This window comes from Myiozetetes cayanensis, unplaced genomic scaffold (genome assembly GCF_022539395.1).
Source record: "Myiozetetes cayanensis isolate MyiCay16 unplaced genomic scaffold, myiCay2020 scf5-8, whole genome shotgun sequence".
NCBI lineage: Eukaryota > Metazoa > Chordata > Aves > Passeriformes > Tyrannidae > Myiozetetes > Myiozetetes cayanensis.
Window position 1 is genome coordinate 36,406,036 of NW_026087742.1, and position 144,179 is coordinate 36,550,214.

The 144,179-nt window shown below is 37.8% G+C and overlaps 1 protein-coding gene across 2 annotated transcripts; it reads right to left on the bottom strand.

The window, feature by feature from the left end:
* Positions 1-2,676: 2,676 nt before the first annotated feature.
* SLC36A4 (solute carrier family 36 member 4) lies at positions 2,677-89,227 on the bottom strand. 2 transcript variants are annotated; one of them, XM_050334084.1, is made up of 11 exons: positions 89,153-89,227; positions 82,218-82,341; positions 81,372-81,462; positions 80,290-80,378; positions 78,890-78,985; positions 77,234-77,318; positions 67,960-68,187; positions 67,086-67,184; positions 52,771-52,940; positions 46,990-47,159; positions 2,677-5,637 (listed from the first exon to the last, which is right to left on the bottom strand). In XM_050334084.1, exons 1-11 carry the CDS (start codon positions 89,178-89,180, stop codon positions 5,330-5,332), a joined length of 1,488 nt encoding a protein of 495 aa, XP_050190041.1. In that variant the 5' UTR covers positions 89,181-89,227; the 3' UTR covers positions 2,677-5,329. The 2 variants fall into 2 exon arrangements, with proteins under 2 accessions (XP_050190041.1, XP_050190042.1); XM_050334085.1 differs by lacking the exons at positions 82,218-82,341; positions 89,153-89,227 and adding an exon at positions 80,106-80,202 and having other exon boundaries at positions 80,319-80,378; positions 81,372-81,450.
* Positions 89,228-144,179: the final 54,952 nt, after the last annotated feature.

Here is a 144,179-nt window from a genome sequence, read left to right on the forward strand (position 1 = left end):
ACTTCACAAAATTAGACATCCACAAATTTAAAGAAACAATTGAGCTATTTAAAAAACACTAAAGAAGCTATTATCTAAAGAAAAGGAGTGATGGGGGACACGTGTACCTCCTACTGCAAAATGAGAGAAAGGCCAAAGCTCAGCAGGATGACGCAATGATATTGAGTTCCAGAGAATCTAGTTTTCTCAGGGAATATGAGTGGGGCCTGCTAGGAGCTACCAAAGCTGGTGGCAGAAAACAGGTGAGGCTGCCACAGCTCCACGTTCAGCCCATAGTGAGTCTGAGCAAAAATTCCCAACAAGAACATGTGTATACACACGCCCTACAGACATACACACATCCAGCAGCAAAGATCAACACAGACAGAAAACACAGTGCTCTCACACTACCAAGCAGCACCAACGGTCTCATCCAGTTCCCTCTCTGGCTGATGAGGATGAAAGGCTGTTAGTGGAAAAAAGCCACAAACAAACATATATGTATGCATATATATGTATAAATAAATAAACACAATAAGGACCTTTCCAGCTTCTGGTTTTAGACATGGTCTCCAGTTGCTGACACCAAAGAAAACAACTATAAAAGGAGTTTAGTGAGAAGACAGGAGAGATATATTGTTCAAGCATGAAGCATGGACAGACAGACACCTGCACTGATCATCTCTGCTCACATGTGGCTGACTGGCCCCTTTAATCTCTCCGTTCACAGAATCAGGACATTCTGGTTTTCCCAATATGTTTTGATTTCTGACTTTTTCCACTTTTGATTCCTATCCAAAATGTTCATTGCAAGTCCTGTACAAACCCAGGATACACTTCCCATACGTCCCACAGGGTGTGCCCATCTCCTGTAAGCAGTAGTGCTCTCAGTTCATGAGGTGATCCTGAAAGTCTCCCCAGTCAACCCATTTGATGGTTTTCTCACCTGGACCATGGGCTGACTTCAGTCCTGTGAAAGCCCTGGGACAACAGCTGGGTCAGGGGCTCCATTTCTCTGTTGAGGTTATCGGGATTCCCCCCATTCCTTTTGTGTTGACGGAGATTGGCCTTCAGCCACACCACCGGCCCCTCTTCCCTTTCCTTGCTGTTCTACAAGACGGGTTCCTCAATCACTTGGTGCAACCTGTGAAACTCATTCCTTTGCAATAAACCCTTAATAAGGTCTTAGCTGTAAGAATGTAAAACAAGATAAATTTATCTAAACTGGGGTTCATCCACTCATGATTATGCCTTTGTGCTCCTTTGTGTCTCTGGAGGTGAGCACTTTGCCATTTAACCTTGCAGATTCTTTTTCTGTAATTTGGGAGACATCTCCTTTTGCACTCACTGAGGCTTCTGTTGAACTCAGACTGAAGGTCTACTTAGGTGCTACTTTCATCCCAGCTATCATCTGCAAGGAGTGAATCTACAGAATTGTAAATTGAGATCAATTCTTAATTGTTAATAAACGGATTTTAGAAAAAACAAATTAAGAGTAAGACAATTACCACTGCCAGATGCTACTCATCCAAGTGTTCTAGGAGAACTTGAAGATAAAACCACTGAGCTACTAATAGTGATTATAAGCTAGTATTTCAACTGGTCTCAGTATTATGTCCAGGGGTGTAGTCAGCTCACAGACCTATAATACTTCATGCTGGAGTCTGGAGGGTAACTCAGCTAACTTTGGGCAAGATTCAGACTTCTCGTGCCATGTTAAGATGGTCCAGGATAACCAAGACATCTGTAGAAGACCTGTGGATAACACACAAAACCATGGAGAAGGTTATTCTCCTTTCCTGAAACCCCACCAAAATTTTGCTGTGGTTTCTCCTGTGGACAGCATGTGAAAAATGAACTTTAGCAGATGTTAGCTGCATTGCTTAGTTTTCTACTAGAGGATACTTTGACACTTGAGAAACCCATAAGGAGCAGAAATGCTGATTATTCCATACAGAACAGGATAAGTTAAAGCAGAAGAATGCAAGGTCTGACAAGCCTTATAATGCATTCCAGACATTACAGAATGGCAATGATGCTTACTGCTTCTCCAGATCATCTGGAAACATTGTAATATAAAATTAATAAAACAATCACTTTTCCACTATGTCTTTCTTATCTCCTACTCTACCATAAATGAACTGAGTGGAATCCTTCAAGGTTTTCATAACTAATCTCATTCCTCACTTCCAGTTGATAGTTTTCCAAGTAAGACTTTCCCACCTCTATCAACATGTTGACACAGCACTCCATACTTACAGATACGGCCAAGTCCAAAGCAAATATGGGAGGCCTTGTCCAATTTAAAAAAAAAAAAAATAAAAAAGGATTGATATTTCTTTGTGGTTTTCCAACTAGGAACTGGAATTTCAGTGGGGACAACACCTGCATCCCTTTTTACATTTAACAAGTTAACTTATTTACTAAAGCACCTCTAAAAAGACAAAGTTAAGTAGAAGCCTAACTTTAATTAGTACTCTCATGAAAAACCTTGGAGTGGAGGTGGGATTTTTCAGGAATGCTTATGTGACTTTGAAATGAGATTTATTATCAATGAAAGTCAGCACTAGAGCTTGTCTGACAGTCTCAAGTCACTCACTTGCCATTCCTTGGATAACTTCAAAGGCAAATTCTGCATTAGGACACCTTCTAGTGATGCAGTACTGGTGACAGGCCGGACAACAGTGAGTTTGCAGAGTAATTTGTAGTCTTTATTGATATAGAAGATTAAAGTTTTACAGAACATTAGGCAAACCCACCCTCTTACTTGCCCAGTACTTGAGGATGAACAGTTACAGACAAGAAAATGATCCAGTTACTTGTAGTGCAGCTAATTATTAAATTACGTTAAAACTGTATTAACAATATGATATTGTAAAATATAAGTTCATGTACAGTATATAAATACAATAGCTTTCTGTTTCTTGTCAGGAACATAAGCCAATCACATACATTTTTCACTTTAATTTAGCTTGTGCGAAAGTACATTTCCGTCTTAAATATATATTAATGTAAACCATACCTATGAAATCTCTCAGATTCACTCCCCGCCTCTTAAATTGCAGCTATTGTTACAGTACTATAAAAGCTGAATGAAGACTCTTATTCAGAAGAGGTGTTGCTGTCAGAATTTCCTATCTTTTAAATCTTTGGCAATGCTTAACAGGACACCCTCCTTAGTCAGACTTAGTTTTTTATGACGTGACATCTTAATCTTATCCAAAGCAAGATACTCTGATGCCTGACTCTTTCTATCTGAAAGAGCAGGCCACGCAAATGCATTGTATGAGTGCTAAAATAACAAAAATCCTACACTGTAGGAGAAAATTGACATTGTGCAAAATATCTTCATAAACATTTTCAAGATTCAAATGATACAACACTGTTAGACGTGGCAACACTGGCCCACTGCATAAACACACTACTTCATACCTTGTCACTCGGTGGCAACACACCTGCCTGAAAATCTGCGCCTTGACAGGTTGCACCGCTGTCAGTAAGATGTGTATGGCTTTGTGTTTGGGCCAGGTTATCAAAAGTGTGATGGCTAACTTTAGACCCCTCAAACCTATCAAGCTTCTCAACAAGTTACAAACTTTCAAAAGGATATGGTACATTCACTGGGCACCAAGGTCACCTCTTTAAGTTGTAGGTACCCAGGTCAGCAAATCTTCATTGATAGTACCATGGCAGTATTCACTTGCACCTGCCAAATTCACCACCAAACTCTGAACTGCTCAAGTCTTTCTGCGCCCTGGCAGAAGCACCTTCTCAGAGCTGCTCACTACAACACAATCGATGCAGAACAAATGATGTGAATGGATTTGAAAGTCCTTTATTCTCCAAACACACTAGGAGAAAGATGAAAAACTCGCAAGAAAAATAACTTGTGTTTAAATCCTCTCAGTCTAGTAAAAATGTTCCATGTGGAAGTACTTAATGTCAAGTAAAATATGCTGCACAGAAATATATACTACCGGTGTGTAGTGTATGGTTTAGGTAAACAACAGATTCATTATGAAACAGATGGAAATACTTAGATTCAAAGTCTTTTAAAACAGCTAAAAGACTAAAAACCCTTTAAGATGAAAAGCTAAAGTTACCTTTTGCATCTCTGCTAACTACCTGTATTTGCTCCTCTGTGGCACTTTCATAGGAAAGGCTGATTCTATGGTATCACACCTGCAGAGACTCCTCCTTTTAAAGTGCCTGCCAAGTATTTAACTTTGTCCACGCTAAAATGAAAATTAGAGCATTCCTCAAAACTATTGCTTGAACAAATACATGCAGTTTAAACTACATGCTATAATAAATCCCTATCAGAAATGCCCTCATCAGCATGGAAATGAAAGTGCTCATTACAGTCACCAGATGGTAGATGACAAGGGAAATATTCTGAAAAGAAAATATAAATATAGATATGTTTAGTATTATATTACTCTAGCACTGTAATGCCAAATGGTAGATTACCAAATGGTAGATTTCTGAGGAATATACTGAAGGCAAGCAAAATATTAAATATATTTCTATTTTAATTTGTATGACTACATCGGAGAGGTTTTGGCATATCATATTTCTTGGAGGAATGTTATAATTAAAAATAAGTTTCTTCATAACAGGAATGAGTATGATAAATAATTCTATTATTGTACAAAATATAGGTGGTTTTAGAAAACAAGACCAAAAATAGAGCTTCAACATTTGGAGGGAAAGTCATCTATGAAGTGTAAGACAGAAAGTCAAATATGAACCCTGAAAATCTGGATTCCACCTGGGGACTCAGTAAGCAGGCTTGCTAAACAAAACTAATTTCGACCCATTTAGTAACTTATCAACTTGTTCTTTTTTTCTTCTACAATAGACAAAAGAAGCAAAAATATATAAAGGGCATGTTAGATACTATTTAAGGCAGAACATAAGGATGCAAAACCAATTATTATATGTTCCAACAGAAATACAGATATGCAGTCTACAGACTTCTAGCAATAGGTAACAAAAAAAATAGTATTTTATACATTTGTATAGTTGAAATCAAGGATAAAGAAATTGTATAAAAAATGTGTCAGAATAACAGTTACCAAAAAATGTACAAAAATAAACTGTTTATCATGTGTGGTGTTGAACGTTTTTGCATCATGAAACTAATATTGCTCTGATAAACAGTATCCTGTAACTTTTCATTCAGAGTCCAGAAGGGATATATAATTACTTTCTAAAAAAATAACGTATTTTCACATGTATAACCTACATCTCTAATAAACTACCTCTCTACACAGTACCAGTAGTTGAAAGCAGGTCCTGAGTCAAAAATATCTTATTAAGGAGCAAAATAGTTCACAGTTCCTCGTTATTACTTCAGACCAACCACCAAGTTTGTAGCATTTAAATCTGCAGGGAAGCTCTCTGTAGCATTAGCTAGAACTGTGGATGCAGGATAAATGATTTCTTCAACCGTCACATATGTCCCTGTTAAAAATCCAACAAATCCAATAACAGCTATAAGAACATCCTTAAATACTGTCCATAAACTTAAGTTTTCCTTGTAGAAAGTGAGGATTTCAACCAGAGGTGGCAGAATCAGTCCCAGAGTGCTGCTGCTCACGGCTCCGACAAAAGAAATCACCAGGTCTAGGCGAGGGATCAGAACAGCTACAGCACCTAAAACACAAGAAGAGAAACAGTGGCTTTAGATTCAAAATCCTCATGAAAAACAAAACTGCAAAATATCCATAGTCTAATGGTTCAGGCTTTTTACAAAGCTCTATCATTCACTGTTTTTCCAGCTCCAAGTGGTATGCACAATACAGATTAATGCATGTATTTGTCAGTAAGCCTCATCTTGATGCTCATCTGAGAGACTCAGTTTCAATTCTGAATTTCTGCATGAGCTGGCAGAGCTTCAAGTTAAAGTGTTCTTGTACTTACAGGGTAAATAGATTTGGCCTGCAAATCACAGGGAAATAAGCAATATGAAATTGTATGGAGATGTTTTACTTTTTTGGTTGTTGATTGGTTTTTAAGATGAAAGAATAAAAGTTGAGGAAGATGAGGGGAAAGGCAAAGATGAAGGTGGAAACCTTAGAAACACCCTGACACTCAAAAATAGGCAAGACAATGTTTCTTTATCTCACTGCTAGGATGGACCTACTCCATGCCAAACAGTTTCTTCCATTACATGATATGATATTTAAAGAGTGGAAATGTCACATGTTTATGCATCATCCAGCACAGAGCTTAATGAAATGAGAAAGGAATTATGCCAAAGTTAGTAAAAGTCACAAAGTATCCACCTCTGTAACTTTTGCAGCCATAACCCTGTTCAAGCCTTAAAAGTAAATGCCATAAATGCCTAAAGCATACAGGATGAGTGCCCAGATCAGACTGGCAAGCATGATACTTGCACCATCAAACATAGTCCAGAAGTAATTGAAAAGTGTAGTTGAAGTACATTTACAATGTCTCATAAAACTCTCAGCTAATTACTATGTTGAATGTGTTGTTCTGAAGTAAAAGAGAGGGTTGCACATTTATTATCTTGCCAATTCAATAGATGCAGTGGGTGTATTCATTTAATACAGATTTTCAACTTCTGTATAATAGGTCTTTCAGTTCCACATGTGTCCGGAGTTTAGAAGGCACTCATTAATTTATAGTTCATAGTTTTGATTGAAACACTCTGCTTTATTAAAATAATGAGAGTATGTTTCATATTTTTTAATTGGAAAAAACCCCCAACTGTAGTTTATAATTGCTTTAGGTTACAGAAAAACAAAATGCTGTGTGTTGGTTTGAATCTCATCAAACATTTGTCTGACTCATACGAATTTGCATGGATCTGGATATTGCTGTGGGAGGAAGTTTGGAAATTTGTTTCAAGGTTTTAATTAGTGTCTTATTTATTCTCTAACAATTCAAGAGAAATATAACTCATGTTTATTACCTACCAAAGAATGTACTTAAGAGTTAAGAAAGGCGTCCATTTTCCAGAAGAAGTAAACAAGGGGCATTCCTACAGGTATGGAGCCTGATTTTTCCAGCCATGTGTAGGTTTTAAAAATACAATGCTAAGAAGAAATTATGAACTTGTATCAACATCTGCAAATTTGCTAATGGTACACTCAGTCCCCTCATCCAGATCATCAATAAAGATATTAAATAGAACTGGGCCCAGCACTGATCCCTGGGGGACACCACTGGTGACCGGCCACCAGCTGGATGCAGCCCCGTTCACCAGCACTCTCTGGGCCCGGCCCTCCAGCCAGTTCCTAACCCAGTACAGAGTGCCCCTGTCCAAGCCATGGGCTGCCAGATTTTCCAGGAGTATGCTGTGGGAGACGGTGTCAAAGGCTTTGCTGAAGTCCAGGTAGACACATCCACAGCCTTCCCCTCATCCACAAGGTGGGTCACCTGAGCATAAAAGGAGATCAGGTTGGTCAAACAGGATCTGCCCCTCCTAAACCCCTGCTGGCTGGGTCTGATCCCGTGTCCATCCTGTAGGTGCTGTGTGATTGCACTCAGGATGATCTGCTCCATAACCTTGCCAGGCACGGAGGTCAGGCTGACAGGCCTGTAGTTTCCCAGGTCCTCTGTGCAGCCCTTTTTGTGGATCAGTGTGACATTCACCAACTTCCAATCATCTGGGACCTCCCCAATGAGCCAGGACTGTTGGCAAATGATAAATTAATAAGACACCTTTTTTTCTGATCAACATTTAAATTGTCCTTAGGCTTGAATAAAAGAGCGAGGGCCACATGAACAAAGCAACCAGCAGAAATAACGAGAGATAATAGCATCCTATTGCTTCTACCTTAAAGTCTGCAGTCTAATCTCAAAAACTACTACTAATGGATTCTCCAGCCTCTCTCAGCTATGTAGTCACTTATTTGTGTCAGTTGAGGGTTTCTGGTGGGAGGAATACTATAGTAGAATTATTCTATTTTCTGAAGGGACATAACACCCCAGTGGAAAGAGGCTCTTAATTTTACTATGTTTCTTTTGTAGTGCTGCTTCTCTTACAACTTTTTCTCCTCTTTACAGAATCAGCATACTGCTGCTTGCTGGGAGGTAATTCCAATGAGATTGCTGGGGGGAAAAAAAAAGTTTTGCCGTCTCTACCCAACCTTTGTGCATTATAGCTGCAGATGAAGTCAAATATGTGATTACTATATTCCAATACTTCCTCCAGTAATCAAATATTGAGCTACTTTATTTCTATCAGAAAGTAATGCATATGCCATACTAAATCCTTAAGCAAGATTGGTACAGCTGTAATTAGGATCTATAGATCTAAGTAAAAACTGAATATCATATTCACTATAAATTTCCACTATATTTTCCTTTTGGCCAGTAATAAAGCTGTTTAATATCTCTTTACTAAAATCATTAAAAGAAATTACTTCTCAGATAGTACCAGATTTTAGATTTTATCTAGTATTCAAACATAATTCTGACAAAAAACAGGGCAGTGGTATTTAAATATTGCACCTAAAGAAAAGAAGTGTGTTACCAGATCAGTGGTATGGCCAAACAAATTATCCTAACAGTAGATTTCATAAAGAGGCAGAGTCAAAAAGACTGAGGGCTTCTTTACCAAAAATGTTGGATATTACTAGGGAGTGGTAACTTCACACAGCTGAAAAGCAAAATAATTGTCTCAAGTGACATACAACTAGTTAGTTCTCTTTAAAGACAGTGACAGTGCTGAAGAGGTCCCTGTTCTGCAGGAAGACAGCACACCCCAAACTTACTCTCCATTTGTACTACTTTTTTCCAGGACCAAATCAGAGGACTACAGCATTGATGTATTAAAGATGGATGTCTGACATACATACAACTTCCTAAAAACACAAAATTGTATTTTTAACTTACAGATGCCTATAGTATGACAAAAAAAGGGTCCCTTTCAGGAGTTAAAATTGGCTAAATTAAACATTTGGCAAAGAATTTTGCCTGGAGGTAAAATGGCAAGTCAAAACATCAGCCTGAACCCTCCTTCCTAATTGAACATCCCAGGCTGCGCTCTGTGTCCATCTTTATGGCAGCAGTGCTCAGCCAGTCAACCTGGCATCCTCTTCTTCCCTTCCCCCTACTACAGTGTTTCCTGGATCCAACTCCCTCCTCCTTTTCTGCAACACTCTGCTCCACACTGCCCAAGTGTTTTTCCTTTACCTTCTAAGAGAATAGAAAGACATTGCTCTGCTACAGAATACCCCAGAAGGCTTGGCCAGTTTGACCGCAAGGAGTTTACATGTGCAAGGCTGGACAACTAAGAAGGTCAATATATCGACATCTTCTCAAGTGGTTGGTTGACCAGGGAATCCATGCTGTCTTTTCTGTGCATGTGTATTTCCATGCTCTGTGTATGAGTTGTACCTTCCACCTTTGCTTGTAGGAAGGAAAAGCAGTGGGTGCTGCCCCTCAAGCATCTGTTGGACATTGCAGACTTATTTAGAGAAGCACAATAAAATATTTATCTCTCCTTTATAAAACCGTAACCTACTACATTGCAATTAAAACTATTCACATTTTAAAAATAAGAAAATCTAACAAAATTTAGTATTTCAATAAAATATGTATTTAAATTACTAACAAAAAAAGGTGCCTTCCCTGAGAGTTCCACAGTGGAAACCAAACTGTGTTTTGATACATATGTACAAAGGAATATGAGACCAAGTAGAAACTGTTACTAATCTGCAGATAAACTAATGTAAAAAATTACTAAAGAGCATTTGTGAATAATTTACATATTGAAAGACCCAGTTTTTAAAAAAGGATTTTGGACAAAGATCCTGGTATTATATAATTATGAATTAGAAAATTAATTTTTTTCTGGTTTGAAATGCTACTTAATATAGGGTTTGAGGTGGTGTTTGTTTCAGCTGTTCTTTGAGACATCAGAATACTGTAAGATGCATACAGAAGATAATTTCTTTAAAAACGTCTTCAGCAGAAGTAATTTTCCTAATCCAATTTCCTAAAAAGCATGTTTTTAAATACCAGCTCAGTCTCAAAACCAAACTAAACAAAAAAAGGGACAAAGCAGTAGATAGATTGCAGTTATACTATGAGGTGACAAATTCTACTTGCACATTGGCAAGATAAAAAGATATAGCTTGCACACATGATAACCACACACATCATAGAGTTTGGCTTGGCCTTTGGAATGAAAAACTCTTTCATCACTATCTTCCTGCAACACAGAGTATGAGAGACAGAGACAGAAAGTACTTCACATCACCTGCCCTTGGATTACAACTCAGTGTTTATGATTGCTTTGTCCTGTGTTAGTAGGAAAGACCAGACTCTTACAGGAGAAGATGGTTTCAATATCCTTACCCTTCACAAAGAGAGATGACCCAGGACACTGTCTCGATACACAGCAAAGCCCTGCTCAGGGAATGGGCAGATCCATCCCTTCCCCACTCCACATCACTTTCTCAGACATGTAAATAAATTCAGTTTTTACAGCACTTTGCAGAGATTTCAAAGCTGTCTACAAAAGGGTTTATATTATTTTTATTCCTTATGCAGAAAAACACATAAAGAATTACATCAGACCAAACAGTGATTTAACAGCAGCATTAAGTCCAGCCTGCTTACCAGGTTACCTAAAATACCTACAAGCCAGGGTGAAGGACTGGCACGTATGACTGGTACAAGACACCCATTACAGGACAGCATTCCCCCCATGCTCTACTAATAAAATCACTTCCCTCTAGCTCTCTCTGCTTTATACAACCCCAAAATTTAGGCTGTGTAATTCGTTCAGATTTCAGCTTGCAGGACCTGCATCCATTTTAAGCAGAACCCAGTGTCACAACAATCCTATGCAGCAGAAGGCTGCGTGAGCAGGCACAGCTTTACAGGGACAGGGATGGAATAGCAATGACACAATTATGAGGCAATTCTTCCCCTACTCACCTCCTCAGGACCACTCAGAGTGACTTCTCTCTCCTACCCAAATGTCCAAGGGGTAGTTAATAAACTGCTTGGCCTCCTACTCCTGCTCTGTCTGCCCCCATCTGATCTCCAGAATTAGTGTACTTTTACTAAGCAAACCAGGCAGTGAGAGGCTAAGGAAACTCCTCATGCTGTGCTTTGTCTGGAGCTGCAACACCAAGTGATCTTCATAAAACCAGCAAGCAGAGGTGCCTGGCACAGCACACGCTGGATTAGGTGAAAATGTATTTGACCATTTAATTAACTACAGTTCATAGGGACACAAGTGGCATCTGGTTAGACTGTTAGATCTGAAGCATTTTATTTATTCATTTTTCTCTGCTGTAAATTTATTTGAGCTTTGCTGCTGGTAGTTTATCATACAAATCTTTTTAGTTTATCATATAAGTACTTCAGTAAAATAATGCACACAGCTTTTACATGCAGCTAGATTCTACAAATGAATGTAAAGCATGCAGCAAAATTCATTTATACAGTGCTGTAAATGGATGATCCTAGACCACTACAATACTGACACTTACCACTGTCAATCACTCCCCTTCTGACTCTAAGGACCCACCATAAATGTGTCCTCAGTTGAACTTTTTTCCTCTTTGGCTCAGTCTCTCAAAATAATCTGTGACTTTGAGATAGCTGAAAGGTTTCCAACAGTGCAAGAAAAAAATTATTCTTTGCTTATCCAAGGACAAGACTGGTTTTGCTACAGGGAGCAGAGTGAAGAAAAGAGTTAAGAGGAGTGGTTAAGCCTTGAAGGGCCAGCCATGCTGCTTCCAATGATGCTGAAAAGTTCTATTTTCCTCTACTCACTGTCAGCACTCCATACTCTCCAATATTTCTCTTGGATGCACTGTGTATATCAAGATATACCACAGGAAAGTAGGTAGGGATCCATGGCTGCTACTTTTTTGTCTCATAACAAAAGCAATAATAAGTTAAAATAACTTTATACTAAAAAGGTTTGTCTTGCCATTACCCTTGAAAATAAAATTTTCTTTATATACCTTTTGATTACTACATAAAGTGAGCAAGAATTAATGTCATGAAGGTGAAACTGAACATATGTAGCTTCAATCTTAAGCTAATATGCTTTGCTCCATAAATACATATACATGAAGGAGAAAAATTGCCGAAGACACCTTTAGGAATAGTAGAAATTACTTCTCTTTATTCTTCAGGCTTCTTTTCCTATTTCATAATAACATTTTATTTTTCTTTAATAAAGATGATTAAAGAAACAGCTGATTAAAATGACAAAAATATCTACGTTATTGTGGAATTCTATTTCTTAAATAGCAGTTAGCTCTCCATCCTCTACCCAAGTATTAAAAAACCTACAGAACAAGTAGATTCTGTTCTGAATAACCTTAATACAACTTCTCAGTCTCTAATCTGTGTTTTTGGGGAGGAGGTTATATGTGCTACAGCTTCCATCAGCAGGAACACATTACTTTGCAAATGGAATTTGCACAGTAGAAGACCTATCAGACCAGCCTGACTAAGGAGGCAATTCATGACAGAGTTGTGTCCTAAAAAAAACAGCATAGAGGAGGTGAAGCAAGGACATGCTATGAAAGAGAAACTTAGAAACATCACATGGAACATGTCTGGATGGTCTCAGGAAAGGCAAAATTCTACTGAACAGAGACATTCAAGAGATGCCAAGGCAATAAGCAAAGCTTTTACAAACACTTTGGTAACAAAAGACTGAAGATGGAAGTGTGTGAGCCTGCTGCTGAATGGGGTGTGGGATTTAGTGACAGCACACACAGGAAAGGCTGAGGTATTCAGTGCCGCCTTTGCTTCAGGCAGTCTCCTGGCCCCAGTATCAGTGAAAGAGCTCAACAAGAAGAATTACCATCAGGGGATGAAGCTTGCATCAGGCTGTATTTGAGAGAACTCAAACCACAAAGGTATACAGGTCATGAAGGGTTGCATTCAAAAGTGTTGAAGAGAACTGGCCAATGTCCTAACACCACTCGATACTGTCTTTGAAAAGTCATGGAATTTGAGGGAGATCCCTGGAAACCAGGGAAATTAAATGTCATCAAGGAAAGCCAAAAGATTAATACAGGGAAATAAAGGCAAGTCAGATTTACTTTGGTCCCTGGGAAATCATGGAGCAAGTCATCTTGGAGCACCTTTCTGGGCACATGAAGAAGAAAAGGGTGTCTGGGAAGAGAAAAGTAATGGATTTATGTAGGATAAATCATGTCTGACCCTCCTGATAGCCTTTTCTGATACAATGTCCGGATTTACAGATGATGGGAGAGCAGTAGATGTCATTTACCTCAACTTTAGAAAGGTCTTTGACACTGTCTGCCATAATACTCTTGTATCTGGATGGAGGGAAAATAGGTGGGTAAGAAACCTCACTGGACAAAAGAATGGTGGTTAATAGGTCATGCTCTACCTGGAGGCTAGTTAAAACCCTGCAGCTAACAGGTAAAGTAAAAGCTTCATGTAACTGATAAAAAAAATGAAACAATCACATGAATTATGTTCTTTAAGCCTAGAAAATGATAATGCACTCACTACAATACTAATATCTCACAAAAATGTCCCTGTAGTACAAAGTACCAGTGCTGAAAGTGGGCTGACATCATATTTAAGTAAACATTAATTTAAATCATTAATTTTTAATCCTGATTCAAAGATGGATTATATTTGATATTTTAACAGTGATACTTCACTGTATTTTGATTTCCTATGTAAAATGGCTTAAAAATTTTTATTGATAACTTCAGATGACAAATCATATTATTTAAATAATAAGCAGTGCTAAGTATCTTACAAACCAAATACTTTAGTCCCCTGAGAAATTTTAGACATTTTCAAATGGGAAGCCACACTCTGATTTCACACAATGCTAAAAGTTTGTCACAAAAAGCAAATGCTTGGATTCTCAAGTTTTAAATATCTGAATTGGCCTGCTCCTTTTGTGGTGTGAAAATGCAGAAGTTTTGGGTATGATCAGTAGCTACTGCATATGGCACATACTATATTATTACTGACACAGTAATAAATACCTTGTGAATTTGCTGCAACATATCAAAAGTTAATTAAAAAATAATGCCCTTAAAAAGATAACAATCACTAACAATCATGCTGCTGTGGGATGACCAATGCGTTTCCAAAACAGTACTTTGCAACAGCTGGTGTCACAGGCACGGGTTAGTTAAAGCCTGCCGAGGTGATTGATGATATAGAAACAAGCTGCCAAGAGCCTTGGCTTCCTGGAGAGAATCATGTGCAGTAGCTAGTTGAGGTTCTGCTCCTTGCGTTGGCAGGCTTAGGCAGATTAGCTACTGAATTATGGCCTGCAGTCCAAATCCATCAAAAAATGCAGTCATCTGCAGATGTTTTTAGTCTTAATTTGTTGGTATTTCACCTCACAAAATGAAGTTCAAAGAGAGCAGCTTGCTTCGCCGCACCAGCAAACTCGCCTACAGCTCAGCACAGCAGAATTCAGGCACAGAGTGTGTCCTCTCCCTGCCTCCAGTCAGCTGTGCTCACTGCACAGGTCACTCTGCCAGCTGTCTGGGAACACACACTGCATGCCATGCATGCCCAAGGGAACGGGTCACCCTCCTTGGCATTCTTTCTTAGCATTTTATCACCCAAGTAAATCAATACCCAACACAAACAGGTGATTGCATATCAGAAGCCTGTACTATCCTTTACCTGTAACTAAATAAGGGCTCACCACCATCTTTTCAACTTGATGGAGAGGGGAAATAATGACCTAGTGCTCACAGCAGTTTCACAGGAATGGGGGAACTCAGGTTGGATGGACTCCTCGAGGGACTGAGGTCTAAATCCCACTTCAAGTGTCCCAAACACCAGGTTTCCACCTACAAAATTACCTTTCAATTATTTTTTCTAAAGAAGAACTGAGCTTGTGTTGTGTTGATCAGAAGCCTTTTTCTGGCTATCCTCAAATGCTTTGCATTCTGTTTTAGGGATGGTTTTCTTCCCATACCAAACTCTACATTCTGGTAATGCTGTTAAGTGGACAGTGAAATGATTATGTGTAAATATACTTTATAAAGCAGTATGAACTCCCACAGGATGAAAGGCAATACTAAATATCAAGATTTTACTGTATTACAATGTCATTTTTTAACTAGCAGGCATTACAATATCAACTAATAAAGCCAAATAAAAAATCTTCAGAGTATGTAATACTACCTCCATACTTCGATAAAAATACTCATTTAATTAAAGTTAACTGTAATATTCTTGTGGAAATCATGATGTATATTTGCTGTCTATGATCTTTGTATTACTAAAAAAAATAAGTTGGAACTAGTTGTAAACTAACTAAAAATAAAAAGAATTACTTGTAAACTAGCAGGAAAAAAAAAAGTGAATTCCAGCATGTTTGAAATTCATCAAACCCCTCACTTTTTACTGTTGAGAAAACTGCTGCAATAACTTCATCATTAGCTCTGGATTCCACTGTTAATTATAACGTAATATTAAAATCTAGAGTACTTTTGTTAAATCAAATTAACCTTGAGGACTAAGTATGGGAAAGATCTTATGCTGGTTTTTGTTCCCAAAACATTGATCTGGATGTTGGAGAATTGCTTTGCTCTCAACCTAAACTGAAGGAACAGTTTATTCCTTGCCAAGAGCTTTGTAAATATTGATTTAAGGATGTGATTATAACCATGGAGTTAGACTATTGATCTACCCATTGTCAGTATAAGAATCAATTTAGAAAACAAGTGAAACACAAAATTGCCACAAGTTTTTCAATTAGAAGAGATAATACTGCTTATAAATCAGATGAGCAAGAATTTCACTAGCTTCCCTCTGGAGAAAAAGTCATGAAAGAAACAAGAAAAAGGAACAATGAAAATACTCACAGGAAAATGTTATCATCAAACTGTATCAGAATGGACTGAGAGGATTTCCACAAAACTAAAAGGACAAAAAACTATAGTAGGTGTGCATTTAAGTAAAAGGGGCTTATGGTAAGGTAGATCACTATTGACTGTTTGTTTTTTGGGATAAACAGAAACTGATGCTTGAATCAATCTTGAATGTAAACATCATGTCAGAGAAAACCATATTTTATAGGTTAGGCATGGCTGAACACTACAGAGGACTGTGGAGGACTGTTAACATGGTCAGAAAACACAGCAGGTCAAAATTTTTCTCACAGAGCCACAAGCAAATATCCATACCTTGGTGGTATTGCTCTGTATTTGTTTAAATGAAAGTTTAGTGTTTACCCCATGGACAGAATTATTCCATATGTTTACTGGGTAATTATATTTAATTAGCAAAATAATTTTTTGCTTCTTTAAATTTATAGAATGTGGTTTATGTAATTTTCATACATTATATAATATTGATCATAGTTCATTATAAAAATATTAATTAACTTCAGATAATGAAAAACAAAAAGGTACAGGTAAAAAATCTGTACTAAATAGCACCAGATGTGGACAGACTAGGCACAGGTCTATGAGATCGTTGCCCAAAGACCTTGAAGGATCTATTACAAATGAAATAAAGAACAGTTTTTGTACTAAGGAAGGTTCAGATTTTATCCTTCTCTTTTGTTATCACAAGGTATCTCATACACTCTCAAGATAAGCGATTCTTTTTCGGATGAGAGAAATCAATCAAGAATATAGTGCAGAAAAGAAGTCCTTCAACGAGGAGAAAGAGTAAAGGACAAGTTCTTATTTGTCCCCTCCTCTTACAGCACAAATTTAGCAAATATATCCACACAAGCAGATTATACCACCATTCATAAGCATCTGTCTCTCAGAATGAGTTGCAATGTTTCAACAGGGCAGGGAAAGGAAAATCACACAAAAAGAAAATAAAGCAGAAATGCAAGAAATGTAACACTATGAGGATTGAATTCATTTAAATATGCTATATGGTTTTTTTCTTGATTTTGCTCTAACATTTTAAAGGTGTATACCTTTATTATGACAAGTGTTCTTTAAACTCCTGGCTCTGCAACAGGCTGGTGAAGTCATTATAAACAGAGGACTTAATTCTCATACGGCTCCATCTGTACCTCAGCACTTAGAGTTAACTTTGCTGCCCATTACACACACAAGGGTGGAGGAAACAAAACAAAATAAAGATTAAAGAATTCCTAATTTTGACCAATGTTCAGAAGGCACACCAAGCTACTACCACCCAGAAACTGCTCTCCAATACTTTAAAAACAAGGCAGGGATTTGAGAGCCTTTGTGAGGATCAGCTTATCGAGCCACAAATCATGAAAAACGCTCAGGCATCATTAATATTTTAGCTTTTATGCTTATTTGAAGCACCAGCAAAGAAAATGCCTGGAGTGACTAATTCCAGCTATGAAGTAATTTTTTAGGAGACAATTGAAAGAAAAGCAATGTTTCACCCTTATCAAAAAGATAAAAAAACACTAGGGTGCTGGTATACAAACCAGCAGAAAAATTATACTTTGATGGCATTGAGTATTTTCTTTATTGCTAAGTGCTTTCATTATACAGTGAAAAAGCTCTCAAGTATTTTCAAGGAATGCTTTCACTACCTTGAAATTTTCAAAAGGCCTACTTGCAACTATGATGTCTAGCATCTTGAAAGAAGAACTCTGTACATTTTGCTCTCTGCACAGCAACCTATCTATGCTTGAGGAAAAATATATTTCCTCATCAATAAATTAGGAAATTATTTTGAAAATAAGTTGCAACCCAACTTCAGTGCAATATTTTGCTGCTCTACTTATAGGTAGAAAAAATAATTACCACTAGAAAGTCAAACCAAAATGCCAAAAATTTGTAAACATAAAATGAACCCAGTGATGTTTAGCTTAATTATTTCCTTCTCGCTCAGTAGTCAAATCTTTCCATGAGCTGCTTTTGTGGCTAACACATTAAAGCATGTGCACATCATTGCTTGAAACACTTTCCTAATCAGTTAGCTGTACTAGTTAGACCATTTTCTTTTACCAGTTTGTTATGAGGACAGCATATCCAAAGAGAAATTAAATACCATAGACCATAGCTGGGATATGATACTCTTTCAATCTTGTTTCCTTGTTTGAGTTAGAAAGCAATACTTCAAAGGAGAAATGGCTTCTGTATGTAAATTGCAAAGATCGGTAAAAATTTGACTGGTAACAACATTTTACATACATCCCTGAAGGGAAAGAAACACTTTTAATGTATTTGACAATAATTTTCAGTTTCGTTTCTTCACAGAATTATTTTGCTACCCACTCATATTCATTCCCTTGCTCAGGAGCATGATTAATAGCTTTTTTTTAATAGCATGCATCTGAACACAACTTGGAATTGTATCTAAATGACTTTCAAAAGTATTTTAAGATCATAAGTCTCCCTATTAGACAGACTTCACTGTCAATTAGTCAGAGGAATTTCACTGAACAAATATTGCTTAGTTGGTTTTGCTCAATGTTTTTCTCCAAAGATAAACACCTCTCCTTTACTGAGCTAGCTCCTCAGAATAAGACAGTGTTTGGCAACTTCCAACTAAATAGCCAGAAAGAGAAAAATTAATCACGGGATTCACTGACTATCTCATCCTTTGCTTAAGCCACAGCCACTTGAACAAACATCCACATCACTCCAAGTTTCAATGGATGCCACTGAAGATACAGATACAGCTTCGCAAGAAAGGGAAAACAATTTGTGGTAAATACCAATGAAACGAGGGAGAAGTATGAAAATTGGGCTTGCCTTTCCTTACCCGTGCTCTAAGAAGTAAAGATCAATTCAGCAACACAACCGTGGGACAGGGTAAAGATTACAAGATACAACAGCCCGAGGCAGAGTTCTTATGCCTAAAATTCCCAGGACTTTATTGAGTAAATTCTTCAGACTTCATTTTCTGCTATTCAGAGAAATATAAAGAAATAAGTACAAACATCAGAAATTAATGTTTTCTTTAATGAGATGGCTCACAGAAGTAGGCTTATTAATTTAGTGTTCTAAACCAGAGAAGTCATCCCCTGGGTAATGGACCCATTTGTTCTTTTGCTGTGAGGACGCTTCCACAAAGAGACAGGCACACTCTGGGAAAATATCTTTTGAGTTACAGAATCACAGAATATGTCAAGTTGTTGGAAAAGATCCATAAGGATCATCAAGTCCCAACACCCTGCTCCTCACAGAAGCAATCTAATCTGGTTTTCAAATGTCAGGGACAAAAAGTCTTTATTTCCCTAGGCCATGAGACACTGTCTGCATAACACTTAGAAGAAATTTGTTTTGTGTTTCACCTCTGCCCTGAAACTAGTTCAGTTTAATTTTTCTTTTAGTAATTCACTGTTGCTTACAGATTATCATGGGCTGTGAAGGCTAGGATTAAGCCAGAAAAGCAAGAGATCAGGAAGTGTAAATGATTTTTAAGGAATTTCTAAAATGTAAACTGTAACCTACCACTGAAAGGAAAATGGAATAGCAATACACTGAAAATTAGTAACAATGCAAAACCAAACCCAACCTAAAGGAGAGATTTGGCCATGATAAAAGTGATCACTTCAGCTGACTGCTCCAACACTAAGAGATTACTAAAGGATCACTATGTAATTTACATTACAACTATTATATCTTTCTCTGTAGAAAACAGTTCTTTTATTACTTTATTGATTTTACCTTTATTATTAAGGTCATTTTATCCTTACTTATGCTAGTTTAATTTTCTTCAAAACTTCTCCATCAGAAAACTGAAGTTTTTTGTTTTCATCTTTAACTTCCATATCAAATCAGTTCAGCACAACTTCTTCCTGAGCTATGCGTTTTAGCTCTGCTAAACACCACCAAAAAAAAGTTTTGCCCCAGAATGGCTTTAACCTCTGCTGCAATGTTTAAGATGTTTCTCTAATTAATGATGGCATTGACAAAGGGATCAAGTGCACCCTCAGGAAGTCTGCGGATGACACCAAGCTGAGCGGTGTGGTTGACACACCTGAAGGACAGGATTGGCATCCAGAGGGACCTGGCCAAGCTAGAGAAGTGGGTCCATGGGAACCTCACGAGCTTTAACAAGGTCAGGTGCAAGGTGCTGTACCTGTGTTGGGGTAAACCCTGGTATCATACAGGCTGAGGGATGAACGGAATGAGAGCAGCCCTGATGATGATTAGAGAGATGGAACAACTCTCCCATGAGGAAAGACTGAGACAGTGGTGAGAGAGTTGGGGTTGTTCAGCCTGGAGAAGAGAAGGCTCAGAGGGGTCCTTCTAGCACCTTCCAGTATCTAAAGGGGGCTTACAGGAAAGCTGGAGAGGGACTTTTTTCAAGGGCATGGAGTGACAGAACAAAGTGAAATGGCTTTAAACTGAACGAGGGTGGGTTTAGATTAGATATTAGAGAAGTCTTTACTGTGAAGGTGGTGAGGCACTGGAACAGGTTACCCAGAGAAGTTGTGAGTGCCCCATCCCTGGAAGTGTTCAAGGCCAGGTTGGCCAGGCCTTTGAGCAACCTGATCTAGTGAAAGGTATCCCTGTTTATGGCAGGAGGGTTGGAACTAGGTTCCTTCCAACCCAAATGATTCAAGACAATGCACCCAGGGGTAGCCCATCAAGAACACTGGAACATGTAGTCTTATTGCAATTTAAATGGCTTCCTGAGAGAATACAGGTCACTTTTTGATCCCAACAGACACCATTTTTATTACTGGCAGTCTCATCACTTTCAATCCAATGTACTGACTGTCAAACAGTTACAAAGCTGCATCAGGATGAGCAGCTGAAAACAGTGCATCAACTGATTCTGGTTGTTGCCATACTAATGCTCTTCTGGAAGCCCTGAATTAGCTACATTAAAAGAAATGGAGATGGAAAGAGGTGAAACAAAAGAAAAAGTAATGATTCTCAAGGAAAGAAAATACCAGAGTGATAATGAAGGGAAGAAGGTAAGATACTGTGATGGTAAATATTTGGACATCCATAATATATCTGTGGAAGGAGTTCATTGTGCTAAATGCCAACTAAAAATACTATCAAATTTATTTCATACAGCTCTATTTCCTTCCATAAAATTTCTCATGTCTTCAGGTGAACAAGAATCTCACTTTTGACTTTAGTCCAATTTTGTTGTAAATAGTTATCAGCAGAGAAAAATGGAATGACTTTAAGGAGGAGGTAATTTTATTTTCAGTCCTACCACAGAATAAAATTGATGCAAAATTGTGCTAGTTTTTACAAGCTTCTTTATACCTAGAAGTCCCTGCCATGCAGAATTTATAATCAAACAAAAAGCTACATATAAGATGCAGTAGTTGCACATCAGGACAAAAACAGCTGTCTATTTCAACACTAACTAGTTTTATAACACAAGTCTAACAAAATATAGTGTCAGAAATCAAAAGTAGTCTACTCTACATTATTGTTCAACTGCCCGTAAAGTTGTGCACTAAAAATGAAGACTTTCAGAAATGAAATTGAAAAAGATCCAAAACTATTTCATTTCTCCATTCAAGAAAATAAAATTCAATTTAAAGAAAATCTTTTCCTGTATAACACTTCAATTTAAAATTATATTCAATAGAAACTTCTGAAATTTAGTGGTGTAGCTGGAAACCCATACTTTTAGAAAATATCTATTTCAGTTAAGTATAGGGGAGCAGCCTGAAATGCTTGACAAGCTGTAATCAACATCACAGCACTGCTTAGTTGTGGCTTAACTGTGCAATGCGTGCTGTAGCAGCTGCAGAATGGTCACAATCAAACACTCTCCAAATAAGAACACTTCTTACATCATAAGTGTTGACACAGTAACTTCCTGTAAAAACAGTGGAGTAGAACTTTTGAAGTTCTGGTCACCTTTCAAGCTTCTACCATGTTAAAGACAGCGAAAAAGAATAATTGCTATCAAAGTAAAGCCCAATAACTTTGCTTTTCTTCTAAAATTTAATTCAATACTTAGTTATCAGTTTGAGAATCACTTTGGGGATGAGAGTGATCCTGCTTCTTCTGGCCTTCCATTGACTACAGTGAATTTCAACTCAGGTAACTGTCTAGTCTGAACCTACAAGAAGTTTGCCTAAGCACAACTCCCAATACCCCTAATACAGTGTCACACACATCCAATATAGATTTGCTTCTGTACGTTAAGAGACGAGATACAATCTTATGTTTGTTTTCTCAACAGGTACATATTCAAAACTTCTCAAAGCTTTGTAACTGTGTTTATTAAATACTTTCATCTATGCCAAATGAATAAAAATAATGTAAATAAACTTAAAGTTCACAGTCCTTCATGACCACGTATGTACATTATACTCTGTGGATGTTCTGGAATTAAACAAATACTTTATGTTACTGGATATTAAATACTCTGCATTTTAACTAGTTTCATGTTAGCACATTTTTGTACAGATTGGACTATTTATGGTTGAACTCAGTTTTGCTAACCAAGAAAACCCAAAGTATGGGACAAAATCAAAAGCAATACAGTATGAACTGATAACACACAGCATTTTGTACTGATAAATGTTTGAATGGATGATTTAAATAAAATATTCAAATACTGCAAACTTCTGAAGAATCTAAAATTACTACTTCAGAGTTGGCCCAGATGTGCACTAAACTGCAGAAAGAGTAACTAAAATCGATGCAACACAATTCTATCCTACAGATTTGCTGTGGCCAAATTTTCAAACTCAGGTTGTCAAAAGTAGTCATCAATATTAAATCTCCCCAGTATTGTACCTATATTACGGCATCTAAATAAGCTGACTGCTTTCCTCACAGTCTGATCACCTGCAGTTGCATAAGACAACTAATGAGATAAATCTTGATGGCACACTACACAAAAGTATCAGGCTGTGTAAATCCAAACATCTGAATGTTTTCATACAGTCAAAGCTAAATACCGCTTTAGGCACCTCATCAAAGCCTGAATTGTTTCCTATAGATAAACTGAAGTTCAAAATTACTTACATGTATTAGCACAAGGATAATTCAAGACAAGTGTCTGAATGACAGCATTTAACCTAAGTGTTAGACACAGAGCAGCATGACTTGAAGAACAAAAATAAAACCTCTGGGCATTGCAATATCCAAGGATAGCAACAGGAAAACACTAGGGAAAAAACCTGTCTTTTAGACATCTAAACTTTTTCAAATGTAAGTGCTTTTAATATTCTAAATTCTTAGATTTGGCTTACTTGCGGAGATCAAATTTTAAGTTAGATTTTGCCAAATCTACAGATCTGAATCTCTGACTGCCAAAAAGCGAGTAGCTAAATGAAGAAACTGCAACACCTCATTTAGCATTAATGAAGTCAACACTTGAATGCTCAAGTAGAGATAGTGAACATTCTAACAACAGAGTTGATTAACATGCAGCTCAGAAGGAAAAACAGGTGATAAGAACGTTATGAAAAGTGATCTGATTAGTCTGCAGTGGAAGAAAAGAAAATGTGGAAATACAGTTAGATTTTTGTGGAGGATGATGTTTCAAAAATTCAATGACTAAAAGCCAGACAGAATTGGACAGGAAATGAAAAATAAAGCTTGACAAGCCTATTTATTTTGGCTCATAAGCATGAAAGAATATTGCTTTTTACTTCAGTAGACTTCTGTGAGTTTGATTTGGGTTAAGGTATCAATCCCATTGAATGAGAGACATTTCAGTAAATGAAATACTTTATAGGAAGACAAACCCCCTACCTATGTTAGCTATACCAGGGATAGATGAAGGGACACTAAACTGCAGAAGTTCAAAATAAAGCAAGGACTATGTTCTACATCCTTATTGTACAGATGCATGTTTAAGAGCCTAGTCTTGAAAAGTGTAATGCGGGCAAATTAGTGCCATTCACTGCCCTAGTGGTCTGTTTGTGAGAGTGGGAGCTCTTACTTTAAATCTTTAATATAAATGCTTTACACAAATCTGTGTCAATCAGAAGAGTATGTAGGCAATGCATATATTTGTATATATAGAAGATAATTTGCTCTTTAGATATTAGGAATGATCAAGACTGCACAGGCAACCTTGATTTCATGATTTCTTAATGTCAACGCTTCATACCAAAACTAAGGAATACAGAACAACACAATGAGACCAGACTTGAACACAAAACTGTATGTTCCATATTGAATATGCTTGACTTTTTAAAAATAACAGCATCCTGACCATTCATCCAAAAAAATTTAGACCTGAAGCCTAGAAGGAATGGCCAACTGTGCTTTGAAACAAACTTTCAGATTGAAAAATGCTATCAATGACACTGAAGTCACAATTTTCTGATTTCCTCCAGGAAGAGTCAGAACTATAGCTAACAACAGGCAGGGTCTGTCCCTTCACACAGCCAGTTTCCTTTCTCCGTTTCTATTTTCATATGCTAGCCACCACAAACAGCAATCAAGGCATCACATGGTGTTTTAAAGTCAATCAAGACAATGCCATAGCTTGTATTCCACTTTTAAGGGCCACAGGTAAGCTCACAGGTATAATTAAGCAAGAACTGCTACCATTCAATCCTACCCCCACACCACTTTGCCCCACAGAATTTCCAAGTGATGAGCACCAGGAACACACAAAAATCCCCCACCGTTCCACCAGCTGTTTGCAATAGGTTTTCCCTTCCATGAGTACCTTGAAAAGCCAGTGCTAAGGGCAACCATGGATTCCCTTCTAAGAATAAGAAGAATTAAGTTTTCACCACATTTTCCAATGTAAACAGAAGCCTCCAGAAGAACTCAATTCAAATCAATGCAGTGATAAATCATATGCAAATCATACACATCTGTTCCCTCAGGATGTCACAGTTCTGGGTTTTTCTCTCAATAGGAATGTGCTGGAGACAAAGCATACTATTTCCATTTATCATTAAGTTTTTCTATAAAAGCAACCCAAGAAATTACTCTGCTTTCAGAAGCATTATAATTCACAAGGGCCAGCGTAGATACGGATCACCTGTTTCTCCTTCATCCCTTTATTTGCTCATTTCATCTACCAAGTCACAGAACTCCACAGAATCAATTTTTTAGCTCATTTGGAGTAGGATGAGGTATGAAAATGATTTAGTTTTATTTTATTTCATTTGTGGATATTTCTTTTTGTGCAGGGAAGAAGATCTATCCATGATTTCTTCAATGTCACAATATCGTTTATCAGCTAAAGTAGATATGCTTAAGAATCATGATTGATTATGAGTTAAAAATTCTGAGGAAGATTTTCAATTTTATTTATTGGTTTAAGAAGCCTGAATTCAAAAATGCAGCAATGATGCCATGGCTCTTATCTACGTAACATATTTCCTGTAACACAGCAATTGCTAACTTGAGTGCAATGAAACATCTCTCTAATAAGAAATGTCTTTTCCAATTTGTGTATGGCATAAGGGATGCCAATGAAGACTTTCATAACACGAAAAGCAGAAAAATCACAACATGAAATACTACAAAACCACTTAGAGAACAAGGTTTTGAAGTGAACAGTTTTACAATATTGCTGAAAAGCTTTCCCCAAATAACTCTGATCCCCTGATAATCCCTTCTGCTTCTGAAACTCACAGTACAGCTCTGCTCCAGCACTCTACTAGGCATCTCTCCTCTACATTTCCTTCTCTTTTTTGTGTTCCTATAAATTGAGCAGATATAAATCATGACTGTACTTGGAATTTTGTCTCAAGTTTTGTTCTCCTAATAAACAATGTACTGTAAATTATTTTGGGACAGAGTTTCCTCTGCAGAGAGTTCATACATCACACTTTTTTCCTTTTCACTAGAAAAATTTGTAGAATATAATCATGGGTATTTTCATTATATCATTATTCAATCTCAATGTTAATTTCAGACACATATGCATGAATGTGGGTGGAAAAACAAATGGTTTAGTAAATCATGACATTATAGGGCAAGTTTGTGGTAATTGAGTAATGAACATCACTATATATTTCAACTGCTGCTATTTTCTATTGCAAAACCAATAGTATTTTACAAATGCTTTATCTATTGTGATGTTTACCTATTGTGATGTTTGCCTAACTCATCTGTGCAAGGCGCTCTACAATCATGATGCACGTGAAGCATCAGCATCAATATTGGAAAGGCCTTTGGAAAATTGTAATTGTAATGCAGTTTCATCACATTGTTGTAGAAATAGAGAGAACTCATTGACTGAGGCACTCCAACACGTACCATTTTAACAAGACCAGCTATACTCATGTTGTTTGTCAGGACCATCTGACAAAACCCAGTAATTGTTAAAAGAACAAAATGGGAACACTTTACTGAAAAATGGAAAATAGCAGAACTGACTCTTTATGCAATGAAAACTTGACCATGTTAAGATCTAGTTCCACCACAAGTATAAAATGAAAGGAAAAAAGTTTTCATATGCCTGAGTGTACATTCCCATACCAAGTTCAAGTGGGCTGAATTTGGATGACTGAGTCACTCACAAGAAGCACCCATACATACCATCTGCCCCATTCCAATACATCATGAAACATGCTTATGTAGGCAAAACAAACTTGGGAATGTTTTAGATATCTTTTTAAAATCATGTGTTTGTATTTTTCTGTCTGAAGTCATGCATTTCATTTTTTTATTATCTTGTTTCTCAAACACTTTGCTGCAACAACTACTTTGCCTGAGTGAGAGATCACAACCACCAAAGTAGAATTGAGCTCCTTTAGGATTTGAAATTGCATTTGTCCCCTCCAACAGATGCTGATGGTAGTGATGCTCCTGATTTTTTGGCACAATAGATAAGTGTCTAGTGTTGACCTGAATGAGTCTGGCCTTGGGATTTAAGCTAGATAGGGTAAATCTGTGTGACTCAAAAAAAAATTAAGCTAAAATGTTATGGAGTTCTTAATGGCCAGTCTTCACGAGTGAAGATCCGGGGAAGGTCTTTCCACCTTCCAGCCTGCGCATTGGATTTTTTAGGTGAGACACAGTGTGCGCGGAACTGAGCCCACCCTTTAATCCTAAGGTTCATCTGCCGGGGCCAAGCGAGCTTGGACGGTGGCAGCGAGGTCCTTAGGACGTAGGTGGTTCTAACACACACCAAAACAGCACATTTTGAGAAGTTCTGATGTATGCAATTTTGAGTCTTTTCTGAGTGATAACAAGTAACTCATCAAGAATCTGTTTAACTTTTTTTGGTAGCAAATACTCCCAGTTCACTCTTGCAACACCATTGCGATTGCCTATGTGAACAGGTACTAATGGATTCAGCTCTAGGAATGAATCTTTGCCGATGTAGGTCTCAAGGCAACAGAAAACAGCAGTTAAAGGAAAAAAATACTATGGAAAGGGGAAAGCCTTACCCTTTTTGAGAGGCTGGGAGAAACAGAAAGAGCAGCCTAGAGCAGACCAGTGCGATGGAGCTCCAGCTCATGTTTAATGGCACAGGAAGGTACAGTGTGCACCCACTCTTCACTGCTGGGAGCTACTCAGAAACTAACAGCATTTGCAGAGCATGAGGGACATGAGTCCAACACCTGCAACCACTCTGTGAGAGTTAAGTCGTTTTATCACCTCTGTTGTTCAGTGTACATATTGATTTTAAAAACTTTTCCAAATGATTGCAAAGCTGAAGGATTAAATCTATCTTGTTGGCTTTGAGTAAGATGCTCCAAATTTGCTGAATAACCTCACAGTAATAATAGTAATATTGTTCTCTGACAGATACCAGGAACTAAACTATGAAAACCATATTCAAATATCTACTGGATGTCAGAAATGTCCATCACCAAACAATCACCACTTTTCTTCAGTTAGATATAGTTGGCTCAGTGATAGATAGATACAGGTGGCTCAGTGCTTCAGAAAATGAGGTAATTGTCTAGATCTAGGCTGCATCAGTTGTAGGCTTTCGTTCCTTAGAACACTGCTATCTTATAAACCTAGGCAATAAATAAAGAAATAAAAAGGAGAATTTGTAATTTAGACATATTCTACCATATACAGCTTACTATTTGGCTGGCCATAAATACAAAAACTTTTAATGTTTATATGAGTTTTAGTAACTGGCTACCTGTGTTGCACATCTCTTTCATCTGTAAAGGTGTCTTAAGGGCTTATATATCTATCCTGTGTTCCACTGAGTTGTGGCTCATAATCTTATACAGGAAATACTGGGATTTAAAAATGTACTCATTTTTCAACTAAATCTCATATTTACCCTTCTGTCCCTATCTTCTTCTTCATTTCTAATGTCTCCAAGTGTTAAGCTGGATTTTCAAAGTGCTGAATTAACTTCGAAAACAAGTAGAACTGAGATCTAACAAATATTTGCTCTTAAAACGCTTACATGCATTCTAAAATTGTATTTTTAGACTCAAAGGATGTACTGGTGCACGTTTGACAAAGGGTCATAAAGGTGATAAGGAACTAAACATTATTCATGAGAGGAAAGGCTGAGAGAGCAGGGAATCTTCAGCCTAGAGAAGAGATATCTCAGGGAGACCTTGTCAATGTGTACACATACCTGATGGGAGGAAACAAAGAATATTGAGTCAGAATCCTCACAGTGCTGCCCAGTGAGAGGATTTCTTTCTGAACATGAGAAAAAACATCTTCACTGTTAGAGTGTTCAACACCAGAACTAGTCACCCAGAGGGGTTGTGCAGTCTCCATCCTTGGATGTCTTCAAAACCCACCTGGACACAGCCCAGAGCAGCTGCTCTCACTGACCCTGTTCTGAGCAAGGGACATGGGCTGACAAGCTCTCCTGGTATCTTCCTACCTCCACTGTTCTATGATCCCGGATTTGCTTTCATGTTTTCAAAGATCATTTTGTTGTTTATTTGTATAGTAGAACTGCTTATATACAGGTGCTATACACCTAATTTTTTCCAGATTTTTCTTTTTTTGTTGTTGTTGGAAATAATGCCTGGAAAGGGGCATGAAATAACATATGCACTGTATACACATATAGATATATAAGCAATTTAAAAAATCAGTATTTTTCAAAAGCAAAAGAAATCCATATCAGCTTAGAATAAAAATAATTTGGTACATGAAGTACACAGAACTGCATAGACAGATTAGAAGAACACAAGTGATTTAAATGGTAATACTGAACACAAAGTAAGACAGAATAAAAGTTAACTTCATAAGGTCTAAAATAAAGAAGTACTTGCACTAACTTGGCAATAAAAGCATTTATCGTTTTCAGTGTGACATTATAGCTAATGAAGTTTTAAGGGACTACAAGTTTTAACTAATCTGATCTTTGTGTACTTATAAAATGAACTGAGTGAAATAATTTAACCTATTGGAACCATGGATTTTAGACCACACTAGAAGTCTTTCAAAACTTGTGTAATTGTAAATTATGTTCAATTCTCAAAGAAATGCACTGTGAATACCAGTATTATTAACAACATAAAAATCTGTATGTTATACTATCCTAGATACCCTCTGTCTAATTATCTCAATACAAAGATTCTTTGTAAATGACCAGAGTGTCCCTTTGTCTCTATAGCCTGAACCTTTCAATTTCAACAGGGGAAAAGGGGATTAACTGCACTGTAAGAACACCAAGCAAAACCAAAGTATTTGTAATGAGTCATATATGTGCTCAATGGCACCAGTTCTCTTGAACTCCAAAGTACCTAATGATTAGGACATCTCTTGAGAGCACTTGGACAAGCAAGTAGGTGGCAAGAACATAAGATGGTAATGAAGGAACATCTAATTTTCCCAGTATGTATATGCATCACCAGCTCAGTGGCCATCCCCTACAGAGCAGATAAAGCACAATGAAGACAGTATAAGTACCATGTTTTATATCTCCACTAGACAAAAACAATTTATATTGAATAGCATTGCTATTTCAAGGAGGAAACATGCTGTTTATGTAGAATGAGGAAAAGAGAAATAACTCTTTATCCACATTAAAAAAAAAAAAGAAAGAAAGAAAAGAAAATTAGACTTATCATTGATGAACCCTCAAAACTAACATCTGGTTTCCAGCAGTGGAATGTAATATTCAGTTTTTCCGTGAAGATATCATATCCCAACAGAATATTGTAATATGAGAAAACATTTTACAAATCAGTAACTGACAAAGTGAACATTTTTCGTCCAAGCAAAGAGAATCATAGAATATGCAGATGGGAAGGGACCCATCAGGATCATCGCGTCCAACTCCTGGCCCTGCACAGGACACCTGTGTCTTTAAAATCTGACACATTTAAAATATCTGACACATTTAAAGTAACTTTTTCAACAGTTTTGCATGCAATTTGTCAGTATTCGTAGCGATATTTCAAAATATAACAATTAAACATGTAACCTGTTAAATGTGATTTTGCTATAATTAAAAAAAAAAATCTTCAGGCTTTGTACATTCCTAAAGTGCAGGGTCTTTGAACTTGTCTGGACCTGAGCTGATTTCAGTTTGGTTTAACTGTAAGAGCAATTCTATAGCCATCAGTCAAATTGACTTTTGGTCTAGCTTCGTTCTGTGACTACAGTATATGTAAACAATCAGTAAGCTCATGTACCCACTGAGCAACCCTACCTCGTGAACGGTAATTTCACACTGCATATGGCTTTTCTATCACAATTTGGACTATGAGTGTCATAGCTGGACTAATAACAACTGCATTGTGCTTCAATTATACTCATAAAATATTAGACTTAATTAATAAAAGCTTGCATCTGTGTAACGTGTTCTCTCTTAGCCCATAGCAAAATTCTGAGCATGAAAAAAAAACCACGACAAATTTAGGAATAAACTGTAATTGCGACTTGAGTCAAACATGTATTCTAATAGGCCCCGTTACTGTACCACAATAAAGATGATATTGAACACAGAACTTCAGTCTTAAAATGCTGTATGTTGGTTTAACAAAGTTAAAACACTGACAGTCTCAGAAGAAAAAACAAGACAGTTTCAGAATTTTCAGAAGAAACTGTCAGATAACTTAATTCCAATCAACTGCATTTTTACATTTGCACTACTGCACTTCTACACCTGTACTTGCAGCTGTTAAATGTTTTTCTTTCTGATATACCATCTCACATGCACTATGTTTCCTTTCTCTTCATAACCACGAATATCTTTCTCTCCTCTAAAATTAGGGCTCATTTTTTCCCCTTCCTCTGCAGGAAGCTGCTGCAGCTCCCACATTTATTCATTCATTTTATGTCTCAGGATCTATAAAAAACACATATGAAGGCTCAATTCTCAAATGTTTCATTCAGTCTATTGGCTTGGGAACAGGTCAATGGCTAGGAATATTTTTTTTTTAATCAAAACAACGAATTAAAATTTTCATTCCTTTATTTTAAGTTTTTTACTATCTATTGATAAGCATCAGCATTTATGGAATGGAAAAACTCTACAATTATATTATATTTTTCAGCTTTCTTATATGTGAATATCGTTGGAGTTAAATGGAAATGGAAAGATATTGCGACTTAATCCCTAAGACAGAATTACTACCTGGTTATACAGCATTTCAGTATAAATACAGCATAATTACACTAGACTTTATTCAGATGTTGCAGCAAGTCTACCACTGCCAGCACTGTGCAGTGTTAGCCTGGTTTTGACTGGCTTTTCTGCCTTCACTCTTGTACTGTGAAGGCACTGTCTTTAACAGGACTCTGTATTTTATATTGAAATATTCTCACACGTCCTGGGTTGTAGGAGTACTGAACCACTTACAGACAATCAGGAGAAAGCAAAGCCCTGCACTAAAAGGATGGAGATGCAAACAGTACTGTGGAGGACCATGAAGGCTGGAAGCCATTCCCAAGAAGTACATGGAGTGGCTTTAGTACAACACTAACTACAGCACTTGACCTTTCAAAATGAAGGTTGAAAACCACCATCCATACCTATACACATACCCTGTGAAAAACCTGGAATGGATGGTACTTGCTGGCTCTGATGGCAGAAAGCCTCTGCATTATGTGCTTTGGAAAGGAAATATAACCACATTCCCAATGCAAACAATTGAAAAATCAACTCAAATGCCTATTGTAGGAAATTTTTTGCTTAGTTTGAAATTCTCTGCTGAAAAGAGCAAGGGTTCACAGAATTTTAACCATCGTTTATGCTACTGCAGAATGTTTGTTTCCCATTTATGGAAAGCTCAGACCCTGAATCTTACACTTTTAAATGTGATATCCAGTTGCAAAATTTAAGGTCCAAATTTTTTTGTTCTCAAAAGCATAAGTACAACACTGAAGTATTGTGCCATTTGTCCCCATCTCCAAATAAACATAGCAGACAATGCAATTAAAATTTGGAATGTAGAAGCACACACACGCACAAATCATTTTTGTTCAGAACAACAACAGATTTGAACCTGTAAAGAAGCTAAATTCCATCTGAGATAATCAGTGCATGAATTGACCAGCTTAGCACTTTAGATACTAACAGCTATATTAAACTGTTTTAGTCTCTTAGTCTGTGTGAATACAGTTGATTGAAAGTTCACTGGGATCAGAAACTTTTCCAGCATCCTCAGCACTCCCTCATTCCTGAAGACAAGAGGTCTCCAGGAAAAAACAATGCTACCATCTTTCTCCTGCCATTCAGATGTTTGGCCCTACTTCTCCACATGCAGCCTTTCCTTGCTAAACAGTCCTTCCCTGCATGAGCTCCAGTTCCCAAATCCCCAACAGATTTTTTTAAGCTTTGCCATCATCTCTCCTCTTCTCACTGAGTTAGAGCTCAGGCAAACATATCACCTCCTCTGTAGTTCCCCGCAGTAGTGCTGCAGCCAATATCAGCACCTACCATGTGAGAGCAAATGATATCTTGCTCCTTTGCATCACAGTTTGTGCCGTTATAGCTCTATACTGATTAATAAGGCTGTGATGAAATTTTAGCCTTCTGAAAAGGCTATGGAATTAGGAAATTAAGGGAACTATAATTATATACTCAATTACCCAGTTTTGTTATTTAAAAAAGCTACCGTGCGGTAAGAAACTCAATTCTAAATAATGAGCTCCAGTAAATTACTTCATTGTACATACCAGATCAATTTAAGGTCAAACTAAATTACATTTGAAGTAACTCATTGGTCTTTCACTTTGAGCAAGTCCCTAGATGACAGTGCAACCTTAGAGTTCAAAAAGTAACTAACTAAAGAATGAAATTATCAACATCAAAAAGTTCATACTCATCTATAAGCAAAAGCTTAAACACTTTAGTCAATTCCCTTACTCCAAAATTTAACAATATCCCCTGCTCAAAAATACCCCAACACAAAAGTAAATCAACACAGAAGGACTTCTATCAAAATGGAGAAAACCAAAAAAGAGTTAAGTTTCATCTTGTAAACTTACAGGTATTAAAGATGGAAGAATTGTTCAGATATAAAACCTGAAAATTATGTCTGGTTTTCTAAATTCTCATGCCCTCAAAACATGTTCTTATTACCAATGATTCAGTCAATATTTCTGCAAGTAAAACACTTATAAATATTAAAACAGTCTCCATCCTTCAAAATTACTTTTCCCCATGCTTTTTTTATTTTAACAGTATTTATGGTGGAATATTTTAGAAAACATTGATTTTTTTATATTAGGAAACTCAAATTTTATATTAGGAAACTATTTCACTTACATGAAAATCCAATTTTCCATGGTTCTATGCACAAGAAGGAAATTAAATATTTAACACTGTTGCACAATGTAGGGATTTCAAACAAATGAACTTTGTGATGAGAAAAAGGCAAAACAAACACAGGAATTGGTAATAAAGGAGACCTTGAAAGGACATACAAGCACAACACCTCCCAAGCCCTCTCAATACATACAAGCATAAACATACAAATATTTAATAGCCCAGGCAACACTGGAGATCACAGCATGAGTTCCAAGGAGAGGACAATCGAAGTGTAACAGCTTTTTTAAAAGAGCAGGTGTTTTCACGCAGAAAAGAAGAGCAATGTTAGAATTCTTATATTTCTATTTCCCATGGTACACTGAATTGCATCAAAACCCAGATAATACTTTCCTAATGTTTAATAACCCCATGCAGGAGTTACTCTTTCAGAGTCGCAGAAAAGTGAAGTGATTCTTCAAGCAATTACTGACATCTCATGTGCATTATCCAGCTCTCCAAAATATACACTATCTTTCTTTGCTTATATTTTCAACTACCAGTTCCTATACAGTCTCTTCAAGATCCTCTTCTTTCAGAGTTACCTGAACGTGCATACATGAGAGACACAGTATCAGGACTTTCAGTGATTCCTGATTCAACCAAGGAATTGCCATCAACAAGGGACGTATTTTATGGACTCTCCCCATAAGCAGAGATTTCTCCTATCAGGACTGTGTTTCCTGCAGATTTTTTAAAGGAAATTTCAGAATTCCACTTTAACCTCATACACCACCTTTGAAGAAGCTCTGTCACGGGCCAGTGGCATGCAGCACAGATGCACTCTGAACTAAAGAAGCAGAACTAAACTTCTCAGTCCATTTTCCTCAATGTATTTCCTGCATTATCCACATGCACAGTAGCTGGGAATTTCTCCAGGAACTGACTATGCTAACAGTACACAGAGAAACTCGAGTCTTTGATGAACAACTGTGGGGTTGTTACTTAACCATGTGTTTCCTTGCCTGTTCTTTTTGTTTTCTGTTTAGATCAAAGGTCTTTATTAACAGGGATTCATATTTTCTTCTCTGTGCAGAAAACGTATAGTTCATTCATACATAAATTACCATTTATAATGGTACATACTTTACCCTTCATCACAATTCACAGCTTAATATACCTTCCAACTGGCTGTATCTTTCAGATAGCACAGACCCCTCCCCACTCCCATTATTAATATAAAATATTCACTTATTTATGCCAGTACTTTACTATTTACAATTTTTTTGCTAAATTAAAATACCCTTCCCAGTACCCACTGTACAATATCTATTAACATTGTACCATTTTCATGTACGATGAATTTGTGAAAGGAGAGAGGTATCATAAATTGTCTTTGGCTGACAAAAAGAAAAGCCATGGGTATTCAGTTAGATGACAATGATGAAACTGAAATTACATGGTTTTTTTCACAACTCCAAATACGTTAGACATCTTTACTCCCTATTATCTAACTTTATTTTTTTTCTCTTTTATACATGCCTGCATATATGCATACATATATATATTAATACATGCACCACCCAAATTCTCCATTATCAGATAAGAAGATTGTTATAGGTATCTCAGCAAGTGGTTTTATTGAAATTTATTAGTATAAATGCAATAGATTTTTTAAGCAGGTCACAGAAAAGTGGTCTGAAGGTAGGAGAAATACATTTACTGGAAGATAAACACAAGAAGTGCCTGGGCACTTTAGTGCATGAGACACTGCTACGCAACTTACCACCAATGAAGGGAAAAGGTTAAGTAGGATTTTAGCTATTATGCATGCTTTTGATTCCAGCTATTATTTTGGAGATTTCTAGTCTTACTGTATACACTATAGCCTATAGTATAGGAATAAGCACCTACTCTTTACTGCTGTGTGAGACTCAATGAACATGACTTTATACCAGAGTGGTTGAGTCTGATTCATAAATTTTCTCCCTCTAAAGTTTTGTGGTCTGCATAAGAAATACACAGGCATATATCTGAATATATGTAATAGTCTGTTTTGTTGCATAATGTATTATGCAATTTTTTTTCACTGGGATATTATTAGAGAAAATTATTTTGATTCTCAGCTTGTGGGATAACTTTATAGCCGTACGTAAACCAGCAGGCAGCTTTATGGAAATGCTAAGCCTTTTCAAAACACAGAACAGAAAATATTAATGATATCCTAAATTGAAACTCCTTCTCCAGTTTTCTCTGAAGCATCGAAAGAGATTCAGCATGTCTAGTGTTTGCTAACACAACATACAGAAAAGCACCCCCAGGTGAACTATGCTGAATATAATCATACAAGTTTTTCTAGGATATTCAATTGCAACGTGAAGCTATTTCAAGTGACAGTTGAATAAGTAAGTTACAAAAAAGTTAGCTATAACTTCTCCTGTTGCTTTTTATCTAAGAGAGGACCTTTAATAACAAGTAGAAATAAAACTCTGCCTGCATGGTTAAGGATGAGATGGGCAATAAACAGCATTGAGAATGGATCTTGAACTCGCTCCATGAATGCTATGTGGTTCACAGCTTTTAAGATAAAAGTTGCAAAATCAAGGCACACAGGACCCAAGAAGTTTTTGAGAAAATGTATCACAATATTTATTATACTCAGTCCTCTGTCACAATGAAGTTGAAGACTGATCATCTTTGATGAATTTAAAATGCTACCCTGCACTTTGGTAACCAAATCAGCAATAATGTATTCTTGCTTTATTTTGCTATCAAGCACTTTGTTCGTATTTAATCATAGCAATTATTTCTATTGTGCTTACCCCCTGTAATTTTATGTTATATAGAATGACAGTTATTTGAGCTAAAACAATTGCTCATAATAATTTGTGAGTTTATTTTTACTGTGATTATTGTCATTCCAGCTCTTTCATGGCAAGAGCAGAGCACTCAAAGTTATGCATATACAGATCATTTAATAACTAAACTGTTCTTTTCCTTGGGGTTCAATCACCTACTGAAGAAAAAACAAAACACAACGACTGTGCACAGAATGAAAACATAAATGAAAATAATAAGTTATCTTCTTACTCCTCGGATAGTTGCCAGTAAAGATTTTAAGAGTAGCACGAGAAAATAGCTACTGTATTTTTTTCTTTTCTTTTCTTTTTTTTTTTTTGCCAAGGAATGGGATTTCAAGTCAGATATATTTACCAGAATGTGTTAATAAGAAACTGAATCCCACAGAGCTGAATGTGGGCAGAAGTCAGAGAACACTTGTTTTTCTCCACATACTCTCTCAATCCAGTACATCCTGGTCAAAACACAGAGATCAGAACTACACTGACACCTAAAGCCATAGAAAGTCAAGTTTTATATGTCAACAAAACGATGCCCTTTGTCTTGCTTCCTGACAATTTCATCGGCCTTTTCACTGCCAGTGGATACTGAGCTCATGGTTTCACAAATCTCTTGACAAAGACTCCAAGATCCCTTCCCAAGTTCTAATGCATACTTCTAAGCCCAGCACTACTGTAAGCACAATTTAAACTACTTTTGTCTTGACGGAGAAAAGAAGGGAGATATTATAGCACCTTCCAGTACCTAAAAGGGGCTTACAAGAAAGTTGGAGAGGGATTTTTTTCCAAAGGCCTGGAGTAATAGAACAAGGTGATGGTTTTAAACTAAAAGAAGGTAGATTTAGATTAGGAAGCAACTATTCACTGTAAAGGTGGTGAAGTACCAGAACAGGTTGCCCAGAGAATGCGTGAATGTTTTATCCCTGGAAGTGTTCAAGGCCAGGTTGGACAGGGCTTGGAGTAACGTGGTTTAATGGAAGGTGTCCCTGCCCACGGCAGGGGCGTTGGAGCTAGATGATCCTTAAGGTCCCTTCCAAGCCAAACCATTCTATGATTCTACGATACTCTTCAGTAATTGTCACCAACAGATGGTCATAACCTGGTCATAAACATAAAAGAATAGATATAAAAGTAGGAAAGTTATTGCTTTGTATTGAAAATTGGGGTTTTTGATAGATAGTGAAAGAGTTTGTATGAATGTTAGCACTCTTTTATACTCTATATTTTAAAAAATATTATCTTTAACATGAAGTATTGGAAAATGCTTCCTACACTGTCTTTTTAGTTTACAAAAGAATACACTAACTGTGAATTAATTATAGCCTGATGCATTAACATATGAAACAAAACACATGCTAAGGAAGGATCCTTAAACCCAGCAGACAAAAGGTAAGCAAGATTGGCAGCTAAAAGCTAAACAACAACACAAAAAAAGGAAAATTTTTAAATACATAAACAAAAGAGCAAGGATAGTAACTTGCTAGATTCATCTTTATAATCCAGATGGATATGCCTGACACTTCAAGTATTTTTCTCCACTTGGAAGCATACACCACCAGTTACACAGGACAGTCATTCCTTCTAGCAATTTAAAAAGCTGTAAAAAGCCGTTTCTAAAACAGTGACTCATGGAAATATACCTGGCAAGACCAAAAACACAAAGGATTCTGGTCCTTTTTCTCCTACTGAACAAATGTTAACATTGCCAAGTAATTCACGGTTTCTCATAATACCACATCAGACTGTTGTATCCTCAAAAGGCAGATTAATTTATCGCTACTCCACAGTTTATTTGGCACAAAGTTGAATAAGAATTAGATCTTAGATATCCATCTCAACAGAGCCTCAAAAATGAAAAATGTTAGTTTTTATTCATGGTACTTTAACCTTTCCTTAACCTCAGCTAGCTGCCTTGCAGTTTCTTTTTACCTTATTAAATATTATTTTGAATTGAATGGTGAAAAATTAGTTCACTGTACAGGTAGAGTTTTAATTTGTGCAATGAGTTCCAAAATTATTACCCTGTTTTGCCAAGAGTAATAAGTCTAGAATCTGTGCTTCTGCAACCAAAACTCTACTGGACACTTCCCCAAAGGTAGTAATTTCTAGGTAGTAAATTCTAGGTAGCAACCTTGAAACAAGATCAAAATGTTAAAACACACTCCACATACACTTAAAATATACATTTAACTGAACAATAAATTTTTATGGCTTAGTCTATCTGTCTAAGTACCAGGTCTTAAAATTAAACTCCTGCCATATTCTCAGTGGTGCACTTCGCAGCAAGCATTTGCAATCATTTTGCCTCCAGAAAGAAATACAGCCTGTAGCTATCAAATAGAGATAATGAAAGGAAACATAAACCACATAATTGCAGCTCTCTTGACCAAACCACTTAGACTTTTGATCTGGAATGTATTGTGTCAAGTGGATTACTTGTCATAATAGTAATGGCTCATTTTATGCATTTATACTAATAATCCTCTGGTTTCTTGTCTGATATTATAGATGAATAATGTCTGACAATTAAAGCATAAAATAAAGGGAAAGGCAGACAAATAAAAAAGGAAAAAATAAAATAAATACAGCAAAATTACAAAATAAAAAGTTTCTGGTTACTGGATAAACAGTGGATAAACACAGAAAAAGAGACTGAGTGGCTTTTCAAAAAAATAGTTGAGAACTGAAAGGAGGATGCAACTAGCAAGATCATGGTACCAGTGAGTGGATTGAAAAAGCAGTCGTTCACAGAAACAGAGCTGAGTTGTGCTGGAGAACAAAAATGTGTTGATGTGTATCCAGCAAAGACAGAGCTACTTGTGGACTGTATGTTGATGGAACAATTGCATACACCTAATTCCTTTGGAAACCTGCTTTAAACCAAGTAGTCTTCAGTAAGGAGGTTCATACTAGTTTATTAGGACACCAACGTGATTCAAGATATTTTTTACCTAAGGAAGAACTACAGTCCAGATAACCTTGCCACAACACCCCATGCGAAATAAAGAACATAATTGAACTTCAAAGATCAAGACACAGAATTTTTATTTTGATGCTTTACAGAACAGCTTTATCAGTGAGCAATTACTGCAAGTCAAAAGGCAGTATATTCCATTCACTTGCTGAATGGAAAAATACACAAAGCAGTTTAACACAGAACAGGAAGGTTGTGCTGATCAGTGAAACCAACCTGTTCTTCTCTGATTGAATTCCAGAACTAGCATGATGAAAAATGTGGGATTACATGCTATGGTGGGATAAAGAAAACCACAGAGAAGAGAAGAGAAAGATATCCTACATTTGTAAGCAGTGAGATGTTAATTTGACTCATGTATCATAAAAACATACTGTAAAGATATTCCTCTTTCTACCTCTATCTCCTAAACTCTAGAACACAGCTCTTCTGGTTGTGCCAGGACAAAGGTCTAGGGCCACACTGCAGGTCTAGGAAAACTTTCCAGTTAAAAAAAAAATAAATGGAAAAAAGTTTAAGGGATGCAACAGGAAAGAACAAACTAATGAATCCTTGAACATGATGATGAAAACATAAGAACTAAAAAGAGAATGGGATGTCTCTTGTGGCACAGGCTCTTTAGACCTTCTGTAACTGTAAATCAATGTTGCTCATTAATACAACGTCTACACTGAGGCACCTTATCAAGTGAAAAAGTACAGATAAATATTCAATAATATTCAACTCAGATTAACTAACTAAGCAAAGCATGGCATGCTATTACCTTTGGTATTTCTGTTAACTCAATACACCTTTTCCCCTCTGTGTTTCTGCATATCAAAAACAAGGAAGGAAGACATATGCCAATCTCCTGGAAAAAATGGGGAGGTTTTTACAATGCCAACCATCGTTATCTATTTCCTCTTAACTGTGCACTAAGAAACTGGTGTTTTCCATCTGCCAAATCCTTTACTTTCCCCTTAGGAATCTTTGGATCTTAAAGGAAATTTCAAGTCTATGGAGTACTGGATAGATGCAAAATGCATAAGAGATACATACAAAAATAGCTGCTCCACTCAGTAAGCATGACAGAAAATCACTGGTTCATGTACAGCATTTAAGAAGAAACCCAATAAATAACCTCCTCTTCTAAGCCAGATCATGCATAGAGATATAATGGGCTAAAATAATGGAGAGACACAAATGCATGAATTATTGAAATATTATAAAGTTCACTTTCTATGAGCTAGAGAATATATATAAATATTTAGATAAAAAATTTTCATATCACTCTTTCATTATATTTGTAAGTGCACAGATGGAAAACAAAGTGGAACAAAAAAATAAAAGCAGGCTTGATTAGTCTTAAAATTATTTTAGAAAGGGAAAACAGAACTGAACTGCAAGCAACTGAGCATCATATTCAGCATTGCCTTACTCTTCCTGAGAATGATTCATCATATCAAATGCTGGATATGTTTCTCACCTCTATTCCTTCAAACACGCCAGAGAAGAAAATAAGCACTTCTTTGGCCCAGCTCAACTTGTCCCGAAGCAAATATGTAAACTAGATCGGACAAATTGTGCCCTTCAAAGCATGTGTTCCTCTCTGCTGTTTACAAGGAGTCTAGTTAGCATGGCCACTGCAGGTGTAGAGATACGGAGGACAGAGCCCTGCAAGCTAAAGTAGGTGAGTCATAACCCACACAGTACTTTGCAACAGATGCCATCCGTGACCTCAGATCTTCAGAGCACAGACTGACATGTAGGTGGACACTGGAAAAGGTATTACGAATCTCCAACTTGCACTTCACATAAGTGAATACAATTTGCAAAGGAGACTGTAAAAAGGAATCATAAGTTGTTTTTAAAAATATTAATAATTAAAATAATTTTTAAAAATCTAAAAATAATTATTGCCCCTGAATAGGATTAACTGCTTCAGAATCCATAAATGCATTGCTAAACTATTTTGTTCTTAAATGGGGTTTTTTGGTAAATAATGAAACAAGTGTCTCAAAAAGGAAAACCAAACAAATTTGATGACAAAGTTATTACTGATATTTTAAATTTTCTTATTACCAATTTTTCAGGATTTTCCACCTTAATTTTTCACCTTAATCCCAAATCACAGAATCACAGAGTCACAGAATGGGTCAGGTTGGAAGGGACTACAGTGGGTTATCTGGTCCAACTTCCCTGCTCAAGAAGGGTCATTCTAGAGCACATTGCAGAGGATTGCATCCAGACAGTTCTTGAATATCTTTTGTGAGGTATTCAAGCCCATACTTTTCTTCCTGTCCTGTAACCACAACATTTTTTTGTAAAAGAGCTGCACTTCAAAATCTAAATTTACTCACAGAATCCTAATTAACACCTGAACAGAAGGAAACCCAACCTACAATGAAGTAATTAAAAACCCCAAACCAGATAAAGTAGGACTTGTTTTAACTTTTCAGGAATTTACTTCACAACCTTAATTTGCATATAAGGTTTTTAAAATATAAGAGTTTGCAATGATGAATACTAACATTGGACCATTCTGCTGGTCACTAGGCTTATATATAGGAAATTTATTCACAAGTTAACATCTCTAGAACAACCAAGCAATAAGAAACACTTCTAGCACCATTCAAATAATCCATAACATCTAACCATTAATTACAAACCACAGATATCTGGTATCCATATATTAAAATCAGGTTAAAAAAATAATATTTGGACTATTAAAAAGAACATTAGCTATTATATGTACATAAATTGATGCCTGCACCAAAAGCAACTCATAAGATGTGAAGAAATTCATATGGTACATCCAAAGAAAGGAATCATAATCAGGATATAACCCTGAAATTAAGAGATTTATTTCTCTTGGAGATATCCTCAAAAAGGTTGAAAGAAACTGATTTCACAAATCTATTTCTTATGCCTCAGGATATGTCCAAAAACCACACAATGATACCTAGTCTCATGTCTCAGCTTATCCCACAGCATGGGATCTTCTGCTAGGAAGTAAGAATTATGCTCACCAGCTACCCACATCAGAAAAAAAAAAAAACAAACAAAACCAAAAAAACACTACATACTGGAAAAAAATACTGAATTAATCAAATATTTCATTTTATTCCTTTGACAATTCATAAACTAATACTTTGTGTTTAAGCCCACTTTGAGGGACCTGTTAGCAATCCACACAAAGATTTTAAATCCCACCTTAATTCACAAATTTATCTATTCAATTTTCCTGTCATTAATACTACCCTTTAAAATGAGCAAACACTTATTAAAAAACTCCCTGTGTCTAACAACTGATACATAAGCCACTTCTACATAAATAATTATCACTTTATCCTATCTATATAGATTTTGAAACTCCTTCATGTTACCTCTCCTGCAGCTCCTCTAAGTAGGTATTTTATTGGCACAATGTCATTAATCAGCGTAAGACATCTGGTAAACATCATCTTATCTTGTGTCTAATTGTTCAGCATGAAGAACTGTTCTTTCCTAAAACCAGGTACAGTTAAAATGGGGAAATATTTAGAAAAGTGTAACTGATAAATTCAACTGAATAACGCATTTATTCTTCTCTTGGTAAAATTACATGCTAAACTCAGACTTAATGGCAAGCAGCTCACTCACCGCTCCATTCATGCTCAGCTGGATCAGCCCTTCAATTAAATTTCTTTCATTTCAAGCTAGTAATCAAAACAACTGACAATTCAAAGGTATCTCCACATCCACATGCAAATGCAATATTTCCTCATTTTCATTTTAACAGGAGAGCCTTGGCTACAGGAATACAGCCCTAAATTAAGCTATTAAAAAATAATAATCTATACTTCTCATGTGGATGAATGATACTATTAATGCTCAACTCCAGTCTTCTCCATTATATTTTCTGTTGTTCTTCTGAAGCTTTTACCAATTTAACAAAAAAAAATTCTTTCACTACTATCTTTAATAAGTCAAACACAGTTTATTATTTAAAAATGAAAGTAATGTTTATATTGTTCTTTTCTATTTTATTCCTTTCCTTCTTCAAGGATTTGCTGCCACCATTTCAGATGAAATATTTTCTCAATACTGCCTTTTTTTTTTCCACACTCCTTCCAACATATCCAGCAAGCACATTTAATTTCAGTGCCCTTTAGTCAGAAGACATGAGTAAGCCTTTGCTAGACAGTAAGTAAGATATTTACATTTCCATTCTACTGGACACTTACAGTCTTGCCCCATTCTAAAGTGTTTAACCACAATTTTTACTGCAAGGCATCAACAGAAGTGAATATGTTTGATGCCATTTAGCATCAATACTGACTAATGCTTGGCAGATCTTCTCTCGATCTCCAAGAGCTCAGCATATTTTGAAGCTAGTAACCCAGGAGAATTAACTGCTTAAGCTCAACAAAACCTCTCAAAACTCTTCCCTCCTAGAATCACCATGATCTCAGTACCAGATAAGCAAGGCAGGGTAAAAAAGCTCTGACAATACAATGGTATTTTATTTCAAGCAATGTGCTAAACAGAACTTATTTCAATAAAAGGGTTTTTTTCTTGGGTCTCCCAGGCAAGCTGGCCTCTCAAAACATATCATTCTCAGTAATGATATTTACAAATCTTTTACAAATTCATCCAAGATGGTCCAGTTCCTCTAGAAGAAAACTGAAAAAGCTTCACATTTTAACAGTTAATCCCAATGTGCTGGAGCTATGACATAACAGGCTAAGGGCTGAACCATGGGTGTGATGCCCAACCTTTACCCAAGCAGATGCAGCAAACACAGATCTAAACTACTTTTGTGACATGTGTTTTAAATATGTACAATTAGGGTAAATACTTTCAACATTATAAAAATTCCACCCTGACAAATATTTCAAAGTACTGAAGTTATCTGATATTCAAATACCACAAACACTAAGAAAAACCTGTGAGAAAAATAAATGAAAAGCATTTCTACTTCAAATAAAAATGCATATGCAACAGTAACAGAACCTACGGCAACCACAAGGATGTGGTTGTACTGTCTGAGAACAATTAGATCCATTTTCTGTCCTCTTATGTCTTACAAGGAGCATCTGTAACTCACACAGTGAGCTGAACTGACGCACCAAAGGACAAAGCTGGCAAGTCATCAGGCAGAGACTGAAAGACAGACAGCTGCTGGAGATCCTTTGGTACCTACATGGAGCAATCCTGTAGTGATGAACTTCTAAGTGCAATCCAAAGGCAACTCGTGAGTATCCACAAAATACTGCACTTGCATATCTGTTCTTAGCACTTTCCAAATCCCATGGTCGGTCTTATCCTATTCCTTCTATTTGTACATGTTCCTAATTTCTAACTTTGCCCACCACAAAGGTGCTCCTTGAGAATGGCTCAGCGAGCCACAACTGACCTACTTCCAGAGCAACAACCACTCAAGCCCAGACGTGAACTTCCCAAGGGATGGGTACATTCCTCTTTGTCCCAAGGCTTTTTCCCAACAAAGTTTCTCATATACTGCAACAATAAAAACATTACATAATCTGAGTACTGCAAAAGCCCAGAAATCAGTAATAACTGATTTTTCAAGTCTTCCCTTAAAAAGCTAATGCATTACTAGCAACACAGCTGAAGCTTCTCTTCTCAGAGAATTATTTTCAAGCAAGCAGAGTCCCTTTAATCAGTGTATGACCTCTGAATGGTCCAGACATTACAACATATTCCGTCACTAATATCAAAACCACCTAATTTCTAAAATTCAATTTAAAAGGTTTTGGATTTTTACTTTCCTTTAAAGAAACACTTTCTGAATCATTTTAGGAATTATGTTCTGCACTTAGACAAAGTGAAGCTAAGTGAAAAGTGAAGCTATTTAAATCCATTTTGTATAAAACCAGTGCTTCAATGAAAAATTATGAAATAGAAGACAAACGTAAGCTTTGCAGCTTATACAATTGTTGGTGAAAAAGGTATTATAGATACTGTATACATACAATTTGTAGAAACCCCTTGAAAAAAACCTGAAACAACAACTAGGATAAAAATAACGTATCGCACAACGGTCTGGCAAATATCAAACATTTAAGGTAAACTTTTAATTTTACTTTCCTGTGTCTTGCAGCAAAAGCACTTCAATAGGTCCATTTTATAGATACATATCACAGGTAAGTTTCAATGGTATAAACTAGGTCAAATTTTATTACACATTTCTTTTGGAAGAAATAAATATGTAGGATTCTAATGCTACAGTTTGGATCTACAAGATTCTTAGCTTTTCAAATCTATTGTGGTATCATTACCAGGGCAGGTGATATGGGGCACATAAAGGGCAATAGAGAGTGAATGGAAGTTGGAAGGCCTTAGAACAGCAAGGTGCAGTGAGGACTGGAGATCTCACTGGTGATCTTTTAGTGTCCCAGAGAGACAATAAAAAAGCATTTTGGACCTTGAAGCATTCTGATCTAGATGACTCACAGGTTATAACAAGAGCTATTCATATATCTGCAATCTAAAATCTTAACACTTTGATCACTTGAAGCAGAACACTGGTTATATGGTGCTCCAGGAGATATGCACTTTATTATTCAAGAAAACCTTTGTGGTTTGTTAGTTGGGTTTTTTTAATTCCACATAGAAGATGTATTTTCAGAGCAGCAATTTATTAGACTGATGGTATTTGCCTTTGCTTAGTGTAGCAATTAAATTGCACTGACATTAAACTGTTTTTCTCAACAGGCTTGACCTTAAGAAGGTCTCACTAGATGTTCGAGTTTTCTTGGACAACAATTCTTAGCCGTCATCCAGCACATGAGCTACTGGTCAGCATTCACCAAGAGAACTGAGACAACAAACCAAAATTCTTCTCTTTAATCAACCCTTTCCCCTAAAAAACAAGGTTTAGCATTTTTTTGCTTGTTCAGCAGTTTTAACTGGTTTTAAAGTAATAACATCTTGTTTCAGTACACGTGGTAGGGAGGCCAACTTTGTACAAGAAGCAATTTTTTTATAACATCTTCAAGAAAAGCATCCTATATTATTCAGCACTTCAGGTGGGAGCCGTAAAGACAAAGTTAACTTCCTCCACAGTTCACTATCTTCACAAAGTATCGATCCCTAGATGAGATTCACCATTCCATGAGCACTGCTGACTTCTACTAGCATCTGTGATATCTCAACGAGCTAGTAGGAGGGATGGGAAGATTAGGGGACAAGTGAGAAAAACAACAGGAGTAACAGGCAGTGAGGACAGAGATACAAAACTACTTTGGAGTATTATCACCTAAAATAAGTGTCCCTTCATGAACTCTGTGACCATGTTTGTCAGTGCAATTTAATGGATACAGACCAACACATCTTTTGGCTTCATCCTCAGATCAAAAAAACAGAGAAAGGATTTCCCCATGACAAGCATGTACTGCAGATCAATAAACACTGACGTGTATCAGCAATGTGTGTCTCACTTAAAAACTTCTATTTGAAAAAAAATTATTTTCAAGTTGGCAGCTTTAGAGTATTACTGGCAAAAGATATGGTTGTCAAATCACTTGTCACACCTATAAACAGGTGTGGTTAAAATACAAATACAACATTAGATTCCTTTGTTCATGTAAGTCAAAATATAGTGAATTGTTGAAGCAAAATTTCAGGTTTGCTAGCCTCTGGAAAAATAAACAATGAAACATATATTTAAATAAGCAAGTCCCAACAAAATGTAACAGCAAGATTTTTTATGGATGTTCTGCACATACTTACAGGTTGAGAAGACTAATAGTGCTCTCACCACAAGCTCACTGAGTAACTTCCACTTCTGCTTCACTCTGGAGGTGACAACTGGAATGAGAATCTCCGCCGGGACATAGAATTGAATCGAATAGGTCACAAAAATCCCAAAGGAGTACAGCATTTTTACAGACTGATACAACCTGTTGGAAACATTTACACACATTCAGGTAAGTTGTGAACTCTTCATAAAAAAATCAGCTTGCCAGAGGTACTAAGCCTAAATATATATATGTGAAAAATATACTTTTCCCCCAGGAAACATGAATGTAACATTACAACTGCCTAAGAAATTGCAGAAGATAAGCCAACTAGAGTAAATCTTCCAATAAACGTGAAGTGCAGACACCCTTACCACTGCAACTTGTGGCTGAGTAAACAAGTGACAAAGAATTATTCACACTACCAACAGTTTTAAATTTAGACACAGTTTAAATCTATGCTGCATAAACTAGAAGCATTTGTCATGCGTCTTCTTGCAGTCAACTGATAGAAATTACAAGTCTCTTCATATGATCTTCTTTCTAAGAATGCAACTAAGGACATTATTAAAGCATTGGGTAAGGGTTTGATTCATTTGCTATGGGGTATTGTGTGTTCACAAATGAGCAAGGGAACATTTCTCATAAACTACATTTTTCTTTTTTGCTGTCAGTCCTTAAAGAGAGATTGAACTGAAGCAAAGGCAACATGCATAAGTAAGAAAAGAAAAAACAGCAACAAGGGTAGGGAAAGAACAAGGAGGATCTTCATCTCTGTATTTCACAAAGCCTGGCAGGCATCACTCAAAATGTTTCCTCTTTGAGTGTCACAGTCTGTATCAGTACAAGTAAATAAAGTCCAGCCAATACTGCTTTTGGCCCCTTTTTCTGTGGACAAATGGCACAACATGGCAAAATTTGTATCTGTACAGCTCAGCTCTTTTCCACCACAATAGGATGCCTCCATCATCCTTCTTTCAACATTTTGAAGGATATGTTGAACACACAGTCAGTAATGGTTTTGAACACTGGAGTGCTGAACAGCTGGTAAACTTGAATAGCCCTTTCAGCCCAGTCTTAGGTGTTTCTCATCTCACAGCTACAAGCCAGGTCATCCATTTTTTATGATACTGAAAGACTGCTAACAAACCAATCAGTTTTTTTTTTTTTGATGAACAAATACACAGAAGCAATTATTTTATATATATATGTGTGTACATTCTATGATTTTATGATATGAGGGAAAAAAGAAAAATAGACTCCAAGTAAAAATACATTTTGACTAATAGGTTCTAAATCATTTGTAACACAGGTTTGACCATCACTGTACACAACTCAGTGAAGCCCCAAAGGCATATTCAAATGGACAGAAAAACTATTACATCAATTTATGTGGTGACATAATGGTGTAGCTAGTTTAGAAGCCACAGCTTTTGTGACACACTTCTTTTTGATTGCTGAGCAGCTTTTAGAAATTTCAAGGAAAAAAGAGTCACTTTTCTATCAACTCTGTATGACTGTCCTTATTCCAGAAGCTTAGATGGATTTTAGCCGATTAAGAACTGAAAAACTGACCAGCTACCCACAATTCACCTCTAATCCTCAGGATTCAGATCATCCCAAACCTTTACAAAAACAATTTTTAAAAGATACTCAAAAACAGGGTTCAAAACTTTAAATACTTTTGTTCAAAGTGAGTGTCTCCCTTGCACTAGCTAATTTTCTATAGCTCTACGAGGATTAAAACCTTCTAAATTAGAAAACAATTTTTATATTATTGAGGTGATTTTACTAGTAATTTAATATTATACTCCAGTCAGATAAAGACAGCTCCTTAGGCTGCCTTTTAATAAAAATGTAAATCATTCATATGTGCTAAACGTCTTTTCAATTCTACATTTGACATTTCATTGTACCTCTTTTAAGGGTAGAAACACTGGCAAGCAGTGTAACAAAACTTGCATAACAATACAATTACACCAAAGAAGGAATTAATTACACTAAGCTTTCATTTTAACTACTACCATGTAAAGCCTCATCGAACTTCAATATACTATAGTGTTTGTATGGTAGTTAACCTTTGGGATTCACTGTCAGGGAACTGCTGCATACAAGACTCACTGATGCCTTAACAAAGAACAGGTGGTGAAAAGAACCTTCATATTCAGCCTCAAGAAGATGAGAAACTAACCAAGGACAAAGAAGAGAATTTTTGCAATGAGGGGGGTGAGTCACTGGCACAAGGTGCCCAGAGAAGCTGTGGATGCCCCCATCCCTGGAAGTGTTCAAGGCCAGGTTGGACAGAGCTTGGAGCAATCTGGTCTTATGAAAGGTGTCTCTGCTCATGGCAGGGCAGTTGGAACACATGATCTTTAAAGGTCCTCTCCAACCCAAATCATTCTGTGATTTTATGAGACCTGAACCAAGGACACTACCAAGTACTAAAGCACATTCTTCCGTAATCTACATTTTCAAATACTGCAGGACTTGGTTCAAACTGATGGTCACATGACAATAATTACTAAGATTCCAACTGTATGTAAAAAGAGAAATGCTACTTAATGCAATAAACCAGAATTCTTTGATTCCAGAAAAAAGTTGTAAAAGATCAGCAAAAACAAGCTGAAAACTATTCTTTAAGTCCATTTTGAATATATTCTAAGTAATATATTATGCTGAGTGACAATCTGTACTACCAAACTGCATCTGAACCAGAAGCGTACTAAGTGGTTTCTCCAAAAGCACTAATCTTAGCAGGATGTTTTTAAAAATATGAAGAATATGAGCAATCTTCTATGTAAATTAAACTTAAGCACTTAACCGGTCTAGGGCCTGTGTATGCCTTCCAGTCAATTCATCTGCAAGGACATCAAATAAAACTCAGAAAGCAGCGGAATTCTAATTTAACTTTCTTTACCAGGAAAGGCTTATTTTTAAGCAGGGGTTGTCCAGCTGGAATTAAACACATAAGCCAAGTCTCACTGCTTAGGTACATTCCAGCTCTTTTGCATGACCTTCTTCTTATAAAAACCTCCTCTGCTCCTTGCATTTCTCTAGTACAAACTGGCAACTTATTGGCTTTTTATGTGCGGACCAAATGCCAGAATACTGTTCACTGGAAATCTGTTTTGCTAGCACAGTGATTGCAACCACCTGCCCCTCAGTACCGTATCAGGTAGACCCACAGGACTGCACAGCAACAGCATCGTACATCACAATCCCTGGGTGCACCAATGAGCTGCTTCTCCTAATTTTGTTTGGTGCTCTAGGGTACTATCCAGGGTAAGACAAAAACATATGACTTTGTTAACTGTAGATATGTGCCCTGAGTAGCTCTGAGGTTATTACACTTATAATGCCAATTTCCTACCCTTTAGAGCACCAGTTTCAATCTCCTTTATGCGTTAGTCCTGCAAAGCCATCAGGATAAATATCATCATCACATCTGCACTGTAGCCAAGAGCTATTTGAAAACTCATATGTGAACAGCTCTGTTAGACAGCAGGGATGCAGAATAAAGTTCACTGTGTTGCTTGCATGAGCGCAATAAAAAGCAACACTGAGTAGCAATCTTACCTTATTCCACATTCCTCTCACTCCTTGTTTTTTAAGGGCACTTCTCTTAAGGCAAAAATAAACCCAGAGCTACCATTTAAAGCAAACTTTTCACTAATCTTACAGACAACAAGCACTGCCATGTAATATTCGAAATAGAAATATTTTCCCTTTGAGATGCATCAAATAGACAGAATGGATGCATTAAACACTTGAATATTCCTGGGTTTTTCTAATGTCATAGAATCAGAGAATGGTTTGGATTGGAATGAACCTCAAAGGTCATCTAGTTCAAACCTCCTGCCATGGGCAGGGTCACCTTCCACTTTATCATGTTACTCAGAGCCCCATTCAGCCTGGTCAGCACCTCCAGGGATGGGAAATCCACAGCTTCTCTGGGCAACACGTTCCAGTACCTCACCACTCTTACAGCAAATAATTTCTTCCTAATATCTAATCTAAACCTGCCCTCCTTTAATTTAAAGCCATTCCTCCTTGTCCTATCACTACATGCCCCTGCAAAATGTACCTCTCCAGCCTTCCTGTAAGCCCCCTTTAGGTACTGGAAGGTGGTCTAAGGTCTCCCCCAGCTTCCTCAGCATGTCATAGGGGAGATGCTCCAGCCCTATGATTATTTTAGGTTCTCCTCTGGCCTTGTTCCTACAGGTTCTTGTGCTGAGGACCCCAGAGCTGGATGCAGCACTCCTGGTGGGGTCTCACAAAAGGAGTGTAGAGGGGGAGGATCACCTCCCTCAACCTGCAGGCCACACTGCTTTTGGGGCAGCCCAGGACACAGTTGGCTTTCTGGGCTGTAAGCACATATTGCCAGCTCATATTAAGCTTTTTCTCCATAAACACCCTCAAGACTTTCTTCCCAGAGAATCCATTCTCTGATCAGCTTGTACTTATGCTTGGGATTGCCCTGCCTTGCACTTGGTCTTGATAAACTTCTTGTGTATCCATGTACAATGAAAGAATACAAATACATATTGTGAGCAATATCCCCAAAAAACAGAACCACGGGCAAAACAGGAAAACATCCCCCCCCACCAAGCTCAAAAAAACAAACCAAAAAAACTCTCCAAAAATGGAAAAAAATTGAGGGACAAATCTCAGTTTTTACAACAGCAGTATAAAAACAAAACAAGCAAACAAGCAACAGATGAAAATTCTAAAAAACAAAAATATTTCATCCTTCAAGACCCATTTTATTATACTTTCACGTATTAAACACTGGAATCATCCAGGCAATTAAACAAAAACATTAAAAATGCATGGCTCATACTGACTCCAAGGAATGAAAAGGAAGAAAAGAAAGTGAAAAATAACACCTAAAAATTAAGAACATTCTTTAAACGTGTTCTCCTCTTTTTCAAAGAGCAAAAATCAAGTCAGCATTCAGTTCATTAAACCAGGGGTTTTTCCACATAATTTGAGATTTCACTACTTCAGTAAGCTGCCACAACAGACACTGAACAAGTAGATGCAAGCACATAACTTATAACATATTATTTGATTAAAATGAAAACATTAAAATACTTTTCATTTTTAATACTTGTGCACTGCTGATATGCCTAATTTTAGGCCCATCAGACATAAAAGTACTAAAAAAATTTAGAGTTATCTTTAAAGTAATAGTTAGAGTATATATCCATCCACAGACATATACAGAGCTAATATTGCATCAGCTGAAATTGTCTTCAGTGCTTCTTTAGCATGTGACATGTGGAGCTCTCACAGCATAATAAAAATACTAAAGAAAAATTATAATATCCTTGAGACACTGGCAAGCATAAGTTTCACTTTCCTCATAGGAAGCCATTATTATATGTTATCTAACATTCCAGTTGTTTACCTGCTAAACTCAGTGATTACACTAAAAAAGGGCACAATATCACCAGGATATCCAAGGTAAAAGTAGCTGTTTTCAGAACTGCATTATTGCTGGCTGCAAACTGCATATTGTCCCCTTGAACAGTCCAGGAACTAGCTTCTGCTAGAGATGGCATAATTTATAATAAAGATCATTGGTCTGTCTCCATATCCAAGTCCTTTTAATATGCAAGAAATTGCTGGCTAGGACCATAGCTCTACTGTAGAGGACACAGACACAGTACATACATTAAAAGACTGAGCACCTATCAATTATAAGCTTGGAACAACCTTTTCAACATTCATGCCTTCTAGATTACTGCTTTTAAGTCACATACACACTTACCATTTATCTTGTGGCAGGTTTAAAGTTATGCTGCCTTTGACTGCATCCCCAAAGCGCAGATATCCCAGAGTGGCTAGTGAGATATACAAGGCCATGACTATTCCCATCCCAATGTTCAGTGCCTGTGGGAAACGTGTTGTGTCCTTCATTCTGTTTTCCAATGGCAGTACCTGGAAATAGAGGCGGAATCAATTACATTTTATGTCTAAAACTACTTTTCTCCCCTATTTCAAAGCCAATTTCCAAAATTTAGCTGGTTTTATAAATAAATAAGATTATTCTAAGATAATGTTTTACAGCCTGGACAGTCACAGTGTTTTAGGTACCCAACAGAAACATTCAAATACTGAAAAGCACTTATCTTGGTCAAAAAACATTATCAGTGTGAGAATATGAAGCAATATTTATAGGCTAGAAAAACTGTCAAGAGAAACTTATGGTGTCCAGACGCAAATACGTAGGCAATATGAGTAACATGATTTTTTTTTGTAACAGAATTGTTCAGAATCCAAGGATATTTCTCTTACTTCTGTTAGGTATGCTTGCGCTGTCAGTATCCAATCACAGACAAACCTGCCAACACCCAAGCTCATGCTCAGCACTCAGCCTCAGCTCTCCCAGCAGGGAAGCTTGAATCCATGACTACCAGAATACAGTCCCACACTCTTTTTCATTTTTCTGAAAAGAAATAGGGCGGGCCAGGCACAGTAAGCTTTCCCTAAACACAGTGTATGTGCTGTGTGCCAGAACTATAGTCAATCTATCTTGCTGGGCTTGCCATCACTTCAAAGTGAAGACAGAGGCATTGCAACCATTACTGCATGAAGTTTGCTGGATAGATTGCCTTTTACATGTATTATATACCATTCAGCAAAATACACTTAGTAAGTTCCAACTTAAGTTTTTAGGCACCCAGATAAAATTTCTAGGCAAGGCAGTAAAACCAAGTAACAGGTTCACATGCTGTTCTTTCCAGCTTGAATTTCATCAGCATTAACAGATCCTATTACATCATTAAAACAAGCTGAAGGTACATGCATGCTCCTAGATAAGCATACTTTCCCTGTCTCTTTCAGGGAACTGTACACTCAGATACTTAATATGGGCTATAGTTCAAAGATTAAAACACCTAATATAGTAACATCTAAATAAAACATCTAAGCTTCTATAGTGAAGTTAGGTAATGAAGATCTAGTCAATACAGTCAGTGGAATAAAATCCACAGTTCAGCCTGCCTTTCAGTAGACATGTTGGTTACATTTGATTAACAGTATGGCACTGTTAATTAAACAAGCTTGTCATCTCGAGTTAGCACTTATGTTAATCTAATACAGACAGAACAGTCTCAGTGCAACAGGTCTGCCCTATAAAAGCTCCTGTTTGTCACATAAAATCACCTTTTAAATGACTCAATATTTACTATTCAATTTAAGTAATGTGAGTTAGGAAAAAAAGCATATTTCATCCACTAATTAGCAAACAAATTTACATTTTTGGATTACTGGTATATTATTTTTTATAGGGCAATCATTTCTTTCCTCCTAGTCACCCAGTGACATTCACTTTCTGACTTATCACTGAGTATCACTACTGCCAATCCATGCCATATTATTCTATTTCTCCTACATCAGAAATCCCAAAGAAGTAATTTTACACTTGGGAACAAAGAGGTCCCTAAGAAGTGCACATTTAGAAGCAATTTTCATTCATATTCAATTAAAATACATTTTACATCTTAGCTTCTTTACATAATTTGGAGCCTCCACTGCTGATGTTTTTCCTCCAGTAAGAAACATCTGAGCTTGGACTGTAACTTGGTCTGGTGGGGAATGCAAAATTTAAAACAAGAAGAGTTTCAAAAATTAAATCAATTTTTAAATGACTGGTGAGCAGCAGGAAAAATACAAAAGAAAATATGCGGTTAAGTATTACTTCAGTGTGGCACAGACAAAACTTGGTAATTTCTCTAAATTAATTAAGCCTCTGTGCCCATGTAGTGCTTATCAAGCCATCTTTTGATATTTAACACCAACAACTGCCAGCTAGAGCAGAGGGCACTTCAGATTCTTTTGTCTTCAGTTGCAATTAAATGGTTCTAATACACCACTTTACTAAGAGCTTTGAAGAATGAAAATTAAAGGCAATTTTTTCCTACATTGGAGTTTTCCCATTCTTGACTTCCTACAAACAGACAGCTTTTGAGGCTGAACCAGAAACATTCATTCAGCGCGTATCTGTTAATTCTCTGGTTATTATAAACAGAATATATTTTCTGCATAAGTTCTGCCATGTTTTACAGCTCGTGGAAAACTTAACAAGCATAAATTGCTACTCTAAGATCTTATTCCAAGCTACATCTCTGCAGAGCTCTAATGGCAACTGCTCACTCAGCAGATATCAGGAGTCTCTTAGTAAGTTCACTGGCCCACAGGTTTGATTTCCAGAGTCTCCGGCATTCATCTCATACAATCCTAGCAGAAGGAGGACAGTGAACTCAGACACACATGCCAATCATGGAAAAAATCTCATGTTTTTCTACTACAACTGCTGGAGGGAAAGGGATCCTAGAGACTGCCTGCCTCTCTGAACTCATAAAAGTAATCCATGGGTGACTAATTAATAGGGGGAAAAATTTCCTGTGGTTTCACAGTTGGAGGGAGCTAAACTCAAAGGTTATGAGAATGTTCATTATAATAGACCTGTTGGAGTGGGTCCAGAGGAGGGCCACAAAAATGATCAGATGGATGGAGTACCTCTCCTACAAAGACAGGATGAGAGAGCTGGGGCTGCTCAGTGTAGAGCACAGAAGGTTCCAGGGTGACCTCATTGCAGCCCTTCAATACTTAGTTCCTAAATGAAAATAAAGAACCAGTGACACATACTATGTTCAATGTGCTTTGACTCCGAAGGAAACATTCAATTTTTTTAAAAAATTCCCAGCTATACTGCAATTTCTTATTAGCATTACAACCTAGTCAGTTTGAACACTTGCATTTCTCCAAGAAAAACAAAGACTTAATTAAAAGAAAATTAAAAAACAATTTAAACCCATTCTTGGACAGTTCTCTTAAGTATACTAACTTTTGAGTTTTAACTAACCATTAAACCAAGTTTAGTCATTAAACACAATGATATAATTTCCTGCACACTAATGAGTAGGTAAGAATTAAACATACTCATCTAAATGTGTGTTCTCATATCACCAACCTTCATTTATTCTGAATTTAAGGAAAAGACACACTAAAAAATATAGGATAATATCGCTAGTGAGAGACACAATAATATATGTAGATCTTGAAATTATATTTAAAAATACTAATTTCTCCCTGCTTATCCTTGAATTATTATCAAGACTAGATCTGTCTCCAGATTGAACAGATGAGGATGCTGTCGTAGCCTTTCCTGCATCACTCAGTACAAGCACGAGTGTCCCTTACCAGCCTCAGCACAAGCCTTCCCAGATTCAGGTACTCTCTCTGCATAGCAGTAGACATTTCAAGACAGTTGCTGTCACTACAGGAGATGCTTCCCATGGTAGAAATGATGCCCAAAGAAATTACGTGAAGAATTTGAGCCACGTTTTATACCGTATTCAGTATCATCTGTTCCAGACAAGTTGAAAAGTTCTGCACCTCGCTGGATTAACATGGATTAACTCTCTGCTCCCTAAGACTGTTAAAATTCCATCAGGATCCAAAAGGTCAATGAAGTGTTCACAAGGAGACAGAGGCTGACAGGAGGTATGGGGTGAGCCAGTGCTTGTTCTGACACTGTGTCACTGTTGGGCAGCTGCTGGATAGATTTTCATGTAAAATTTCTTTCCAGTCCCTGCACAGTCCCTCTTGTGATGACTTCAGAAAACCTAACATTTTATCTGAATGCAAAAGGGATAAGGTTCTTTTCACAAATACTTTTTAGTTTTGGTTTGATTACTTCCCTTCTGGAACACTGAAGCTGAACATGCTTTTTGTCCTTTTTTCTAGAGCAAGAAATTAATTTCACTCTTCAATTCTTTTAAATTACTTTCTTAAAAAGGTATCATCCTACCTAGACACTGAATAGCTTTGGAGAAAAAACATCCACACCTCTTATTCTTCCTCTCTGTCCAATCCTGCATCATAACACCTCTCAAAAGGGATATTGCATCAACACAGTATGACACGCTAAGGCTTTGTTCTTGCTCTGTGCTTGTCCAAACACCCATTTCTGCTACAGGAGGCAGTATCATTCACCTAGTCCAACACTTCCCACACTCTTCAGACCTATAAGCACATACACAACCACCGAACAATCTAGTGACGGGAAATACTAAGGTCAGGGTAAACTTTGGGGAATAGTCTTCCCAAGCAAGGTCACTGGAGGCAGAATGATGCAGGCAAGGGAACGGGGAGATGAGCTGAGATTCAGAGTTTCAAATATTATTTTTTTCAAACTTTTTTTTTTTAATGGTACACTTCCATGCTTCTTATTTCCATGCTTTTCTTCCTTCAGGTTCTTTCTCCCTCATTTCACACTAGTCCCTGTCATAGCCCCCAACACTTATGAAATAATGTATTTTAGACAAAACTGATCCTTTTCATAATTTCTCATTTTCCATCATTTTTTCCCCTCCTCACTGAATAAATTCTCTATCATTTTTCTCTGTCACTTGCTTGACAGAGCTTTTCCTGTCATTTTTGAGACACTTGCATACGTCACCACCATTATCTTCCTTGAAACTTAATGCTTGGTTCATTTAGTTACAATCAACCTTTGGTTTTTTAAAATTACAAAATGAGCATAATCCATCGTGCTTTTATCCACCAAATAAATTCAAAAGTACACATCATTTACTGGTAAAGCAGCATAACTGAATCTTTGAAATAACCTGGCTAATATGCTGTCATCCATTATGCAAACTGTTTCCCCTTTCATTTCAAGCTCCATGAAGTAGGTATTAACACCCCCAATTATACCACTGTCTTCCCATCCCTTGCCTTGAATATCCTGCTACACTCAGTCTTTTCTGCAACTAAGGTGCAGGGGACTGCCTAATTCTGATTAGAAATCTCTACTGTATGTTTTATATGACTGGAGGAAAAAAAACTCACAAGAGAATTTAACCTGCAGGTAATCAGGTAAACTGTAATGGATAAATTAACAGCAGACATGCTTAGTGTTTAAATACACATGGTTATCTTTCCCTTTCTCAGGAAATACCACTAGAACGGCAAGAATGAAGTAATCCTCCATCCCTGGCATTTTTAAAAGATGTATTTCAGGTAGAAGAGACACCTATACAAAAGATTTGATTAGTTTATCTAGACAACCCAAGAATTTCTGAAAATTAAACCTAATATATTTATCAATTTACTCAGGAAAAAAAAATCCATCTATAATCATGTCCTACAGCAACAAAATAAAGCTCTGTTCAGTCAAACCAAAAAAGCTGAGGAAGCTGATACTGAAGGTATTCAAGGTATGTAAACTAATATCTAACCTCCAAAGACAAAATACTAAATCCTCAGCAAACCAACGGATCTCAGGCCTGACCCATTCCTTCTTGTCTGCAGAAGGTACCAGTGAATTCATCTGTTTACTGAAAGGTGGATTTACAACCATACAATGGCAGGGAACTGTCTGCAGCAGAAGTATGGCTTCTCCAAGTAAAATAATAATCATAACATACACCATTATTACACTGCTATCCTTTGCTTGCCTGCACAGAAAAAGTCTCATGCAATATTACGAGCAACAGGCTTTTATTCCATCACTTTTGGATATGTTTTTAAAGCTCACTCTCTTTAGGAAGATACAGAACTTCACTATTTGGAAGATGTACAATAAACAATCTAATTTTCCTTAACAGATCTCTCATGACTGCAAATAAAAAGGCAAGTACTATTACCCAAGGAAAGATGCAAGCCAAATGGTGACCATACATCAATTTTTATAGTCAAAGTTTTATATGAAATAAATAAATCCAGAAGACAAGTTCTCACTACAGAACACTACCTTTTGAAATCTGCTGAGCAATTTCAATCTTTCCAAAAACCAATCTCCTCAGATTCCAGCAAAGCGGCTTCCTATATGTTTCACCAGAAAAAAGAATTACTCGTATACACAAAAAACCAGAACCCATTCTATTTGCCTCTTCTGATAGCCTTGATTTAACAATGCTTGAAGGAACTGTATAAATCCTACTTTGTCATCTAAACCTCACATTTTCTACAGAGGTTCTTTTTTCTTTTTCCCTTTTTTATGTTTAAGAGCTTATTCATTACTTTATTATGATATTTATTTAATCTTTAGCTTGCACTTAGAAACACAAGCGTTGCTGGGGGTATGTTTCAATCTACTGCAATAACACATAAAGGTATAGTATACAATCATGAATTTCTGGACTCCTGGCTTAACAGTTAAAAATTAGTATTTTCAGCCATAAAATAATTTTTTTCAACTGTTTCCATCATGTTTGATTCACTAAATGTAAATTATTCTATGACTTATAGTATATTTAACTTAAAAAATAAATATGTTGGCAAAATATTTAGGAGGTAAACTTTATTTATTGTTATGTTTATACACACACATGCCCATATGCTGCAATGCTGCCAATTAAATGGTAGATATTATAATGTAAAACCAAGTATGCAAGTCTTTATTCTAGCAAGATGCTCTCTCCAGGAAAAGTTACTAATGTTCCTGCATCTTCAGAGCTATATTCAAAAGGATTGTCACATACTGAAGACTGGTATTTCCATATTACTTAGACAATTCCATACACTGCAGAGAAGTAGTTACTCAGAACCATATCAGAAAGGAAATCTTGCCTCAGACCATTACAAGTAAGTTCAAAATAGCAGCTGTTTAGAAGAATAACAGAATGATGGGCCAGGGGAACAAAAATTCTGACTCTAAAGAAGCAAAATAAACCACAAATAATTTCAATGGCAAGTTGAATATGAGCCAGCAGTGCCCTGGCAGCCAGGAGGGCCAACCGTGTCCTGTGGGCCATCAGGCAAAGCATCACCAGCCGGCTGAGGGAGGTGATTGTCCTGTTCTGCTCTGCATTGGTGTGGCCTCACCTTGAATATTGCATGCAGTTTTGGGCACCACAATATAAGAAACATATTAAGCTCTTAGAGATTGTCCAAAGAAGGGCAGTGAAGGTGGTGAAGGGCCTGGAGGGGAAGCCATATGAGGAGCAGTTGAAGTCACTTGGTCTGTTCAGCCTGAAGAAGAAGAGACTGAGGGGAGACCTCACTGCTGGCTACAGCTTCCTTGTGAGGGGAAGAGGAGGTGCAGGCACTGATCTTTTCTCTGTGGTAACCAGTGACAGGACTCAAGGGAATGGCCTGAAGTTGTGTCAGGAGAGGATTAGGTTTAGGATTAGGATATTTTTTCTTCACCCAGGAGGTGGTTGGGCACTGGAAAAGGCTCTCCAGGGAAGTGGTCACAGCACCAAGCATGACAGAGTTCAAGAAGCATTTGGAAAATGCTCTCAGGCACATGGTGTGACTCTTGAGGATGGTCCTGTGCAGGGCTATGGGTTGGGACTTGATGATACTTGTGGGTCCCTTCAAACTCAGCATATTCTTCGATTCTGTGATTTTACAACTATGCTTCTTAATTATATGTAATTTTAGCATAAGTAGTATATGCCTCACTCTGCCTCTCCTGCACGTATACTTGAGACAGATACGTTTTCAATCTAAGACAGGGTCACATCTAAAAAGAAGAATTAGTTTTTGGGACTCACTAAAGCCAAGTCTCAGACCCCAAAACCCAACTGCCACAAGCTGGCAAGGCAGAACACAACAGCTTGGCACACTGTCACTCTTGCCCTTTGCTCCCTTTCTCCAGGGAAAAGGAGCAACCTTTTCCCTGGAAAAGGCACCACCAACTTAATAATGATAAAGAAACATTTCAGGCAAGTAAGCAGTAAACTTAAATGCCTTTGTTGTCCTATTATTGAAAATGCATGTGTATCATAGTTTTTCTAAGGCAAAAGAAATGTGGATGTTGCAAGAATAAGAGATGGGATGCTGCCTGAAAGAAAGTTATACTCTGGATTCTTCTGTTTGTGTTATTAAGATTTGCCATTAAATCAGGAAGTACTAAAGGTAGACTGTGCACAAACAAGTGGTTCTCCAGGGTGAAAGTAAGTTTCTCCATAATCAGGAAGTGCAGGATATTGGTAAGGAATATTTAATTTGATAGAGAGGTGATACCAAGTTGTCTGATATTTTATCAACATTCAGCTGAATAGGGCAGATGATGCATTTTTTTACAGTTTCTGATACAACATCTTTTTATCTGCTACTTCTAACAACATTCTCTACACATTTCTACACATTTGCTCATAACTTTTTTCTCCTTTCTTACATTAATCATCTTCAAAAGACATCCAACCCAACTGATTTTGCATAGTAGCTATAACACATTTCTTGCTGACACAACATTTAGAGTACACATTTACCACCACCATTTAGGAGTAGGTCATCTCCACAGCCATGAAATCCAGTCACCCACACTTTCTTGTCCAAATACAGAAACATCCTCAGAGAACTCCCACCTTTCATGTTCTGAGGATACAAACTTTTGCATCATCTCAAAAGAACACCAATGAAATGATACATCCTGGGCCAAGTAGATCATGGCCCAAGTAAATTTAGATGATGTCATGTTTGTTACCTGTTAAATGTCTGCTTCTATCAAATCCAGTCTGGTCTTAAGGACTACAGAAGCCTGCCATTGGGGTTTTTATTATTTTTTTTTTAAAGGATAATATTAATTTGGCAAAAGTTTTTGACAATGAGAGGCTTTTATCTCAAAACCACAGGCCTAACAAGCTCATCTGCATTACTTTCAAAATCCAAATAATGACATTTTAAAATTATAATCCACTTAGTTTTCTCTTTTTAAATCTTCTAGAATTGGTTAGCTGCTGCCTACAGTGATTCCAGAGCCTGTCTTTTGGTATACAAATACCACCATATCTTCAACTGCAAAGCTCTGATATCCAAGTTCAAAAGCAGTTTGAATAGACATTTTCAAGTAATAGGCTAAAATATAAGAAGCCTTATTTTCCAAACCTGAAATAAATGTTGGGAAGTAACGTTTTCACTAAGCTAATCTGTCTGCAGTACTCAACGGCGGAGAAAAATAATCATATTTAATTGTACAAGCAGTAGTTAACTTAGCATATTTATATGTAATGGAGAAAGAAAATCATATTTCCTGTGTAAATGTTATGAATCTATTTAATCCTCCTCCGCCCTGAAGCGTATTATAAAATATGACTTCCACATTTGGATTTGATTTTTTAAATCTAGAACAAAAAAAGCTAGCCAGACTTTTGCTGCAAAATATTTATTGAGTGTAACTGCTGTTACATAAGCACAACATTATGCAAAGCTAATACCTGCACATGATAATGCTACAGAGAGATCCAAGCCTAAAGGCTTTGGTTTTACACTTCTAAAAAGTGTGTTCAAGAGGCTTAACTAAATTTTGGGCACACTCAGTCTGAAGTTACTTTTAGTTCAGTAACAAAAATCTCACATTCATTATAAAACCAGGCCTACTCGCCTTTGGAATATGAAAGAGGCACTTGAACATCGTAACTCAAACAAAATAATGTTATATGTTCCATGAAAGACACGTTCACTGCATTACATCACCTGCAGCTCCTGTATTCAAGTAAGTAGAGTTGGTACTCTCTTCTGTTCTGTGGCCTGAACACCAGTCCCATGATCTGCCAGGCAGCAGCATCTGGCACAGAGAACCCACAGCCAGAGAGAAGCAAAAGCACAGAGGGAAAGAAGCAGCTGCAGAATCTCTCATCCCCAGCAGAGTCCTGTATTCAAAAAGGTCCACTCAGGGCTAAATATACATTTTCTCCTTCTCCTAATCAACATACTGCCTTCTGAACCAAAATCTTCACTTTAAATCTTAGAAAACCCCGAGTATCTTAAGTAGTTTGTTGTATCCATTTTAGAGTCCTGCATTTCTGTTGCCATTACTGTTCCACAAACTGAACTGATGTCAGAAGTCAATATGATTTTCACAAGGTCATCCTGATGATACTACAATCTTAACTTAAAGGTGTTGAAATTCCAAAACAGTTCTCAACACTGTAAATGATAACCACCAGATTGACAGTACTGAGCTCTCAGCTGCTGTTTGCTAACTCAGTATCAAGGGATCACTGCCCCTGCTGCCAACTTGTCCTCTTTCCACACAGTAATGACTACCACCCAGCTGACAACACGTTCACAATTTGCAGCAGGAACCTTTTACTAATATGCATTTTTACAGACAACTCAAAAAGGGAGCAAAGAAATAAATAGCACAAGAAACTGGCTGTAGCTTTTTCAATCCTGTTATAAGTATCACTCAGAGTTTAGCATGAATTAACATTAATCAGATCTTTCATAGCACTAACGTTATTCCTTATCCCAGAGGTTGTAGCAACAAGCAAACCACTTGCCTCGACTTTAGCAAAATGACAAAATTGTTCAAATCTGCCATCGAGTAAGAGTTTAAACTGACCTCACAAGCAGACATGAACAGCTCAATTCCATCATATTAATATCATCAATTCATTATATCAATTGCCTTTTTTTTAATGAAAAATATCTCAAAATAGTTTTATAACACTGGCTGATGAAATGTTTAACTAGCTCTTAGTATTACACAAGTGTTAGTTTCTAGGCACTGCCTTGGTTTCTATGAGATTCTATACTTCAATTTTAAATAGTCTACCTTCCCTCCTGTGAGTTATTACAGACTCAAATCAGTAAACTTCAGGTTCTTAAAGTCTATTTATCTAGGGATCAACGATGGCTAAAGCAACGATATTCCAAATTGCTTCCATACTGCTAATTTCCTTATTACACAGGGACAGCTAATCAGTCCTAAGCTAATGACAGAGTTTAACCAAAACCCATGTTCATACACTTACCATCTATAAGAGAAATATAGTCTCTCAAGATCAAGAAGAAAATTTTACTATGAATCTGCTGAATCATTGCAGCTTCCCTAAAACATGTTCCCTAGAGTGAACAGGACTTTAGACTCCTCTGTTTTATTAGTCTCATTAATTTTATTAGTTACTAATGAACTATAGTCATATTTGAAGTGATGACAAGTGCTAAACTAAAAGAAAAAAGATCAGTATTTAAGAAGTTTTTTGGAACAGTGGGATGGAAAAAGATCTGTGATAGAGTATTTCCCCTGTTATTTGCTTCGAAGAAACCAGACAGACAAGTTTCCACACTGAACATGCATTATGAACTGCCACTTGCTTTCTGGCAACATTACCCCTCTCTTCTACTAATAAAACCAAAATCAATTATGCATCTGTGAAAATAAATCTTCCCAACTGCTATGGCTCAAGCACCTTGCTTTGTACTGTGCCTTTATAGATCATTTATTCCTCTACTTGAGTTGTTCATCATTAAATACTCTTAGCAGGAAAGACTACTTTAAACATAACAATGGTGGTAAAAAACCCACACTGAGGGAACTTTTCCCCTCTTGTCAGGTGCTGCTTAAGATGACTCAACCAGCCCCAAAAATTCAGAACTTCATTTACTGTCCCTTTTCATAACATCTAATAATCTGGCAGCTCTCAGATGAGAATTAGCATTACACATGTTCAGAATCAAGGAATGGGAAAAATGAGACCTCATAACTGCTTCCGGCCAACTTACTGCATAAAATTAATCACTTTTCTGATAAAATTAAGACCTTAAGGCTTCTGTTCATAATGCCATGATCAGACAGCTTCCCAGTAATATGTGTTATTTGCAAGACATTCCAGAACAAAATCTAAAATCAAGTCTCTTGATTTTAGATAACTAAATTTAGTTTAGATTTTGATAACTACAAGAGCAAGATTATAAAAATCCATTTTGAGTGCCTGCAGTCAGAGAAAGTAGACTAAGGAACCAATCTAATTAAATGGTAGGTGTTGTTTTTTTTCCTTACCAGAACAACTCAACCATGGATATAGGAATGACAATAAATAAGACACAAGGTAACAAGTTGACACACACCAGCTACATACAACAGGTCTATGATGGTAACTTACGGAGCTGTAATAACTAGTTATCAATTAAATCAATCACCAAGAATTGTATGAAATATTAATTATGTAAAGAGGAAATGTCTGCCTTGCTTTGCTGCACTCATCTTTTTTTATTTCATGCTTCAACAACTTGGTTTAGTTCAGATTATTCAAATCCATAAAACAGTATTTTTCTTCAAATCTTCTCTATGGTGCCTGCAAGCAGAGCATAAGCATGCACTGCAAACATTCTGCATGTCCAAAATATCCCTGAGTCAGAGACATCTTAATATCATTCTGCATATAACGAAGAAACATTGAGCTCTAGATTTTCACTCCACACAAATTTTAATTTGTAAAGGTAGCCATGCTTTTTTAACGGTCCTCTGTAGTGCAAAAACACACACATGCAACATGTATCAAACCACAATGAACATAAACATTTAATTAGTTTGTAAACAGCAGTATTTTTGTAATTTAAAGGTACAAATAGAATGAACCCTGTATCATATGCTCTTGAATAAAAGATAGTAAAAAAATAGGAGTTCTAAAGATGTCATTAGTAACAACTAGGGATTCAATCAAGCAAATGCTCTGGGCAGTTCTTCAGAGGTTTCAGAAGTCTGCTGCTGATATTAATTTAAGGAGCTCTCTACTGTGGGATCTAATGTGCCAGAAAATAATTACCATAAATCAATTCCCTACCTATAATTCAATAAACTACTGCTATCAAATGATAAGCCTTCCCCACTTTCCTGAGGCTCACAGGACTCTCATTTGGGATTTCCTGGCTACAAATACTCACCTGTGTCCTATGCAGCACACGAGCAAATCAAATACTACTGGGACACGTATCAGACCTACTGTACATAAGACACACAGTAAGTGCAGTCTGTCTGTTTCATTGAGCATGGGTTTTTTTGCCCAAGACCCATAGGCATCAAATAATCTCAGGCAAACAGTTGATTTCTTATGATGAAAGTTCTAGATAACAACATGAAAAGATGTCCCAGACACACTCAGATATAGGGTTGCTAAAGCTCTGCATCTGTCAGTTCACACGTGAGAAACAGTTTGAAAACACTCTTTTGCAACACAATAGGAGTTAAAAAGTTTTCCTACTCAGCTCCTCTGCCACTGATAACACAGCATGGAGATAATATAATCTGGTTTAAGTCAGAGCTGACAATTCAGAGAAAAGAAAACAGACTTGAAAATCTCCTATGTTATGTCAGTGACAGACAATCATTTCAGATTAATTGCATGCCAGTTTGGGGTTGCTTCAATTTATGGATTTTTTTGTTTGTTTTTTTCGGGGGGGTAACAGGGGGGGAAGTAGTTTGGTTTTTTTCAGTTTTAAGCATACAGTAACACTTGCTGAAGTGTTAATAATTATATAACAAACAAATTATATATTATATAATAATTATATAACAAAAAAAGCACTTAGAGTAATTTCCCAACAATTTAAAGACATTATGACCTACCATTCCCAGAAGTCTCTTTAGCTATTTTTTAAAATATATCGTAGGGAACAAAAATGGTTGACTAACCTGCAAACTTTGGCAGTTTGAGATGTTTGACTGAGTAAGAGATTGAAAAAGAACCACTTTTGAAAACCCCATTTTCTGAGTGATAAATCAATATAACTGACATACTTCAGGAAAAAATAAGGACTTGAGCTTCATTGTCAGAAGGTCATGAATCAAAAAAATTATTTGAAAATTTCTATCCTTTTCCTTATTACCTTCATCTCTATCAAGTCAGATCTATAGACAAGTCTGAAGCAGGTAGAATAATACATTTTTAATAAGTTACTTAGTCCTTTTTGACCCCAAAGGAAAAGAAGGATGCTGAATGCACTTTTATTTTTACACACTCATCACATAAAACTGAGCTGCTGAATCACTATAATTACAGTATAATCATATTATTAACTGATTTCTATACTACTACAGAACATATTATGATACTAGTTATTATTACAGTATTGTCTCAATTTATTTGGAACTAAAAAAGGCATTCTTGTAATTTGGGAAAGTGTCCAAGTAGTAGTCAGTATTCACCAAACTCCCCTGTGATGGGGATGTTTTGTTCTCAACTTTTGCCTTTTTTGACCAGACAAATTAACCCTCTTCATACCAGTGTGGGAGATTAGTGCTTCAACAAAAACAACAAATAATAACAGGAGTAAAATTGCCTGTATCCCATCATCTAGCATAGAACCAGGGATTTTGAGGAGTCAGTAAAGAGCACTTACTACACCGATTCCTTCAAAAGCAAATACTGCAGTCCCAAAAAACAGTGGGTATTTCTTCCAGCTGACCACTGGAGGCAGTTTTTGAGGATCTACGATATCCTGCAGAAAACAAAGCAAAACAGTGTAAAGTAGTTTAGTTGTCCCTAAAATTTTGATTGATGCATTATGTTATAGTAAAGAAAATTCAGTAAATGTTGACAATGTTATTTACAATCCCTGGTTTTCCTCCCAAACTTAGGCCTTTATACACATTTATAGCCACCTTCCCACACAGACACTTGCAGATATACTTATTCTAGCTTTCTATTATTGTCATGAGAAATTTTCACATTTAAAGTATCACACTGGTGTATATGAGAGAGCATGAATTAAAACAAATGGGAAAGCGCACATCTCAAGTTTAATCTTCTGCAAACTTCTCAGTGTATTGAATTTTCTAATCTGCTTTCATACTGTGCAGATATTCTTCATAACCATGAGGGACACTAAAAGAAAATATCTTTATTACAAGCTGAGTTCCTGCAGAATATCTTCCCCAATTTTTTCTATATAACTTCTCCTGTGTCCTTGCCCAGTCAATATCTCTTATTGCCTTCCTCCCCATTTTCCCCTTCCCATTCAACAAAATACATATTTTTATTATCTTAAATACAGCAATATTATAATTTCTTTCAAAAGCACCATAAAAATCTGTATTTAGAGCATAACACAGATTTTAAGGCACCTCCTTAAATTAAGATGCCTCAATTAAATACAAGATAATGCTGCCTTTCAGAAACTCAGTCAGTATATATCTATCAGAGACCAACTGCCACATGCAACAAACACAACTTGCCACACTGAAAAAAACAGATAATAAACTTTTTATACTCACTCTAACAATATATTGGTAAATGATCACCAGGCTGACAGCCATAGACAGATTGGCAAGCAATGAAAGTAAGGACAGGCTCTTAAGGTCACGAATGAAGACCAGGAGGACCAGGAATGGCAGGAAACACAGCATGTATATTCGTAAATCTATATTCCTCTTCTCAGACGAACTGCTAGTGGCACTAACATTCATGGGAGCAATCTTAGTTTCCAAGAATCCTTCATGGACCTTTATTAAAACAAAACAAAACAAAACAAAAAAACCCACCACATTAAAAAAACACCAAAAAAAACAGAAAAAAACCCAAACCAAGCAAATTAAAAAAAAAAAAATCGTGTTAAACAGTGGTAGTAGTGAGAATGTAGTCACACTGCTGCTTCCCTATCGCGAAATTTGTCCCTCTGCTTCACAGGGTGAATGACAGGAATTTTGAGATTCCTGGACTTGTACTCTAGGTGCAGAGTGGAAGACAAGGAACCTCTAGCGAGCATTTCATCCTTAAGGCAAATGATGAAATTAGGACTTCAAAGCATCATTATCCAACCACAGACTAAAGACAAAATCTACATGCACAGTTTTGATCAGATTTCTTTCAGAAAGGGAGAGTTTGGTAAACTGAAAGCAAGAAGACAGATCTGGGCCTTAATCTTCAGAGTTTGACTCTTTCTAAGGAGAGTAAGGGGGTTAGATGACAAACTGCTCATGCACCCAAGTTCAGTGCCTTATAACCTTATGCCTTCGCCATGCACATGATAGCAGCATACATACAAAATGTTAGAATATGAACATGCCCATCTTTCATTTATTTCAAATTTTTTTTCACTCTTTTTTATTTATGAACATTCAACTTTAAAAATCATGAACCCTGGGAAAGCTAAGAGTCCTGTACTCATCATATTGATATAAATTAACAGTAGCACACAATGTAAAAGTGTATTAGGTTTTTTTGTACATAGTTCACAGGCGTGGTCCCAAGACTGATTAATTTAAGGGCAATTCTTTCAATATGGTTTGTTCTTTAAAATATCAGCTATTGTCTGTGACAGTGAAATAATAAGATCATAGATCCTGCTTCAAAAACCCAAACACACCAAGCTGGTAAACGAAAGGGGCAAGTATTACCATTAAAATGTTAAATTTTTATTTAGCCACAGTATTCCTAAGCAAACACCACAATTATCAGTACTTAATGACATCTTTTTATAGGTCAGAGTAACTCAGGGCTATTAATTTTTTATTTTGAGGAAGAGGGTGAAATGGAGAAATGAGGACAGGCTGGTGATATGGCAGGTAATCAAGGTATTGTGGGCACTATAAGATTATCATGAGGCATAAGGAGTTAGTTGCTAATGGACATACTGAGTGTACATAAACCAAGTCATTCATTCAAACTGGCAAGTTCACCAAAACTCAGACTTTACAAAGTCTAGCAGAAAAAAAATTTGCACAATTCACCTTACTTCCATTATTTCAAACAATCCAAAAACTCAGGAAGACAGAATGAACTTAAGATCATTTTCTCTGTAACAAAAAGCATCATACACTTTTTTCCTCATTATGAAAAAGGGAAAGATAAAAGATACAACTCTCCAACCACATGTTTTCCAGACATCTCATTTTAAATGAAAACAGACACTGGACATTATGGAAACACTGATGGTTTCACCATGCAAGGATCTTAAGTGTCCCTTGCATGATATTTAACATCTGCTAGTTTTCATTAAGATAACATTTTTAGAAAGCTACAAAGAAGTGCTAATTACATTTAGAATTGAATTCATGCAGCAACAATAACTCTACTTTGCCAAGCAATAAGTCAAACACTTAACCAAATTACTTCCCTAATGCCACATAAGTAAAGTTCTCTGTAGAAGCTTACAGCTTTCCCACCATACTTAAAACAGAAATACAAAACAAGCACTTTAAGCCTTTCACTTTAACAAGTCTCCTGTGTTTACTTGCTTGCATGCATTTGCAGATAGTCAGAGCTGCTCTGCACACACGAATATGTAGAAGAGTTTTCTAAGAATCACAGTGTGATTTGAGCACAATTGTAAGCCCAATTGAAAACCTCCTCTACAATAAATTCTTAACCCAGCATGCCTTCAACTTACACAAATACCTGTAGCCTGATAAGCTATTAGAAAAAATTAATAAAATATTTATTCCTTAAAAAAACCAAAACAAACCAAACAAAAAAACACCAGGCAAGATACAGTTCAGGCTCTAAAATACATCTTTAAAATACCACAGTATAAACCAGCTTCTACTCAAATAATTCCAATCACTCAAACATTTCAATTTTTTCTTAAGACAGAGGCACTCTCTTAGTGTACACAAACCCTAATAAAAAGTGCCTGAAGTATGACATTTTTCCGTTTTTTCTATTAGCATCACCAAATTCCAACTAGATGTTCAACTGGAGTTTACTGGCTAATACAAAATAGGGAAAATGGAATGTACAATATAAAATTCTATTCAAGTTTCTACTTGAGTTTCTGCTCTACTGTGATCAGCTACCCTGATGAAGGTGGTAATCACATCTGCATATTGTGCCAGGTAAGTGTGGTCATACACATGATAGTTTTAGCCCAGGCCTTCCTGGTAACCAAGGAAGTGGCCATGTTCTTAGTATTCCATACGATTTTTACGTAAACCAGGATATAAATAAAATGGAGATTAGAGAGTTCTCTCTACTCTCTTCCACTGAGATTCAGGAGCAGCGGGTCCTTGCGTTGGTCTCTCTTATCCAGAGGCTGAGGCCTGCAGGGACCGCTGGTCTGCCACGCGGGAGGTTGGAGAGTGCTGGCCGTGTGTGGCGATCTTGCTTTTCTGAGGGACGTGGTGAGATTTCACTTTGCTAATTCTTTATTTTGCTAGTTCTTGGGTTTGTGTATATCTGTTCGGGTTTTGTCCTATTTTGTCCCTTTTTCCCCTTTCCCTTTCCCTTTGGGGGTGGTTGGATTCCCTTCACTGTATACATAGTATTTTAATTGTATATAACTGTAATATATGTAAAAATGTATATTTTGATATAATTTTATTGGTTTCAGGTTCTTCAATTTTTATAGTTTTTTTCCTTTGCCCTAAGGGAATAAGGGAGGGAGAAGGGGTTGTTACTGTGAGTTTGGGCATTTGGCAGGGAGCCAGGTCCAAACCATCACAATACAAAAAAGCCTTTAAAATTGTCTGCCTTTTACTTTCACAAAAATATTGAGGAAAGCACAGAGAAAGAACATACTGCAGTTGCACACAAACTCTCCGCAACCTTCATCAGATAACTGAATATTGATGCAGAAAGGGCAATAAAACTGCATCCCTGACCCCAGCTTACCATCTCCCCCTTGCACCCTTCAGATATGAGATGTATTCCTGCAACAAATCACAACAACATATTCTGCTTTACAATAGGGCAAACATGGTACTCCTTCTCCCGCACTGTTCCCTAGCACAGCATTCACCGGAGGAAGGAAAAGAAAAATGGATTCTCAAGGATGTCATGAGTTGCAGGAGCCTGCTGCAGATCCTGTTCCTTGCAATACAGTTTAAAGAAAGAAGTCAGGGCATATAAGACATTCTAGCTGGGAGGGGAAAAAAAAAGAAAAATTGTGAAATTCTGAACCTGAGCAGCACAGATTAATATCTTGCATAAACCGAATTTGCAATCACAGCTGTCTTTAGTCCAAGCTATGAAAAGCACGTGCTTCTTGTATGTTTTTAATCCAGTGCAGCAGCTCTAGGGGAATAAATGCCAGTTCCACAAAAGACACAGTCTTCCTCTGCCCCTTCCTCTCTTCTACACTATCTCTCATTTGAGTCACTTTGCCTTGTCAAGTCTCCTACCAACTACACAAAACACCATATTCTCAACAATCTTCTCCATTACCTCATCCAAAACCAGAGGTCTGGAGTCACTGAGTCACAGAATAACTTAGGTCAGACAGAAACTCAGGAAGTCTAGAGTTTAATAGCTTGCTCACAGTTCTGTGAGCTATGGCATCATACCACGTTGTTCCTCTCCCCAGTCTCCAGCTGGGTCTTGAAAACTTCTAAGGATGGATGGAGATTGCACCTCTCTGGACAACTGGTTCCAGTGCTTGACTACATGGAAGTTTCTCTTTCCCTCAGATCAGAAATTCCTGTGCTGTTTTGTGACGGGTTTCTCTTGTCTTGCCATTTGACCTCAGTAAAGATCTTCATTCCATTTTCTAGACAACCTCTTTGCAGTCCTGGGGGGCTGCCTTTAGATCCTCCAAAAACCAGTTCTTCTCCAACCTGAACAAGTCCACTTTCCCCAGTCCTCATAAAACAAGTGCTTCAGGTCCAGTAATTTCAGCAGGCTCCCTTGAACTCACTTCAGTTTGTCAATGACTTCCCAGTACTAGGAATATCCAATACTCGATAGAGTATTTTAGATATGGCCTAATGGATATGAAGTAAAGGATGACAATTACTTCCCTTTATCTACCAGCAATTCTTGTTTTCATACAACCCAGGATGCTGTTTGTTTGCTTTGCTGTCAAGCCACACTTCTGGCTCATGATCATGAACACTACCCTCTGATTCTGACCACGCAACCAGTGCTTTTTCCCCCCAGCCAGTTGACTGTCTGCCCACCCATCCATCCAGACCATAACAACCTTACTTAGGTACAAATTTATTGTCAGAGACAGCATGAAAAACCTAGCTACAAAGGTTTATAAAGTGGCATCTAGTGATTTCTCATCATGTACAAATTCAGACTTTTTTTCTTACAGAAGGCAATCAAGTCGGTCAGTCCCTTGGTAAATCCATGCTGACAGGTTCCAGTCACTTTATTCTCCCTCATGTGTACAGAAACGTATGCCAAGAAGACTCAGTTCCTGATTTTCAAAAGGACTGAAGAGGCTGATTGGCTTGTAATTCTCCAGATTATTCTTTTGGCTTTTAATGAAGATAAACTCAACCTTTGCCTCTCCATGGTTCTCAGGAACCTCCCCAGTCTGTAAGGTCTTTCAAAGACTTCAGGTTTCTCCCAGCACTCTCAGATATGTCCTGGTTTCCCTCTTTTCTTTTTGTCTTCAGAGGACAGCAGTGACACTGTTTTAACCAGATTTTGACAGTATAAAGCAGGGTAATTTCTTACTCTCTTCCCATCTTTGTTCTGTGTGGTTACAGCTGTCAATGTGTAAATGTATTTTGTAACTCAAATGGAACAAACCTTACTTATTTGTGATAGCCTTCACCCTAATGAGATCGGAGCAATCCCTGAGGATTACTCTGCTGTAAGTCTTTGGAAATATATTTAAAAACAAAGAAAAGCAGAGCCCTACCTAAAACAGCCCTGTTTACCAATGTCTATCCTATGGAGGCTTATGGATTGGGATAGAGAAAAGAACACATGAAATGGTTAGTTAAGTTCTGCTTACTCCCCAGTAACTGCTGGAAGTGCACACACATATCCCACACAGAGTATTTTAGAGATCATCCTGCCATTGGATGAAGAGGTTACTGTGAACTGAAACACTGCTAAAAACAGCAGTACTGGCTTGGGGAAGCAGGAGATTCCTGAAATTTACTGTGCACTTGTATATATCAAAATGTGAAGCCCAGGACTTCAAAATCAATATTTCAATTTGTTTGCCAAAAAAAAAAGAAACTATTTAAAGTTTCAACTGCTGACTGCCAAACTGTTTTAATTATGTCCATTATACACAGGTGAATTTTATGAATACACACACACACATATATACTGTGTAACTCATATTATGGACACAGTTATACTAATATAAATGCACAGGAGGACAGTTTATTCCCTTTTATGGACATACATACCTTTAAACTAACTTTGTATCAATAGAGCAGCTTTAACAGAATCAGTCAGAGCAGCACCACTTACAGGTTTAGACAAGGCCACAGGAAATACCCCTCAAAGGTGGATTTTGAGACATGATAGAACAGAGATCTTGCACTTAGCCTCAGAAGAGGCACACCAGATAAGACCCAGCAAGGGGTAATCTTGTGGGAGAGCTAAAAAAACTAGCAAGAGTTACTGACAGGTAGAAGAAAGCTGAGTAGGAAAGTAAATGCAAAACTTATAGAAAGTAAAGATCACTATCTCCCTCTCAGAGTGGAGCAATAGGCTGTGGGAGAGTTGACAGTAGAGAGCTGCAAAAAAACCCTCTCATGAAGATGGGATTTGTTCAGGTGTGGGCTAACATCACCAGTGTTTTCCTAGATTTTGCTTTTAAAAATTAGTAAGATAACACTTAAAAGTGTTCCAAAAGCAACAAAATACAAAGCAGCAGGAGGAATTTTTTGGTTTTAAACTTTCTCATATGCTGTTTAGCTCAGTGCAAATTTACTGCTGATTGTGTTAAGATGGACTATGACTCACTTTCTACCTAACCTCATCTCCTAAATATTAGAATTAATATAACCTCAGATTCCTGTTCTGGACAACAATCACTTTCAATCTCCCACTGCTCTTCGCTAGTGCATCACTGCGTACGGCAGTCATGCTGAGCCATGAACAGCAGACACTGCCTCTGTCTCTGTTCTAAACAAAGCAACATGATCTGAAGTGTCAAACATTTCTCCAAACTACATGAGGAAATACCATTATGGTTTTAGAAAGGAAGTACAAAGCCACTGAAGTCACTTGAACAACTGAAGTAACTCAGGCATTAAATTACATGCTGGTGTGATGTCCGAAACAGTTCTCTTCACCCGATATCTCATTTACATAGCCCAATCACAGCATGCACCGAGTCCAGCTGTACCCAGGAAGATCAAACACTTGTGCAAATCTGGTTATCAGGTTCCTTTTCTGCTCAGAAAACAACTAATGCATAGCTAGTGTTTGCAAAAAATTCAGTTCAGTCCATGAACACACTTCTTACAAGAACTATTTCAGAAGCAAGAAATAATTCCATTACCTTAGTCTCTTCAACCGAGACCACTGTTTCCTGACCTGTATCCCAAAACCTGCTCTTTCTGTCATACAAATTATAATGCAGAGGTATTGGTCAAGGGGTGCCATTTGTAACATTTTTACCGTGTTCTTCCTTTATCTCAGTTCTCGCCTTCTTGTCCCCCCAACCCCTTCTGTCCGTTCACTTTTCCCACCCTCCCACTACCCCAAATCGTTACAGATTAATTGCTGTAGCAATTTGTGTCCTTTGGTGCCCTCTACGGGACAGATTTCTGCAACTGAAAGTTACCAGGAAGAAACCCGACTTCTCTAAATTAAGTACATTTGGAAGTGGAACTTCTGAATTGCTAATGACTTTAATCCATTCATAGTGTCCATGTTATGGATCTCTGCAGCTACTGTTTTGGCTGCACCTGCTGTTCTGTAGGAGCTTTCAACTCTTCCTCAATAAAACAGCAACAAGTTTCCTGAAAAAGGTTTCAGGGTTTTTTTTCCAAATCTACAAAACCCAAGGTCAGCAAGTGTTCAGTCTCATCTTCTGCTTAAGGTCACAACACATATGTGACAACTGTTTAATGAGATACATATTTTGATAGGAAAGGCTTAATTTGAACTTACATTGCAAAATATGCAATAAAAATCTGACTTCCGAAGGCCAGGAAAAGGACATCAGAGAGGATTTTTAGGTATTGAGATATATTCTGACAGTAGAACTGTAGTTTAAAAGGCTGGATTTTTTTTTCCTCGAAAGACACAAATTACAGAGTATCCAGCTTCCAAATAGACAAATTCACCTCATATCGACAGGATCTTCATCCATAGAACTTGGAACACTTTTTAAACAAAATAAGAATACTTATCTCCAAGGGAATGAGCAAAAGCCATACTATCTTCTGTGTACTAACTGTTCATTTCAGGTAGCTGTACAGAGTAATAAGATTCACCCTCAGCTTCCTTTTCTCCAGACTAAACACCTCCATCTCCCTCAGTTGCACATCATCAGCCTTGCGCTCCAGACCCTTCACCAGCTACATCGCCCTTCTCTGGACAAGCTCCAGCCCCTCAATGTCTTTCCTGAAGTGAGAGGCCCAGTACTCAAGATGCGTTGTCACCAGCGCTTGTACAGACACAGGCCCAGATTCATCCTCATTAGCATTATGTCAAGTGAACTAACCACAGTCTCAAGAGCAGGAAACACAGCAGAGTATATTGGTAGAGTCCTGGCATCTTAAAATGCCTGTGGAGGAAAGAGCACCACAAGCTCAATGTGCCTGTGTTTGAGCATCCAACCTATAGTCTGATCTTCCTTCCTTCCATGGGCCAGCTGCTCAAAAACGCAAACTTCTGCCTGCAACTGCTGATGTGCAAAGGGGAATGACCAACACACACAAGGGACCCTGCCAACAGAAGAATCTTCACCTACGAGAAAGAGCTTAGAAGGACTGGAAAACAAGAGACAAAACACGTGAATGAAAGCAGGAGCAGCTGTCAAGAAAGTGATAGGCATGGTTTTGTTTCCTTTTGTCAGTGATAGATAGCTGAGGGGAAGAAAAGCGATAGCTGGGTTTTATTGAAAGGTTTGGGGTTGCTGGGGAAGTGTATACGTTATTTGTAGTTGTGCTGACTCGTTTTCAATTTTTAGTTGATTTAACCAACTTCAGGGATAAAACCTGAAAAAAACTATGTGACCAACTGCAAAGCATTCACAGAAAAGCAAGAACAGTTACTAAATTCTAATATTCTCCCCCCTGTTAGATATTTAGAGGGGAGACAGGATAATAATATGCAGAAATATAAACAGTATCCACAAATCAAAAAGAATAAATTACTTTGAGCTAGAACATGAAATAAAGGACTTGCAACATTGATAAGAAATTTTAAGCTTCTACAAAGAAGCAGCTGTCTAACAGATAAGAAAGCATTGGAACTGACTACTGAGGAGGCAGCGGAAATTTCAATGTCAGGCATTTTTAGGAACAAAAATCAGGATCGGTTTAGAGACAGTGAATTCTGTGAAGGGAAGTGACTAAACAAGAACAAAAGAAATATTCCAGTGACATGAAAAGGGTAAATAATGCCCAGGAAATTGGGGGGAGAACACTGTCAGCAGAAGGCCTCGGGAAAAAAAAATTCAGGGACAACCGGCTCCTATCCCAGTTTTATCCTTATTTTCTATCATGTCCGCAATTAAGTTTAAAATTCAACAAACAAGTCAGAAGGCAATAAACACTTTCACAAGATCTGAATTCTGTTCACTTTGCACATTGCTCCTATTTACCTAAAGCTTTACAGGGACAGGAAATAAAAGCAAGGAAAAATTATCTAAACCCATAACTGCTTCCATATGGCAACATTACTCACTTGTTTCACATTTTCTGCCAAGAACACAACATAAACGCCACAAAATCCCAGCTGTGTTATCACTAAGAAAAAGTCCACAATACACCTGAGGAAGAAAAAACAAACATACGTTATACTTAAGATCCAAAAAATTAACCCATTGCTACCTAATATGCAATTATTGCTCCTTTTTACATTAATCAAAATGCTACACTCAGATGCCACAATAATATCACAAGTACTGCAATACATGCTCCTTTTATGGCAAAACAGGGTGGGTTTTGTATGCGTGTGGTTTTTAAGGTAGCATTAGGTAGGCATCACAGTTTCTCAAAAAAAAAAAAAAAAAAAAGAAAAACATATTTTAAAGTGGCATAAAATTAAATTCAAAGGCTTAAAAATGTGGTACAAATGTTAACAACAGACATATATATTTGATTCACCCTTTAGCCCCCAACTAAGCAGTTTTCCACCAGGTCCAGAGATGAAATGTCTCATAAGCAATCTAAGACATAAAAGTTACATCAACTCAGGATAACACTTTCACATCTTACCAGGCTGGTCTATGTCATTGTATCCAAATACACATTCAGACACTGTAATATTACTGAAAAAATACTGAACTAGAGTTCAGATTGTTTCTGAAAAAAAAGTAATACATGGTGGCCTGAAGACATTCTGTAATGAAGTTCTGCTAGAGTCAAGCATACAGCAGAGATCTGCCCAAGAAAACAAATTTGCTGCAGTGTCTTTGGAGATCCAATTGCCATTTGTGGCTTGTAAGTCTTAGGTGCAATAGAGAAATGTCATTATATATCAGCACAAACCAATTTTCCCTCTAATTGAGCTCTATGCCATTCTTATGAAGTCATCACAAAATATCTTAAAAGAACTAGCTCACCGTTTTCTTATTTGAAACAAAGTAATAGCCAAAACCCCTGATGCAAGATGCTGCATCCTTGAAAATAACAGGAACAAAAACAATTCTTCCACAAGTGAGGTAGAAACCACTTTAAATTAATGCTGAGCAACATGTCTGTTCCACTATTCACAGTTTCACTACTGTGCAGTCATACCACAAACTCCACAAATAGCTCTACAGCAACAAATGGCAAAGAAAAATATAACGGTCTTTTTTAAAAGAGGGATACAGTACTTGAGAGACAATAAGCTATTAATATCTTCATGTCATTATTGCAAAAATAGCACATATTTTATCAATTATTTGTATGTTATATTTAAACAGGAAGCAAAGCAATTCTTTGCTTCCTTTCTGAATAAATGCATTAAAGTAATTAACATTTACAGTGTCAACCTGCAAAAAGCATAAACTCTGATCAGAGAATGCTGGTAAAAGAGAATGAAAACTTAAACTACTTCACTATTTTAGACAAAACAGAATGCATTTCTGGTTATAACACATCTGTTCCTATATTACTAAACAGAATTCTTCTTCTTCACAGCTCTTGTAGACCTGAAAATTGAAATGCCTAACAGAGACAGACATCCTCCCATGTCACCACTACTAGCTGGCAGCAGGAAATAACAAATGGCACTGCATGAAAGCATTCTTAAGGAAGGCAACATCTTAGTAAAAGGAAATTCTCCTATCATTCCAAGTGTAACCATTAATTTTTAATAATGAATTTATTCAATTAAATTCTAATTCAAACCTACCTGCCCCAAGAAGCTCGTTTCTGAAGAGCAGCAAGGGGCCCCAGTTCCATGGCATAACTCACTGTATCACTATACCCCAGTGAGGACTTTTTCATCCTGAAATCAAAAAATGAAGAAAGAGTGGAGATACTAAAAACTATGCCCTACCCTGAAAATGCTGTTGGTTTCCCATAACAAGTTATCACCTGTGGCAACATTCTGCTGCTGCTGAATTTCAGAGGTATGGCTCAGGCTTCTTTACCCCAGGAAGGGCTATTATTTAGCACTCAACAAGCACGTTAAACACAATGTTGCTTCCTCAAGTTCAACAGTACTAAATAAGTTCCTTACAGAATAAGGTTTTTTTATAAATTAATCCAAAATCAGATACTTATAATATGAGCTTAAGAAATTGATCTCAAATCTAAAAGTCACAAAGAACATGAACAGGTTTCAAAAACTCTTCCTGCACAAGCAGTCACAACTGATTCAGTGATCTTATTTCAGTGATCATCTTCAAAGATCATTCAGAACTACGGTGGAAGAAGTGAAGAATTCAGGAATGACAGGGTCCATTCACAGTACAGTGTCACATTAATCAGGTAAGAGATTTTCCAGCTAGGGGAGCATGAATAGTTTTGCAATTCTATTCAATTTAAAACTTTTACTGCACTTTTTAAACATGAGACCCTCTCACTGCTTCCCTTTAACACCTCACAGTAAGATAAAAATGTTTAATAAAAGTCACTATTAATCAAAATACTCTGTCAGTCTGAATAGCTCTATCAATCTGAATAACTGCTTCCCCCCAGTATTGCACACCTCACTAGGAGGAGTATTTATTGTTTATCTGCTCACTAGCTCATTTTAACACATTCATTCAGCACTACAAATTCAAAGAACCAAGTTGTCACAATTCAAAGAGACAGAACTCACATATAATCATGGAAGACATTAACAGCATTTCTTAGTTTATCTTTTATTCCTATAAAGTACTTATAAAGTGGCTATTTATAAATTATACACTTTTCAAAGCTATGAAGATTCAGAAGCTATGAAGAAAGCTATGAATATAAAGAAGGATTAATGGACTGAAAATAAGCAATTAAAACTGCAATGAGAAAGATCCTATTATTTGCTAGCAGAGAATAGAGTACTGGGAAACACGTTAAACCAATTTCATTTCGTGTATGAACAGAGAAAATTATTTTTTTTCAATGAGTTGCACAAAGCATACCTATCATTTATAGGTACACACTACGAATTTGAGTGTTGTTTCCACCAAGTAGAAGATTCTAAACTGACAGAAGGAACTGCTACAGCATCAGGACATTCTGTAGGCCAAAAATCACAAACAGAAAAGAGGAATTAAGAAAAAAAATACTGAAACTCAGTAACTGAACAAGTAGTTCCACATTTACCTCTGACATAGACAGTGGCTGCAATGTACCAAGATGTGCATACAGTGAACCGATATAACTCCTATGAACACAAGGCTGATTGGTCCAACCTGGTATGGAAAAAAAAAAAAAGAAGGGAGGACACAGGAAATATACAGAATTTCTCATGAAAATATTTTTGGGAAAAATCTCTACATGAAAAAAATTCACACTGTAGCAAAAAAATTAATTTTGTGCAACTGCATTTTTTCCCTCTCTCAGAGTGGGGAGTTGCTGCTGCTATTTCATGGCATCCCTTACTTTAAGTTCACTGCTTGAGAGATGGCTATAAGTACCAAATGGGCACGAACAACTGCACTCCTCTAACCGTTTCATTTGCCAAAAAGACACTGGTCAAGAGAGAAGAGTGCATATAGTGTCCAATTCAAAACAGTGGTTTGATCTGCTTTAAAGTGGCAATGACAGCAAAAGTTACAAACTATAGATAATTATCAAATTAAATAATTTGTCTCAGAGTGGAAGTTTGAGCAGAAATTTTCACAGAAGGAATCTGCTTTTCACATGTAACTTTCACTCTTAAACTGAATATCCTGTACTATAGAATTATAGGATTATTTAGGTGTAAGGTGAAATTTCACTTGATTAAATTTACCCTACCCTAGGAAATGCATTGTTTATTACCTAGTATAAACAACTTGTGCTATAGCCTCTTTCTGCAGAAACACTAGATTGATTTAACAAGCTGATGATGCATCCTAGGACATACAATCTGCCTCTAGAGAAGTGTGTACAAAGACAACCACATAGTAACAATTCCCAAGAGACACCATAGGAGTCTGAGTAAATCAAAATATTTATTTTTTCTGACTAAGTTTGTGTTTCGACTAGAAAAAAACTTCAGGATGAAGTAGTAACTTTTTTTAAAAAATAAAAATCTTAATCTTCAGTACTAATTTCACCAGACTAAAGAGAAAAATCAACACAACTCTATTAAGACTGCAGTAACAAATAAAAACTATAGGGATTTTAGTTTTTCAGGACCTATATCTGTAAATCATTCTAGATATTTCTCCTAGTCTGTGAAAAAAGAACTGAATTCTTACCACAATGCCAGCATTTTTTATTGCAAGTGGAAGACCAAGAAGCCCAGTTCCAATGTTTCCCTTGAGGAGGTGAGTAAGTGTTTGTATAAACCTGAGGATAAAACATCACATTAGAAGTATACTGAGATGGGGCAGGGAGCAAAAGTAAAACCACATCCTCTGTCATTTAATAATAAAGTGATAAATTTTGAGCTTCAAATCCCAATCTGTGGTGGTCTAGCTATTTTAAAGTATGTGCAGCACATTCAAAAAATGTTCTTATTCATCTTTATATGTGAGCACCCTCAAATAGAACATACAAGTCTGATCTTCAGTTCTTTACTCCAGCTTGTGAAATGTTTTCTGTGCAATTCTATTATTCTTTTGCCTCAGAGTCAAAGTTACCAAGTTTTATCGCTATTTAATCGCTATTTTAGAATCAATAACATTCAAAACAACTACCAGCTGCAAATCACGAGTTTGACAGCCAAAGCTTTATAGAAATTAAACAAGAAAATCAAAAACCAAACCTTTGCAAGCTTTTCTAATTAAATTTTTACAAACAGATTATCTCCAGAGGCTTCTCAAAATCTTCTTCAAACAGTACGTGGATTTTGAGTAACCCAATCACTTTACAAATAGACACCTTGGAATATTTTATGGCTAGTACATTCCTAGCTTCCAGAGAACCTACTCACAATAGGCTGCTTTTTGGCAGAACTATGGAAAGTCCTGATGTATAACCACAAAACCACAAAACTGTTCTGCAGGTACAAGAAAACCCCTACACAGTTCAGTAAACTGTTCATAAGAAATGAGACAGAGGCAACAAATTTAAACAAGTTGATACTTAAGAATAACACATACGTAATGCCTTCTTCATTACCAAGCTGGTAATGTGTCTTAACTGGCAGGAAATTATTTTCATGCTCTTCTTCTGAGACGCCATCTGAGTCGTCTTCATCAATTAAAGGTTTCATTACTTCCATGCCTGTACAACAGAGTTAATACTACATTAGCATTAGAAACAAACCTAAGAGTTCGGATGTAAAACGTGACTCAAACTTTCCATGCCATGAGGTTTACATGTGTTCCTTACCATAAAGCTGATTTAAGCAGATACATACAGCAAGTCTGCATGGAATATTCTCTCTCTTTAAAGTGGTACACCATCTCATTATTATCATTATTATGGCCAAACATCACAGTTTTTCATTAAGAAAACCAATTTTTTCATGAAAATGTCAACAGTTTAGATCTTTTTGCAAGCTAATACAACAAAAAGCAAAACAGAAAAGTCACCTGTTGTTACAAAAGACTGAGATTTATCTTACCCACTGTTAGCTACTGCAAAACTAGGCATTTAGTCTACGCTTACCAGTGGTGAGCAATGGCACACCCCAGAGTCATCCCATCCTAAAATGGATAGGTAAGACAAGTACTGCAGAAGATGTTTCTGTTCAATGGAGAAAGAACCAAAATAAAGGAATCAGGCTCCATGCTTTGAAAGCTGCAATTTCACGAACCTTTTAAACTCACATAAATTTCCAGCTAAGTAACGCCACCAAGCAACAGCAAGCAGTCAGCAGTGAACAAAATTGCCTTTCAGGCAAAACTAACAGCTTATGCCAGTTTAATGTTGAGTAAATTATAACCATTTTTAAATTACTACAGTTAAGTAAAGCAAATCCTGCCAAGAACAAAAACATCATTTACCCTATGCTTGCCTACCACAGCATCCATTCATAAACTATGTTAAATAAGTCTCAACTTTCATAACTTCCACCAAAAAAAAGAGAAATCCCTGTAATATAAACATTACTGAATATTTCTCCAAAAAGCATTGTTAGCCATTCAACAAATCATTAAGGTTTTTATGAAATCTTAAAGATGTCTAACCCACCAGCAGGGCACTGAAGCCAATGCTAAGCAAGAAGAACTTCTAAAGAAGAACTGCAGAACAAGCATAAAAATCCTACAAAGCAGAAGGCAGCTTACCCAAGTCGTTAAAATTAAAAGCAGAACTCAAACTCTCCTGAAAACACCAAAGGGTCATCTGAATTTCAAGTCAGTAAAGCTGAAAGCCAGTAATGAAAGCACTTGACAGAGGCAAAGATTATCAGTCAAGAGAAAAAAATCAAAGGTCAGAGACTCAGCCAGTAAGTACACTGTAGAGCAAATTTATACTCAGTGATATTCTAATTACAGAAGTCAAGACAGACTTAAACATGTTTCACTACATGGCATATAGTCTATGAATTGATCAAAAAAAGGGTCAGCAAAGTTCTTTCCCTCTGTTCCCACAGCATTGTGCTCACTAGTTCTTGAGGATGCCACGATCATCCTCTCTCAGCTCTAAGTCCCTACTGGGCTCATTTGATGTTCACAAAGACCTGCACACTCTAGTTCTGAAATAAGAGGTTTTCCCCTAAGGGGTCAAAGGGAGCTGGAAGTTTCACACAGCGGGCAATTGATTAGGCTCATTTTCATTCTTTAAAATATTGATTCTAAACTTAGAATCTGAAGTCTTTTCATTAGGAACAAGCCAAACTACAAGCGTGCAAAGTCTGTGATCACATGAGATTCAATTACATATAAAAGAAATAATAATAAAAATAGTTTCCAGTTTTGTTTCCATCACATTTTGTAGGATGCTCTTTGTAATGCTAAACGATGACAGCATGCTGTCATTGGAACTAAGGTTCCTATTTAAGAATGGATTTAAAAGCATTCCCCTCATCTTTTAAATAGTAAGAATTTTTCTAAGACAAGCTTTTTTTCTTCTGCAAAGTCATCTGCCCATGCTTAAAGCTGTCTAGTCATCTGAGGGTTATTGTCATCACTATCCCAGCTCTGATAATCACCTAACTTACTCTCAACTATTCGCCCATGTTCTCAGAAATTGTTTAAACTGGACCTCAGAATATCCATTTCCAATTTGTACACTAAGGCTGGCAATTTGCTGATCCTGTTCTAATGTAATAACACATTCGAGAATAAATTCTATTAGAAGTTTTAAAACACAGGAAACAGCAATCAGCACCAACTCACATTGTGATAACTATACTTATTACAGGTTCCTCTGAAATACTGCATTATGTAAATAATGCTAACAATGCTATCTAGTAGCCATTCTAGCCATAGAAATGCTTTTGAATTGCCTCTTCTCCTTGTCATTCCTCCTTCATCCCATGACTCGTGTATAGTTTTGGCCTAAAATATGTGAATCCATTAAGAGTAAAGGTCCTTGGACATAATATGAGGTTTGGGTCATGTGACTTTCTAAGCTTGGATTTTCATTTGATGAGATCTCCACTGCTGGAAGGAATACTGCGGCTGTGTCCCAGTGCACAGTCCATACTCACAGTAACATACAGGTTTGTGTTACATCCAAATGTAATGGATCCAAATTTGTAGTCCAGAGCATACCAAGTAAGAAAGCTTGAGCTCACAAAGTCAAAGAACAGGTGCGTTGCGTACTTGAACCTAGCCTGAAATGAATTATTCTGGAAAGTCCACAGTCCCAAAAAATTGGTACAGAATACCCACATTTACTTTGATTCCTTTCTACAAAGGTCCAGTACGTGCAGTTTAAATCAGATCTCAAACTCCAGCTACAGCATATACATGTCATACTTGCATCAAAGATGAAGTTGTCTGGCTGCTCTCACAAAGCACCTAGTGCAGAGCATACCTCAGCCAACCTTAGGTCCATGCTCCTCCAAGTTGTCCTGGTGGCATCCAAACACACTATGAATGATCCAATCCAGTGCTCAGCCACTGAAAATTCTGCGTTATCATTACTCAGTTCAGCTAAGAATGAGGAAATTCACTTGTACACACCCTTTTGTTTTTACTTAGCTGAAGTACCAGCCAATTTTCAGCGCTGTCTTTCAATCAGCTAATATGAACTTCTTTTCTCCTTGTTCCACCACAAAAATCTTTTCAGATCAAATGCTGTCTTCTGATTGTCTTTAACAGTTGTTTAAATATCTCTTATTGTTTCTGCTTTCTTCTTTGAACATCCATGCAAGCAGGGTGCCAAAAAGCTCTGCTACTATCAAGCAAGGCAACACAGAGTGAATTTCAACTTCTCCCAGAGTTACCTCTGCAATGTTTAAATTGATTCCTTAAACCACAGGAGAGAGAAATTTACTTACTCATCAGAGCTACACCTCACACTATAATCCTGCATAAATGTCAACACTGTATCCTCAAAGACCTCTGACGCATTTCAGTCACTTATCAGCCACCAGTTACACAGTGAGATTAAATCTATGGTGTTTAAATTGTTATGACCAGTATTTCCAGATTTGAATCTTCAAGTGTACTTTTCTATTCCCTAGAATTTGCCAGCAGAACTTTACTTAATTTTTCTATGCTGCTCAAGCAATTAACACTTTCAAATTTAACTGATGCAGAACCACAAGTGATAAAACTGATCATCATTTTCATTTTATAGAAGAAACAGCGACAAAAGGATGAAAGTTTGCCAGGGCTGCATTAGAAGTTAAAACAAAGTCAAGTACAATCTTCTTTGGTTCCTCTGGAGAAGATCATGCCCCAGCCAAAGTCATATCTAAAACCCCTTTTACAAATCCAATTTAACCATGTGATCTGGTTTTTGTTACCTTAGTTGTTCTTCCCTTCAGGTTTTTGAAGTCAGTGTCAGCAAACAATAAACTGGATTTGATACACAAGCATAAAAAGATTCGGGGGATAGAACATAGCCCACCATTGTTTACATCAGCTGGTTTTACTTATTTATGGGAGAAGGAACACACAGACCTTGCTGGAGCAACACTTCACATGTATACTAAGTGCTCAGCAAAAAGCAGTATGCAAAGGACGTCTCATAGAAGACTTCCCTGCTCGGTCAGCTTCTACACAAGAACATGCCCACAGGGCCAGAAACACTGCACAAGATTCACAGTCATGTGAAATCTGTTTATTAAATAGAGGGTGACCCAGGGCCTCCATAATTGGGATAAAGATTCAAGTTAACAAGCAGCTGGTTTGACTGTTGAATAAAAGAGAAAATCAGAACCATGTCGTCTTTGCACTAGCCTAAAATGTGGGTTTATGCTAATATTTTCCCACAGGCTATAGAAAGCCATACTCATGATCCAGAGGGCATACTCAGAGCTTGTGTCACCAACAAAGGCCAGCTGCTCTTATGGGACACGGTTAGCGACTGAGTCTGTGAATAGCAAACACAGTCAAGGAGACTTCAGTGTAACACAGAAAACACGCTTATATCCTGCAGCAACCTCGTCTGTGACAACCAGAGAGGCTTGGTGTTCCCAGCAACTCCTGCAGTTCACAAATGATCCATTTATTGTCTCAATGCTGTGGAGAAGCTTTTTAATTCAGCATTCAGAACTTGGGCTCTCAAGATAAATTTAGTTACAAAAAAAACATTGCCCACAGTTATTTTCAGAGTAACATTCAGTTACTCCTTCAACCACAGAAAGGAGTACCTGTTTCTCCAGTACCCAAGCTTTAGCCTACAAATAACCTTCCCAGCATTTCTCCAGAAGATATATAACTGTATAGTCCAGCATTATCCATGAAGGACACATGATCTCCCACGTTACTCAGTCACATGCTTCCACAACCTCCAAAGATATTATGAAGCAACACAAAGTGACTGTGGATGGTGGTGCCAGGGCTACACGGGTACAGAGGCATAAACATGTGTAAATTTCTCTACTTAAAGGAGGAAATAACATATAACCCCAATACACCATACACAAGCCAGCTCCCTTTTTATCTTCCACTACAGCAACTCTTATTGAATATAAGAGACATAAAAACAATCACAAACCCCTCAAACTAAAACATATTTTCTAGTTTGAAAATTAAAAAGAAAAACTCATCTAGTTTAAAAATTCCTGTTAAATACTAATATTTTACAGAATAGTAAAAGTTAGCATTAGCTTTTGTTGTGTTTGCTTGTCAAGAACTTTATGCTTCATGCTGTTATTTAAATCCCTCTTTATTTTTCTTTGGAAAATATATCTTGTGTCATTTATTTCTCTCCATTACATACTGTAACTTAATAAAGTAGATTTATTCAGTTTCATGGTAGAGTTTATTAATCATGAGAATCATTATTTCTAAGCAAATGTTGAAAGTCAGTAATGCCCTTCAATAAGCAGGAAGAACTGTTTGCTTTTGCATCATAACTGTCAAATCCAGGAGGCTCATAAAATGGGACACCTGATTTAATAAACCAAGTGTACACAAGCACAGGTCTCTATAGTTATTACACACTTTAATCCCAACCCACAATGGATCATTTTTTTGGAAAGACGCTAGTTTTAAATAATCCACTATCCTGTCTAGACCAAGCCACACATTTCTACGATTAACACACACTCAAGTGAAGATACACTGGGAAAACTTTTTCTTTATTAAGTATTCAATAGGATGAAACCATATAAAAATCTTCAGAATTCTTAGCAGGTGTCAATATGCATTTTTAAACAGTTAATCCCATAAAAAAATTCTGCTTCTAAGGGTTCTGACAGAGAAACTGTCAGACCTGTAACCTTGCGAAAAAAAAAAAAAACTTAAATATCTTTCAGCCACCTTTCCTCGGGAGGTGGCAGTCCCTCAACGCAAGATGGATCAGCCTTGGGGACAATGAAATTTGACAATAAAATTCCAATTCCCACCATTACCAGTGGACAGAGCGAATTCCTCGGATTACAGTGGAACTGTAATCTTCAGATTTTCAGCAGAGGGCAACCAGGATGATTAGGGGAGTGGAACATCTCTCTAAGGAGGAAAGGCTGATGGAGCTGAGCCTGTTCAGCCTTGAGAAGAGACAACTGAGAAGGGACCTCCTTAATGTGTATAAATATCTTAAGGTGTGAAGTGAGGTGCCAAGATTAAGCCAGGCTCTTCTTGGTGGTGCCGAGCAACAGGGGAAGAGGCTACAGGCAGAAACTGATGCACACGAAGTTCCACCTGAACATGAGGAAGAACTTCTTCACCGTGCGGGTGTCCAAGCACTGGAGAAGACTGCCCAGAGAGCTTGCGGAGTCTCCTTACTGAAGATATTCCAGAACCACCTGGACACAATCCTGTTTCATGTGCTCTCGCATGACCCTGCCTGAGCAGGCAGGCTGGACCACAAGACCTACTGTGGTCCTTTCCAACCTCACCTATTCTGCAATGCTGTGGACACAGCTTTGAGATGAGATTTTCAGCCAGCCCAGCCCAGCCCAGCCCAGCCCCAGCAACACTTTATAGCTACACCTGCTACGTCCATCTCGGACATCTGCGGACAGAAAAACTAAGAGATGAACATCGATACACCCTCCCACACCCATATTTAAAGCAACCCCGCAGATGGAAGAGAACGTATTTTCATGTACTTCTACGGAGGCCGTGACTTCCCAAAGAAACCGAGTGCCAGCCAGGTGCGACTGACGCCCGCCGGGAGCGATCCCTGCCGAGCCCCAGCTCCGCCGCCCTCAGCCCTCCCGGCCCCAGGCTCCGCCGCTCCGGCTCCGTGAGCTCAGCCGTCACCACCGCCCCGCCGGCCCCGCGGCAGCGCAGCGCGCACCCCTCCCCCAGGTGGGATGGTTCATCCCGCCCGCCTCGGTGCGCCGAGTGCCGCAGCGCATCCCCCGTGGGCCGAACCATCCCGCCTGCAGCGGAGAGGGGTGGGAGCCGGCCGGCCACCCTCGGCGCTCACGCCCCCTCCCTCCCGCCCCGCAGCCAGCCCCATCCCGCCGTCCCTCGGCCGCTCCCGCCGCCGCCGCCGGGCCGCACGGCTCGGCTCGCCTCACCCAGCTCGTCCCTGCCCGCGCCGGCCATCGCCCCGCCGGGCTACGGTCGCCCTTCCGCCGATGTGGAGCCGGCCGGCGCGACGCATGCGCCCCGCGGAACCGAATCACGGAGGGCTGCGGGCAGGCGGGGCCTGCCGGGGGTGGCGGGGCCGGGGCCGGGAGGGGCCGGTGCTGTGCCCGGTGCCCGTGCCCGGTGCGGGTTGTGTCCGCTCTAGGTGCCCTGGCCCGGCACTGGCCCCGCGGCTCGGTGTCCGCTTCAGTGCGTGCCCACAGAAATACACACCATCTTCTCAGTTTGGAAGGGACCCATTAGGATCATCAAGTGCAACTCCCTGCTCCATGCAGGACTAACTAAAAGTAACCCCTATGACTAAGAAGGCTGTCCAGACACTCCTTGAACTTTGATATCGTTAGCATCCTTAGTGTTGCTCCTCGGCTCTGCTGCGGTCCCAGGTGTGATGGCCCCATAAAGCGCTGCCCGCACCTGCCGCCCTCGGCAGGGCTGGGGAGAGCGGCTTCGGAGGGGGCACTGCAAGCACAGAGCCGTAATTAACCAGCAGAGGCTGAAATCGGGGTGGGAACAAAGAGTGCAGCAGAGCTTGACAGCTCAGTTTGCCTGTGATTTGCAGTTTGACCTCCTGAAAGTCAATCACCTTCAGTAGTTCAAATTATTTTCCCTATGTGAAACGAGAAATGACTCATAGAGTCGTAGAATGTTAAGGGGTTGAAACAGACCTTAAAGATAATCCGGTTCCAACCCCACTGCCATGTGCAGGGACACCTCCTGCTAGACCAGGTTGCTTAAGGCCTTATCCAACCTGCCCTTAAAGAGTGCACACAAAACCTCCCTGAGCAATGTGTTCCAGTGCCTCATCACCTTCACAGCAAAAAATTTCTTCTGTATATCTAACCTAAATTTCCCTTCTTTCAATTTGTACCCATCACTCCTTGGCCTGTCACCACAGTTCCTGATGAGGAGTCCCTCTCAGGCTCCCTGTAGGCCCCTTTCAGATACTGGAAGGTTGCTATGAGGTCTCCATGCAACCTCCTCTTTTCCAGGATGAACAGCCTCAGCTGTCTCAGCCTGTCTTTGTAGGGGTGGTGCTCCAGACACAAACGGGTATTTGTGAGAATCACAGTTAATGATGGATCATATGAAGTGTTATCTCTTAACTGTTTCATATCAAATTACTCACTCCCTGACACTGGTGTTCCACTTTTTGTGGATTCCACCGGAATGCAGCATCTCCTCTGCACACTCTCGTAGACAAGAATATTTCTTAACAGTTTCACCAATAAGCAAAATAAACATCAAGGAAATGCAGATAGTGAAACAATTCAAAGAACTGTGGATTTAGAAATCCTCTGCTCATAAGTAAATGTTTCTATCCATAATAAAAGAAAGTAGTATTTCTTGTAATTCCTTAATTTTTTTTATATTTGGAAATCAAACATATCAAGATGCTAAAATAGATTTCAATCATAGTCTGTAATAAAAGCTACAGTCAGAGCTCCAGGTCACTGCAGCGATATTCAGAATTCTTACTCTCTAAACCTTTCCTCTGAAATTAAACATTTTAGACTTGTAAAACAAAAGCTTGTACAATTCCATAAGCTTTTATTTCACACTTTGAAGACCCTAATGCAGGGCTGTTGGAAGGGGGGATGATGTCCTATCTTAATGAAAGACACAGTACTCTGAAGGATTTTCAACTGAAGAAATACTGTCTAGCCTAAAAGGATCACCTTTTGATAGAACCTTCTCCTAGCAGGATTAGTCTATTATGACTTCCAAATATTTGGAGGCTGAACTTCCACTGACCTGACACCCACCCTTTAACCTGTCTTTCATGCTAGTTCCTCCCAGAATAATGTATCCGTATTTCTCCGTCAAAGCTATCAATATTCTGCCCATATCTATGACTGATTTGACTTAAGTAATAAAGTTTCCCACTGTCAGTTTCCTAAAACTGAGTCGGTTTTTGTTTGTTTGTTTGTTTGTTTGCAACGAGAATGTATGATAAAGTAATTTGGATTTTTTTCTACACAAGAGAAATGCAAGAATTGTCTGAAACTTTTCAGAAACTTCAGTCATCTTCAAACAAACATCATTAATAAGTTTATCTACAATGAATAAATTCCAATGGGGAAAACATTAGTTTTCAATTGTCAAATTCATGTTTATTCAGGACACAATACTCCTCCAGACTTTCATTTAAAAAATGAGCCATGTGAGTGAGCTATTATGTGGTTTCCTCAAATTTATTTTGGAAAAGGCTTCTCAGTAGGCAATCTGTTAGTGCAGGTTATTGATTTAAGGACCTGACTCACTAATTACAATGCTTATGTCAAGCCTTTATGCAGTGTGTATGTATTTTCTTTGTATTCATGCATATTCTGTATTCTACATTGTTTCTAGCAGTGCCAAACTTTGTTCAGGAAAATATATAAGATCGCTAGTGTATATTCAAAATTCGTATTCAAAATTTTGTATTCAATTAAGATTGTTCATTCCTTCTACCTTGTCATTGCATCTTAGGACTTGGCTCCCAGTAAATCCCACATAGACACTGAAGAGACATTAAGGACTTGATACATCTTTGTTTCACATCTGATTCAAAGGAAAGCTATTTGTTTCTACTATTTGCCATTATTAGCATCAAAATTCCTTCCTCAAGAAGAAGGGTTTTTATGTGTTTAGATATATTTTTCTAATACGCTCCAAAAATTATATCTAGTATGTGAGTAACCAGTGGTGATCAAGTATTATTCAAAAAACATAGGCCATTCTATAATGTGATAGAGATTAATGATTTTGTAATATGCATTTTTTTTCTCCTTTGGTAAGAATGGAAGGATTTGCTTTACTGAAAACATCTGGTTAAATTCTAGACATCCATCCATCAATGCAAAATCACTTCATGATGTGAATATTGCAGACACCAAATACCTATTTGCCGTAGGCTTCGTATTCTGAATAGCATATACAGCTTGCCTCTTAGAAATCATGGATTCAACTCATGTTCTTTCTGTTGATTCAGAACAAGGCCAGATGAAGTACAATACATAGCTTCTTCCATTTTTAATCTTTTTTAATTAAAAGCTAACCCTGAAATCTTTAAGGGCCATTTTTGTGATTTTTTTTTTTTGTCTACCTAAACCCTCCTTATTAGAATAGATGCTCTGCTAGATCTACTTCCACACTTTTTTGGGGAAAAAAAAAACAAGAACAGACTAAATTTACAGAATTACTGTTTCAATATACAATCCCTCCACACAAATGCCAGCTAGCTTTAGTTTGGGGGCTGCTCATGTCTTTTTTTTTTTTTTTTTGGCAATGCTTTATATTTGGCTTCCAGACCATCCAGTGGCAGTGAGTCCCACACTTTACTTATTGTACAAAAAAATTGTGCCGTTTGAGCATTTTACCTGATATGCATCTGATAACCTCTAGTTTTGTAAAATAAAAATAATTATTCCATTTATCTTCCCTAAGTCATTCTTGACAGATCACTGTCATACTCTCCTAAGTCTTTTCCAGGCCAGAAGAGTCCTAGTCTATTTAATCTCCCCTCACAGGGATGTCATTTCATGCTTTTCATAATTCCTCTCCTCTTCCTCTGCAATTTCTAGATCTATGTTCAGTTGCACATAAGGGCACCAGACCTGCAGCCATACAAAGCTACTAAAAACCCTTCTGCCTACCTCTGAGTGTTTTTCACTCTTCCTTTTTATAACAGTTTGTATTTTAACTTTTACTCGGGTACTACTTTGCAATGTGATTACTTTGCATGGTGCTTTAATGAGCCATTGGTAGGCCTCAATTATGTTGCCATCCATCTGCCTCTAGACTATAATTCTGTCTGATTGGCAAATTATTGGCATTCCTCTAAGATTTATACCACTGGTTTATTTCTAAGAGCACATTTTGAAATCACCTTGAATATGAATATGGCATCCACATATCATTAGATGCTGGATAGCATATTGCTCATCTAGGTATTAAAAAGCAATACCTCCTGTTAATTCATCACTCAACATCATGGGATCAACATAAAAGGCCCATTGTGTTCAACAAATACGCTTCAAACTCCAGAACTGCTTTTCATAAGTTTGATTGCTACAACTGTGACAAACATAGAAATGTTAGATGGTCCCCACTGGAATCTGTAAAAAAACAGCTGTTTAGTAACAAAATGTTAAGTCTAGTGTGTGTTGACTCTCTCTAAGCTTTGATGAAGAATGAGTACAGAAGATGCTGCAGTGTCAAAAATGCTGGTGGTAGTTCATACTTCAAATAGAAATTATCAGCACAGTTCAAATATCAGAAGCATTTGAGAAAGCCACCAGGATTTTTACCAACATGAATCATTATCATGTTAGTAAAGCAGAATATTTTTTCTGTCCCTTAATGAAAATAAAAGATCTTTATTTGCATATAGATCATTATGAGCTGGGACTTATCCGTCAAGCATTGCCAACATCAAAGTTTGCTTTTGTTGTTTAATTTGGTGGGCTGCCAGTGTCAACTTTCTTATAGTACAGTTCAAAATCAAAGCACAGCATCCCTTCAATAAGTAGGTCACTTGGGAATGTATTGCAAATGTTAAGACACTTGTGAATCTTTGTCAGCTCTTATCTCATTTATCATTAATATTTAAGTAAAAAACAGATGCACTGCATGATAAACTTATTAAGTTGCACTAGTGGAGATCATAGGAATATTTTGGGCAGTGCTTCAAATTTACAACACTTTTCCGTATTATCCTGCTAACTTCATGACTTCTACAATCTGAAAACCAGTGCTTGAATTCTGAGGGTTTTCTACAAATACAATACTCCTTTTACTCTAAGCACCTGCAAGAACCTATCTGGATGATTGTGAAATTGGGTAGATGTCTGTAGTTCTGCACATGACCAGAGACACTGTCAAGTCTTGACATCTGTCTCCAATGTATGGTGAGTTGTGCCTTGTACTGGAGTATTCAGTAATGAAAGGATCAGGAAGGTCTTACTTGTGGCCCTGTTCTGGACCTCTAACCAGATTTCTCCAAGGTTGTGTCCTGGGTCTGTTAGGGGACAGTCCTCTTCATGTCAGCTCCCAAAAAGCACTGTGGACAAGAATGCACAAAGTCTGTCTTCCTCCATTTCCACAGTCCCCCAACACCATTCCAGCAGGCTTTGCACCTTCAAACAGCCCACATGTCCCCATGCAATGCTTCCAGGGCATTTAGTATACACAAAAGAACTGAAAATAGATGACGGAACAAGGGAAAGGAATTGTGGTAGTCTAAGACAAACCTCTCCTGTTTTAAAAGGGAATTCTACCGTTCAGAGTTTTTCACAGCTACATATAATACATCAGCCCAGGTCACTTTTGATGCCCATGGCTGTAATATCACAAAAAGCCATGGCCCACCAGCAGAGCCCTAAGGCAGCTGTCAGCCACCCTCCCACTGCTATGAGTCACGTCACCTTTGGGAACTAGTACAGCCCATGGAACAAAGAATTACTTCCCAAGTCTGCTCTAATTTATGAAAAAGCTCCAGAGAACTACAGCTCAGAACAACTGAAAATCCACATCGCAGCATGCACTGTGGGGACTCCTTTCATGCATCTTGCTAGGATTCTCCTTCCACCGAGGCTTTTACAGCCCTTGTATTCCTGTGAAGTAATGTTCAAAGAGGAGTGTGAAGGGGAGGAGGATTATCTGCCTGATTGAGCTTCCTGAAGTAAAAGTAGTTGTAGGACACTGTATAAAACCATAGCCAGTTAAGTGATTAAAAGATAACACTCAAAACACTTTTTAAAGCTGCAGGAAATGTTAATTATAGGAATTAAAAAATAGCTGCCTAGATAATTTCCATTTACTTCAGAGGTAGAATCAAATCCAATTTTAAAAAAAAAAAAAAAAAAACAAAAAAACTCCTGGAAAAATACAGAAAGTACTGGATGCTAGAAAATATGTTAGGAGATCTATGATCATTCAGACAATTGAGCACTGGAGTTAAGACATCTGTAGGATTTTCCCAGCATCAGTTTCTTACTCTGAAATTTGCAACTCTGAAATTTACACTATACTATGTGTACAAGTACCTGCAGTGCTACTAATTTATTCAGTGAGCATGATAATCCAGTTCTTTTCATCTGCTCTTAGCTTTGTTTAATGTTCTGTGAAAACTAAAAAGTGTACCATTTGGCATTTATCTTAGAAACTCAGGTCAGCCACTCGTATTCAGGAAGCATTTAGAAGCTGTCCTTCCATCCACGGAAGCCATCCTATTAAACAGGGTAAAAATCAATCACATACATTGTCTTTATAGCCAGACCCAATGTGAGTAATTTGGAAAATAATTGATGGCCTGTTTCTGTCTGCATCAAGTACCCAATCTGCGAGCAAGCAATAGTCCATCTGGACTGCTGCACTTCAGGTGTCCTACTTGAGAATAGCCACCCTTTGCCCTCCCTGCGTGCAGCCTCCTGCCCACTGGATCTGCGTAAGCACAGATTCAAGTTCTGCTCCTTTTTTGAGATGCTTTGCTTCACATGTTGAACACAAACTGTGGTGGGTTGACCTTAGCTGTCCATCAGGTGCCCAACAAAGCCACTCTATCACTCCCCTCCCCAGGTGGACAGGGGAGAGAAAATATGATGAAAGGTTTGTAGGAGCCAAAAGGACAGGAAGAGATCACTCAGCTTTTACCATCACATGTAAAACATGTTAGGCTTGGGGAAATTAATTTTATTTATTGCCAATGAAACAGAGCAGGATAATGAGGAACAAGAGTCTAAAAATACCTTTCCTCCACCCCTTCCTTTCTTCCTGGACTCAACTTCTGGAATGAGGGTAAAGGAGAGCAGTAAAAATCTCACTCACTTTCTATTATGTAAACAGCCCATTTGATTCATGAAATGTCACTGTCACAAATTATTAGCCATCAATGAAATGGTGTCTTCCATTCACAGAGAAGTGTTGCTGCACTGTCATTAGAAGCCAATCTTACTACAACCTGTCAACCCCCCCATTTTTCTCCTTAAAAATCTTAGTCATTGTTGACTGCAGTGTTTGCTTTTGACTTGTCAGTTGCATAAAACTCTATCCCAAATCCCATAAATAAAGCATTTACTGGAACAAAAGAACACACTAACAAGTGTTGTCTTCTTCTGGAGTACTTCCCTTGAATGGTATTTACTTTATCAATATAGTGAACATCACCTCTTCTACACAGTTCATTCTGTTCTTTATTTCACAAAGACATTTTCAAAATAATGAGCATATCCATTTTTGCAAGTGCTGTACATTTAGACTAGGTAAATAATAGTAATTTATATTCATTTAATGCTGAATAATATACTTAGCTGTGGACTTCTAGCAATAGAACGGGTACTGGTACTCATTTACATTTACAGTCCTATATGTATCATAAAAAGAGATTACACTATTAACTTTATCCCTTTTTTCTTTTTGCTAACCCTTTTCATTATTCCTTTCTTTTCTTTTCTCAGCTCAGTATCTGAGATAATCTTGATGTTACCAGCAAAATAACAACGCAGTTAACAGTTAAAGGTGAGACTACAAAGAGTACTGAGCTAACAAAGAGCTGCTTCTTCATGGAAGCCACTGCTGTTCTAATAAGGTGTCTGCCTCTGTTGGTTTGCATTAAAGGTTTGCATTACATACAGTCTGGAAATAATATATATATATATACACACATATGCATGCATAACAAATTATGTTCTAAATAGGAAAATTTTGGTGGAGACTGCTATTGATTAGCAAGGAGCAATTATGACTTTGAAATCTGAAAGCTGATAGCCTGGTGCACATGTGCCAGTCCTGGTTTGTGGGTAGGCTACATGCCCCAATAAATAGGCATTTAGACTGGCTATGCCAGTAAGCTTATTAGATGGTGGGTACAATCGCTGTTCTGTGATAATCTATATTAAATTCTAATCAAAAACCTGGCATGATTTGGAGCTGAGCTTGCACTTTCCCAGGCACTGCTTGCACATGTAGCATTCCCAATGAGATTGGATGTGGCAATCTCACTTTGGAGGGTGATGAACTGGAAGTATATGGGATCTTACCTGATGCTCAGAAAAAAAGGATCGTGCCCTCTGTTGGTTACAAGTACAGATTTTGTTCTCTGGTATAGATGCATTACAGAGGGGGTCAACAAGCAGGTGGTTCCTGTAGAAGCCAAGAAGTTGCAGAATCTACTTTGTCTGTAGCTGGAATAAGAGCAGAGCATGGGCAAGGTGGAGAGAGGAAGATGCTTGCTGTGCAAGGTGCAACTTTCCTGTGTAAAGTAATATTGTGAATCATAACTCTATAACAGAGAGTTACAGGTTAACCTCTCTGGTGTAACCAAAGGACACGGAAATGAATGCCAGAATTTTCTGACTCCAGCTCTCCCTGCCACTCCCAGTAAAAATGTCTGTTGGCTTTTTTTTTTTTTTAGTTACAGCTTCCTCCAGAGCACCTGATCCAGTGATAACCGCTAGTGAAAACAGGAGATAGTTATTATTACCTTGGCATGTTCAGACAAATAAGGATGGTATGAAAAAAAGAAATATTAGCTGCTGACATCTAGCAGCTGCTGGTTCTGGCAGCACAGCAGTGGGAGGCTTTAAAGAAAGTATGGATGTGATTTCTGCTCAGTTCTTTCAGTCTGGGTCAACCTTCCCTATGTACACTACAACACTGTACTTAGTAACAGTTCAATAGCATTACACAAATTAAAGTGTTGTGTAAATTGTTCCCCTATACAGCACAACACCTGCTTTTAAGGGATAATCCAGGCCAAGGAAGCATCCTGAGATTCCATGAAGAAAGGCTATCACCTCCTGTGGAATGGAGGGGAGAAAAGCAAATAAGCAATGTCAATTTATGTATCTGTGTTCTAGGTATGTGGTGGTTTGTCATATTTTTAGCCAAAAGTAGGATTGGAACTAGATGATCTGTAAGGTCTTTTTCAACCCAAACCCTCCTATGATTCTAACATTTTGCTTATGATAGCCTGTTAATGTAGGAGAGGAGAGGCACAAGCAGAGAAGGAGACCAAACGTTGCTGAGGTAAGAAATCATCCTGAACAAATCCTCCATTCACTATATAATAAAGCTAGTTGAAGAACCTAGAGGGAGAGAGGAAAGGCTATCTGAATGACTAGTCAAAGAGTACATGGGCTTTAAATGCTATTTAGTCCTCCATGAAGATTTTAAAACTCTGTACTGAGGACACAGAAGGATTTTTAACATGAGTTAATGCTCCCGTGTTAGCAGCACAGTGGGTCATGTGGCAGAAGTGGCTGCCTCATTCCTCCTACATATCACAGGTACAGCAGAGGGCAGCAGCTCCTTTGGGGCATCTCCATATACCATTAATCAAGCTCTAACCTCTACAGCACTATTAAAGGTTGGAGCTCCAGGGTCAGACCAGGAACTTATTCCTTTTGGTGATGCAGACTCTCCTGTCTGAATTCAGGCAGTAGCAGATAATGAAAATCCCTGAACAGCAGGTTTGCAGTGGTAAGCTCAGGGATGCCAACCCCTACTGTTAACAAAGGACTGCACCTGGGAAACTGTTAAAATATCTGGTACGGAGACAGGACTAGACTGTACCTGTCAGGGATTGAATTTTAGAAGCCGAAGTTTCTATCTGGTCTGCCAGAATATCCTCCTACTTCTCCAAAGGATAGTCCACCTTCTCCAAATATGATATTTAAAACACAATTTTGGCAACAGGTATTCAAGATCTATTACCAGCTTTTTCAGTGTGACTAGATAAAGTACCTTCTCGTACAAGGAAAAGTGCTTAGTGCTTGGGTTTTTTCTGATAAAAAGTCAGGTTTATGATATTTTGGTGGACTAAATGGGTACAGAAGTTAAAAGCATTGATAAGACTCAGCCCGCGGCTAATATTAGAATATTAAATGATAGGAAGATCTGAGTCAAGATTTGAGATTTGGACTTGCTCCATCTCATGGTAAACATTATTAAAACTTCTTAAAGGAGAAATGGTGACAATATGGATTAAGTTTTAATTTTAACAACATGATTTAATGCCTTTCTTTTTTGTAAAAGAGAGGGATTTTTTTAATGGAAACTTCCCACATTTGACCATCATTTAAATAGCCCTTTGTAGGGACAAGATGAAAGACAATTTCATTGAGAGATGGTCTGAAGCTGTTAATGGTGCTGTCCTGTTTTCTTGAGGATAAAACAAAACAAATTTTCAAAAGGAGAAAAAAGTAGCAATGAAGGCAGCTGGTAAAGGTGGAAAATACAGTGTCAGGGAGCAGCAGGAGCAGGTGCTGGGCAAGTGCTGATGCGGAATAAGGCACGGGTGACAGTGAGGGACAGGACAGTGCCCCCTGCCCCCCACCTGCCACAGCCCTGTCCCACAGCACCTGGCCAGAAGAGCAGAGCTGGGCCAGCAAGTCAGCAGGTCAGGATCTGCAAAAACAAAGGGCAAAGCCCTGAGCCCAAACCAAGAGGCAGAGATCCCTGATGAGGCCATGTCAAAGATGGCCTTGAGTACAGGCAGCCAGACTCCAACAAGGACTTGCTGTATAGATTCTGGTTTTGGTGTTCTTATTTGTACCTTTCTTTTGAAGAACACATGTTAGTATGATTCAGTTAGCTTCTCTGTGTACAGGCAAACTCTGCCAGCATCAGTACTAAACACACTTGGCTAAAGGAGAAAAAAGAAGAAAAATAAGAGAAGAAAAAAAGATAGAAAAAAGGTAAGAATCGGGAAAAAAGGTAAAAGAAGCTCCAGATCTAATATTAAGACACTGCCAAAGCTGGCAAAGATGTGGATGAGTGATCTCCTGAGTCCCCATCTGTTTCAGTGAAGTTACCATAACTCCCAAGATGGAATGCGAAAGCACGCTCATATTGGAATGCACTTCCAGGTCCTACCAAGATGTTACAGAAGTTATTTGTCAGAGGTCCAGATTACACCTTCTGTTTGTGTTGCTATATTAAAACCTTTAGCAAAGGGTTAAAATTGCCTTTTTTTCAAACTTTATTAATCTGATGCTCTTAATTTCATATGTGACTAGCTTAGTCCTCTGGTTACTCAACCCACACCCCTTTTGACTGAGATGAGTATGTCTTTTTGCTTATTATTTATTCCATTTATTTATTCCATTTATTTATTCCATTTATTTATCTTTTGACTTTGGTTAGTTTTTACAAATAGTTTTAGGCAACAGGTCGGACTACATTTCTGTTATCCTGGCTAAAGTTAAATATAAGGAGCCACAGAAAACTTTGAAAAATGCAGAATTTTCTTATTTTAAAAAATGTATCCACAAATAGCTTCAAAGACCTTTCAGTATTATGCAGTGTTATGATAGCACAGTCTGTAGTATTAATATCCACTAGGGAAGAAAGGAAGTTCAATTATATGGTATTTCAATGGGGAAAAAAAAAAAAAACAAAGAGAAGCAGAGGAAGACCTGAAACACAGAAGAGAAAGACAGCTTGCCTAAAGCTACCCAGGAAGTCTGTGACATTCTAAGGACTTGAATTCCACCCTCCTAACACATAGGCTAATACCACTCCTGCCCAATAAAAGCCTTTGGCAGCTGTATTGTTAACAGACCTCATGTGGATGAGATAATGTGAAAGATGTTCCTTTCCATCAGCACTGCAGATGGAAAAGAGGAGAATTTCCTAAGGCAATGCCATTTAGAGGCAGAGAATTAACACAGTTATTTTTAAAATATCCTGTTCCCTCAATAATTCATCACCACCACTACCAATTCATAAAAAAATCTTTCCAGTTCAGTGAATAACCTCCTTGTGTACCCTTCTAAAAGTGGTCCCAGATGTGTTAGTGTGCAGCTCCAGTGTGACATGTCACAGCTGGTGGTGGCAGCTGACAGGAGCTCCCAGAGTGAACCCCCAATTGATGCTTCCAGTTCCTAACCAGCTCTTGTCTCCCATCTAGTGGTTATATCCATGCAGCAAATAGTTAACTCTGAATTTTTTTTATTAATGTGCTGAACAAGTAAGAATATTGTCTGTAGTAGAAAAATGTAAGGCAATAACACATATCCTCAGAATTTTCTAAATAACTGCGTAATTTTGGTAAACTCAGCTACTCAAATATTTCTGGTTCCTTCTAAAGTCTCTACAGGATCTCCAGAGTTAGGAGATAAAAAAAGTAAATCTGAATGTGGAATTCTTCTATTACTTCCATAAATCTGAGCCTTATAAGGAAACTGTGTTCACAAACCTTCTGCTGCCACTGTTAAAACAGAAAGCTTACTTCTCATCTCAAAGTGCAAAGTCAAACTCCTGTGTGGAAAACTTCCTCCAGAAAAGTGGCCCATAAGGAAAAAACTAAGAGACTGAAAGAACAATAATAAAATCCCAAAAGTGAGCACAGACTCTTGACTTTACATCCTGCAACAACCACAGAACCTGGAAGGGACCTCCAAAGATCACCTGGTCCAGCCTTTCACAGGAAGGGGAGCCTACATGAGACTATCTAGCACCCTGTCCTCTCATGTCTTGAAAACCTCTAATGAACAAGGAATCCCCTTCCTCTGACTACAGCCAACCTCCTTCTGTTTTGCACAAGCCATCTCCAGAGGAGACAGAGTCTGTAGCTGCAGCATCAACCAAGAGCTGCACCACTCTTGGTTAGAAGTCACACTTGAGTGTGGCTCACACAGTCAGAGCTGTGGCGAGGAGGTAGCAAGGAGGATGCCCAACAGCAGAGCCCAGCTCCTCCATACTCCCAAAAAGCAAGTGAGTGTTCTCAGAGAGGGCTGAAATAGGGTCTGGGGCAGGGACCAGCTTTGGTGCAGCAGGGTTCTCATGCATTTGGGATAAGTACTTTTATAAGACATCTATAAATATTAATCATTTACCCTGTTGTGAAATATAGCAGGCAGAATACAAAGCAGGGAGTTATCCTGTTGAAGAATATGCTGACGTGTATCTAATCAATGGATATTTGTAGTTCTTAAATAGGAAATATCTCCTTTAAAGTTTATTCCACTATAGGACCTACCTGTTTCTGAACTATAGTTAGCATCTAAGCACAGCTGAATTGATAAAACCTGAGATACTTTGTATTACCAGCATGTAATTCTATTAGCAACAACAGTAAATTAAACAAAGCCTGGGCACAGTCTTTAGACACAAGCAAGTGATTGTTTATACTGTTTAATTGTTAGGATAGAGCCTGGGGTATTTTTGTGCTCAAAGTTTCCTAAACAACTCCCAGGCATAATTTAGGACTTGGCATATGCCATGTGTCATTCTTAATTAAATAGTCTCTCTAATTTGGAAGGGAAAAGGGCTTGAAAGTTGGCCCCCGTGCCAAAAAAGGCATTTAACGTAGTACTACAGGCATTGCCTTTGGCTATGTCCATGCTGCTGGGAAAAAAAGAGCAGACTAAGAGTTTAAATAATGTCCCCCTTATATACATAGACTCTAGAGTTTCAGGAGCATCTGTGAACAACTTCTCCTTATCATGGGTTGCAGAAATCAGTTGTTTTTTTTTTTTTTCTGTAGCTTGCAGAGTTCAAAAGGGCTACTGGCATTTGGAGCAGTTGTGTATAAAAATTCTCTCTCCTAAGAATGCAAGAAAATATTAGATTTAATTTCTTATTTGTCTTGCTATTCTTTAAATAAAAGACAAGAAATCCCTTGGTGGTGTTTATTCTTGAGTAAGTAGTTGTTCTGGATCTTTATGAAGTAAGAGGTATAGGGTAGTATTTCCTTTATAAAGTCAACAGATTATAGAACCAAAGAATCATAGAATGGTTTGGGTTGGAAGGGACCTTAGAGATCATCTCATTCCAACCCCCCTGCCATGAGCAGGGATACCTTCCATTAGATGAGGTTGCTAAAAACTCTGTCTAACCTGAGCTTGAATTAGCTCAAAGAGTTAATTAGTTCATTAGCTGATTAGCTCAATTACTTAGTTAATTAGTTAGCTCAGGTTAGTTAATTTCATTCCAAAGAGCTCTAGCTAATACCTTTGAGAATGTGTCCAACATTTTTAACCAGTCCTAATTAGGTTGCATATCTCCTAAAGACCACGCATAAAGAAAAGCATGTGTTTTGCTGAGAGAATTACAGGAAAGACTTGTGTACCATGCGTATGTAAAGAATTAATGCTGAATGATTATAAGTGAATGCACAAAAAATGTTGGAAATTTGCAGAGTCCTCTAATCACTGGCCCTTAAATGCACCAAGTATCATGATTAAAAAAGTACTATCTGAAGTATAAATGGCCTGAATGAAACAAAAGTACTGACTGAAAATTATATACTCAAATTTCTAAAACTCCCTAAGGATTTACCTAATTAAATTTAATTCCAAAATCAACTATTATTTTTTTTCACTTTGCAAATCTTGCTTGATCTATTTCTACTTTGAAAGCTAAATGGCAGCTTTGCAAATGGAGTGAACTGGCTCCCAGTCTCTTTTACAACCCTTATTCTCTTCTACATCTAACATGACCTGAAGGAGCTTCACCATAAGCAGTGTGATCCAAAGTCTGACAAAGATAATGGGAACCTTCACTCAGCTTCAGCAATTTTAGTGTGAGGCCCTAAACAGTGAAAGATCCAAAAGTCTTAAGTACTAATATGGATGGATATGTCAATTAGTAAAGAATCCAGCAATTTTTATAAATAGTTCTATGAATAAACATATGCATAAATAATACTTTGAGCCAGTTAATTTAGCAATAATTTCCTGCATTGAAAGCAATGAGATCCCATTGGGATAAATATTATCACAGCTGATCCAAGGCAGAAGCGTAATCAAGCAAGTTGGGGAAAAAAACATATTATCATCATAAATGCCAACCATATTTGTTTAATGAATGATACTTCAGGCAGAGTCCCCAAATGAAATATCCTTAGATCCTTGAATTCAGTTTCCACTAATGAATGATGGATGGGCAAATCTGTAGCAGTCAAAGGCCAGAGCTAGGTCTCAGGAGAAGATGCTGTTTGGGAAAAATTTGAAAAGTATGCTAAAAATCACCATGGTATGCTTTCCTTTTTACAGTGAAATCACCTGCTCTAGAAACTCACTTCCTCTAGGCACCATGCTGCAGTGGTGACCATGGTGTGACAGGTGCTGTGCCTGAGACAGAATCTGAAGCCTCACTGGCAGTGAAGTCCCAGCTGTGTCTTCACCTCTGGTAGTAGTTTTGTGTTGAAACTGACTGGAAAATAAGAGAGATCCTTGCACATTTCAGCAAATGGGGGTCTTTCATGTAATGTCTACACAAAGATAGCATATAGTTATCAAGCTATTTTGCACAAGTCAAGCCCATTGACTTTATATCCAAGCCATATAACTTGTTAGGTGTTGAAGCCTGTCTAAATGGTACATGATTTTCTAGTTAACAGTACGGGGTTTGTGCTGATGTGTGCTGTAGTGTAAATATAGATAAGCAATGCTGCTTTTACAGAGGAGGAAATACATCGCTATATTATACTCTATTAACCCTTCTAATTGCCTCCAAACAATTAGCTCCAAAGACTTCTTAACTCCTTTTGTCTCAACGAAGGTGTTATGTCCTTAGTCTTTGTCTTGGTTACATACTTGATTAATTCACATTACACTCTTGGGATTCACTGGTCATGTTGACACAGGAGACTATTTTTGTGGTGTAAATAGTGAGATGCATCTGCACTGTTTGCAGTGATGTTGTGGCAAACACAGGGTTGATAAACCATGTGTGAAGAGCTATGTACATGCCCTTCTTCATGCCTTTCTTCTGCTTGAAAGAGTCTATTTCAGTTATACAGATTTTCTGCAAGGAACATCTGTATGGGAAGTGTACACCTCTATGTCTTGAGCTGCTCCATCTCTACATCAGGACAGTCAGACCAGGAGATATGAGCAGGCAAGTAACAGCACTAGTTAGTCTCTCTTCTAAATATGCTGTGCCATCATACAGAAAGATCCTTTGACAACATCCATGCATTACCACATAACCATCCAGGTAAATTTAAGCAATTCTGAAAAAAACCACAAAATTTTCAGGCCTTGCCTGATCTTGGAATTAGTTTCAATTCAGCAATGAGTTGTCAATAATAAATATGCCAATTGTTATATCCATTCTTGGACTTGTAACTGTTCATTAGTTTACCTTTCAATAATCAATAAAAATGTCTTTATCTATTCCAGTGCATTGCTGGTCTCAAAATGTGGGGCATTTCTAAGGAAGGAGAAAAAAGCCTAAATATTCCTAGACAGAGAGTACATACCTAAATACTGTTTAGATACAACAGGACAGGATAGTACCAGCATATGTTTTAATATGAGCCAAGAGTACTTCCAAAGCATGTTATTTGAACACTTTTCTGGAAGGAAATTAATTGGAGGTTTTGAAGGCATTTGTGTGAGTGATGTTTGCTTAAATAAACATGTCTGCATTTATTGAAAGGATAATGGGGTAGTTTTTTGGTTTTAAATTGCTGGTATTAATGTTCAGTCATGGCTAGGCCAGTTTCTTCAATAATATTCTAATGGGTTTAATCCCTAGAGGAGGAAGACATAACCAAAAAATAAATGGGACTGTTCGCTCCTAGCTGCAATGGCTGCTTAGTAACGTTGTGCTCCTTGAGGAGTTCCTGGTTAAGGAACAATCCTGATGAAATACTGTTGTGGTTCCCACTATAGGAGTTAAACTGTAAAAATTAGAGCAAAATGGCAAATGTCTCGTGTGGAAGAGAACAGCTGCTGACAGTATTGCTCTGTGGTGTCGTTTGGTGACAGCAGGAAGAGGATTGCTAACGACCCTATTCTGCCATCAGTCGACTGGTGTGATTGCAATGGGATCGTAAGCATCAAGGCAAGTTTATCCCGAAGTGCTAATGTGGTGCAGGTGGTGAACAACACTGTTCCCAAGACAATGACATTCTGTTTTTTCCCCCTGATTCTTTTTTTCTTTTTTTTACAAGGACAGGGGGCTCAGTGGGCCACTTGGGCGGCCTGCAGTCATGGAACAGACTTCCCATTTAATGCCATAAGTTTGCAAACTTATTGACCTCAGTCATAAACTAGTGAAATTCCTTCTCCTGCCGCTTCCTCCTGGAGGATTATCCCACTCTCCTGAGTGGGAAGAGTCAGAGATTGAAAATCTACATCTGAGACTTTATTTCTTTGATTAGCATTTTACTGAATGCAGAGTGCAGGTAAGTCAGCATTGTCACTCCTGAAACACAAAACTCATGAAGCAGAAGGTAGGTAGAGTTCCCAGAAGAGAGCCTCTTCTGCCTTTCCAATCTCCTAGGAAGAAAAGAACTTCTTCAGGAACTGTCAGCATGGTAAATTGGAGAAATATTTCCCTGGTGGGTCTACCACACACTTTCTAGAGATAGAAGATAAAATGTTCAGTTCTACTGTCAATAGTGAGAACTGTCATTCCAAATTAGGTGGACCAAATAAATCCTGGGTTTATGACAGATAAATTATTCAATGCTCATTGAACAGAAGGTCTGCAGTAGATAGGTCACAGTAACTTCGGCTCTTGCCCCTGTAGTGTGCCTTGGCCTGGACTTGAAGGGGGCACAGGGGACAAGCTGGAGATGACTGATGACAGGGAAGTCATGCAGTGGCTGTGCTCTTAAGTTCTCAGTATTACGTTTTAAAACTGCTTGTATGTTAGATATAGTCCAAATACTCCTTAAAAGTTAGGTGAGAAGCTATTTGCACAGAAATTATTTTTAAAATCTTTCAGACTTACATGGAATGGAAAGAAAGTTCTTATACAGCTTTTGCATTTTAGTTCTGTTTGGTTCTTTCCTCCTTTGTGGAAAGCAACACATTTCTCACAACACTGGCCACATAATCATTTGTCTCTCTGTGTCCAGGGAGAATGCAGTTTTCGCTGACTATATTTTAATTTCAACTTATTTGCACGAAAGTTTTTCCCTCGTGATAAGCTATGTTATTTTGCTGCACAGTCCTGAAACATTTTCAGTTGAGTTCGCCTGGGGACAGAGGAATGGAGCCTTAGGACCACTAATTGTGTTTCTAAATATGTCTCACAGTGGCCTAACAGACTGTAAAGAATTCCAATATCTATAAGGAGGAACTGGACAAAAATAAAATCTTATTGACAAAAACCAGCACACTGCTAATACAGATGAATGGTGGAAATCTGCCAGTAATGGCAATGTCATTTTCTTCTCAGCTATTCTTGGGGGCAATGCTCAAATTATTTCTCTCATTGACCCCCTCCCAGAAAAAAATCTTTTCCTGGCCACTATTTATCAACCATATCTAGAATGGGATAAAAAGAAATTATATTGACATAGGTTAGCCTGTAGGGTTTAATTAACACCACTGAGAAGTCTGATGCCCAGAAGGCACAGCTGCTTTCACATGGTGTGAGCTGGTAGAGTCAAAGCTGGGAGGAGTGTTCAAGTGCCAATGATGAATTCTATATATATCAGAGCAGGGCTGCCGGAGACCTCCTGGAGTTAACCTGTAAGGTTAGCATGTGGTCCTTGCGGGAACATACCACATGACCTACAGCCTTGTGGAGTAAAACCTCGTGTTAGGATCAAAGTGAAAATAACCAGGAAGGGAGTATTTTTGAGCGGGTCTTTAGTCTTCTAAAGAGAGAACAAGGGAAGGCCTTCAACCTGCTTCATTGTACGTCACATATGCACATGCACACAAGACTCATCCATCCTCATCCTTCCTACTGCTTTGTTATCCAGCCCCTGACTATGGTCCAAGTAACCCATCCAAGCCAATGGCTTGACTGCCAGCCAGGGACATGTGAATTCATAACCCTATGAGACAGAGAAGTGTGTGGTAGGTCACACTGCTTCTTTTTGAGGAAACAAAGAATGCTGGTGGTCAGATCTTCATTTCAAGAGCTTTCAGGAGATGCTCAATGAAGTCTGAGAATAGTTTTGAGTAGCAAAATGCAGAGCTGCTCCCTGCATTGCAGAAACAGTTTCTCACCCTTACATATGCTTTTGTCACTTTCTTTGACCTCATTTTAGGAGAGTACAAGACAGATCTAATAGGATAACCTTTCCCCAGAGAGGATTTACTGTAACTGAATGAATACTGGCAGCCAGGTGTAATTGCTTAAACCCTTCTCTTGGAGTCCACAGGTTCAGTCTCAAAAATGTAATTCAGAGCCATGAGAAGTACCCGAGCCAAGGCAGCTGAGATACCAGAGGCTGCTTAACAACCCTGTTTGGGCTTGCAGCAGTCAAAGAGAGCAGAGTAGATGGAGTAGAGACAGCAACGTCCAAGGGAAAGGGGAAAAAAGCTGGAGAAGCCTGGCCAGCAATCAGCATCCCTTGTAAGCTGTCCGTGAAGTGCCTGTATGCACAAGTTAAATTGTTTATTGAGGGTTTCATCTGTGCATGTGTACATTAGTGCGCTACTGTGTGGGGAGATTTGGGGGTATAAATCCCCTTTCTGAATGAGTTATTCGCCACTAAGAGGAAATTACAAACTAATCAGAGAAAAGAATTGTAAAAGTAGCCTTTAAGCAAACTGTAAAAGCTGTGTAATGTTCACACAGCCAGCTGGCCTGTGCTGCTGCATGACCCCCGCAGCACATACAAGATCCACCACTCCTGACACTGTGTAAGAAACATCCCCTATCTAACTCACAACAGAAGACGGTCTTATGTGACCAATTTTCCTTCTGTAGGAAGAGTTTACACTATTTGCAGGTGTTTTACCTATGTAGAGTTTGGTCAATTTTACAGTAGCAACTGCCTGAAGGAGTTTCTGGGATGGCCAGATTCTCCACCCAGCATACTAGTCAAGTTACTGAAGCATACAAATTGTGCCTATGGATTGATCTAGACAGAGCAAAAAGTACCAAGAGAGATCTCCATGGCTGTTTGAAATTCCCGCCTGGAGAGCTCTTGTAGGAATAAGTGAAATGCTTGGTTGTGACATTTGGTCCAATCTCCAGTGGGTCCATTGTTCACAGTCAGTCCATTGTCTCATCAAAGCAGAGACCACTTGGAATGGTCCTGGAAGTGAAGAACTTCTGTGTACCCAGGCTTGCTGCAATTTTTAACTATAGGACAAAGTCAACTTTCAACCTTGCATCTCCCTTATAACTTAAATTCTTAAGCTCTCTCCAAGCTAGTGGAACACAATTTTCTGTATCGACAGTAAGGCAGAGCATGGTTCCCCTTGGTGAGGAGGCTGCATCTCTGAGATGCCCAAAGGGCTCCTCTTGCAAGGTCTGGGTCCCATCCCTGGCTGCCACAAGCCCCACCCTACCTGGCTGAGCTGGGGCAGCAATGGCTCTTCATTTCTTGATAGCTGTGAATGGAATTCAGCTGTATACTATATGCTATATTATATATAATATGTGCTACATAGCACATAATATATACTCTCTACTTTATATATCTTATCTTGCTATTTGAAACTATCACGGCAATAAACAGGTATGAGGTATTTAAGAGCACCTGAAGATCCAAATAGCTATTTATGTTTTCAGGCCTATAAGATAAAATAAGATAAAATAGGTTTTTAGATTTAGACTTCTTCACAAATTAAGCCTGGTTGAACCTGAAACTGGATGCAGTTGTGAAGCTCTGTTTAGCAAAAAAAGTGCTAAGAAGGAAATTTTGATATAATTTATTTTTTGACTTGGACTAGGCTAGATGAATCTACTACTGCTGTTTCAGCAGCATGTCATCCAGGAGTGCAGAGCCACAAGCAGACAGCAGTAATCTGACAGTGCTTAACGAGGGGACATTTCTCACTCAGATACTGGATTTTGGCAGCTTATTTGAAGTCTTGCAGTGTTTAAGTGAGGCAGACAACAAAGAGCATTCACAAGTTAAGCTGACACTATCCACTGGAGTTTTAAAAAGTGAAGAGCTTCAATACAGGGGAAAGATTTTATTCTTTAGAGCTTTTTTCTTTAAAATTGCTAAGCCTGTTTGTTCTCCTAATTACCATGGCAAATAGTCTCGGGTTTATATTTCCATTTCTGTTAAAAATCTTCTGATAGTAGTTCTGAAACTGGATTGTTTCACACATTTGTGGGGAAAGGCAATGCCCATCTTATTGACTGTGGAATTGGCAATATGAAAGAAAACAGATGAAGTAATATTTTTCTGTGCAAATTTGCCTGGACCAGACAAAACTCATTGGTCTAAGTAATTGGAAGAAGATAAATGCAACCAAATATAGCTGCAATATTTCCAAGATGCAAATGTCTTGTCAAGTTAGTGCTTGACTTGATGAGACTCATCTGATATACAGTGATTGTGTCTATTTAATTATCACCATTCTCTTTTCCTCATTTATTGTCCTAAGAAAACTGTTGAAGAAAACCTCATTTTAAGTGTAGAACTAATACAATTAGAAATATCAATTTCAATCTTAATTTAAGTTACCTAATTACTTAGTATAATTAGTGGCAATTCTAAGAATATGATGGGGCCTGACTTTACAGGATCAGTAAGTATTTTCTGGTTTTCAGTAACCAGTGTCTGGAATAACAAAAGGTAAAGAAATTCAACAGATGTGGTTTGAGGACTGGAGGTCTGAAATTCCACAGGACATGTATAAAGTTGTCAGAGCGGTCACACTGGGTGCATACACGCAACTGGTGTTTTCAAAGATTTGTCCTTGCATGTCATCTTACCCAAGACCAGACTTTCAGAAGATCTTAGCTTCCATTTAGGCCCAAAATACGGTCAGATTTCTTTGGTGCATTTCAACTGAAGCCTTATTTTCACAACTTTCCTGAAGCTTGAAGCGTGCAATGATGTGGTTCTTATTATGGTGCTAATTCTGGTCTGCCAAAGATATTTGGAACAATTCCAGCTGCCTCTCCAGCTCCCTGAGTGGATCTGGGGAAGAGCTCAACCCCCAGCACAGCTTCCAAAACACAGTGTGGATGAGACTGCACCCATTTTTGCCTGGTTCCTCCCATGCTGCTGCAGAACGACTAACAGCTCCCAAGTGCTCTCAAGACACATGTCCGGCCTGGCACCAGGTAACTGCAGTTTCGTGCTATGAAAACACCACACCAGTAGGCTTAGAATCAGCTCTTACACCATTACAGACATCCCAAATATGACTATGCAGGAGAGTAACCTCATTGCAGGGCTACAGGGGCCCCAACCATCATACAGAGAAGACCCATGTCCAAGTGTAAGACAGCGTGGAAGCAGATGGGCAACTTGCCTTCAGCTATGTGGACTTAGCCCATGAGGTCAAGGACCACACTCATTTAATCATGTAAATGTGACCTCAACATACAGCCTGCATGGTAATGAGCTACAGGTCTCTGAACTGCAGCCCCCTTCACAGCCTGAGGACACATTTCAGGTGTACTCTGAAGTTACTACCAAAACTTGTACACCATCTGCAGGAACAAAATTTACAACAATTGGATCATGAAGGATGATAAAACTGCTATATTGAAGGCTGCATCTTCAGTTTTGGGGGTTGGTACAGTTTAACTACTTTTATTTTTAAACTTATTCCTTGTTTAGAGCATGAAGCTTTTTAGAGCAAAGAGAATTGTTTTAGTTGCTTGGAGAACAACATCCTTACCAGTCTGTAAGCCCAGAAATAGATTTACTTAATTTAAGTAAAACATTTCTAGTAGCACCTTGCCACCTTGTTTAAAGGGTAAGACTCTGTGCCAACACTACTGAAATAATTGGACCTGTACTGATTTACACCAGCTGCTGCTTTCATCCATTTGTAAAAGTACAGCAATTTTTTTAGACATATCCATGGTTGATGGTACAGGTCTTTTATGAGCTAGCCCAGCTGGTATTAATTTTTCCTTGTGATTTTTTATTTTTAGATCTATACATTAAGTACCATTAAGTAGTCTTTAATTTTAAACTTTTATGTCCCATTATATTACTTTTTAAGTGTCATCCAGATGATATAACAGGTAACGTGATGGACACATCCGGCACCAATTAAGACTTAAAAGCTAATAATTAGCTAAAAATATAGATGATTGGAATTACATGAGAATAATTTTATCAGAGCATCTTTAGACACGTGTAGGTCTATTATTCTAATAATAAATGATCTTACCCTGTGGCTCTCTTGCTCTCCATAAGTGCAGCTGAAGGTCAGATGGATATTCCTGCCTTGAGAGTAGCAGAGACAACAAGAGGTTCTCTAACTAAAAGTAGGACAAAGATTTCTTCTCAGCCACGTTTGTTGCACATTGACTGGAGACAACTTACATCACTCCTGCATTAAAAAAAAAGTATAGAACTTGGAGCAGGTAGAAAGGAGACTGTGAGATGCACACTGGGATTTCCAGCTTTTACATCTGGCGGACTTCTCCATGGGAAGCTGACAAAAGAGAAGATTTTTGGCTTGTTGGCTGAAAGATTCAATGGAATAAAACTTCACAGGAAGTTTTAATCATTTTTCTGCTTTTTTTCTTTTTGTTTCCTCTATCTTCTCTGTACTCAGAAGAGTTTCATTTCCCTCTTGCCAAGCTGCTTTGTTATTTTTCAATTTAACAAGTGCAAAAAATAAAACTGAAAACTGTTAGTATTGTTCATTCTATTACATTTAATGCCAGAAGAGGAAAAGAGAAGAAAGAATGTATTATCAAAACTACAAAAACCTCTAATGTATTTTGTTTCTAAAAGTTGAAAGAACAAGAGTTTGTTTGTTCAGTTTTAAAGATCAATAGACGTGTAATGAGGAGAGATAACCCACCCTCAGTTGAAGGAATCCAGCTGAGAAATTAATTTCCATAAGAAATTAGGCTGATACAGAGATTCTTTGTGGTGGGTTGTTTGTTTTTTTTTTTTTTGTCTGACCATAATTTCTGACTATAATTTCTGTAATTTCTATTCCTCCTGTTACTCTACTCAGGACTTTGCATGAGCACATGAATGAGCACAATTTTTGTTTAATTGGACCTTCATTAATCTACCCAGAAATGATTCAAAGTGTTGGGCATAAAAGTCCTATAATAGCTGGAAAAAGAAATGTAGTGTCCAAAACTTTCTACCTGTAACTTAGGTGTTTCCCATATCTCTGCCACTATAAAGCAACTTCAAAACCTTTAACCCCTGTAAACTGGAATTACTAGATAATTAATACCCCCCACACAGAAGAAAGGGATAAAGTAAGTTTTTAGGCTATTTAGGCTATTCCTAAAGAAAAAATAAAAGTAATTCTTTCTAAAAAAAAAAAGTCTACAGCAGAAGATTTCTATGTGTGTGTGTGTGCATGCACGTGTATGAAGAAGATTCTAGTCTGACAAGAAAATTACATATTTGTCAGAGAAAAACCTACAAATATAGGGCTTGCCTTTCTGGGTGGATCTGAATGGCTAACTGTCATGTGTAATGTTTTGAAAGGTTTGAAATATGTCATTTTGTAAGACAGCAGGGCCTAGATCCTGCCCATCTCTGAGAAAACAGCCCATAAAAGCCCTAGCTTTTTTTAAGAACTAGCAGTTGCCATTAGTTGGAATAACCCTCAATTTGCCTTGTTCTATTGCAGCAGTTGCCCCCTGAGATACCAGAGATCCAGAGTCTGGATTTTGTTATGCATTAGCAGTGGTGTTTCTATTGCTGTCTTTACCAGGTCACACTGAGCAACCAAAGAAGTAGAAAGTCTATTGGCATTTTATTCAAGAGCTGTTCTAGCAGCAAAGCTCACAGCCCACATCTGACCGATAGTTTAGGATTTCATCTTTTCATTCACGGTTTTGTACTTCTAACTCCCTGTGAGCAGTTTCTTTAAACTCTTTCTAATTAAGTGAATAAATCACAACAAGCACTAAATTACAAATTTGTCTGCTACTTTATAGAGATGTTAGGTAGTGTGTGTAGCAGTAAACATCAGGGTATATCATGGCTTGTTGAAGTGATAGCACTGAGTTGTAAGAACAGCTCTGCTTACTCACCAACAGGTACCTTGGAGAGTCTTAGTTTCTGCATGTGGCACAAGGAGACAAAAGAAGATGCTGAGAAAGTATGCCAAAGCACTGTTGTGCCAAAGTTGTCCCAAATTCCCCACTCCTACTCAGCTTTATGCTTCTCTGTGGGCAAGGCTGTGTCATTCACTGGGGAATACATCAGACATCTCCTGCCAAACTAGAGTTAGAGAGAAAGCAAAATGCAGGTGGCCAAGTCCCCATCACACGTCTCAAAATAAGCTTCCCTTTGTATCTGAAATTCATTTTCCAGGTGAAAATGTCCCAGTTGTGGCACTTGGCATTATTTGCTTCTGAAAACAAGGTGGAAAAATCTATCTCCAAAAGATGACTTATCATTAGAAGGGATCTCTGTGAGACTCTGTGAGACTCTTCTCTCTCCAGTGGAGGAACCCACATCCATCTCACGTGGATTCATTAACAGGTTCCTGTCAAGAGCCCTTGCCTTTGGTTGTCGCTCGTAAAATTGGCTTGGCAGGTTTTGCTCTCCCAGAGTCGTTCAGCAGGCAGCAAAGAAGTTTCAAAGAAACTGTCACCAAGAAAGTTTGGACTTTAAAAAATAAATCTCAATCAAAGTTGCCTGAAAGGGAGGGCTGTATATATTACTGCCTGTGTAATAAATGTTCTAATAAATGGTTATTTCAACCAATATAGGGGTTTTCTTGTGACTCCAGTAGGTGAATGCTTATCCTTGACCACAGGTTATAAATGCTTCTGATGTACTTCTGCTTGATTTACAACTGTAATATATTTGTAATTATTAATAATGTTTTAACTCTTTAATAAACCTTCCATGAACAGAATATAAAGACCTAGCAAGTTTAAAATTTTGACATTACTGTCTGTGATACTTATGTCAGAGGCTTGTAACATATTTCCTGAATTCCCCAAAGACAAAAATAAATTGTTATTCATACAATTTTAAAAATATGTCATGCACTGCAGTCATAGAGTAATTTTAGGTCATAAAACAGTGTGTGTCAGTGTAGATGATGGACAGATTTTCTTGCACACATTCCACTATTCATAACCCTGTTTCAAAGTAATGAATAAGTAATTCAGAGTTAACACTGACTAGTGCAACAGATACCTGTAGCAAGCAGGAGTTACTAAACCAAAAATATGTGCATTAGCAAATTAAAAACAAACAAAAAAAACCCCAAACAAACAAACACAACAAAACAAAACTAGTGAAATACCTTTGGAAGCAGGAATTTTTAAAAGGTTCAGAGGAAGAAAGTGAGCATCATTCTCTGTGCCTCTGTCCAGTGCCTCTGGCAGTTCACCATCCCACCAACACATCCCATAAGCTCTCAAAGTATCTGTAAAATTAGTCCTGTAGGGAGCTTGAAGCAGGTAAAAAAAATAAAAAAGGTGAGGAAGCTGGAGTGAGATGACCACTCTGTAGGGTCTTACTTCATTACCCTGAGCCTTTCTCACGAAAAACAGATGAAGATCTGGAAAATAAGTAACTCACAGTCTTGAATATCACTACCATTTCTGCTAACTCCTTCAATGACCCTTGCAGTATGTGAAACACCAGAATTCCATTTGAAAGACAAATAGAGGTAAGAAAAGACAAGGGATTATATGCCCATCTGTATTACCTCTTTAATTGTTTTAAGAAAGTGGTTTTTATCATTTTTTTAGGGTTTATGTGCTTTTTAAGGGACAGAAGATGGTGAGGTGGCATATTATTTCAAAAAGAGCAAACATTGTCAGAAATTGACTTGTCAGGGAAAGCTGTACACGAACTTCCTGGGAACTTCTGATTTCCTCCACTAAGTTTTTTTGCCCTGCTTTTCAAGCAGAAGAAATAACATGGCACCTGCAATTCCACCAGAATTAACAAAACAGAAATGTCCAAAGCAGTTGACATTTTGGCTCTTTCCTTCATTTTACAGAGTATATAACTTTACAATGAGAAATTAATCATTTTAAAATATATTACTTATCCTGGCAGGAAAATGGAGAGCCATTGAATAGCAATGGCAAACATTTCCAAGAAGATGATCACTTTTATACTAGTGTCTGATGTGATTTGAAAAATATATGTGCTATTTCTGTTAATGTAACCTTGGAGCAAAGACAAGAACAAGAAGAGCAGCCTCCATTTCAGACCTTGCAGTATGCCAAAAGAGTTTAAAAGAACACCACAGTAAATTATGCAGCTGCCAGGTGAAATGTGGAAGATAGAGCTAAGAAAAGTTTCAGTTTCTTTAGTTTGCCCCAAATAATATTTTCTCCCAAAGCTGATTAGGCTCTTAGGAAACACTCGCAAATACAGACCTAATTAAAAGCCTGACTTGCCTACAAAGTAGCAGATTACCTTGCAGAAAATATTCTTTCTGTAAATCTACGTCCTTGCTGCATTTCTCTATTCTCTGAAATTCTTCCCATTTTGCTTCTTCTGTGGACACCTCCCTGAAAACAATTGTAAAGTGGATGCTGAAAACTGGCTCAGCCTCAGAAATTATAAACTTATGGCTGCTTTCTATTTGCACAGCACACTGAAATTCAGAACAAACCATGTGTACTGAAAGTAGACAAAACTAACCTGAAATATGAAATATTCTCCCAAGCTACTGAATTTTTTAAGAAAATTTGAGGAAACCTGGTCTCATACATAGTTACAGTGGTGGAGATTTCGTCTCTTGCAAAAGAGCCTGTATTTATGCCTCTTGGTTTTGGAAATAGGCAGGAGCATTCCAGTTCTTGTCAGAGCTGGTCTCACCATCATTGCATTTGCAATCCATATTATTATCCGTATATCCAAATTATCCAAATCCGTATTATCCAAATATACTTAATATTCTTTTCAAGAGCCACCTTTTAGCCGTTAGGACTCATCGCCTGCCATTCCCCATCAGTAACAACCAGAGATTGCTCACAGACCTGCCCGCACCCGTTGCTGTGGGCTCTGCTGCCATCAAGTGGAAACCAGCACAAACACTAAGGACCTCACCTCATAAATCCGGGGGTGCTTGTGTATTAATGACCTCGGGTGTCGTCCTGAGCCCACGGCCATGGATAGCCCACGGCAGAGTGTGGCCAGCAGCTGCCCTTAGTTGCAGATGGCAAAGCTGGCTCCTCCAAAATGTTGTACTGAGGACTGTGCCATAGGGCAACCAGCGAGTAGTTATTCAGGTCTGTTCTTTGTGAGAAAGGAACATCACTCACCCTCATCGAAGTGCTCAAGTCAGCAGAGTAATTTTTAATACACATACATATACCTAAACCCATGTATAGATTGAGAGTGTCAGGCAGCAGCGTGGCAAGGGCAGGAGAGATGGGGCCTGAGGGTGACGGTGACAGCAAGGGCAGTGCCCATCCTGACACAGTGATCATGGAATCACAGAATCACAGAATGGCTGGAAGGGACCTTAAAGACCATCTTGTCCCAACTCTGCTGCCGTGAACAGGGACACTTTCCACTAGACAACGTTGCTCACAGCCCCATCCAACCTGGCCTTGAACACTTCCAGGGACGGCGCATCCACAGCTTCTCATGTCTCATAGCACAAAGCCAGAAAAGCACAAAAGATAAAGGGACAGGGACCAGAGTCAGCCACAGCCCAAGGGTGACCAGACCATCCTATGGTGATGGGCACATCTCAGAGGTATGCCCACCAACCTGAGCAAAGAGCACAAGTATAGGCTGGTCCGAGTGATGCCTTCCCGTCATTTGTGCTGAAGCTGAACTGCTTTGCAGCAAATGATGCACAAGCATTCAGACCAGCACAAGGATGTGCTCCTCTTTGCTTCCTCTCCCTCTGGGCACACATATGTCTCATACATCATCTTTTTGGTGCAGAGAGCGACTTCTCTGTTTGTACCATTTATAGCACATGGAGGCTTACCTGGCTGATTTCTGCATGCTACAACATTTAGAGTTACCTTCAAGCCACAGATGTGAGTAAGAAAATATGCTAAGAAAGAAAATAGCACAATAATTTCTGCCTTGTAGAGTTTTTGGGCTAGTATGCATTGCATATAGACACTACTGAGGATGGGATATATTTTTAAAAACAGGAAATGGTGTAGAAATCTTTTCTAGACATCATTCAACGAGTGATGAGAGCAAGGAGAGCAGCAAACAGCAGGCATTTAACTCCTCACATGGGAGCAACACCATTTCCCTTTTGGTACCAGGCACAAGGGTGACCAACTCTCCAGCACAAATCACACCACCTGCCACAGTGACCGTCCAAGCACGCTGAAATGTTACATCACTGTTCAGCTGTTATCTCTCACAATGATAATTCCAGAGGACAGCCCATCTTTGACAGCAGGTTTCACCTGGGAGTCAAATACACCTTACTGAGCCAATTCATAGAAACCACATCCACACATCAAACTAAAATTCCAGAAGTTCAGGATTAATGTTGCCCACTGCGAGGTAGTATGTTTTCATCTTAGCATAGACAATTTATAAGGCAAACCTCAATCTCTTTAGGAATGAGCCTATGTCTCAGCTTTTTTGGTTCATGTTTATGCAGGATTCAATCATCAAGGATTCAGTTCATCATGCAGATATATTTTAGCAAAATATTCATCCATGCCAATATTGATATGGTGGGTGGCAGTAGTGCTGTGATCCTTTGACATATTTAATGCTGGATTTGTAGCAAATGAGATAACTTCTGTATACTTCCATAAAGTTTGAATAAGACACAAAACATTCAAAAATGTCTGGATTTTATCCTACACTACTGTATCATGTTAGTCTTTTGCAAACTGATCATGTTCCATCCTAAATATACTCTTCTATTCCCTTTAGTCTCTATAAATTTGCTTCTCAGATGGTTAAAAGATTTCTTAGCTAAATTTTATTACATGAGGTGGTTTGGGATTTTTTGCCAATTTTGTCTTTCAGTTTAAATCATCTTCACTCAGTGAGTATTTTCTCCTTTCCCTGACATGTCTGTCCTGATGCATTTATATGGAGCAGCTATATTACTTGCTAACATTTGGTTTGGAAGGTTAAATAAACCAAGTCTTGCCAGATCTTTCTGCATTGGTAATATTAAATCAGTTTGTATTTGCCTTCCATTACATAAATGTGTGTGACCAAATAAAAGAATGGCAATAGAAAATAAGGACCAAAAATACTGGGGAAAGGGGGAGGCCATTCAGAGGGATGGGAACACAGCAGATGTCTCTGTTCCACCGAGACAGCCATACTGAAAAATCACAGCAGGAATTTAGTCTGAATGGAAATATAACAACATTTCTATTCAAATGTTGTACAAAACAATCTGAGACAGTTTTAAGTGGAAAATTTATCCAATCCTAAATGAAGGATTTAGTTTGGTTGCCTTTTTGTTTGCCTTGCATTGGTCTTTTTGTAAGCCTTGCCTTCCACTTTCTTATTTAGAAGAGAACTTTGTAGGTTTCAGATAGGTAATGTCAAATACAAAATATTTCATTCTGAAAATGTCAAAATGAAATGTTTTGACATTTTCGCTATTTATCCTCCTCTTTTGCATTCTTAAATATTTATCAGATTAGACATGACCTCACAGTTTGCTTACATGAGACGTCCATTTTTGGCAAAGATATCAATCCTCAGAACAGAAACTGGTTCATATCTACCCACTAGATCTGCCTCATCTTACTCTTGATCCTGGGAAAAACAGTTTATAGTGGTATCAGCAAAAAGGAAAGTAAAATGGAAAGGGTGAAGAGATTTCAGTCGTTATCTGCTTCTCCCAGTAGAAAAGCTAAGAAATATCAAATGCAGTAGCAGATGGCAGGTTAAAAAAAAATTATTTTCACCATAGAATTCTTTTGTACAGAGTATTATGAAGACAAAAAAGTTCACATAGACTAGGGGGATAAATTTATGGAAAAGAAACCTTAGAGAATGACTAAAAACAGAGACATCACCTCTGACTCAAGAAGCCGCCAAGCTGCAAACTCTTGAAGGCTACAATAACATTTTGGCAAGTGATTGTTGCGTGCTTTCTCTGCTCCCTGTGGATGTACCTCTGGACATTTTCTGAGAAAGGATACCGAGCCAGACAGACCCTTGATCTGACCCAGTTACTGTTCTGGAGCGTGTCAGTGCAAATAACGCAAAGGAACAGAATTAATGAAAGAACCAAGCTCGGCTGCTCTGCCTGTTGAGCACAGCTGAGTTTCAATGGTACAAGCCCTATTAAAAATGTCCCATTTGATGTCTGCAATGCTCTTCAGAGTTCCTACTGAAAAGTGAGCAGCTACCCATCTGGGAGACTTTAACAACCCAGATCTTATCTGTTTTATTTCCCTAATGGTAAGCTTATGATAGTCTGACCTATCAAACTGTTTTCTGTGCCAAACTAGTCTACTTTATTTCTTTTTGTCTTATGTGGCGATTCAAATCTATTGAAAACAGCAGTGTCAATAAATAAGCAGAAGGCAACGTGCTAAGGTCTTCTGCCTAAGGAGAGGGGAAAAACCAACGTGATTTAATTCAGACATTTACTCAACAGCTTTCAGTCCATCACACACCAGTACTTTATAGTTCCCTTCATTTTGCATAAACGTTTAGCACAGCAAGAGGTGAAAGCTGCTCCTCAAACCCACCTCTTCCCACTCAGTACTGATTTCATTGCATCCTTTAAAGAATGGGCTGGCAGCATTACTCTGCCTTTTCTTCTAAAATGGGCAGAGAGAAAATTAAACTGATTAAACCTTTTTTTTAAGCCTTAGTCCTTTGGTTGCATTCTTAAGCATCGTGGGGACAGCTGTTGATCTCACTTGAATGCAAAGCCTTGAAAAAGTACTTGAAAGTCGGCTCTATGATTCATAAGCAGCAAGTGGAAATCACTATCAGTGAAGCTGAAGAGCCAGTGCATGGAACACTAAAAGAGGAGTCAGGCTACAGAAAGGAAATCCCTGGTTCTGTAACACCTGTATCAGCTTTTTCATTAATTGTTACTCAAAAGAGTAATTGTTTTTGCCACTTTTAGAAGAACAGGAAGTGTCTTCTCAAAGAAAAAGATGTTACAATGAGTTTACAGATGAAATTAGTTCTCAAAGCCTTTACTCTTGGATTACTTGCTAAAAGTTTGTTAGGTTAAAAAAAAATACAGCTGGTATATTCTGATTCCCAGCTGCATAAAAAATGCAAATATTCAATATCGTCAGAACAGTATTTTGCCTGTCAACAGCTCCTGATTTCATTACTGGAATGGTGTAATTCTGTAATTGGGAGTTTATTGTCCATGATGGTGAAGGGGGTGACAGAGTTCACACAAGATTACATGAATCACACACCAAAAATCAGGGTAAGGTTGCAAAAGAAACATTATGTGATGACTCACTGCTTAAGGACTATGTTAATTAAATATTAATCAGGGCCTGAAGTGTCACACTGGGAGCTCACTTCAATTTGTGGCCCCAATTACAGCTACAAACACTTGGAAATGTGCCCAATGAGACACAAAACACACTGTTGTAAGTATTTGGGCACAGCTCTTCAACTAGTGCATGCTACTGCATGAAGGGAAGGAAAATGAGGAAGAAAAATCAGGTGGAGAAAAACAGTAGGGAATGACATGGAGCCATAAGCACTTGTGCCATGGAAAAACACTACTGTTAGAGGAATAGTTAGAGGCCTGTAGGTGTGGAGAAAGAGAGGAGGCCACTGGTAGTAGGGAAGGTGCCAGGGAAGTGCCAGCCAAGAGAAATGGTGGGCTCAAGATGAGGGAAGCCCATCACTGCCCTGCACTGCAGTAGTCTACTCTTACCTCCACCCTAGTGCTCCCATGCAGTGCCAGGCATCTGACTTAGACCTGACATCCCCCAGTACAATCCCAATAAGGCTGGGATCTGCTTTCAGCCTAAAGAGGAGTTCTAAAATACATCAGGTGTTGGAGCTGCAACTGGGAAACTGATCCTGGTGGTTTATTCTGAAGTGGAGGTTTGTACTGATGCAGCAGTGGCTGCTACATGGGTGTTCAGAAAGTCTCACCTGGGTCCTTTATTTCCTAGGGGAAGGTCCCTTGTTTCACCTCTGTTTCTCAATTCTCATTCTGTAAAATGAGATTATCTTCTCTCCAACCTAAAGAATTGTTCAGCAGTAAATACATGCCTGGATGTTCTGGTAATAAAAAAAAACACATGGAAAATCACAAAAGGAAATTATTTTTCTTTTCAGAGCAGGCTTTAGAGTTTTAAAGCAATATAGAAGAGAGGTCATTCACTGAATAAGGGAAAAGCTGACAATAAAAGACATGCTGTAGATAAAATATTGGATAATGCATGTGATAATTAAAAACTACGTAATAATGCAGCTAGACAAGAAGTCTGACATAGGATTTTGCAGTGATTCATTTTTTAATGTTAGCCTTACAATTTTAACAACATTCATTTATTTCTGACTGGGTAGCACACATCAGAGACATCTCAGATCACCACGTGATACAGCATTCACTCCTTAATTAATCTAAATTCTGCAGTAGGCCTTTGTATATAGTAAGATGCAGTGTTTTGAAAGAATCAATTTTTTAAGGTGCTATCAAATGCTTCAGAGATTAGAATCTCAGTAAGCACATCAGGAATTCAAATTACTAGTTGCTTCATTGTAGCTTTGTGCACTAGGTAGCTCCCAAGTACAACAGGGTTGATGAATCCATTTAAGTTTTTCTCATATATATACATACATATACAAATAGACACACACACACATGCATGCACTTGTACACACATGCACACCCCTACCCCTCCCATTATAACTTTCCCTTTGCCTGAGTCTCTCTCACTGAGGGTATTTTAGAGTTTCAAAAGAACGTCAGTTGTGTTCACCTGCACTATATTTCTCTTTAAAAATGTTTTTCAGTGTTTGCCATTTCCCCTGGTTTGGTGGCCTCTGCAAATGTGTCAAGAGGGCACACTCTGTCCCCTCCTCCAGAGTGTTGGTAAAGATGCTGAACGGGGCAGGTCCCAGGACAGAACCACAGAGCATCCCACTTGTTAATGGCCTCTAAGGTAGAGTGCGACCCATTAAATGTGACGCTTTAAGCCCAATCATGCCACCAATTTTTACTCATTTTGTTTTACCCCCCTGTGGCTCATAGTGCCCTAACTTGTTTTATCCATTTTCCTGTACACAGCCCTATGTAACTAATACCAAAAGTCTTGTGGTAACAAAGGTCAGCGTAAGTGTATACAGGAATTTGTGCTCTCCTAGGAGACAAAGTAAGTCGCATCCTAGGAAATGTCCTTACAATTACACTAAGCAGTCTTATTAATGTGATGATTATGAAAATGCTTCAAGACAGACAAAAATCTGGGTTCACATCATGCAGGAACACAACATGACAACAGTCATTAGCAGAGACATTGAAAGAAAAGAAAATTACTTAGAAAAAAGGCAGTGAATGCTAATTCTCTGCTGCCCATAATTATTTCAGGGGAACTGGACTCTTTCCAAAGCCAGGCACTTTGCGCATTGCTGTGCAACAATGAAAGAGCCATTTGGGGTCAGCAGTAACTGTAAAATGAATGGACAGCAAAGGAGTGCCTCATTACTCAGCTTGACTGAAGACAGAAGATGATCACTTTTATATTCTGTCCCTGAAGCTGACCACAACTAAGGCAATCCAAAATGATGATGGTTAATGGGATGCCACTGAGATTCAAATGTTGTGTAGAATCCCACAGCATGTGTAAGTCAGAGCTAGTAACACGTTTCTGTGGTCTAATTAAAAACAATAACGGAAATTTAATGAACACTGTGTTAGTGCAATGGGATAAACTTGTATTAAAAGAACGGTCCTAACAAAAGATGATGGAACATTTGTGAGAGATGAAAAAAATCCCAGCTGGCCAAAGGATCAAAAGGTCAAACATATTTCACCACTGTTTTTAGTTTCCTGGAGGAATTACAAACAGAAGGATCTTTGAGAAACTTAAGCAAGAAAAATAGCTTTAACAGCACCTGAAACCATAGTGGTCAAAGGTATTTCAATGGCATTCACTGTAGCCTGAAAAGAGAAATTGCTCACTTCTCTGGGTGAAATGTATTAACCTCTAACAGGCAGTGAGTCAATAAAAATGATTTAAAACTTCTTTGTGGCCTGAAATTCTGTGAATCTATGAATACCAGACGACACCTGTGCAAAGCCAACTGCTTATCATTCACACCATGATCTTCTTTGTTTCCTCAAGTATTAAAAGGACAATGTTCTTCTTCTCTATCTGCCTACTTGCACATCTTGAAAGAGTTTGTAATAATATACCAGAGACCCTGTGAGTTGTTGCTGCCCTCTGGATGACCTATTTGGAAGCTGTGAACTTTGAATCCATGTGCAGAACTGCAGCTATGCCGCTACCAGCACATGATAATAAGTGAGAATATGACTAGACCCTGGTTCTTTCATTTTTACCAAATCCTTCATTCCAAACTAGGGATTTCACATAAATCCTATAGCTCTCGCAGCTCTGTCAGGACAGTGACTGCAGAATGTGAGCCATGGTTTACTCCCATCCCAAGACACAGAAGAAAGCAAGGGCATCTTTGAGTGAAGCAATTCCTTAGCCATAAAGGTTTGAGAAAAGATTTTCCACGAGGTAGGGAGGAAAATAAAAGTGCCTCTTTAGGAGCATGTAGGAGAAGAAATGGTTTTCCGAAAGACAAGACAGATAGGAAGGGTGACAGGCAGAGAGGGGGTGTTCTTGGTGCTCAAGCTTTGGTATTGGGGAAAGCACCCTGTGCCTCTCTCTGACTGCAGTGATCAGCTGCCTGCCTGGAGGGTCAGGGTGGTTTATTGCTCCGGGCTGCAGCCTGATCAGAGGAGTCTGCAACTTGTGCAGTGCCATGAGTTTGCCATTTGCACCTCTGCTGCTTTTCCCTCGCAACACTGCAGTCTGACAGTTACTTTTCGGTGCAGCTGTGCACCTTTATACCTCAAGGGTGCTGGGGCAGAGCTTTGTGCCTCTCTATCCAAAATGCTGTCATCCTGCCAGCTTTGCACTCCTGGGTCTGGACCACAGCCATGGCCGTTCCATTGGATTTCTCATGAGAAGCATTTGCTACCACTGTGTTAACCACCCTTTTTGGCTTTGTCTCCCTCTTCACCATTTGTTTTGTGGCTTTTGGTATATAACATTAAGGTAGGGAATATGAGGAGTCTGGCAGCTGCCAATAGCAGGAAATAGTGTTTCAGGCAGCCAACCAGCATTGCCCAGTGATCCATTTGCAAAAAGCTGAGGAGACTATTAGCATTGGGCAACATGTACGCAACCAAACTACGCTCTGAGCAGTATGATTACCAAAGGAAAAAGGGTGAGTAATAAAGAGATGCAGCAAATAGGGGTGGAACCATATAGTTACTCTAGCAAGAATATCTCTGAGAGAACACCAAAGAGACTGTAGCAGAGGAAGGCTCTCTGAGACTGTCCACCACCTCTCAGCTAGCTGCCATGAAAAATTCCCTTTTCTATTTCCATTTCCTTTTTCTTGTATTCCATTTCTCCTTTCTTTTTTTTTCCCTTTCCCATTTCCTTTTTGCTTTTCACTTTCTTAAATTCATGGATTTTGTTGATCTTTCCTTGAAAATGGCCATTCCCACCAGAGCTGATGTTCCTCAGTTTTTTATATCATCAGTCATATCCAGACATATTCTCTGTAAAATATCCATGTGGATGTCATTGGATAAAACAGCTGGGTAATCTGTCACTTCAGTAATTTATTGTTGCTGCCTAGGGTGCCTGGGGTTTCCAGTTTTAGGTTTGTAACGATTTCATATTAATTAATACCCAGCGAGCCTAAAAGATCTTGATGCTTCTTGTCTGTTCTTTTTGCATAAAAAACTCTCATCCACAAAATTCTGGACCTTTGTCTCTCAGCCACACATTTCTTCTTTCAAAACACTGTCCTCTCTGCCTCTCTTGTTTTCATCTGATAGCCTGGAAGAATTCCTTCTGGCTAGTTACCAAGTCAGGAATGCTACAGATCACCTCTGCAAACTGTTTTGTTACTCATTTGTGGGAGGCAGCATACATCAGTAAACAAGGCAGTAAGCATACTGAGAGTCAAGACTGCTGGAGTCTGTTCCCATGCATGACTCCCTTGTCCGTGGTTCTTGGCAAGAGATGCCACCTTTGTGCCTTAGTTTCTTTATATGTGGCAAAGAGAGCATTGATACAAGGTTCTTATAATTGCGTGCAAAGTGCTTTGACTCTAGAGATGAGAAGGGATTTAGATAACTATGGGTATTCTTTGTTAGATAGAGCTTGTTGACAATTAAAATCTTTTTGAACAAATAGATCCTCAAATTAGACCATTCTGAGATCAGAATGCTTCATTTCACTAATCTAGGAACTTGGTGACAAAGGAGAAGGGAGCTGCTGGAAAACATATGGAGAGATGCCTGGTCAGGTTTTTCTATTGTTCTTTTATACAGTCACTGCAAATAAAAAATCCATGATTCCCAGCTAATTATTAATTAGAAGTGTGACCTATTTCACCTGTTTTACTGATATAGAAAGTAGAAATCTAGTTCCAACTGTTAGGATACTACAATGTCATCTTTATCTAGTATCCGTTTATCTACTAAACCTACTGTAACTTCAATACCCTGGCATTATTTGTACAGTGCTGTAGTTGGATGTCTTTAGTTGCTCATAATCTTTTTGTGAAAAAGCAGTCTCCTGAAATCCCCCTTCTCATTTTTTCAAGATTTTCCAGTACTTTGAATCCGAAGATCATCTATTTATTTATTGTGTGATAGCCTGAACTTCTTCTGCGCTAATAATTTCCCATAACACAATGTCATAAGCAAGTTTTGTCAGTATGTTTCCACATTCAATCCTAAAATGATGTGAAAATAGTTAAGGCATCAGTCACTGGACTACTCCTTAAGGAACTCCACTCCTGACTTTCCTCCGCACAGTACATTCCCCTTTCAAAGGCACCTATTGCTGTCTCTCCTCTATCTAATTTCTTATTCACCTGAAATTTCTTCCGCTAATTTGCATCTTCTCCAATTTCCCATATGGCTGGTAGGCCAGACAGATGACATCGATGGCATTTCTTTTGTCTAGAAAATGAGTTAGCAAAGAAGGATGTCAGGCTATTCAAATGCAATTCACACTCAGTAAACCCAAGCTGCAATTTTTCTCATTCTCAATTTTTTCATTGTTTTTGGTTTCTTTTCCCATCAAAATATATGTCAGAGCCCTGAGGGCACTCATAGTACTAAATTGCCCTGATCAGCCTTGCCTGAGGCCTCCACCCACCCCTGCCAGCTCATTCTCAACTGCCAGCCCTGGTTGTTCCCTGACAGTGGGAGTTCTTAAACTTCTCATACCTTTGGGATCAGAATAACGGGCCTGTAGTTACATAAAGAACACTTTTAACCATCTCTAAATAACATCACTGCATTTTTATGCTTTTCCTGACTTGAGACCTGTGTGGAACCACTGTTACTAGACCACTGTTATTAGAATACACCTTTGTGTATTCTCAGGTCTCTTTACAGAGAAATCTGTAATGGAGATGACAGTCTGTCCCTGACCTGAACTCATCTCACTGATGTTCTTTTGTGCACCTCAGTTCTGTAATTTTTACTTCTATATTCTTAATTACAGAGCTATCCTGCCTTTGCCCATGTTCAGCATGATCATTTTTACAAAAAAGTGAAAAGTAAAACAATTAATGCTTCATCAGAAAACTTCTTCCTGTAAACCCTTCTTCAATCAGGTTTTTAGGTACATGCCAAACTTACAGGCCATTGAGAAAATCTGCATGTTTAAACATTTCACTCTATTGGAAACCTATACCCAGTTGCCAATCTTGCTGTCACAAGATTAGTGGCATTCTGCACTTCAGCTCACATAATGTAGTCTTCAGGCATCTCAAGGAGCTGACACAGGTGTCAAGAGACACTTCCCAAGGCTAAATATTGGAGTTTGCATTTTAATACAGTACATTATTACCAGCAAATATTCTCATCTAGCAGCCATGCACCATATGGTTATCTAGTTTCAAGCAGATTGCTAACCCCAGACCACCTTAATTCAAATAAATCATGGCATTCTCTTAATATATTGGAGACTGCAGCTGTTATCCTGCACCTGTCACTACTGCAGCAACAGAATGATTTATGGTTCTAAACCTCAGCACGTTATGAAGCGGCACATGGATAGGTGCACATGCCACCATCTGTTTGGGGACAGATGGAAGTGTAGCAGTGTCATAAACTTCAGACATTATTTCCTGATAATATCAAAGCTCTCTGAAGGACAGTTCTTTTGAGAAACACACCTAGAAACTTGTTACTCACCAACATCAGCATGTTTCTTTGATAACAGGAAGTGCACTAAACATCTGCTGGTTTAACTTGTCATAGATGACAAGGTTCATTTTAAAAATTTGTCCACGCTGGAGAAGTGAGGATCAGTACACAGCTTTGGAGTACAAACAAGAAAAGAACCTCTCCAATTGTTTGTTGTTTGCAATTCAATTTAAAGATGATTTTGAAGGATTTGAGTGTGTATTTGTTATGTACGCTTTAGAGAAAACAAACGCTCTACTTATTCAAAAACTAGTAATGAAAAATATTCATAACTTGGTGAATAAAAACCAACTGCAATCTTGTTTTTAAGCTACTCTTTCTTGAAAATTAGATTAATTTCACTTAACCTCACCAATGCAATATAAACGTGTGTCTCTTGTGGCCCCATGGACAATGAAGGACAGTTTCACTCATGTTTAAAAATACATGTCAAAGATAAGTATCTCTTCAGTAAGTGCAGAAGATTTTGTTTTTTGCATTATATGCCAAAATTTCACCACATGAAAGAAGACGAACCCCAAGACTTTTCTAAACATTAAGTATAGGAATATATTAAGGTTACAAATTATCATGGCTTGTTCAGATTCAATTACTAATTCATCTCTTTGCCCTAATTTTTTTTTTTCACAAGCTCTTTGCCCTAGCTTTCATTTACAATTGAACAATCATATATTATCAAGAGAGTCCTGCTTATGCCTGGATTTTTTCAAAGTGTTTAAACATTTCTTTAAACATAATTTCAGTTACAGACTGTTTGAACATCATGAAAATAATTCAAGTAGCTTGAAATGCTACCAAACACCTTGAAGATATTTACTTGGGAGAGTTTTGGTTTTTTCTATTCTATGATTTCTGCTTTCATAATGGCTTTATGCTTAGAGAGCAGCAGAACACAGCTTTCTTCATTATCACATAAGTATAATTCCTTAGACAGTAAGGTGAGATGGATTAGAAATTAATTTCTGTATAGTCTTTCTTCTCTTTCATGACCAAACTGGAGCAACTGAATTTATAGTGCCGTATAATTTTGTACATCACTACAGGCAGACTTCTTATTGTGTTTTTCATTCATACCAAGAATCTGTAAATGACACCTGAGCTGGTCAGAAATTTTCTGTAATAAATTACTATACTAAAGTCTTTCATTCACATTACTTTTTTGATAGTTACTTGACTGATTCCATGTCAACTTACTTGTTTCCTCAGTAGTCATCAAGAGATGCAGAAAAACCTCAGATTCCTCAGCTTTTGAGCTCTGTGACTCCAGAGAATTAAACGAGGCAGCTAAATTCACTATTTCTTCAGAAAATTATTGGCTGAATAATGAAAGAGCATGCATTTGATTAGTTATCTCTACATTTGTGTTTTTAAGAGCTTCATCCTGTCCCAAACAAGAAAGCTCATTAGAGCTCCAACTTCAAAGCTCTCAGACTCTTTTATAGGCCACCAAGCAGGATATTGTTAAACAAAAGCCCTTGAGATCCCTGGAGTGTATCTGCAGCAAGATATTGAGGAATTTTTTCTGCATTAAAATTTCTGGAGTATTAATTTCTCATCCCAGTTCTCAAAACTATTTTTTAAGATGCAGAATTTGCTTTTTCAGCAAGCTGTGAACTAGACACCGTACACTAACAGATGTTGTGATACATCTCAGTAGACATCTCACAGCTCACTAGAGTTTTCACATTTGTTTGATGCCATGCTGCAAGATTTTGAGGGGTTTTGGATGTGCAAATTTGCAGCTAGAGTAATTTAAAGGATTTTCAAAATGGCCTATAGACATCTCATTCCACTGATTTCAAACATACTTTTGCATTCTGTATTGTAAAAATAAACATTTTGGAAGTTGTTGTTATTATCTCTGTGGCAAATACCCTGCAACAGAAGACAATGCTCTGTAGATTAGAGATTTTTCTGGTCTCTATACATTATGAAAATCATTGATGTTCTATGGTTGTGCGTTAGAGTTTAAAAGGTATTCAAAATGCAATATTTAAGCTGTTAGCAAATTAGCACTGTTTTCTAAAAAATTCATGTGTGGATTTCCACTCCTGAGTGGAAACTGGTCTTTAGGAACACACGTAAATAAACTTTAGGACATTGAACCAAACTCTACCTTGACATAAACACAGTAAAATCTCAGTGTCTTACTGAGAATTAAGAGATTGCAAATCAAGACAAATTTTCACCAGTACCAAGCAATGTAAATATACCAGTCTTGTATAAGTCACAAGTTTAATTTTTCTATTAAAACTGAGCTGGCTTAGAAAAACCACAATTCTCATTTAACAGCTTCACCCATACAAGAAACAAAAAATACTATGCCAGCCTTATGCTTTAAAGTGAAAATACACTGTGAATGTTATTAGTTATTTAAGGATGGATCCAAGACTTGTGGAAGTCTGCCATAAATTTAACAGATTTTGGAACAAGACTTTCAGAATCATAAACAGATTAATAGTAAATAGAAAATACTACAGAAAGCAATCTCAATGATCCGTCATTGTTTAAGATCCCCTAGAGCTGAAAAACCATCTATAGAAGTTATAAACATATTTCTGATATATGAAACTACATATGCAGGGAAATCTGCATACAGAAATAAACATTATTTATGTTTTATCTTCTGTTTTCTACATTTTATATATAGGTTATTTCAACTCGAAACTCAGCAGCCTGAGGAAAGCGGGAAAGTTGGTAAAAATTCTGAATAAAAAAGATGAAATCATAGGTCTGAAACTATGAGAGAAAGTTCAGTTGATTTTAAAATGTTTCTCTACCTTACCAACAATTATACACAAATGGACTTATTTAGCAAATCAATGGCTGTCATGATTGATATTCTTTATGCAAATTACTAATGTCACCAATTTTCTAAATTTAATCATCATTTTGGTGACATTTAGTGCTTTTCTTATAGTTCTAGGTTCTTTCAATACAGTAATAATGTAGGCTTCATGAGAAGCTAAATTAAGTTTCCAGTCCCTAGAGCTAAAGAGAAAGCAGCACGCTGAGGGACAAAACCAAACAGCCAACAAAAGGATAAATTAAATCTGCAGGGGTTTTTATCCCAAATCATACTTTTTGGAACTACTATGATTTAGCAGCACTGAACTACTGTTAAGAATACAAAAAATGCTAATCTTTCAGAACTTGGGGTCTTATTATATTCTCATTATATGATTATATTCTCAGCCAGGCCATGTTAGTCAATGTACTTTTGGGGTTGGAAGTGGAATTTGGTTGATGAGACAATTTTTCTTACGTTACTGTCAGTCCCTTTATTCCCTTCCTGATATACACACTTGTCTCAAAACCAGACTGGAAGCCCAGGTACTACCCCCAAAGGAGCCAATTGAGCTGAATCAGTCAAACCAAGAGCAGCAGCAAATGTTAAGACTTGATTCAGAAAATATGGCTGTTGAAATAGGAATTTGAAAGAATCAGGACTGTTTAGACTAAATGAATGAAAAGATACCATGTTTGTATGCTCTTACATAAAATAATGCCAAAATATGGAAAAGGCTAACTCATTCTGCATTCCTGTGATGGACAGGACAAGAAATCAGAAGATTAACATGCAAGAAGGCTCACTTAGGTTAGATATTAATAAATGTAATTTGACATGGTTTTCATAATAGCCCTTTAACCTGTCCCTCACAAACCCCATGTGTGTTAGGGAAAAAGCAGTCTTGTAGAGAGGATATTCCTTATATTAGTGGTATCAGAAAAAAAATACAGCTTTCAACTGTAACTATGAATAATTTCCTAGATTCTTTGATTTGTGGAAAGCAAAAAGACAAAGAAGGCAGAAACGTAGAAATTAAGTGGTGACTTACAGATGCTTTTTCCATACCCTTCAAGTGTACATTTTGTCATAATAAATCTACAATTATAATAATGTAAGATTATTTCCCACATGCTAGAGGAATTGCCCCATCATTCCCATTCAACTATCAAAAATGATGAGGCTATTCTTGAACCACACTTATCCAGTCCAGTTTAAGACATTAAAATCTAATGTATACACTCAATCATAAGTTTCACATAACAAGACCTTGATGTAAAGGGCTCATTAAGCCAACCACTGAAATTATAAATAAACTCCTGCAAATTGCAATTTCTTTTTTCAATCCACCTAGAAAAATTATGTAGTTGCATTTATTTACTCCCTTTACCTGGAGGTATCAAAGTGCTTGAGAAATTCTAATTATCCTCGCAACAATCCAACAAGGTAGCAAAGTGTTAATGTGACCTACTTAAATCACAAGAAAATAGAATGACAAAGACTAAGTCACTTTCCTGAGATCATGCAGAAAATAACTGGCTATCATTAGAGCATATTAAATAATTCTTCTTTTCTATTTACTAAATAGTGTTTCCTCTCTAATCATGATAATGTCATGATTGCTTATTTATGGCAGAATTATGCTGAAGTAATTCCACTATGTTGCAATAACTGATGGAAATAAAATGAGAATCTGGTCCATCAGGTGTGACATTTCTACTTCTGTTGTCATTTGCTCTTTGTCTCAATATTAACATACGAATTTGGTGCTTCATAATAGCATCTGATCAGACCCAATTCCAAGCTGAAAGTAGAATACATCACTAGAGAGAATAGGCTCAATGCAAGTGATTAAAGGTCAGCTGCAAGATATTCTGATTCCTAAACTGCATGTGGAAATTATACTACCTGTGCAGTACCATAATAGAATGGATGTCCGTTAGACAAAGTAACAATGCAGAAACCTTACTGTGATAATACCGTCTTCCAATAATGTAATTACTTCTTTTACATTACAACTTCACTCAGTTTGGAAAAGACTTCCAAGATCATTAAGTCCACCCATTAACCCAGCACTGTAAGTCCATCACTAAACCACATTCTTAAATGCCACATCTACATGTCTAAAATACCTTCAGGGATGGTGATTCCACCACTTCCGTGTGCACCCTGTTCCAGTGCTTGACAACCCTTTCCATGAAGAAATTTTGCCTAATATCCAATCTAAACTTGAGGCCATTTTTTCTCATTCTGTTGCTTGTTATCTGGGAGAAGAGATCAACCCCTACCTGGATACAACCTCCCTTCAGGTAATTGCAGAAAGTGAGGAGGTCTCCCCCCTGAGACTCCTTTTCTCCAGACTGAACATCCCCAGCTACCTCAGTTCCTTCTCATCAGATTTGTGCTCCAGAGCCTTCACCAGCTCTGTTGCCCTTCTCTGGACATACTCTAGCACCACAAAGTCTTTCTTGGAGTGGGGGGCCCAGAACTGGACATGGGATTTGAGGTGTGGCCTTACCAGTGCTGAGTATGGGGGGACGATCACCGCACTGGTTTTGCTGGCCACACTATTGCTGATACAGGTCAGGATGCCACTGGCCTTCTTGGCCACCTGGACTCACTGCTGGATCATGTTCAGCTTCTGTTGGCCAGCACTTCCAGATCCTTTTCCACTGGGCAGCTTTCTGGCCACTCTACCCTCAGCCTGTAGCACTGCCTGGGGTTGTTGTGACCCAAGTGCAGGACCCAGCAATTGGCCTTGTTGAATCTCATACAGTTGGCCTCAGCTCATCAATCCAGCCTGTCCAGATCCCTCTGTTCACCTTTCTGCCCTCCAGCAGATCAACACTGTCGATGTCTGCAAACTGACTGGGGGTGCACTCAATTTCCTCATCCAGATTTCATTTTGGTGAATCCTAGTGAATCAGTCTTTGCCAAGTTTACATTTAGCTGTCCTCAATATCTTGAAGAGTTTTAAAACTACATTAGGTTCCTAAATGATTGTTTCTAGACTTCATCCATACCTATTACAGCAGAGAAATTAAAAAATAATAAATGTCTAACACTTCTACTTGTCATTCAATAACTCTAATTTTTCCTTGTCATTCTGGAGTGAATCTTAGGGGGTGTTTCTGAATGCTTTGAGAACTCCAGTTCCAGATTATCCTAGCAATGAGTGTATACCAAAACTCTTCATTTCACTGTAGAAGGTAACATTGCTAACATTTCTGCTGATAGTTTTAAGACATATCTTATAAACTATATCTCAGGTTTTTCAGAGTCAGCCAATCATGTCCCATCCTTTGTCTTATCATAGAATCATTTTGATTGGAAAGGACCTTTAAAGGGACATCTTCAACTAGAACAGATTTTTCAGACCCCATCCAACATCACCTTGAATGTTTCCAGGGCTGGGCATCAACTCCCATCTGGGCAACCTATTTCAATGTTTCACCACTCTCACTGTAAAAATTACTTCCTTATATCTACTCCAAACCTACCCTCTTTTAATTTAAAAACATTACCCCTTGTCCTATCGTTCACTAAAGGTCCTATTAAAAACTCTCATCTTTCTTATAAGCCCATTTTAAGTACTGAAAGGCCTCAATGAGCTCTCCCAGGAGCCTTTTCTTCTCTAGACTGAACAACCACAGCTCTCTCAGCCTGTCTTCATATGAGAGGTGCTTCTGATCATCTTCATGTGCCTCCTATGAACCTACCCCAACAGGTTCATGTCTTGAGGACCCCAGACCTGGATGTCTCACCACAGCAGAGTAGAGGGGCACAGTCATCTTTCTCAGCTTGCTGCAGTCCAGGATATGTTTGGCTTTCTGGGATCAGAGCACACATTGCCAGGTGATGTCCTGCTTTTCATCCGCCAGTACTCCCAAATCTGTCTCTACAGGGCTGCTCTCAATCTCTTTATCCCCCAGTCTGTATTGATATCAGGACTTGATCCGGTCCAGGTGAGGTACTAATATCTAATATCTAATACCTAATATCTAATAGCCATTTAACATTTCTGTGCACTCCAGTCTCCCACACCTTTTCACAATATCAGCTATATATTCTCCCTGCCCCAAGGGCACTAAATAGTTCCTACTTCTCTTTTTCCCCTTATTTTGCTTATTTTTTCTAGGAAGACAGTATGATTAACATCTCCTTGGAAAATGTCAGGCAGCATTCACTCTGCTCTAAGTCAGCCAAACCAATTCCCTTCTAAATTTATTAAACAAAGCCGTCCTTCTATTACTACCAGAACTACTATTACTCATTAGTACTGCAGGAATACTGCAGTGCCTCAGCTTCATTTTGTTAGGCACTCCAGCAACACATTGCAAATAATTGAACCCGCTCTTAGGGGGGAAAAGAAAAAGGAGAAACAATGGATATGACTAATAAATGGGAGGAAATGCAAACTAATCATAAGAAAAATTTTATGCCAAATTTATTAGAGGGGAAAGCTGAGACAATTAATGTAATTTTGATGACAGGTAGAGAGCTACTCAATATATGTAACTACAAACAAATGCTCTCTTCTCCAAAATATGAACATATCACTCTGGAAAAGGCAGTGCATCCTGGAGCAAAGGAGTGTGACTCCTCTTTCTCCTCACCAGGCATGAAGGCTTATAGCATAAAGCAGGCACCAAACCTTCAACACATTTGTAGGTTCCTTCTACCTTATACTGTGATTTTTATTATCAGATGTCTATGAACTGCTGTTCTTCATAACCAGCTTGGTATTTGGACACTGTGGTCTCTTCTGGGCATGAAGAGACCCTTAAATCCTTAAAAGTCCCTGCTGAAACAGAACTTCACCGAAATTACTTCTTTTCTGGAGTTCACATTTCTTTTCATATCCAGTATCATCTGCCCTCTGGTGGATTCACAATTCATCTCTGCATTGTGATACAGTCATAGTGTTTGAAGGGCATTAATATTCTGAAAAGAAACCCCAAATGGCACTGTATGGAGGCAGCTTTTATTGTCTCCTTGGTGCCTCTAATGCAAGCTGTTTACTTTGGCATATTTGAAAGACCACGCTGTTATTTGTCCTAAAATTTGCTACAGATTGATTTAATAATCATGCCAAGTTCTTTCTGTTTCTGATGTCTTCAGTCCTAATAATTCAACTCATTTATCAATGGCAGTAAAGGAATGGAATGCCTCTTGCTGTGCAGAGCTCTCAGAAGTACAAGTGAAAGAACTTTATCAATTTACATGTCCAGAAAGTGCTATAAAACACTCAGCATGGTTCCTATATGTTGCATTTCTGAATTCACACAACTGTAACCATTCTATTTTGTCCATTTTTATGACTTTCATTGTATTTTCAGAGTAGCCCTTGACACAGATGCATTCAGCCTTCTGAGGACACAGTGCTCTAATGTCCACACTGAAAAGCAGATCACCAGAAAGAGAGTTTACTTTCAATCCTTTGTTAATTATAAATCACGTTCTGTTTTTAGGAAGTTAAATTCAAGGAAGACTACCTGCATGTATTTCCTGCAACATTTAAGTGAATTTTCAGGGGAAATCATCACAAATGTAAACAAAAAGTCAATGTTCCTCTAGAAAAACACAGCTCATGCTTACCATTTGTATCCACTTTCAAACTTCACAGCTCCTCGATAAATTACTCTTTATATTTCCACAGACAAATTCTGAACCAATGTGTCTCATTTGCCTGTATTGGAGATCCTGACATATCACCAGCAGTAGGACAAGAGAGCATGGTCTCAAAGCTGTGCCAGGGGACGTTTAGGCTGAATATTAGGAAAAAATTTTTACAGAGAGAGTAAGCAGACATTGGAATGGGCTGCTCAGGGAAGGGGTGGATTCACTGTCCCTAGAGGTTTTTAAGATGAGCCTGGATGTGGCACTGAGTGGTATGGTCTGGTAACCACAGCAGTGTTGGATCAAGGGTTGGACTTGATGACCTCGGAAGTCTTTTCCAAGATAACTTCTGCTCTGCAGCTGTGGTAAAATCTACAGCAAATTCTTTTTTATTTTCTTTGTAGCTTCAAAAACCTAAAAATCTGAAGAAAAACTACAAGTAAAACATGCATGCATAATTGTCTTTATTTTGTATTCCTTACTTTATCTACTTATCAATTGCAGGTAATGATTTTTTTCTCTATACGCTCTAAATCTGTATGTTCATAAACTGGATGCAAGTTTTACAATATTCTTAGTATGCATTTCATCATAAACATTTGTTAGTTTATTCTTTCCAGTCCTACTTCGGTGTCGAACATAGCACCACATATACCGATACACAATTTGGTCCACTATAAACCACAGTGAATAGATATTTTGATGCTTTTAGGACTTAGTGAAGTGAAAATCTAAATGCATAACAAAGTTTTGGGTTGCAGCTTATATGTTTCAAATGAAAGGGAAGAAAAGAGGCAGCAGAAGACAGCTGTCATGTTAAAGTATGCCCTATGCCCTATAGGATAAGGATTCCCACAGCCCCTGCATCCTTTGAGGAAATTCTCTTCACACATTCAGACTGTGCCTATTAATGCTACAAATGGCCTGTTTTCATCCTTCCTGTTGCAGTCTGTTCATACTCTCTCCTGCTGCAAATAAAGCATGCCCTGTAATCTGTTTCTTGAACAGAAGCAAAAGTAAAATATTCAATCCCTGTAATATCCTAGTTTCTTTGATCACAGCTGGGTGGCAATATAGACTAATTACTTGTAATGAAGAAATATTCCCCACACATTCAAAACACATTTGTACACTTTCTCCAAGTAACACGAAGAAATCCAGATAGCCTTTCTGGATAAAACAGGACTTCGAACCAGCAGGCACCAGGTAACCATGATACTAATTAGCTGTGATTTTCTTTCAAGCCTTTGTCTAGCTCACCTATTCAGATTGCTCTGTACCATTACACTGTCTCTTCTTTTTATGGGTATACTTACATTGTAGGCTCTATAATCCAGTGATAGGAAGGTTTTTGAAAGAGATTTAGTCTTTTAAGTCATAAAATATACAAAGGCAGGCAATAAGGATCAGGATACAAGACTCCTCTCCTCAGAGCATGTCCTCTTCTTCTGCAGAATCTATCTATCTATCTATCTATCTATCTATCTATCTATCTATCTATCTGTCTATCTATCTATCTATCTATCTCTCTATCTATCCATCTGTCAGTCTGTTTATCTAACAGATGAGGAGGTTATGGGAAACAGTCAGTGTCAACAGCCTTACAAACATTGAGCTAAGCAACATTCACTCGTTTTGCCTCTTCCATCAAGCTAGATGACTATCAGGTTGGCTAAGCATTATTTCCCCTTTGTAAATCCATGCTGACTAGTCCCAGTCACTTTCTTGTCCCTCATGAGTTTGGAAATGTTTTCCAGGATTATTTGCACCATCATCTTACTGGGGACTGAGGTGAACCTGACTGACCTGTAGTTCCCTGAATCTTTACCAGTGTTCTTCTTGAAGATAGATGTGTCCAGATTGGTATGCTGTCAGAACAGGTTGGAGACATCATATGAGAGTAACCTCATGAATTTCAAAAGAAGGAAAAGCAAACTCCTGCCCCTGGGGAGGAATAATGCCATGCACTAGTACATGCTGGGGTCTGACTGACTGAAAAACAGCTGACAAGGCAGACAAGGACCTGGGGGTCTTGGTGGACAACAGTGCTGAGTGAGTCCAGAACAGGCCACAAAGATGATTAAGGGACTGGAACTTGTTTCATACCAGGACATTCTGAGAAAGATGGGACTGTTCAGCATGGAGAAGAGATGCCTCAGGGAGATCTCAATGTGTATAACTACCTGATGGGAGAGAATGAAGAGGCAGCCAGACTCTTCACACTGGTGTCCACTGAGGCGACAAGAGGTAATGGGTAGAAATTAAAAACCTATGAAATCCCATCTGCTTTCTCTCACCCTGCTTGAACACTGGCACTGGACTTGATTTAAAGGGGTCCTTTCCAACCTAAACATTTCTGTGATTCTATGACAAAACATCAATGAAAAATCAACTCATTTCTTCAAAAGTGACTGTGTTCATAAATTAGGACACAGTAAAACATGATGAATGCCTCATTCTCAGAAAATAAAATAGTAATTTGGTCTTACAGAAAACCTTCTATTGCAAAGGACTGAAAGAAAAGCACAGTGTTTCTACAGAAACACTATGTAGCTCTGGAAACCAAAATCCTCTGTAGAATTATGAGTATCAGTCATTTCAAATTACATTAGAATACATTACTGTGAGGAAAGATAACACACTTTTAAATCAAAGGAAATACAAATTCTACTCTCTTTTAAAAGCCCTGATTTCTCATTAAGAAACCCTTAAGAAAATGCAAAGCTTACATAACTTAATATTATTGAAGCAGAAGATATCTAAGAGTAACTGACAAATGAAGATGGTCAGGTTGAACAGTCTGCTAAAAAGTATACATTTTAAATATATCATACCTCCTATGATCTTTGTCATATATAAGCAAAGTGAAAAAAATATGAATTTTTAATTAGGAATAAAGTTCATGCCTTCTGATTCTGTTTTCTCTGTTTCTTGATTTAAGTTTTAGAGCAGGGATCTCTGTGTGATGTCTGATAAATGAGGCTTCAGATCCTGCATGTATTCTGTAGGAGTCACTATAATGCAAATAAGTAAGGATAGCGTGGAGGGGACAAGGTGAAAAAGAGATAGGAAAAAAAAGAGAAATAATAAAAATAGAATTGCTGTAATTTAATCACAGACTTTCAAGGTGATAATAAATTTCAGGAAAACATCTCTAAAAGTATTACATATATAAACTAATTCTTAACTTCCTGTACACAAGATACACATCTTTCTCTTCTCCTTGTAACACACTTGCCCAAAGGAAAGAGTATTATAAAACATAGTCATTCTTCCTGAATGGAAAAGGAAAAGGGATGGAAGGCTGGTGCAGGAGCTTCAGGGGAGTCATAGCATGCTGGAACATCAGGCTAAACCATGGATCTGTGGAGGCCATAAATCAGAAGTCCAAAATGATCTTTTTCTCTCATTTCCAGAAGAGAAAAAAATGTGTTGGTTCTGTTTGCCGAGAACTAGCAGAAAAAGGCAGAGTTTGGCTGCCTAAACACTAATGTCTGGTACTATACTAGACACCATAAGGTAACTGAAATATCTGCTAACATATATGAAACATAAAGGAAAATAATCTAGGGGCAGAGGAACACATCCAGATGGCAAAAAAATCATTTAGGGGCAGGTACCATTGCATTACTGGCAGTTACAGATTTTCAAAAAATAACACAAAGCTCCTTAGACAACAAGCACAGCAGTCACAGAGGAGTAATCATCTGAGAAAGCAGCATATACTCACATTAACTTTGTGCCAAAAGTAAAAGCTAATCCATAGTATTGCAGAACATAATGATTATTCAAGATGTTAGAAGAATACTTACATGTAATATATGGATTCTTGGAAAAGAACCTACAGATTAGGACAGAATTATTTAGCCCCTGATTATCGGTATGACTGCAAACTTGACAAAAGATCTGCCAATAATACAATAGAAAGAAAATTAGTGATCCTACCAGCAAAGTTATTGAAAATTCACAAGTAAAGACATACAAAGAACAATGAATTGTAGAACTCTCTGATAGCTTTGTTCAATATTTCCCTTCATCCAAAATTATAAAATAAGAATAAAACCTTCAACTTCCAAAGTGAAGTATAATGAATAAAAAAGCAGAAAGTTATTTTTACTTAAAGAGAAAGTATGTCTCTCCCACTCACAAATTACTGTTCTCTGAAGATAAATGATATTCTAGAAATACTGATGTATGAATATCATCTCTACCATTCAAAGCAACCAATACCAAGTTTACCAAACACTCCATATCTAACCAGCAACAATTCCTGAAAGCATCAGAAAAAAGCCTGAAAATTATGCAATACAGGAATACCAAAAAAGTCACACAATAATAATTGCAGTACTAACTTCTTAATCAGAATTAGTTATGTGTAACTCATCTAAAAAGTAACTTCTAAGTAAGGAAACCTTCTCCTTCATGGCTTGCTATTTAGAAACACCCCATCTTGGATCTCCAAATGAAATGTGTAGACATAAAATGCCTATAATCATCTGGTTTTGGGAGGTCTCTGAGATGTTACAGTGCTCTACAATTAAACCAAATAAACAGCACTTGAATAACTACCTTTAGAAATGTCACATGGTTACTCTTCAAACAGGAATTAAGTACTTATCACTTCCCGTTCCTCCCACACTCAAAACTGTATTCAAAAAGGAGTTTTTTAAAAAAAGAAAACAGTAAGTCAAGGAATCAAAATTCTATTAAATAACATCTCTCACTTTCCGAGACATTGCTTTGACAAGCTTCTCTGTATCATTTCATTAGCAGCAGCATTTTAAAGAAAGAAATGTCACATTAAGTAATAGGACTATATATTCAAACTGCGTTTGTATTTTCTGCTATTCTAATTTCTTTAGATGGTGAAAAGTATCACTTTGATGTGAAAAGTGATTCTTGAGTTTAAAATTCTCTTCTCTTAGCTTTAGACATATAATATACAGTTTTCTATGCAAACTAGGCATGGTAACTTTCCTCTTTAGTCACTGGACAGAAATAGGGACTCTAAAGACAAGTTTCAGCAACCTCATTTTAGTTATATAAATTAGGAGGAGGTGAAGTGGGCCTAGAAATGCTAGTCTCTTCTCACGGACTACAAGAGACAGAAAGTCAGAAATTTCAGCTGTAGACAAGTACTATGTAGACCTCTATAGGACTTGAGACTTTGATTATCTTCATTTGACCTAAAATCATAGAAAAGCAGCATAATTTCTAACCAGATTTTGAGAAATCTGTTGCATACCTAAATGGCATCTAGATACTTATGTTAATTGTAGATTTAAAGGTATAGGTAACTTAAACACACATAGGTACCAAATATGGTTTAAGGAGTACAGATATTATAACATTTATGTAATGCAACCTAAAAAATGTCACAGCTTGTCTGTATTTTTCTTCACTTCCTATGTATCATTTATCTTGGTTTCAAAAAGACAGTTAAAAAAAATCACGGAATACACAGCATGCCTATCATCACTGCAATCTTTTTTTTTTCCTCCTTTGTCTATTCTTCATCTTCATCTTGTTTAAGATATCACTGCTCCTTCAGGAAGGTTGGACTAGACAACCCTTAAAGTTCCCTCCCATTCCAAACTATTCTATGATTCTATGATTCATCTCAACTTATAAAATTTCTATGTGAAGAGCCTCTTACCAGAAGCTTCCTTAACTGAGGGCTAAACCACCTTTAATTACTTCCCATTTGTTGCATATCAATAACACAAACCAGTAACACAAAAATGTGAAATTGCTATGAAACTGCTGACACACTATGAACCAGTTGCTAGACAGTAACTTGTTAAAAAGTCTAAAATACAACTTGGCATCCAGAACCTACTGCTTAGAAAAGACGTTTAATAAAATGAAAATAACACAATTGAATCTTACTTGACAAAAATAAAAAATGTTCACACAATTGGCTCCAAAGAACTATAAAACACTATTAAAATCTATGCTTGGCCTTGTGTAAACAGCTACAAAATTGTTTTGCAATGTATCTCATTGCAAAGGATGACAAGGCTTGGAAAAAATCCTTAATAGCAATAGCCAAAAAAAAAAAAAAAAAAAAATCCTTAGTAGCAACAGACAATCTGTCTTTCTGAAACTAATAGTGCAGAGGTTATATATGCAAAATGAAAGATAAACAAAAAAGGGAGTTGTAACAGGAAACACCTGAATACAGAAATAGTGTATTCTCAATTGGCCAGTGATTCCTTTAGGCATTTTTCAAACGCAGTTGAGTAAAATCCTCTTCTTTATTCAAAAATTTCATCTTAGGCTACTTCACTCTGTGTTACACCAAGTGTGCACATTACACCTTACACAAGCTATGGACATACCAAACATATACCAACAACAATTGGCTTTCCAGACAGTGAGAATAATGCAGAATTGTAAGCCTGAGTACACACTAAAAATGATAGAAGATATTACCAAATCCAGCATTTGTAAAGCAACACATGTCAAGTTTTGTAACTATGAAAAATAACCTACTAAACCCTGAAAATATGCAGGAGGCAAAAGCAGAAATGTTCGCAGATTTCACTCCATGTGGCAGTAACAGATGACTAGCCATGTGGCTTTGAAGTATCTTATAAAAAAAAAAAAAATAGTAACATTCACTTCCCAAAACTTAAGGAAAGGACAGCAATGTTGTGAGTCAATTTAGAAAGCACTCTGCAATTTTGCAAATATGGTTATTCTCTATGCACCGGTAAAGAATTCAACACCTCAAAAGAAGACAAGCTTTTTATTTCCCCCGGGTTTGAAAAAAACGCAAGGAGAACATAGAAAAATTTTTGTCAGCATGTCAGTTGATGCTTTGATCTGTGGAATTTTTTTCAGCAGAAAACTCAGTGGGAAAAATCCTTTACACTCTATAACAAGAATCATCAAAGCAACTTAATCTTAAATGGTCAAAACTGGCTGATTTTTAGCACAAAGACACTAACTTGCAACAAAGACATTTTCAATGTTTCTACAGAAATAAATTATTATTTAAATAAATAGATCAAAAAATATATAAAAAGCCTAATTTTCAGGTGTGGTGGTGCCTAAAAGCCATATAAAAATTTCCAATACCCAACCAATTCGGAAAATCTGAATGCAACTACTGTGATTTTAGTGCAACTCTAGCAGTCATGTCATAAAATGAGCAATGGAATGTGTTGAACCACAGTGGAAAACAGGATGAGAATGCAGAATGCCTTTTCATTACAGCGAATTAACAGAAATGTTAGTTTGGCTTAGTTTTATCTTTCTCTGTCAGGTAAGATGAAATTGCATTAAACTACTTTTGCTGAAGTGAGTAAGAAGAACAATCTGTGAATGATGAATGTATATGAATAATTAATGTCATGGACACTGAGTTATCGAATCCCAGGCAAGAGAATT

Coding starts and splice junctions, on each gene's coding strand:
- SLC36A4 (XM_050334084.1), bottom strand. CDS start 89,180: ATGGCCGGCGCGGGCAGGGACGAGCTGG. Junction 78,986..80,289: donor AGCCACTGTCTATGTCAGAG/GTAAATGTGGAA, acceptor TTTTGATTTCAG/GATGAAAAAGTCCTCACTGG. Junction 67,185..67,959: donor TTTACCAATATATTGTTAGA/GTGAGTATAAAA, acceptor TGTTTTCTGCAG/GATATCGTAGATCCTCAAAA.